This window comes from Talpa occidentalis, unplaced genomic scaffold, assembly GCF_014898055.3.
Source record: "Talpa occidentalis isolate TD23 unplaced genomic scaffold, MPIMG_talOcc4v2.1 talOcc4.5, whole genome shotgun sequence".
NCBI classification, from domain to species: domain Eukaryota; kingdom Metazoa; phylum Chordata; class Mammalia; order Eulipotyphla; family Talpidae; genus Talpa; species Talpa occidentalis.
The window spans coordinates 102,768,507-102,911,352 of NW_023604861.1; the positions used below are offsets into that span (position 1 = coordinate 102,768,507).

At 39.5% G+C, this 142,846-nt stretch overlaps 2 protein-coding genes and 1 pseudogene across 4 annotated transcripts; 1 reads left to right on the forward strand and 2 right to left on the reverse strand.

Annotated features, from left to right (window-relative positions):
- Positions 1-29,629: 29,629 nt before the first annotated feature.
- SLC9A2 (solute carrier family 9 member A2) lies at positions 29,630-108,337 on the forward strand. 3 transcript variants are annotated; one of them, XM_037528937.1, is made up of 13 exons: positions 29,630-30,065; positions 57,339-57,802; positions 64,574-64,824; positions 79,092-79,309; positions 79,787-79,989; positions 93,216-93,305; positions 93,822-93,892; positions 99,556-99,717; positions 101,710-101,806; positions 103,938-104,069; positions 106,378-106,468; positions 107,800-107,933; positions 108,043-108,097. In XM_037528937.1, exons 1-13 carry the CDS (start codon positions 29,774-29,776, stop codon positions 108,055-108,057), a joined length of 2,220 nt encoding a protein of 739 aa, XP_037384834.1. In that variant the 5' UTR covers positions 29,630-29,773; the 3' UTR covers positions 108,058-108,097. The 3 variants fall into 3 exon arrangements, with proteins under 3 accessions (XP_037384834.1, XP_037384833.1, XP_054557942.1); XM_037528936.1 differs by having other exon boundaries at positions 107,800-108,337; XM_054701967.1 differs by lacking the exons at positions 107,800-107,933; positions 108,043-108,097 and adding an exon at positions 107,053-107,082.
- Positions 108,338-112,569: 4,232 nt separating this feature from the next.
- On the reverse strand, positions 112,570-115,577 carry LOC119259934 (chymotrypsinogen 2-like; annotated as a pseudogene).
- A 3,796-nt stretch (positions 115,578-119,373) lies between these two features.
- MFSD9 (major facilitator superfamily domain containing 9) lies at positions 119,374-132,463 on the reverse strand. The gene is made up of 6 exons (XM_037528026.2): positions 132,288-132,463; positions 128,765-128,852; positions 127,207-127,250; positions 125,673-125,802; positions 123,375-123,584; positions 119,374-122,288 (listed from the first exon to the last, which is right to left on the reverse strand). Exons 1-6 carry the CDS (start codon positions 132,450-132,452, stop codon positions 121,498-121,500), a joined length of 1,428 nt encoding a protein of 475 aa, XP_037383923.1. The 5' UTR covers positions 132,453-132,463; the 3' UTR covers positions 119,374-121,497.
- Positions 132,464-142,846: the final 10,383 nt, after the last annotated feature.

Here is a 142,846-nt window from a genome sequence, read left to right on the forward strand (position 1 = left end):
TTGGAAAGTTCTGGCATATCATGCACTGAGTCCCTGCTGATGACTTAGATCTCTTTTTTTGGTGGATATTGCTCATATGAGAAAGAAATTCACACTTGCTGTAGTTTCATTTCTCCCAGAATAAGCTTTATTTCTCCCAGAATAAGCTTTATTTCTCCCAGAATAAGCTTTTTATCCTTGAAATTACCCACCCAGAAAGAAGTTTGTCATGTGGATCTAGTTAACATGCTTTAAGAAAAACATAGCACATCTGTAAAAGAAACAGTATGGTTAAAATGGCACAGGAGCTTTCATATGAGACAGAATAAATAAGGTAGAGTCTGTACATCTAGACAGTTAAAAAGCCCCAGTGGTAAGACCATGCACTCAGATGATAGAACCAGTTGGTGCCATGAAGTGCTAGCCCCTCACTTTGGAATCACTAAAAAATATGTGAGTAAAGGAAACTTACTTGGCCTTAGCTCATAAATGAAAAACAAAATAAAACAAAACAAAACTATCACAGCTTGACCAAGACAGCCTTAGGAAAAGAAAAGAAATATATTACCAAACATATTATGTATTAAATAGAGGCAACATATTACTAGCAAATAAATTATATAAAAGATTTAGATGTTTAAATACATTTATGTGTTGGACTTATGAAGAAATAAATAAGGAAAATTAAGTATGTTCAAATTAAGCTGTAATATTTAAGAGACCAATGTCAAGTTTCCTAAAGGGATTTTTTTTCTTTGCTTGTTTTAAATCACTAATTTACTAAAACCAGACATTCCCTCAGTAGCCATCAGGCGAAAAGAAGCCTCAGTATATCTCTAAATAATGTGTATGCTTAATTAGAAGTATATATGCAGCTTTCTGGCATTTTCTATTTTGTTGGGAGAATTAGTTATCAATGAGCAGATAATAACTGAGCATAGCACAGTCAATAGAATGTGCTGTAGCTGGGGAGAAAAGATATCACATATATTGATATTGTAGAGAAAATGATCCTGACTAGTTAGGATGGGGACATATGAGATAGAGCAACTGTGAATTATCAGTTAAAAAGTAATCATTTACTTACAAGACATGGATGGATATGTAGTCATACAAAAGGCAAGAATAGATAGAACTTGACTGTGCTAGAATTAACAGGTGATCCTCATACTATTCTTCTGAAAAGTGGTATAAATAGGCACCAAATTTAAGCCAATTTATAATTTGTATGATCTTCATGCACATGGTCCTGAAGACTTCTTCAGGTTTTAGTGAGAGCCAGCGGGAACTTCTGCTCTGAGATGTGGCCCTCCCATCCCTGCGGACCAACAGCTACAGGAACTCTCTGGGCATGGCCCTGTCTATCTTACATTGCCACTTTCCCCAGCTTGCCATGAAGTTCATAACTTCACCCTTTTTACTACTAATTAAACACTGTGCTTATATTATTGTAATGTGGATTCTCTCCCTCCCCAATAAATTGACACTGTGGTTATATACATTTGACTTGGATTATAACCCAGTAAATAAGGAAATGTCTCAGGAAATGTCTGGTTTTAGCAAATTAGTGATTTAAAACAAGCAAAGAAAAAGTCCCTTTAGGAGACTTGATGTTGGTGTCTCAAATATTAGAGCTCTGGTAGAAGTTAAGCACTTTTGAGATCTAGACCTGATCCAACAAGGGCCCAATATCATGAGAGGGAGAATAATCAAGGGTCACTAGTGATAAAAATCAGGGTCTAGAACCACACCTCTTAATAGCTTTGTGCCCTGGTGTCTTCATCTATAACGCATAGGTGATGGTCACAGTGGTGATATCTGTTTTCTAAGGTTATGTTAATTAAGATTTGATTAATGCATTAAGATGTGTGTCATGTGGTTCAAGAGCCTAATAGACAATAAGATCTTAATGATATTTTTTGAATGATTTTTACCATTCTGTACTTCTATTTTCACCCCTCAAAACCCTGTCCAAATGACAGTTCCCTCAGGATACCAAAAAGGCTTTGGAGTATTACTGTCAGCCTGGGTCACTCAGTACTTGGTCCTCTCCTCTGGACTGGTTCTTTGAGGACAGAGACCAAGAATTATTTGACTGTGTCCTCAAGACCTAACAATGTGCTCAACATATATTAGGTGTCAAGCAAGTATTTCTCAATGAAATGAAATGTGTTTCTTAAATAGGGAAAGTGGGATTTTTATACTGAATCTCAAAGTCTAGGTAAGATCCTAAAAGTAATTCAGCTTTATACTCTGAGCTTTGAATCAGTTCATTCTAGAGCATATGTGTAGCATGAGCTTTTCTGTGTCATTTCACAGGTAATGTTTAAATTATAAAACTAACAGTTCTAATATAGTCCACATAGATTTATAATACCTTATTTGTGATATAATTACTTATATAATGTATGTTGGACATTTAGATTCAATTCTTTTCCAAATATTTTTATTTGTGGATATTTATTAATACACACATTAATTCCCTTATTTTATTTTTCCAATCTCAATTTTAAGAAAAGTTATCATGCTTTGGAATTTCTTCTGTACTTACAAATGGTCCTGAAATTTTTAATACAATGTAGGTTACATATGTTGGTTTTTAAAGATGCATGCTTGAAACTAACATAATGTTACAAAGCAGTATTACTTTAATAAAAGATAAAGGGAAAAGTTTATTTTTTTCATAGTTTTTAACCATAATATTATAAACATTCTATATTATATCAATATCACTTAGTAGCTGTTACCTAAGATATAATTTTTTTGTAAATTCTTATAACTATTGTCAAATTACAAAGTTGAACAATTTTTAATTTACTGACAAATTTTTATTTCCTCTTACTTTTCACATACTTTGTCCACAACATAGTGGGAAATATTTTAGCAATTTGTATGCATAAAAATAATCACAGGTTTCAATAAACTAAAATTTTAAAACAATAGATTTACTGATACCCATTCTTATTGGCAGTTAGTGTTCACATAGCTTATAGCTCACATCAATGGAAAGAGTAGTCATAAAAAATCAACTAATATACCTGTGCCTGTGATGAGAATGAATGGATGTGTCTGAGTATTAAGGTCTTTTTAATAATCAGTATCTGCAATAAATTACAAACTAGGAGCAGGAGACTGTTTCTGTTCTAGACGCAGCCTAAGAGAAAGGGAGGCCACTTATCTGGTGAACACAAAGCTAATCAAAGATTTGCTCTTTTCCTTTTCCACCTTTGTTTGCATATTTAACCAAGCAAAAGTACTTAACCACACAGAAAAAACAGCTTCTACTATGTTGACATAAAACTCATTTCACATGACCCACAGATAATGTTGGCAGCTTTCAAAAGGAACCAACTCACAACTGAAACCTAACTGCAGCAGCTCTCTCCATTCAGTTCCTGCCTCTTATGTAGAACCAAATGACTCTCTATTGCTTCAGCAGTTTCCATAAAATATATTTTAAGAAAAAACACAACATTTCATTTTCAACATTGGACAACAGCCCAATTTCATGACCTCAGCTGAAGAGCAGTGACTTTCCATCTTGGCTGCACATTGTACCTCTCTGGGAGCTTTAAAAGATGGTTTTATCTCCCCAACCCAGGATTCCTACCCCAGGATTCCCTACCCCAAGATAAATGGCTTGGGATGAGGTATAGGCATAAGAATTTTTATTTATTTATTTATTTATTTATTTTTGGATGTTAGTAAAGTAGTTTTTTTTTTTTTCTAGGAAAAAGTGTAAAGTAATACACTTAAAACCAAACTTCTCAACTGAAGGATGCCCTGGGGGTAAATGTCAGGGATGTTAAATTTATGATAGGGCCGGAAGCCCCGCGGAAGGGTTTACTTCTGCTGCTCAATCCTGTCACAAAGCCCACCTGCTGGTGCCTTGATTTCTCAGTCAGTCATGGGACCACAAGGGGCTGGATGGCTGTTGTGTTGGGTACTCGTGATGCCATCAGCTTTTCCAGACCACATTCAGAGTCCTAAATTGAGACTGAGCGGGTTAAAAGCTTTTCATAAACTGTCAATTCCACAGCAGATTTCATCGATACCATATTTACATGGGGGTTTCACGACGTGCTCTTGAAAACAAAACCATAGGCAGCAGTCTGCAAGAAAGGGTTAGCTGAGCACCTGGCCAGCACTTCTTGTGACCTCGCCATGAGCTTAAAATTTTTTTTGATCAATTTGCATGAGGTGTTATTATAGGAAATAATGTTTGGCCTTAGGGCAAATACAACAGTCATGTTCAGCCCTTTGGCACATGGCTGTAACTCAAAAGGGCCTTTAGCTGTGCTGGAATCTAGGGAGGAATTGTTTCAAGACTGCAATGGCCTCTGCTTGGTCTCGGCGAGGCCTGCCATGGCAGCTTCTGAAAGCACTGGGTCCACTGGAGAGCAGTTACCTCAGGGCTGGGATTTTGTTGTTGGTCTGAGGGCTCTGAAACCCAATCCTACGACCTGGAAACCCAAAGTCACTCTCAGAGCTGGCCGGGCTGGCGGAGAGCCAAAATGGGGGACCAGGCATAAGAATTTTTAAAAGAACCTCAACTACGGCTGGCTGAGAATCCCTCAAGGCTCAAGGGGAGTATAATGGATAAGGTTTACACACTGTAGGGTCTTCCATTCATAAAAGATAGGTAATAACACATATTAGTTTATTTCTTAAAAACGAGGTGTGTGAAGTAATTGTGGAGGGTTTATTTACTCATTTTAAGAAATCCCTCAAGGTATTTTGAAATACACAAGGGCTGAAACAAGGCAAGTTAACAGAAAAATTGTAAATAGTTTTTCACATTTGAGACTTTGCATAAGTGCTGTCCAACAGTGCCTACCAACATAGGACATTGGTCTTTTTGCCAATGATCAGGCCCATATTAATTGTTTTAGAGTGATTAACCATATTCTCTTTTTCTTACTCCCCTACTTTCCAGTGCTATCTAGACACCTTTCCAGACCTCTTTTTCTTTTGCCCAGCAGTAGAGTCTAATACTATCCAATAAATGGTTGTTGACTGACGGCATTTTTTTATTGTTTTGCTGTTTAGACTGTTATTAGTAGCAGTGCCACAGTGACCTCTCTTGATGAAACCAGAAAGTGCAGTGAGAAAAACTCCCCAAAAACAGTTCCTTTAATAACAGCCAGGTTGAGGCTGAAATATGGGCTCATGCTTGTTACAGGTGGAAGTGAAGAGGAAGTGACATCAGTGGTGAATGAATTCAGCACACAATGAAAGAATAGAATAGTTGATCTCTCCTTGTATGTAGCCCAACCCAGCATGTTTTAAAAGCTTGTCGGCATCTTTCTTTCCATGGTCATATTCCAGAGGCACAAATTAAATTCATTATATTATTTTACTAATTATTCATCAGTCAAGAATTAAAAATATACATACCATACACTGATTTTTCACAAGCCACCCCATATATTTTAATTAAGGCAGTTTAAGAAAAAGATACAATGCTTTAGAGAAGCTTTTAAAAACTTGTTCGTCTGGACCCTCCCTGGTGGCACAAGGGGTTAAGACCCAACCTATGAATCTTGCCGCAGCCACTGGAGCATGAGTTTGATCCCTGGCCAGGGAGCAACCCACATGGTGCAGCAGACCTCTCCTGACTTGCCCGCTGCTCACCTCAGCAGTGTATTTCAGTTAGTTTGCCTGTTCTGTCCCCACTCTGTCTCTGGTGAATCCTCTCACCCCTTGCTCCTCTGGCCTGTACCCCTGTTCTTGCATGCATAAATAAATAAAATAAAAAAAAACTTGTTCTTCTATTTTTTATTTGTTCTTATTGTTTGTGCACTGATGCATGGAATCATTGATCAAGCACCCACTTCTCCAATCAACCATACCACCCACAAACTCCTATAGATTGGTGTGAACTTAGAGGGAATAGGGAAGTGAAAGTGATCAACTTTGATGACATGGTCAAGGTAAAAATTATTGAAGAAATTAAATGCAAGAAAATGTAATCCTATGAAAGAAGTAAAAATAGCAGTATTGTCAACAAGTCATAAATGCATATTATTGGAGATCAGCCAGTTAAGAGTTAACTTGGAGACTCCATCTCTAAACTAAGTGTTCCAGTTTCAACCTTTGCACTGGCTAAATCAGTTAACTTTCTGCCTAATTAACTCGACTTTCACATGGGACTACACAGAAAGCATCCCATATGGACAGTGTCCTATTTCCCCATCAAACAAGGAGATATAGAATTGCTTATCTGTACACTGATAACTTAGAGGTTAAAGTAAAAAAAAAAAAAAAAACAAACAGGAGGTAGGATGTTTATTTGAATAGAAAAATGATGTTAATACAAATATTATTTGAACAAGTGATGCTTTTAGAGGAGGCAACAAAGCAAAGAATATACAAAAAGTCAAGTGAAGAATTAAAACATTAGCTTCCTTGAATGAAGAATGAAAACGCACTGGACTCCCACTCTGTTGCCATTTGAGGGACTTCAGGCCTGGAGGCTCTGTTTTAAGTGGGTTTATGTTGTAGAGGTCCTAATAGTGATCAATCAACCTTTAGTGAAAAAACCACTTTGGAATTCAAAGCAAAGAACACCCTATCGAATTATCAAACTATTTTTGTAAGACTGCAAGTTCAGCCTGTTTATTTTCCTTTACACACCCTGTCCCTGAGTCTTGAAGAGTGCTAAAAATGATAAAAATCCCAAGAAGATAACAATAATAAAATAAAATAAAAGCTACAGCAGAACAGAAACTGAAGATAGATCCAAAATACAGAGCTAGAAGAGGCTAAAAATATACATAATCAGGCTCCTGTGTGTTTACGTGTGTATGGGCCTCATATGGCTCTAAGCCTTCTAGCAGTCAAGGAGAAAAGAGTAAGCTATAGAAGAAACAGGATCACATACAGACTATCTAAAAAAGAAAACAACCAAATCTTCAAGCTAATACTATTGGAAAAACCCCTTAAGGTTTGTCTCTTTGTGAAAAAGAAACTATGTGATAGAATAGACAACATCCTTGACAATATCTTATTGCAAAGTTTTATGACTTTTCTTTATATTAGTCCCCTGGGCAGACTGCCCAGTTGAATTTAAATTTCAAATAACAAGCAAGACATACTGCCATTAAACAATTACTCATTGTTTACTGTAATTCAAATTTAACTGGGCCCTGTGTGTGTGTGTGTGTGTGTGTGTGTGTGTGTGTGTGTTTGTGAGACTTACAACTATGGGTTAAGATCTCATATAGAAATGCATATCCTTATATCTGTGCATGTTTATAGGACTGATCAAAATCTAAGAGAGCGTGAAGGAGCCAGGCAAAAGCAGATCAGTACTATAGTTTACTGATCTTGAGTGTAGAAGGGAAAAATATTTACTCAGACCTGAAAACTGAAACACTTGATGGGAAAGCACTTTTGGGGTACTCAAGGACTAGAAAAGGTTCTATTTTAAAATGCATTTAAATGTACTGCTCATCTACCATTTGTGGAATACCAGTGTTTTTCCTTGTTTATTTTTCTGTTTTGGATGTCTTATAAAATTTAGGACACTGACACTGACATAGTTTAATATCTTAACATAGAACTTACAACTTCTAATCAATATGTGAAAACCTAGTAAGATATTCCAAATGCATTTAAAGCATTAATTATTAATAAAAAGGCACTTGACAAAAATGTCACTGTACAATATTTTAAGAGTTTTTACTTTGAATACTTTAGATCTGGCTACATAATAGTCAATATTTTAAAATAAAGTTCATAAATATTTCTAAGCACTATTAAACTATTTATTATCAGATTTTGAACTAAATTTAGATGCTTGAGAAGAAAATGTTGTTAGAGAAGTCGTTTGATTTCCCCCCCCCCCCCTTTTTATCCTGTATGAATTGATCCTATCATGGTTATTGGTATCAGGAAGAATAAATATAACTAATCATTCAATAACTTATTCTATTTGTTTGGTATGAAATAATTAAACATTGGATTTTTTTAAGATTTATTTATTTATTTATACAAGAACCGGGGTACAGGCCAGATGCACAGGAAGAGGAGAGAATTCACCAGAGACAGAGTGGGGAATAGAACAGGCATACTGACGAAATACACTGCTGAGGGGAGCAGCGGGTGAGACAGGAGAGGTCTGCAGCGCCATGTGGGACCCTTGCAGGCCTGCATTGAACCGTTGCTGCAGAGGCTGCGGACAGCCTCACAGCGCTGCGCTCAACCACCTACACCGCAGGGGGAGGCCCTAAACGTTGAATTTTATCGATGTAACTACTTAAGCTCCTAAGATGGGAGACTAATTTTCTCAATCAATTCAACTTAATATTCTCTAAGAGAGTTTTAAAATTTGGGGCTTCTAAAATTTTACATCTGTAATAATAAAATTGGCTCCCAATATCTTCAAATTAAAAATTAAGCTCTGATTTGACATCTTGACAAAAAAATGAAAACAAAGTTTCCTTGGTATTTATTGCTCTGCTAACCAAGTGGGCAATGGAAGGAATAGATCCTTTCAGGTAAAACATTGCCAAATTTCATTACAGAGCTAATTGAAAATCGATTCATCATAATTGAGGGAGAAAACAGAATTTATTCTAATTAAGCTTCTGTTGGCTCTTAGGTAGAAAAAGAGTTGATGACCCAGATCATTAGTACTGATGACAAAAAGGGTGTGAGTCTGAGTAGCCATATGCAAAGCCCAAGACAAATTTTGACCTGCCCTGAATGGTTCCCATGTCTCAATCACTTAATTTTTCTGACTCCTTTCTAAAATGTAGTTTCCTCTTAGTAAATACCATGTGTGTATAAAATTGAGTTCAAATAGCTCTTATTGAGTTATATGATTAAATTGACTTTGCAATACTCTAAATTTGCTTAACATTTTTGATTATTTACCTACAGGTTACTGCAAGTATTTCCTTCAGTAAATAATAATGTATTGGGTATTCAGGTCAAAGAAAATGCAATGTAAAATTCCTTTATTTTATTTAATTGCAAAAGTAATATGCCTTCATGTGTTTAAAACAGCAAATAGAATTTACAGTGAAAGATCTCTTTCCTACTTCAAACCCTCAGTTCCAGCTCTAGGAAAAAAAACTGATTGTCTTCTGAGTCATTTAAGAAAATGTCTATCTCTGCATATAAGTGTAAGTGTTATATATGTCTCCCTTTTATGCAATCTTTTTTTTAAAGATTTATTTATTTGTGCATACAAGAGCTGGGGTACAGGCCAGAGGTGTGGGGGTGGGGTGGGGTGGGGTTGTGAGAGGATTCATCAGAGACAGAGTGGGGAACAGAACTGGTGATTGACCAAGGTACACTGCTGAGGGGAGCAGCGGGCATATCAGGAGAGGTCTGCTGTGCCATATGGGTTGCTCCCTGGCTAGCTGGGAATCAAACTCATGTGGCAGTGGCTGCAGATAGCTTCATCGGTTGTGTCTTAACCCTTGCGTCACCAGGGAGGCCCCTTTTATCCAATCTTTTATAACATTTTTACTTCAACAAATGTGTACAAGCTGTTTTACAACTTGTTTTTTAACACAAGAAATTCTTCTGGTATATTTTTACCTACAATTAAAAGCTATATTATTTCCTTGTCTGAAGGCACCATAATTTACTTGATGTTTCCATTGGTGAATACAGTTCAAATTGTTAACTCATGCCTTCAGCTTAGTAAACAGTATGGCAGAGATCACACTTCCAAGTCCATTTTAGGATTATCTGTGTAGGATAGCTATAGGCAGAATCCTAGAAAATCAATTGTGGGTTCAAAGACTACAGTTTTAATTTTAATTGAAATTGCCAGATTATCCCTTAAATAAAACAAATTAAATTGTTTTATATGCCAATCCACAGGAGGCCACTGCTCTCCAGGACTGTGAGTGACAATACTCACTATGGAAGTTTTCATCTTTGCCAGTCTTACAGTTTTATCTTTCTACATTTGCAGTCCCTGGAAACCTCTGGAATCTTTCTCCTCTGTCTTTTCACGTCCCAACAAATTTATTGTTGTTTTTTAAGATTCTATGCAAACCCAGTACTAACCAACCCCTTTGAGTTATTCATCGCTGAGTCTCTCCCACAGGTATCCCCATTACATGTGTTAATCAACTTTGTTTTCCTCTGGTTAATCTCCCCTTTGTCAGTCTAATATTCAAATTCCAGCTGGAGAACCTAAGAGGCAGGATAGAACAGTTATTTATTTCCTCATTTGCTCTAACTAGCAAATGAGCAAAGACTATACCAAATAAAATATCTGCAGCTGAGTGAAGAGATCAGCTGCCCTTGGTCTGATGTTCTACCAAGGCGGGAAGCCACACAATTTGAAGGAAGCTGAGTCCTCAGAGCTCTGTGCCTAGACTGTCTGGAGGAATCATCCCATGAGTCCCAAGGGTCGACCTACTGAACGCAACCTTGAGCAGTAAGGTCCTGGGCCCAAATTGTGATCTGTGGTCTTTGTGTGTGTCAGTGTTCTAAGTACATCATTTACTACACAGATCTCCTGTGGTAACTGAGGACTTTACTTCATTCACTTCACATATACCATGTTTTCTCTCTAAAGTATTCTTGTTGTTATTAAATTTTGTGCAGGGAAGCACCTTCCCTTATAAGCATATGGTTGCAAAACAGAACAATTACCCCCTTGACATACAATTTTGAATCTCTCTCCCATCTTTTTATTTTTAAAGATTAATTTATTTATACATACAAGAGCTGGGGTACAGGCCAGAGGTGTGGGGGGGGTGAGAAGATTCATCAGAGACAGAGTGGGGAACAGAATAGGCAGATTGACTGAAGTACACTGCTGAGGGGAGCAGTGGGCGAGTCAGGAGAGATCTGCTGCACCATGTGGGTTGCTCCCAGACTGGCTGAAGGGTTAAACTTGTGTTGCAGAGGCTGCGGAAAGCTTCACAGGTTGCATCTTAACCCCTTGCGCCACCAGGGAGGCCCTCTCTTCCATCTTTTATAGCTTCTTCATTCCTGTTCAACAGAACAATCTTTTATTGATGTAGACATATGATTTACATAAAATGAAATCATGCTTTTTGAAGTTTTGTTCATTGAACTTCATATAAATTAAATCATAAAATGTGTGCTTTGTTTTGCTTGATGTAATTAAGTTAATCAAAATGCTTATATATGTCAGTAGTTCCTTTCTTTTTACTAAAAATTCCACTCTATGAGTATATCACAATTTATCCATTCTCCTATTGATGGACATTTAGGTTGTTTCCAGTTTGAGGCAATTATGAATAATGCCACTTTAAATATTCTTCTTTAAGTCTTTTTGTGGACACAGTTTTTACTTTTGTTGAGTGGTACTTAAGGGTGAAGTTTCTGGGTCATGTGGAAAGTTCGATTTTATGAAAGATTGCAATGGAATTCTCCAGGACGGTTGAACATTGTTATACTCCTACCAGCAATTGCTTCAGATACTAACATTTGTTTTTTCAGGTTTTTGGCTAATACTAATGAGTAAGATATGATATATCATTGTGGTTTTAATTTGAATTTCCTTGATGTTAATGAAATATTTTCCCAAAACTTTATTACTTTTTAAATAACCAATAGCAAATAAATATTATAACCATTTCTAGAACAGGTATGCCCAAACATTCAAATGATGGACATATACACCAGTCATTCATTGCCACAAAAATTTGGTCTAAAAAATTACCCCAGAACTCAATGGTTTAAAACATTAAGCATTTACTTAGCTAGTAGGAAATGAGTCATTTGGGATCAGCTGACCTCGACTGGGTTCAGCCAAAGTATCTTGGCAGGAGTAGCTTGGCACCCTGGGTCTTTCATTCCCCTCCTAGAATCTGTGAGTTAGCACAGCCATATCTGTCTCATGGTAATGGCTGAAGCACAAGAGGACCAAAAGAGGGAATTAAAACTATTTGATTCTTGGAATCAAGAATCAGAATAAGAGTGTTACTTCAACCAATATATTGGTCAAAGTATATCTCAAGGTGAAACCAGAATTAAGAAGAGTTAGAAAAACAAGTCCTGCCCACAGTTAGAGAACTTTACAAAATCAATTGACAAATGGAATAGATATAGAGAGGAATGAGAAATGGAGGAATTAATGAAATCTATCACAGACATGGAAATTTTGTAAGTACAAGTATACCTTTATAAATCTGTTTTAAAAATAATTATGATGGAAAACAGACATTATGAATAATTTATAGACTGTTTTACCCATATTTACTATCTTACTGTGTGCTTAATTTCCCTCCTTCAACCCAATTTCTGCTTTCTATTTAGTCTTTAACCAGTCCTAAAACAATTCTCTATTTAAAAATTTGTCAGCTCATTTAACAGCTTTTTAGAATATTTCTTACCTGCCAGTTACTATGCTAGATTCTAGAACCACACCAATTTCTGAAATTCAAAAATGGATGCTGATAAGTAGGAGAGAGATTTCAAGTCAATTGCAGGCTATAGGTGCCCACTGGAAAGGGAGTTTGCCAGGTTCATATTGTGAAGGAAGGTTTTACAAAGAAAATGGTCTCACTAAAAGTCTAACCAATAAGTATGAGTTAAGCAGGCAAAAGCAGAGAAATGGTGCATTAGCATGAGCAAAGAGATGAATGAAGGAGGGCATGATGTCTTAGAAATTAATATAGGGCCTCCCTGGTGGTGCAGCGGGTTGAGTGCAGCGCTGTGAAGCTATCCACAGCCTCTGCAGTGCAGGTTTGATTCCCAGCTGGCCAGGGAGATACCCACATGGTGTGGCATACCTCTCCTGTCTCACCTGCTGCTCCCCTCAGCAGTATTTTCAGTCCATCTGCCTATTCTGTTTCTGGTTAATTCTCTCACCCTCCCGTGCTTCTGGCCTGTACCCCAGTTCTTGTATAAATAAAATGAATCCTTTTTTAAAAAAGAAGTTAATATAGTTACATATAGCATAGAACTTTATGGAAAGACTACCAGGGCCGCAGAATAAACAATGGATTACAGAAGTGGATCTATAAGAGGCAGCAAAAGTTATGCAGATCTAGGATAGAAGTGATGGCAGAAAAAACATAGATAGATGCAGTAGAGATAGACAGATGTGAATTGATTCTACTGGTATTCTGTTGGGAGTAAGATGTTGTGGAGTTTGATTTTATGTAGGATTAAGGGAGCATGAGAAATCAAACAGAATGGCAGTGTCTTGAGCAATGAAATATATGCTCTTTCATTTAGTGAAATAAAGATTATAAAAATCACATTAAATTGATAAGAGGAATAGATATTAATTTTATTCTAAAAATATTGAGACACTGTCTTGCAGTTGATAGTAAATAGGAATCTGAATTTTGGTAGAGATTTCAGTAGGGCTGGTGGTAGGTTAACATGTCACAAATATTGTCAGATTTGAACACCAGGAGAGAAGGTAAAAATGCTCATGGAGAACACAAGAAGTGATGAGAAATATCAATTAATATCTCAATAATTAAAGAATGGACAGATTCCTGGGGGGAATCTTGCCAGGGAGTTGAAGAAAGTACAGTCAAAGCCAAAGGAGAAAGGCTTGTATGATATGGGAGATTGAGAAACAAAGAGTAAAGGGAGTAATCAGTCCAGTGATGTTCTTAAGATCCAAGAGAATTAGGGCCTCCCCGGTGGCTCAGCGGTTGAGCGCTGGGTTGCGAGGCTGCCCGCGACCTCTGCGGCGCCGGTTCGATCCCCAGCTGCTCCCCGGCCACCTGAGGAGGGTCCCACATGGCGCGCAGACCTCTCCTGCCACCCGCTGCTCCCCTCAGCAGTGTACTTCGGTCCTTCTGCCTGCTCTGCTCCCCGCTCTGGCTCTGGTGAATTCTCTCGCCCTCCCGCACTTCTGGCTGTACCCAGTGCATGTATAAACAAAACAAACAAACAAATAAATAAATAAATAAAACATGCCTCTATTAAAAAAAAAAAGATTAAAAAAAAAAAAAGATCCAAGAGAATTAGATCAGATGGGCAAACAAAAATTAGCTAGGAATTGGAGCCCCTTTCAGTAGGGAGAGTGACAGAGATTAGTATGTAAGTAAATACATGGTTAATCTGGTGCATATGAGAGTTCCTATTGTTAGTTTCTCTTTTCTTTTTGTAAAAAAGGAGGATAGAGTAGTTTTAAGGGGAGAATATAAAGTATTACGCTTAAGGAAAGTAGAGAAGTCTTTAAAAAAATTAAGAAAATTTGGAGAGAAAATTAAAGAAACAAGGTGTTGTCCTGGCAGCACTAAGGAACTAGAGTTGTGGAATATTGTAACTTTATCATGCTCCAAATCTTCATAGTTGTGCTGTTTTCTAGTTCTTTGGTATAAGTGCAGAGAAGGCAGGCAGTTGGTTTCATCCTGGTTTGTGTTTTGCAAAGTAAAATGCTGGCAGAAAGACAATGGAGCAAGATATTTGAGGCTACTGGATTTAATTTGCTCAAAACCAACTCTTTATTTTGTTAATTCCAAAATTTTCCCAGAACTGATTGAAAAATTCAGAATTTTACTTATGATTTATGATTCTCAAAAATAATCAACTCCTAGTCAATGCTAAAGAAACAAAAATGGGTTTTTTCCCTAACAATGCATACTCAATCTCTTACTGATGTTCTAGCTTACTTTGAGGTATCTTCAGTGGATACAATGAATTTATTTTTTTTTCTGTTCTCTATATCCAAATAATTGGGGACAGATCCTATATAGTGATATGCTATTTGCCATGACACTTTTAAATTTTTTGAAAAAAAATTCCTGCAAATAATATTTTATATGTCAATACTAGTTTTACTAGAAAATACATCTTTAAACATCATACACATAGCCTTTTGTTTCAAGGTACAACCATGTGTGATTAGCAGTTTCCCAGAGGATAAACATATCTCTGGATGAATCATACCACAGTGTTGGTGGAAAACATGATGCCATTAAGTTCATAAATATAATGAAGCGTCTGTGACCAATCAGTCATGAGTTGTTTAAATGGGAGCAACTGAATTATAAATGGTAGAATCCAAGAATTAGTAGAAGAATGTAGATCTACTTACAGACAATTACATAAGTTAATAAAAAAGGTTTATAGAAGTAGTCTCTTGTCTTCTTCCAGCCTAATAGAGGAACTGGTTTTACAGCTTTGTTTGATGTCTGTGAATTAAACAACAGGTCTGAAGAACAGGTTTATATGAAAAGGTTTTTAAATAGTAAGACTGGATTGCACTGTAGCATGTTTTTCAGGTAAACAGAGTCTTTCTTACCTAGAGTTGAATATACACAATTTGAGCGAGTCAAAACATTTCTGTATTTTTGTTGTCTTCAGACTCAATCTAATTATGACTTAGTCAGTGAGCCATATATCAGTTGTTAAAAATGATCCAAATTTAAGTTAAATCATTTGTTGTCATGAATACAGCTTAACTAACATTTTTAGATAAATAAATATATCCTTTTTCTCCTGTGGTCTCATTTTTTTTTTTAAAGATTTATTAATTTATGAATACAAGAGCTGGGGCACAGGCCAGAGATGCCGGGGGTGAGCTGATCCACCAGAGACAGAGTGGGGAACAGAACAGGCAGATTGACGGAAGTACACTGCTGAGGGGAGCAGCGGGCGAGACAGGAGAGGTCTGCTGCGCCATGTGGGTTGCTCCCTGGTCAGCCAGGGATCGAACTCGTGCTGCAGAGGCTGAGGATTGCTTCACAGTGTGGTGCTTAACCCCTTACGCCACCAGGGAGACCCTCCTGTGGTCTCATTTTCAGGTCTTCCTTGTATTTTTAAAGCCTAAATGGTTTAATATCTCTTCTCTGGGTCCAGATCTGATAATGTCAATGATATTAGGAAGCTAAGAGTAATCTGAGAGTGCTCTTTGGCCAGCTGAAAACTCTGGAGCAGATTAGATTTGGATTAGATTATAAAGAAAAGGAAGTATATCTCCTTTTATATTAGATTATAAAGAAAAGGAAGTATATGTATAGAAAAATGGGGTTGAAGATAAAATGGATAGATGATAGATAGAATGATGATAGACAGACAGATGATTGGTAGAGCAAGCTAGTTATAGATCAGATGGAAGTATTTTATTCTCTATGTGTGGCTTCTAACTGGGGCATGTGTGTATGTGTGTGGCCACGCACATGTGTATGTATGCCTGTGTGTGTGTGAAAGGGGGAAGAAAGACAGGGAAAGAGAAAGGAGGAAGGAGGAAAAGGAGTAGGAAATAGGAGCCATGGGATGCACACAGACCAGGACAAAAACTCAAGAGCACATGGTAAACTCCGCTTCTGTACCACCCTAAGAATAATTTTCATTTTCACATCCTCTTTTACTAAAATGGAAGGGGAAGACAAAATATAAACACGTAGAACTGATGAGGAGAGAAGTAAATTTAAGGTTGCATATTATGTAAGTAAATATAATTCATAAAATGGACCTTACATAGAACTAGAGAGTCATATAGGAATGGGAGAGTAGGCTTTAGGTTACACTGGAGGTCAGTCCTCCGTTGGGAAAGTGAGTTAGTTATACAGGTAATTTAGACAAAAGCATGCTAATTGACATGATTCTTTTCCTTTCATTTCATTCAAGTAATCTTAAATTGTACCACTTGTCAGTGAATAGGTGCATGTAGTCTGAAGAAGAGTAAGGGCATTATTAACGAGTGATTATAGAACAGTGGGGAAATGTACTGAGATTTCTTTCCTAATTTTGTTTCCTCCTTATCAACAACCGTAGAGATTCTTATCACAGCTGACCTCTGTTCCTAAGCTGTGCCACATGGGGATTTTTATGCTTAGTCATTGAAGCCTCTTTTCTGCAGCTGTCTTCCTTCAGAGGGGTTGGCAAGATTATGAGAGTTTAGAAAATAGGTGTTGGTGTCAGTATATCCCTGCATGACTTCCCTGCTGAGAATCCAGGCAAGACTGAACTAGGGTGTGTGTGTGTGTGTGTGTGTGTGTGTGTGTGTGTGAGTGTGTGTGTGTGTGTGTAAGCTAGGTTATGTATATTTATATGTGAATCTGTGTGTCTATATACATGTATACTGTTTTTGTGTGGATGTAACAAGTAAAGTTTCTTGGGTTTAGTTAGGTTTGATTTCAGCTTCTGAAAAAGCCTCTGTTGCATACAAAATTAACAAGAACTTCTTTTTACATGTTTTTCAATCAGTAGGGTAGACCAGACTATTCCTGCATTATTTGGAATCAGAAAAAATATATGAATTTCTCTTATGCCCTTAAACTAACTCCTCCTAAATCTCACTTGCTTTGATAAAAATGTACTATTTCATGAGAGTCCTGTCATGTTGCATCTCAGGGCTCAACGACATCAGCAATTGTGTTTATTCAGGTAGTTAGTATCTTTAGTAAAGTCACTTATTTATATGGAAAATTTCCCAGCCAATCCAAAACAGGTATCTGGAAATACCCAGCCCACTCAGTTTCACTGATTCCTTTGGCTCCAGTTTATAAATCTGGATTATCTGGTTCATTCCTGTGATGTAACTACTAAACATCAACATCTGTGAAAACAGTGTCTCAGGTCAGTGTAACTTCTAGGCTGCCCTTTTGATGGCTAGTGCATGTGTCCCTAATAAATTGTGGTTGGAAGTCCTTTCTGCTGACCTCTAACTTCAAGGACTGCCCAGGGGTCTTGACTAATTGAATCATTAGCTCCTTAGCTTAGTAACTGTGTCAAAGTTCTTCAGTAGTTAGAAGTAAATCTGAGTAGACATGAATTTAATTTAGAATTCAAATCTAAATTCAAACCTAAAAGACCTGAAATTGAGTCTAGTAGAACTGAAATTAGTTTCTTTTGTGCGTACCTAGTATCATGTAGCCATTCTTGATATCACATATACCTACGCTTTCTAAGGGAATTGGCGGCTTAGGTATTAGGTATAGACTGGTGCTTTGGCCAATCATCCATTCTCAATCCCATCCCCATTATTTTGGTATACTGCAAATTTTTGCAATGCAATAGGAGGACATCATTGTTTTTATTACAATTATTTCTAATGTAAAAAGCTATAGCTGTTAGTTGACCTAAGTTATTTAGAGCTATTTTAGTACTTCTCATAAATTTAAATCTGTATTCTAAGTAGGAAGAACATTAAAAATATTAAATGCATATTACAAAATACACAACTAAAATTAGTTTTAAGGAGTAAAACTTTCCTGAAGTCAGAAACATAATTTGTTGGGAGTCATGTCAGGAATTTTTGCAAACAATGTGTTTGAATTATCTCAATTCTCTAAATCTGGAATGAGCAAAATGTTCTCTCCCTGAGATAGTGACATAAACAGGAACTATATACTGTTATTTAAAAATGTGAAATATTGAAAATGTAAATAGCAAATAGAAGTAATAGTGTGGTTCTGCATTAATTTCAATTTCTATTCTCAACGGTAACAAGTGAAGCACTTAGGTGAGGTGGGAGGAAATGTCGAGGTGGTGGTTTCCTGTGGTTCTGCTTTTATGCCTATCCATTTGTATTTCCCATTGGAGAGAAGTGTAAAACAATTGAATTTTCCAGGTGCTAAATGAAAAAAAAACGAGGTATGAACACTTTTCACAAATTAATCATAGTAGCCTTTCCCAGCAACCAAAGTATACATTAAACCAGCAAATTAGTGAATTGAATCTTCAAACTTTCTGTTCTCTAATTCCCCTTCTTATTTTTCCAGTTCACTCCCCTAAGACACCAGCTACATCAACCTTTGCCTCCATTGGCGTCTTCAATATATTGATCCTGCTGATTTAGATGCCCTAGTCCATCATTACACCACTCCCTGCACAAGCACATGACCCTCTTGCTCCTTCCTTTATGCCTGGTGAGACCACAAGAAACTAAGTTAATCCAATCTCTGCCCACTGTGCCCCAGCACCTGTACCAGAAAGTGGTAGTGCAGAAAACTAACAATTGAGCTGACTGGTACCCTTTTACATACATTGTCATTAACCTCAAGTACACTGTAGTTCTTTATGGAATTCATAATTTATATGCCTACTCATTATCTTTTCCATTCTACTTGACAAGTATTTCATGTTTTCATTTTTTTTCTCCTGAAATATTTGGTGCCCTGTGCCCTATCCTGTCACTGAAAAATTGAAGCAATAACAACACAACTTTATTAAGCTGCTCTCATCACAGACACTCACAGAACCACGTTGGTGCCCCTACTTCCTGTTGCTGTGGATAAACTGTTCTTGTTCTTAGCCAAGCAATTCCTCCACCAGCGCATCTGATACCATCTCTCCTGTCTATCCAGAACAGCGTTTCAGCAAGATCTCTTTTTCTCTTTGAAGTTATTATCTTTTTCCTTTCCATTGGATACTTCCTGTCATTGTGCAATGTACTCATTTCTCCATTTTTTACATATTTTTCTTTTTTTCACCCCATGTTTCCCTGTGACACTGTCCTATTTATGCCTTTCCCAAACAGTAAAATCCCTTGAAATAGATGTTGATGCTCATTGTCCTATTTCTTGAATCCACTCTCATCACGATTTTTATTTCTACTTCTCTAAAAAGATGATTCTTTTCAACATCCCCAAACTTCCATGTTTCTAAATCAAGTCCCTACTCCTTCTTCATCTTATTTAACCCAATAGCAGCCTTCAATACTATTGTTCACTCCCAGGTCCATGAAAAACTTTGTTTGGCTTCCAGATCACAGCACTCATCTGAGTTTCCTTCTTTGTTCTCAGTGTACATTCTCAATGTTTTAAAACTCTATTTTTTTAAAGATTTATTTATTTACATAAGAACCAGGGTACAGCCAAGATGTGCGGGAGGGTGAGAAGATTCACCAGAGACAGAGTGGGAAACAGAACAGGCAGAATGACTGAAGTATACTGCTGAGGGGAGCAGCGGGCGAGACAGGAAAGGTCTGCCACACCATGTGGGTATCTCCGCGGCTGGTCAGGATTGAACCCTCACTGCAGAGGCTGCAGACAGCTTCACAGTGCTGTGCTCAACTGCCTGCACCACCAGGGAGGCCCAGTTTTTAAAAACTCTTCATCAGCTATCCAACCTCCCAGGTGTTAGCATGTCCAATGTCTCAGTCCTTGAACCTCTTCTTTTCTTCTTCTATGCTCCCTCTGTGGGTGATCTCAGTGCTCCCCAAGGAAGAGTTGTCTAGCTAAATGCCAAAGACTAATGTTTCTCCTCCTTAGTGTAGAGGTATTGTTTGGGGAAAACTGCCAGGCCAGAGATTACATTTCCAGTTCCTTCTCACATCTAATTGTGACTTAGTCTATTTCCTGCCAATGGAATCTGAGTAGAAATAATCTATACTCTTCAAAAATTTCCAGGGATATCATTTCTTTTTCTTCATACCAATGGGGTGATGAAACAAATTCCCAAGACTCTACTAGTCTAAGTTCCTGAATGGCTGTGGGAACACCTTCTAGCGTATCCCCATTCCTCACTGTGGATTGGACTTTAAAGAAATGACAAATTTCTATTATTGTAAGAAAGTAGGGGCTTGGGGGCCTCCCTGGTGGTGCAAGGGGTTGAGTGCAGCACTCTGAAGCTGTCCGCAGCCTCCACAGCACGAGTTCAATCCCCAGGATGCCAGGGAGCAACCCACATGGCGCAGCAGACCTCTCCTGACTCTCTCCCACTGCTCCCCTCAGCAGTGTATTTCAGTCAGTTTGCATGTTCTGTTCCCTACTCTGTCTCTAGTGAATCCTCTCACCTCCCATACCTCTAGCCTGTACTCTAGTTCTTGTAATCATAAATAAATAAATCTTTCAAAAAAAAAAAAAAGAAAGTAGGGGTTTGGGTTTGAATTTCAGCTCTGTCACTTAACAGCTGTCTTTGTCTGTAATAGCAGTCAATATTACCTACCATAATTGGTACACCAATCTATTGGTTGATGACTCACAAATACTTATATTCAATTGAGCCTCTCCCCTAAACTTCAAGTGTCTAACATTCCCACTTGGGAATTTACTATGCACCTTAAACTTGCCATCTGCAAAGTTCCTGATAAATATCTCAATAAAACTACTTCCCCTGTATCTTTCCCTATTTTTGTCAAAGAAACAGAACATTCTTAAGACAACTCCATTCTTCTAGTGGCTCAAAGGAAAAAAATCTTAGGTTAACCTAGATTCTTCTTTTCCTCCCACCTTCCAAAGCCAGTGTTTTAGGTAATAATGTTAGCTCTACCTTTAATATCTATCCAGAATTTTAATATCTTCAGAATCCAACTACTTTTTATCACCCTTGCTATACCATATTCAGTTAAACTAATATCGTCTCTTGTCTGCATTGTTATAAATCTCCCTAACTTGCCACTTTGCTTTTGTCCTTGCTCTCCTAAAGTCCATTTTCAAGGCAAGAACTAGAGGAATCCGTCGAAGTGAAAGAAATACTACCTCGTTTGTTACTTCTCAAAACTTTCAAAGATTTTCCATCTTAGTGTAAATGCTAATGTCCTTGTCAGCACCTCCAGAATTCTCTCCCTCATTCCCATTTCTGAATTTCCACAAACTTTGATATTTATGTCTCTATAGCTTCTAGTATATTTCAGGCACCTTCATGCCTCTATATACACAGTCTGGAAGAGTAGAAAGAGTCTTTTGCTCTAGGTTCAGCTATGCAATAAGAGATTGAATAGCTTTAGATCAACTGTGTTCACTTTTCTGAGTCTCACATTTTTCCAAATCTAAACAGGGTAACACTATTCATCACACAATGTTGGTTACTTGTGAGTTAATAAAACATACTGAAAACTCTAAATTCAAGTTGACATAATAAATTTTCCTTATCCCTACCACCACCATTCATTTTCCTCATCACCATCATCATCCATCATGATTATCACCAGCATCAAAATCATTACCAATTATTTTCATTACCAATATCACTGTCATTATCACCATTGTTTTATAGGATAGTGTTTAATGCTGTGACTTTAGGTGTCAAATTACCTGTGTTCAAATCTTGACTAGCTGTTATACCTTGAGCGAGTCACATAACTTCTCCATTTAGCATCTTCATTTGTGATGTGGATCTATAACCTGAAATTATTATGAGTATTGAATGAGATACAGTGATAGGTTGTGGGTATGCAGGGAATATTTGCTATTGTTACTTTTTTTGATATTTTATGTTATGTTGTATAATTCATAAGGACAAGATTCATATGTTCTTTTCTGTATCTTATACTGGAATAAATGTTTACAACAAAAAAGATTCTTAAAAGAGGTAAATAAATACTTGATATTTGGTTGTATGATTAAACAAGTGAATGATTCCATGGATGAAAACATAGACAGACGAGGTATAATGTAGCACACACTACATTTTAAACTGTCTCTAAAATGTTTTTAAGTTTTAAGACCAATAATAAGAACAGCAGTAGTTCAGGGACTAGGAAGCATGAGGATTCAGAGATACATAGATTTTGCTTCTCCCCATTCAGGACATAGTAGGAAACCATAGAAACAGTCCTTTGTGAACAATCTGGGTCACATGTTTCTGGAAACATCTTTGTTATGATCCTAAAGATTAGCAGTATATGACCCCCCCAAAACCTGCTGCTTTGCCATATTGATTGTTTTGAGTTATAGGTATTTGAGAAACATCAAATTCAGGGAGAGGCTTTCACTGAACTTCCTTTATCTTCATAAAGAAAGAGTCCCCAAAAGAAACAATTGTCATAGATCTCCCTGGGGTATGTAATCAACCAGGGAAGATTGACTCTTGTCACAGGAGAAGAGACAAGTGGACACCAGACAAATTTAAACCTACTATCTACTCTTCTAAGGACTCATCCGTCTTTTCATAAGGTGTCCATCCCACCTTCTTATTAAAAAGATGATATTAATTTTTTTATTCTCAAATCAAGTTGTTTTCCTTCTTATTTTCAAAGTTTTTTTTCTTCATTATCTATTTTAAAATTCATTTAAAATTATTTATTTATGAATTACCATTGTTTTACAGCCTTGTTAATATTTTGACAACATAGGGTTTGTCCTCTCAGGTGTGGTCACTGTAGCTCTCCCACCACCAAAGCACCCATAGTCCTCTGCAAAAGTCTGAGGTGCTCTCTCCCACACCATGTCCTCACCTGTCACCCTCTCCCAGGCCACCCCTGCCCCCTCAGATCTGTGGCCAGTTTTCAAGTGTTGGTTTTAAAATTTGTCTTTGTCTGACCCTTTGTTTGGTATCTCTGTATTCCTCATTTAAGTGACACAGTTCGGCATTTTATCTTTCTTCTTCTAATTTTGCTTAACATAATCCCTTCCAGCTCCATCCATGTTGCCTCAGCTAGTGTGAGTTTATGTTTTTTGATCACTGAGTAGTATTCCATTCTGTATATACACCACATTTTCTTATCTACTTGCCTATATTTGGGCATTTAGGTTGTTTCCATATCCTGGTTACTGTAAATGGTACTGCAATAAACATCAAAGTTCAGGTTTCCTTTTGAATTAGTGTTACTGTATTCTTTGTGTAGGTACTTAGGAGTGGAATTATTGGATTGTATGGCAGATCTAATTTTAATCTTTTGAGAAAGTTTCATAGTGCTTTCCACAGAGGTTAGACCAATCTAATTTCCACCAGCAGTGTAAGGGTGTTCCTGTTTCTCCACACCCTCAACAGCACGTCGTTTCTTGTTTTTTAAATATGGGTTATTCTCACTGGTGTACGGTGGTATTCACTGTGGGTTTTGGTTTTCATTTCCCTAATGGTGAGTGACAATAAATATTTTTTCATGTGCCTGTTGAGTTATATGAGCTCTTTGTAGATCTTCAATATCAGCCCCTTGTCAGATGTATGGTGTGAAAATATTTTCTCCCATTCATTCAGGTGTCTCTCTATTTTGTTACTATCACTTTGCTTACAATACAGAATCTTCTCAGTTTTATGTAATCTCAGTTGTTTATGTTCTCCTTTGTTTTCTTTGCTTCTGGAGATGAACCTGCAAAGATATTTCTAAAGCTCATGTCATGGAGTTTTTTGTCTATGTTTTCTTCCATGTATTTTATGGTTTTAGGTCTTATGTCTTTTATCCGTTTTTATTTTATTTTCATGTATGGTATGAGATTGTGATCTAGTTTCATTCTTTGTATGTGGCAGTCCAGTTTTCCCAGTACCATATATTGAACAGATTTTCCTTGTTCCAGTGTATATTCTTTGCTTCTTTGTCATAGATTTGTTGTCCATATATGTGTGGTTTTATTTCTGGACTCTCAATTCTATCCCTTTTTGGTCTAGTTTTAATTATTATGGCCTTATAGTATTGTTTAAAATCCTTGAAGTTTAACACCTCCATTTTTTTTCCTTTTTAGTCAGGAGAGCTTTGACTATTTGGGGTCTTCTGTGTTTCCATATGAATTTCAGTAATATTTGTTTGATTTCTTTGAAGAATGCCATTGGGATTTTTATTGGAGTTGCAATAAAATTCAATTTTATTGAATCTATAAATTGCTTTGGGTAAGATGGCCATTTTGACAATATTGATTCTTCCAATCTATGAGTCAGCAATATTTTTCAACATCTTTGTGTATTTTATTTCTTTTAACAATGCCTTATAGTTTTCCTTGTATAGGTCCTTCACTTCCTTTGTTAGATTTATTCCCAAGTATTTTTTTTTTGTGAGATTGTAAATGGGTTGCTTTCTTTATTTCTTTTTTTAGCTTATTATTTGCATATAGGAAGGCAACTGATTTTTGTGACTTGAATGTATAACCTACTATTTTTGCTGAAGTGTTTATTTTAATTAGTTTTTCAATGGAGTCATTAGGGTTCCCTATATATTTTCACATCATAAAAATGGTATTTAATACTGAAATCTGAACCACCTTGGAGAGTTACTCATTTTCCCTGGGCACCTTCCATGCACACATGAGATATACATGTTAATAAATTCCTATTTTTTTCTCTTGTTAACCTAAGTTTTATTATAGGGATTTCTGCTAAAAACCTATAAGGGTAGAGGAAAAATTAGTTTTACTTCCTTACAATCCTTAGAAACACTGTCATTTATTGGGTTCCCAAAGGTGCAAAGATACTTTGAGAATCTGTAAGTATTGGTTGAATTGATGAATGAGTGTGCCTTATGTGAAATACTAGCATGCTAGTCAACAGTTCCTATGGGTTGTTTTGCTTTCTGATCTCACTGAACATCAGAACTCAGCCATAATGAGACAGTTTACAGGATAGGTAGTCTTCCTCCAACACATGTTATCACAGTGCCTGGAGGAAGGTTAGTAGGGTAGAAGTATATGTCCCTCTTACGTGGATCTATTTGTGACAAATCCCAGATTTGTAAAGTCTTTTATAAATAAATATATACATTTCTTATTGTAATTCCTTTATTTTATGGGGGAAAACTGATGCTTTGAAAAACTATGTGGTTAGATATCTGAAGATAAATCTTATTTTAATGTATTAGAAGCATTCAGTGTTAAAATGCAATTCATTTATAACTCGGATCTTGCTGAATGCAACTTTTCAGAAAGCAAATACATTTCTCTGTTGAAATGTGCAAATGCCTCTGCAAAAAAGAAAGAGACAAAAACATTTCATCTTATGCTTGTCAATAAAACATTCATGCCACTGCCTAATTCTTAATAGGGCTGCCCTTTAAGAAGATCTCTCCAGATTTTTACTGAGATCTGTCTTTTTTTCTTAAATGAATCCAGGTTGAACTTGAAGAACTTTCAAATATGTAAAAATAAAATCATAAAGTCAACAACACTATGAGTACTGACTTTTTGTAGGCAATTATTTTTAATTGAATTATCACAAAACTAAGGATTTGGGGTTGTAAAAGCAGAATTCAAAGGTGAACATAAAATACTAACAGTGTAAAAATATGTAAAAAAAACCCCAAAAGGCATGTAATATCAGTTTTAATTATTATCTTACTAGTACTAGGTTCTCTTGTGGATATTTTACTGATACCCAATGATAGAGCCATTTGCGGGTCCCCACTGGTCATCAAGTGCTTCTAGTGAACTAGATAATAGGGTTTCTGCTGACCTTGAGAGAGTGCTGGCGCCCCATTGTGGTGCAGAGGAGACTCTGCACGAATGCGTAGTCCCTCAGTCAATCTCCATTCTTCGCTTGAGAAATAGAAATACAGGTTCACATAACTTTAGAGATGTATGTTTTCACACCACAGCCACCACCAAAGCAACCATAATCCTCCACCATGGTCACTACACCATAGTCACTAAATCATATACTGTTATAAACCATTGTTACATTAATAAAATGAAACAATTAAAATGAATAGAAATATAGATGGATAACACATGAAAACTTCTCTGTGCTAGCTTGTGGAGATCTCTGCCTGTTCCTTCACACAAAAGTTCCTGGAAATACAACTTTCAACAACTTCACTAAGGTCCAAGCTCTGTGTGACAAGAGACAGAAAGTTAAATCTCAAGTCCTCCAGAGCCTTCCACGGCAGGAAGGGGGATTTCAGACCAACTGTGTGCTAGGAGACAATCCTAATTTCCTCTGTAGAACTCAAATTTTTATTTTTTTAAGGTGTATTTCTCTTTAAACTACATTCTAAATCCTCAGTGATTTTTAGCTCAAGTCCTGCTTGATAACTGTTTGATTCAGGACAGTTCCTAGTAAACATTTATATGCTACATAAGGTCAATCTCAAATCATAGCATTTTTATATATGAAAATGAAATTATGTACAAAAATTTTAAAATCTTGTCATGATTGGATTTTATATATATTCTCGGTATGAGGGTACAAAAGAAATGTGAAATCCCAAAATATGAACCAGAGATTATTGAAAGAAAACATCTCATGCAGAACTGTTGATGCTGAGTCTGCAACAAATGCAAAAAGCCCTACAGCCTGGATCCCTAATGCAGAGAAGCTCTCAATTCCCAGCCAAATCACCCATTCTAGGAAGTAAGGACAAAAGAATGAATCAAACAACTTTCTGTCTAGCAGGAGAAAAGTAAAATGATTAGTGTTCAGAAGGAAAGCTATGGGGAAATATCAAAAGGAATAAAAGGAGGCTCTAGTCCCTTAGGCAAATGTCAGGTAGCTGGTTGCATTTGTGCTGAGACCCTAGGTGTATTACTCAAAATGAAGGGCAGAAAGGAAAAAGAACAGAACATACAAAGGTCCTGCATTGAGAGGGAGCCTGGTCAGGAGTTCAGAGCATTGGGGCAGAGAGGAAAGTAGTAGGAGGGAAAAGCAGGGGTCATATCAGGGAAGTCACTGTAGGATTCTAGTTTTTCCAATGGCACTGAGAGCCTCTAAAGGAGTATAACTTGGTAGAGATATGATGTTACCTTTTGTCATTCCATGGATACAATAGTGGAATGGTGAGCCATAAAGGAAATGACTCAGACCAGTCTACGTCAGCATGCAGGTGTAATTAACTCTCACCTGTTTTAGGAGAAAGGTGAAAAACAATAGTTTTTAAAATTGAATACTATGTTTTCCAATACAAGAATAACTAAGAGCTTCCCCCGACCCCAAATATAGGAAAAAGTTGATAACCTTTAACTACAATAGCATAGAGAAATAAAATTCCAGCAATACTAGAATCAATTTTTTACAGTTTCTATAGGCTGTAAGATCCCAGAAACTTTATTTATATTCTTATTTATGATGCACCATCATTCTTAAAGGCCTTAGAAATTACTGTCTCATTGTGCTCTTGTCCTGATATTGTTTCACTAACCTTGTAGAACTGGGCCTGATTTGCTTACTGTAAATAAAACTTTATTTTGCTGTGGTTTTTTTTTTTTTTGACAACTCCTAAAATATCCTACATTCTTATATTTAAAAGCATTTCAGAAATAACCTACTACTTATGGGCAAGCAGGCAGGTAGAGTGTGGAATAAAACCAGCATGACCAGACCTGGACTTGAATTTCTTCCAGATCCCTATTAATTTGTAAACTTAAGTTTGTTTGTTTGTTTTTAAACATTGATTCATCTATAATTCTTAAATGGGTACAAGAATAACTGTCTATTTTTCTGGAGGGAGGGGGCTATGGTGATTGGAAAAAAAAATCAAGTAAAATGCCTTGCGCAGAACTTCCCATGTACATATATATATATATATATATATATATTTTTAAAGGAGACACTGCTGTTTTCTTAAAAGGGAATGTTATACACATGACTTTAATGAAAATTTCCAGTGACCATAGAAAGAAAGGCAGATTTTTTGGATGGCTCAATGATTTTTTATAAAATAAATTAAAAGGACACTTTATAAAACTCTAAGTGCTCTGTCATTAGAATCCTCCTGTTCTATGCTGGACTTATCCCTGCATTACGTTCAAGAACCCCAAATGATTGTTCCTTACATGCTTCTATTCAGGTGGAGGCTTTTTTCCTTGTACCTTCTGATATTTCATGGATTCCCTATGTTAGAACTTTGAACAACAACAACAACAAAACTGATTTGAATGTTGAATGGTGGGGGTGGGGGGTCGTTTAATAATAGTAGGAGTCACGTTTGGACACACGCACAAAGTAATTGGGAAAAGAGGATTTTAATTCTTACATATCGACGGGAAAAATCGTTCAGTTAATTGAATGATAACTGCTCTGCTTCGTTTAGGTTTCTGGAGATAAAGATACTGGGACAGTAAGCTTGCAACCAGGAAAGTATAAAACGCCTCTGTAAGAAGGCTGCGCACCAGGGAGAAATGAGGAGGACGCTTGGCGCAGGCAGATAAAGCTCTTTTAGATCCTTTCCTGACCACATTTTGTCCTGTAATTAGCTGAGCAAGGCTATCTGAGCTAGGCAAATCACTGGTTTTCCACGAAATAATTATATTTCTGTTGCTCTCGGACATGTACACCTCTAAGCCTGAAAACAGAGAAAGATGTTTTTCTTTTTCGCGAGCGGGGGCAGGGACAAGAGTGGAAACGACAGTGTTACAATGAGTGACAACAGCACTCGGTGCAGCAGAAAAGGTCCGTGGGAGCTTGGGAACACTGAGTTCTGCAGAGGGAGTTGCAGCCCGCAGAGGGAATGCAGTGTGATAACTCTCCGAACCGGAACCAAGATGAGCCTTTTCCAAACTTTCTGTGCCACCCAGAGGGCTCCATAGCCCATGCCAGCTTGACGGCGCCTCCCCTGAGCCAGTGGATCCCCGACCCTACGGGGCTGGCTTTCCCTGCAGATCCCGATCCTATAGCGCCTCCCTGCGCGCCCAGAACCCCCGGGGTGTCCCCTGGTCGGAGCCTGCGGAGAACAGGGCGCGACGCGTGGGTCGCGCCGGCCCGTTCGCTGGATGGACGCCCGACGCGGCCTCCGGGGCGGGGACAGCTCCGGCCACCTTGCGCCCGGCGAGGCAATTCCACCCCGAGCTCGGTGGCGCCGGGGGAGGCGGGTCTCTGTGCGCGGTTGGCTAGAGGAGAGCGCAGCCGCGGCCCCGCGGGACGCCGGGGGACCCCGCGCCGCCCTCCGGCTTCTGCAGGTGCGCGGCGAGCCGCGGGGTGCGGGTGCCCCTCCCCGCTCCCCCTGCCTGCGAGCTGCTCCCGCCCCGCCCCGCCCCCGCCCCCTCGCCGCCCAGGGCAGGGCCTGTAGCTACCGCCGGAAAACCGCGGACCCGGCATGGGCCGGCGGTCGGCGGCGGAGGGTGGCTGAGGGCAGCCAAGGGTCCGCTGGGTGCGCTCGCGCCGTAGGGCGCGCTGGACCAGGCAGTGTGCGCGCTCGCCGAGCCCACAGGCTGCAGAGCCGGTCCTGCGGCGGCGGTGGCCGGTGGCAGCTCCCCCTGCTCTGTCCTGTGCGGGGCCGACCGGGTGGCGCTCTCCCGGCGCGATGCTCTGAGCGCTTCGGGGGCCGATTACGGGACTCGTCCGGGCGCAGCGCACCGACCCCATGGAACCCGCGGGCACCTGGCGGAGCCTGCGGGCCCCGCCACAACCGCTGTTGCTGCTGCTGCTGCTCCTGCAGGTGGCAGGGCCCTCGGGCGCTCTAGCCGAGACTCTGCTGGATGCGCCCAGAGCCTTGGGCAGCAGCTCCAGCCCGCCCAGCCCCGCGAGCGTGGTGGCTCCGGGAACCACGCCGTTCGAGGAGAGTCGGTTGCCAGTGTTCACCCTGGACTACCCCCACGTGCAGATCCCCTTCGAGATCACCCTCTGGATTCTGCTGGCCTCCTTGGCCAAAATTGGTAAGAGCTGGACCTGCGGGGTGGGGGGTGGAGGGGGGGCGGTCTGAAAGGGAAGCCCTGGAGGGGGTTGTCAGGGGTAAGCGAGTTGACCTCTGAGTTGCGTGGCCGCCTCCCAGTGAACCAGAGCAAACACGACAGAGCAGTTTCTTCTGCTAGAAGGGGGCTCGGGAGAAGGTGCGCGTTTTAGTTCTTAAGTGAACGCTGGCCTTGAAATAGCCCCAAAGTATTAGCCAATACGAACGTAGCCTAAGTGTTGCTGCTTGCTTCTGCCGCAGAAAGCCAAGTGTGACAGCTCTCTGCCAAAGTGAATACCTGTTTAATGAGGCAAGAGGCAAGTGGGCTGGACTTTCATGTGCCCCCCCCCCCTACTGAGAGTGAGGCTCAGAGGGGCACCAAGCCTAAAATGGCTAAGACCCTGGATGCTCCAGCAAAGCTCATTGGCAGCCAGCCAGACTGCCATGTGCCTGGCTGATGAGATGCATGGAAGGGACACCTGAGTGCCTGCAGCCTTCACAGGACAGGAATGCCCAGACTCCTCCCTCCTGTAGCTAGAGACTGTCACACTCCAGGAAGCATTTCTTGAGTAACTGGAGCCAGCAAAGTGAAATGTACATTTAAAAATAATTAACCTACTTTTCAAACTGCCCTTAGCGCTTACAGGGAAAGCTGAAGCCTCAGAATGTGTTTTCTCATCTCCATCACCCCCAACTCCACATTAACTTTTCATGATTGTGCTTCAGTTATTTTCACTTTATATTTAATATCCTTTCTACGTCTTAAAATGTCATTACGATTGTGATGGTTCAACAACATGTTCGCTTGAAAGACTATGCATTTGCCTTGTGAAAGGTCCTGTGCTCTAAGGTGAGGCAGGTTTCCATAAAAGCTGAGAAGACACATGGTCTGCCACCCCCAAGCAGCATGTTGGTGACACACACTCCAGTGAGCATAATACAGCAAAAGTGCAAAGTGGAGGGAGAATTTCAGAAAATATTAGATGGTGGTAGGTAGAGGGAGCCAGGGATCACTTCTTCATGCCAGGGAAATGTTTCATTTGTGTTTTTAAAGATTACCAGTTGGAGAGGAGAGGAAACAACATTTCAGGAAAGAATAAACAAAGGCATAAATTGGGAGGAGACTGCAAAGCAGGTAGAACGGATGGTTCACAGGAGGGTGGAAGTTGTGGGAGGTGAGCCTGTAGGGCACCTTCCTTGTCAGATTAAACGACTTTGATTCTATTAGTGGTGACCGAAGGAGGCACATGCAATTTCATGACTTTGCAGTCTGTAATTGCATGACATTGCTCTAGTAGTTAAGCATTTTCATTCCACCTGAGAAATGGGATAAGGGCAATGGATGTCCCCTTCTATCCAGTAGATGTGCACATTTACATACAATCATCGCCTGTAATAGTAAAGTCACATGCCCTCCTCTCTTAGGGTCCTTACACTCACCCTGCCACATAGGGAGGGCAGATGATCACCACTCACACTTGCCAGGGTTGGAAACTGAAACTCAGAGAGTTTACCTGAGCTGCCCACCAATACAACGTGGAGAGCCAGATGCAGGCTGTATTCTCTTTCCCTCTGAGGCCCCAGCTTCCAACTCTGGAAGGCTGCTTCTGTGCCGATTGCTATTCCAGTAGGACTATTTCTTCTGTTCTTCTCTCCTGATTATCCTAATATGATTAATTACACTAATAACAGCCGCTAGTAGGCACTTAAGTTCATTATCTCTAATTTTCACAACCACCATTCCAGGTAGTTTTGATTATCCTGTTTGTTATAGAAGGAAACTGAGAGATGGGGAAGTGAGCTTGCTGGTGGGAGACTGTCCAGATATCACCCAGGTCTGTGTGATGTCTCATCTTTGTGTCTGTCCTGGGGGCTTGTTCTGTTGTAAGGATTATTCTTTCGTAAGGCTTAAGGCTTGACTACTGTAAGGTATAATGTTTTTGGAATGCTGGGCTTGTAGTGAGCACTAAGTAATTGCCATCACTGAGTAGAAGTGGCAGCAGTGACAGTGGTCACCATGTAACTTTCTGGCACTGTAGCTCCTTTTCCACTGTGCTGGGCTGCCTCCCAGGATTCTCCACTGCTGTTTCAGGCTAAGCCTTTTCTTATTCTACGGGCTGCCTTTTTGTCCTTGTTCTTTTTCTGTGTTGACCTGTTAAGATTATTTGACCTTATCATTGTAATTATGAGGTTTTTTAAAAAGGCACTTAAGCTTGTATAAGAGTTCATAGGTGTATTGATTGCCCATTGGCACTTTTCTTATCTGTATGTATTTATAGTCCCTGGCTCTTACTGTTTTCTCTATTTTTCTCCCCCCAAATCTGACCTTCTCTCCTACTCTTTCCTCTTTACTTCCTGCACCTGGAGTGGTGTAGAGATGAAAACACAGATGTTCATGTCTCTGGCCAGAAGGGGGCTTGAAGTGAAGACTGCCATGGGCGGGGTGAGTATAGTTGTCAGAGCAGAAAGTGTAGTTGCAGACTTTGGGTCTTTCTCTAGGTTCTTCGGGGCTTAATTCAGCCCTGTCCTTCTGCAGGTCTTTCCCTATAGGAGCTGAAGTACCCAGAGACCTCTCCCAGGCCCCTAAACTTTCTGCTTGGCTTTGGGAAGACAGTCTTCATATTGTTGGACACTTTTATAGCCCTTTGGGATTATTTATTCAAATTCTATTTTCACTTTTGCACTGAAAGAACTATTGCACAGGAGTGACTTATCTGACCTTATTTGCTCACCTTTGGGTAAGACGATGAATTGAACAGAGTAGGGCAATGTGGAACCATGAGGTCAATGGAGTGTTAATTTCTATAGAATTGCCACAGTTTCTGTTTCGGGTGTTTTTTTGTCATGTACCTAGTGGACCTGAATTTAGCTGCCTCAGAGAACCTGTAGAAGGGTAGCTAGTGATTAATTTAAACAAGGATAACAGGTTGCCTCAAGTGGAGGATCCTAATAACATTTGTAGGAATCTTAAGTAATGCCTGGTGATGAACTCAGAATAGTTTTCTAGATTGCAGCCCAGTATAATCTCAGACATATTACAGTCAGAAGTGAGAAAGTGATTTTTGGCAAATTGTTGAATGATTTAACTTAACTTCATTATTTTACCTGATTACCAGGGAAAATCAACTTCCTAACTAGCTAGTCAAAAAGAAAGGTCTTTAGTTATAGTTTTTTAAAGTGATGATGATGATGATGATAATTAGAATGATGTTGTACATATATAAAGTAAGTTAAATAAATACAATAACAGCAAGTTTATTACACCTTTGAAAGTTCAGCAATTTTGGCAACAAACAATTCCCCATTTGATTTTTCTTAGATTAGAAGCCACACATTCTGTACAAGTACTGTCTTTTTTTTTTTTGAATATTTATATTTTGAGTAAATGTTTTTTTTTTTACAGTTATAAAAACATACCCTGACTATTAAATTCACACAGGGATGGAGTTCTATAGCATGAAATAATAGGTAGCCAAGGAATTAAGAAGAGAAAAATTTTAAGATCGTCTCCTCTGATTTCCATGCCCATAAAGTGGGTCTGTGTCATTTGTCCTAAGCTGGGTAAAGCTGGGTATGTGTTCTACCTTTGTTCAAGGTTCAAGGACAGAGCACTGGTTTTAAGTTACAGAGTCCTTTCCTTTGTCCTGAGTGTCTCCCCAGTTCCCCCTTAACTTACCTTACAGTTTTATGGAACTAACCCATGTGCCTCTCCTTCAGGTGTCCACCCATACCATGCCCTTTGCATTTCCTTTGCCCGTAAACTTGGGGTTAGGATGCAGAATTTTCCATTATTTCCATCGTGTTGTCTTGAAATTAAATCACTTATATTACTATTTTAAGGGAAAGACAGAAATCAATTTGATCCATGAAAATTTCTCCTCTGGCTCCAGCCTGCCCTAAATTTGAAATGTGAGACCAAAGAGTTTTTTGGTTAATATTTGCCTGAAATAACAAGACTTGATTTCTGGAAAAAACGTACTCTTTGACCTTGATCTGTGTCTTTTTGTCATTTCTTGGTTTTCCTGAAGCATATATTCATCTTCTGGTTGGCCATGAAACACACGATCTTCACGTATTATTTAAACCACATCTCAGTTTGAACACACTTGTAAATCCAGGTCTTCCCAATCACCTTTGTCCCTAACAAGGCTACAAGAGTCCTGTTTCTTTTCTGTCTCTTCCCATTGGGCTAACTATACATTTCCAGTTTGCTATCTGAAGGATGACTTCAACAGCTTTTCTAAGTTCTTTCTAAAGACCATCTTACATACATTCTAGAATTTTATGATTATACTCTACTGCTGAAATGTTTTTGTACCTTTTAAAATAATAGGTAATTTTCCACCAAAAATGTTAGTCTCTGTACTGACTTTAACCATCACTATACAATTTATTACTAGTGGTATGTTTAATTTTTTTAATAGAATTCATTCACATGTCTTGAAGCGTAAGAAATATGCGAAGACCTTTGTGTAGACTTGTTTGTTCCTTTGTAGGGCTGTAAAGATAAACCTGGAAAATCACGCAAATTCAATGGTTTGCATATGGATAGATCTTTACCAATGATTCAGCTGTTTACGTTTTATAGTTCTATTTGACTTATCTATGTTTTGGGATCATTTTTGGTAATACTAGTTTTTTCTAGAAAATCATTGTTACTTGAGTTTTTAAATTGATGGGAAGAAAGTTATTTTTATGATTTAAAAAATTCCCCACTTTATCTATATTTATGTTCTATTTTTTAATTCCAAGTACTGTTATTTTCATCTTTCTTTACCTGGATCAAAATTCTCTGAAAGCTATTTTGTACTTGTTAAATTAATTAGATTTTGGTCACTTTCTAATTTATAAGTATGTCAATTATTTACTTATTCTTATTTTATTTGGATGAATTTCGTTATCTTTTTTAAATTCTTGAATTGAAAACTTACCTCATTAATTATTGAAATTACTTGTTTTCTAATATGTTACCTTCCACCCTGCAGGAGTAATTAATCCTGGGGGAGAAGGGAATCTTATAGTTGAGAAATAATGAGTATAACTTTCAATAACTTCAGTGGTAAATATTTGAATTCTTGAGCTCCAAAAATGGCATGCTTTATATTAAGATGATATTAATCTAATTAAAATGGACAAAATTATTTTAATAGTTTAGTTGTTATAGCTGCTAATAAGCCTTTACCCCTTCATCTGTTTCTCCAGAGTGTGGCTATTCTCATTAAATTCAAAGCTGTAATGCCCTGGTAATTAAAGCTGTCACAACCAATTCACATTCCTGATATTCTTAAGTTTATCTTTATTGCAAATTATAGTAATAGCAATTAAAAGAATGGTAAAAACAAAATAATTCAGAAAGATGATGCAAATGAAATTACACTTTCTCAATAAATTGCTTCAGATCATTACTACTTTTTTTTTTTTAAGATTTATGTATTTATGCATACAAGAGCTGGGTATAAGCCAGAGGTGCAGGGTAGGGGGGTGAGAGATTCACCAGAAATAGAGTGCAGAGCAGATCAGGCAGAGCCACTGAAATACACTGCGGAGAGGAGCAGCGGGTGAGGCAGGAGAGGTCTGCTGTGCCATGTGGGTTATTTCCCTGTCCGGGGATTGAATTCGTGCTGCAGTGGCTGGTGATAGCTTGACAGTGCTGTCTTTAAACCCTGTGCCACCAGGGAGGCCCCAATCATTACTACTGTTAACTAGAAAGCCATACATATCCTACGAGGAGAACTTAACATAAATATCTGTGATATTTCTGGGAAGATGAGATGGAAGAAGTAGCTGATCTCAGGAAGCTCAGCCATCAGTCTGCCAAGCTGGTCCTTATGAAGTCAAAATCCTTTGTGAGCTGAAATAGGATTATTAATTGAAATACTTCTCAGAAATGAATTCTCATGATGCAAATGAGTTTCTCAGTGGCATGGCAGTATTAAGGCTAGAAATTAAGGCTAGAAATATATTTTTTCCCCTGCTTCAATTGCATAGCATAGTTTTGACATGTAGAGTTTCATTGTTCTTCAGTTCAATATTAAATTTCCTATTGATTTTTTTAATTCTAGCACAATAATTATTTAGAATTGTGGTTTGTAGTTAATAAGTAAGTGGAGAGTTGTGCTTATTTTTTATTTTATTCCATTTTGGCCAGAAAAACCTAATATTGATATTGATTAAGATAGCCTCTATGAGGATACTTGATAGTTATTAAGATAGCTTGTGATTTAATATGTAGTCACTTAAACTATATACCAAGATGAAAATGCTTACATTGTACAGAAATGAAGAATGATGCAAAAATATATAAAATAAAAAATAAATAAATAAAATAAACTACATTTTCCATGCTTGCTAGTAAAAGATTGTGTATTCTGTATTTACCAGGTGCAAGATTTTATATAGGCATATATACATATACAAGATACACACACACTGACTAATTCGCTTTTCTAATTACACTTTTAGTTTTGTCAATTGTGGCAGTTGTGGGGGGCTACTTTTTCAGTTTCTGGAGTATATTAGAATTAACATCTAAGATTCCCATATTATTGCTATCAAATAAGCTGAATCTGAGAAACAAATGAGATGTAGCTCATAAAGCCACATCAAGCTGGATTTTGTATCTTTAAATTTTCAAATATATGTAGTTTAAAAAGAAGTAAAATTGCACTTATTGTGAGTAATGACATTTAAATTTATTCTATTTTTTGCTTGCTAGGCTACAGCTTGGTGTTTTTAGGTTTATTTCTTGACATATTTGGGTTTAGTTAATTATTTCTTTTTTATATATTATTTTGCATTCTATTTCTCTTCCTTGTGTGGTTATTTTACAATTTTAATATGATTACCCAATTTAACAGGAGCCAGACCAGATTGCCTTGGCTCACATCCTAGACACATTTTTTTTTAACATATTTTATGGTTGTGTACATTTTGGTGTGTAGCTTAGAGTCTCTGGACAGTTGCCCTAGTAGTAAAATAGGGATAATAAGAGTGCCAATAACATAGGTTGTTGTGAAAATCAAATTACTTAATATACATTAAGTGTTAAAATAGTAAACATAGTTTTGCTATTTTTATTACTGTTATTATCTTATTACTGACTAATGCTTAGACCTTAAAAATATTGAACAGCTATCTGCTGTTTCAGAATTCTACTTTTTGTCTAGTAATTTCGACCTAGTTTAAATGTAGTTTCCTCCAAATTAGTTCTTAATTTTTCCACGGAATATTAGTATAGATCCACAAACATGCTTAGGAATTTTTCCTCATTGTTACTTTGTCTCTTCTGCTAATTTTTTTTTCTTTTTACTGAAATGTGTTCTTTAATGGAGGGTCTTTGAATGATCAATTTTCTTGGCTTTGTCTGAAAAAGTCTTTATTTTCTTATTCCCTTGAATAATAATATAATAGATAATAGAGTTTGGGTTATTATCACTTATCAGTTGGAAAGTATTACTTCATTACCTTTTACCCTCTTTTGTTGCTAAGGAAAATAATGTTGTTACTCTCCTTGCTCCTTGGAATTACTCTGACTTTCTCTCTACTTATATTGAAGATATTTCCTTTGCTGTTTCTGATATTCTGCTGTTTCTTCAATGTGGCTAGATATGGATTTGCTTTATTTTTCTTCCTTGAAACTTGTGTTTCCAAGTTTCATGGTTTTCTTCTCTTTTCTACTTCTTAGTGATTTTATCAGATCCTTTCCCAACCTATTAAATTACTCTCAGTGTGTTTTTCCTCTGTGGTTAACCTACTCATTGGATTTTTCATGTTAATTATATTTTCATTTAAGCTTTCTTAGTTCTTTTTCAAGGTCATCCACATATTGTTCCTCTTGTTCTACTATTTCATTCTAACTTTTCTTTCTCCTTTTATTCTTTCACTTACTTAATGTATATTCATTATATATAGTTAGGAGTAGTTGTTGGGTTGCTAATTCTTAAGCTTATATCATAAACTACCTTTCCCTTTTGGATACTTCTTTTCTTACCTAATTTATAGTTTGTATTGTGAGCTTAGCTTCAGCAGAGGATACTTTGTCCAAGTCTGTTTTCCTACATTGTGAAAGGTTCTTATAAAATTATTTTCAATGTCCTTCTTGCTGATACCGAGGCTTTAGTGATTGGTTTCTTAACTCTTAGTTTTTTAGCTTGATTTTCCTACATGATGCAGGTACTGTAAGTATGGACATTATGCCTAACCTATATATAGTGTGATCCTCGAGTTTTCTACATCACAAGTGAATTTTCTTCTGCCCATAGCTATAGAGTTGATATTTTTCCTTTGTTTTTTCCCCAGCCATAAGCATCTTTTCCTACTTAGGACAAAATAGCTCTTTGAAATTCAGAAACTTGCACATAAATCCTTTCCTTTCTGCTCTGAAGTTAGATTTCTTATTCATGTTGGTGTTCAAATGCCAAATGCTAGCACATAGGTAAGCATCTGTGTCTAGGATTCCCGTGGCTCACTGTGACTTGAAATCCTACTGACATCACTCACTTTGAGTCTCTTCTTACTTCTGGCCTCCTGTACATTCTTGTGTATTTTGACATTGGCTAGATATTGATATTATTATTTTTTAAAGATTTATTTATTTAGTAGAAGAACAGGGGTATAGGTCAGAGGTGCAGGGGTGAGGGGATTGTCAGAGACAGAGTGGGGAACAGAACAGGCAGAATTACTGAAATACACTGCTAAGGGGAGCAGCAACTGAGACAGGAGAGGCCTGTTGAGCCATATGTGGGTCAGCTCCCTGGATGGAGATCGAACTAGGCCATAGCAGTGATAGCACTGAGACTTAACCTCTAGGTATTGATATTATATGTTCGTAATGAGAGAAGACCTTATCTATGTCCACACTGATGAGTTGCCATAGTGACAGTTGGGAATTTTAGAAGAAATGCTTTCAGCTTAATGTTTAAAAATTTGTGGATATGTTCTGCTCATAAGATATAATAATGGTTTCTCTTTAATGTAAAGTGAAAATTATATATATATTTTCTAGTTTTTTTATCTTCAGAATGTGGGGGTGTGACTATCCATCCTGCCTTTGTTTTGTATTCTGTATTTATACACTTGGCTGCAAGAGCAATAGCTCAGCTGTTGAAGAGGTGTTGGGCCCCAATTTGGGAAAAGATATCCCCAGAGTAAAAGTAGGAAGATGGTGTTGCAAAACCAGTTCTACTATTAACTTGGTTTCATGAACCTGGCAAATCTTCACCTGCTTGGTTCTTCCATTGAATTAGTAGATGTAGGTATATATATCTGCTCCATCTGTTTATTATTGCCATCAGGATATTATCAGCAGCTCTGTAGGGGAAGGAAAGCTCTTACTTTTCTAGCAAAAGAAACAAGCCAAGAGAAGCATGTATTTATTATATTAAAGTGATGTGTAGACATGGGCGTATTGTCATTATAAATGATACATGCACAATTATAGGTTACTCTCTTGCAATTACATCTTTAAAATGTAATGAATCATAATTGAGTTACTTCCTGTAACAATCCTGCACATTGTTCATCACTGCACAAGGCCATTCTAATCTTGATTTTGAAAGTTCATCTCTTGTTTGAAGATATGTGTGTACCCCTCCCTCTTCAGTAATTCCAGGGAAGGGCATGGACATTCCTTTGTGAGATCTCCATGTGACTGTGACACAATCATATTTTAAAGGTGAATTTCATATTAGTACTGAATCTTGGCATCCAGAGGCTTACTTGTGAAAGACAGAAAAGAAAAATCAAATTCAAAAACATATTTATAAAGTCCAAATGAAAATGATTCAGATTACCCTAATCATCCTGAAGGTGAAATCCTTCTAAAGAGGTGAAAGGTTTTATTAGCCATAGAAATGTTCTCATGGGGTGATGGGACAGAGAAATAGTTTTGTTGCTATATTTCTGTGACTCCAAAACAGGCAGTTTTGTGACTCCTTTTTCATGAGTTTATTTCCTAGGGATCCACATGCTGGGAAATCTGAGCTGTGTAATGTAGCCAAGCTTCGTATTTTTTTGTGGTATTGGAGGGCGAAGGGAGTGATACTGGGTAATCCCTGCATCAAGGTTTCTCCAGCAAAATATTAGCTAACAAGGATGAAGCATCATGCATGCCAGACACTTGGGCCAAGTGCTTTATACCTATTATCTCATTTAATCCTCACAGTAACTCTGGGAGGTAGGAACCATTATTATACCCAGTTCTAAAAAATATATGAGGAAACAGATTTAGACAGCTTAGGTAACTCAGAACCTGTTGTCCAAGGTATCATAGCTCTTAAGCGATGGGGCCCATGACTGGTATGTTTCACCACTCCATTGTGTCTCGCCCTGCCACCTGCCTCTTATGGAGAAGAATGTTAAGTTCTAGATATCACTCTGTGATCCCGAGCACTTTGTTGTGTTTTATCTCACCCACTCTTTTTTTTTTAAGATTTATTTATTTTTGCATGAAAGAGCTGGGGTGTAGGCCAGAGGTGTGGAGGTGACAGGATTCACCAGAGACAGAGTGGGGAGCAGAACAGGCTGATTGACTGAAATACGCTGCTGAGGGGAGCAGCGGGTGAGACAGGAGATGTCTGCTGTGCCATGTGGGTCACTACCTGGCCTGGGATTGAAGTCATGCTGCAGTGGCTGGAGATAACTTTATAGTGCTGAGACTTAACCCCTTGTGCTGCCAGGAGGCCCTTATCTCACCCATTCTTAACCTGAAGCAGAGGTCTGTACCTGAGTCTCATGTTTGACCATTACTACCTCTTTTAGACTGTCTCAGATTTTCATTGCAAACTCAGATGATAATGCAAATGCCAACATGCCAGCTCCATCTGAATTTTGTGTGGCACAACTGAAATAATATATGGAAGTAAACTGCAACTCTAACTTTTAGGATGTATGGCATCACAGTATTCTGTGATCTGGGTTGGACAGAGGAGCTCATGATGATGCAAAGTGGCATATCTTGCTAGTCATATCAGAGCTAGGAGTTAGGTCTAGAGTTTCTGAATTTTTTTTTAAGATTTTTTTTATTTATTTATACAAGAACTGGGGTACAGGCCAGAGATGTGGGGGGTGAGAGGATTCACCAGAGACAGAGTGGGGAGCAGAACAGGCAGACTGACTGAAATACACTGCTGAGGGGAGCAGCGGGCGAGGCAGGAGAGGTCTGCCGCACCATGTGGGTTTCTCCGCAGCCGGCCAGGATTGAACACGTGCCCGATGCAGAGGCTACAGACAGCTTCACAGTGCGGCACTCAACCACCTGCGCCACCAGGGAGTCCCGAGTTTCTGAATCTTGATCTCCCTTCTTCATCACCCATAATATAGAATTTTAATGCTTTTGAAATAACTAATATGTCAAAGATTCAACCATACAAATTTGCTACCATGCAAATTTTACTCATTCATAGTTCAATCGCAATGTATTTATGGGAGAGAACATACAAAAACTGTTCCATTGTTGCACACACATACACACAGAATTGTGCACACACATGCACATATAGACACATAAGTGACATCCATGAGGATACAAGCTCCACCAGGGTAGGGGTTCTGTCTGTTCGGGTCACTGTCTAGACTGCTTCGCACTTGTCTGGTGATCAAAAACCACTGAGTAGATTAATTAATACTACTTAGAGATCCTTTTTGTTTCACCTCAGTTTAATAGCGTGATAATTCAGACAACCTAATTTGTCCACTATTTCCACATTTTTCCTCAGTTGTCCTAGATTGTTCCCTCTCCTATATGCTAGTTTGGATGATAATTTATTGCTCACTCTACTTGTAATATACCTGCTGATACTTTGAGTTGTAAATTTAGGTTCTGTTGTCCAAAGTCTCAACTCTGCTGTTTACTAGCTATGGGTCTGTGACCTCGCTTATTTCATCTATAAACTGGGGTGATAATAGACCCTTTCCCATTAGGTTGTTGTGAGAATAAAGTTAATCCAATTAGAAAACTTGGAAATTTGGTTTCCTTGAATGAGAACAGATATCTTCCCTTCTTTCTCCAAAGTATAATAGCATCATATCCTGAAAGTCTATTTTGTTCAGTTATTCTCTCTAAATCGTACATGTTTCAAGTACATATCTCAAGCAAGTTTACAATGTTATTTAACTTCTAAAAAATCATCTTTTTGCTTTTGTAAGTTAGTTTGCTATGGAAAAGAAAGGCTGTGCACACCCTTTATTTTATACCAGGTTCTTGTTTTAGAAACTGAAGGGGAAGCAGCCACGCCTCATAGTTGGAGGCCAAAGAGAGGGTCAGTTCACAGGGGCCCCCAGTCAGGGCCAGGCTCTCTTCTAGGTGTTCCTGCTCACACCCTCTGAGCTGCTGGGTCAGCTCAGTGTCATCAGGGTTCCCAGACTTGTCACCTCACACAGGCAAGGGAAATGAATTTTTTAACAGATCATTTCCAAGGCACCTTGTACAAATAGAAAACTTTAAGGAACTTAAGTAGGAAACAGTTTTTTTTTTAAAGATTTATTTTTATTTATTTATACAAGCACTGGGTACAGTCAGAAGCACGGGAGGGTGAGAGAATGAGCTAGAGCCACAGCAGGGAGCAGAGCAGACAGACTGAAGTACACTGTTGAGGGGAGCAGCGGGCGGCAGGAGAGGTCTGCGTGCCATGTGGGACCCTCCTCTGGTGGTCGGGGAGCAGCCGGGGATTGAACCAACGCTGCAGAGGCTGCGGGCAGCTTCGCAACCCAGCGCTCAACCACTGAGCCATGGGGGAGGTCCAGTAGGAAACAGTTTTAAAGCAAAATGCTGCCAAAGCAATTATTGCTGTTTTAAAGCTGTCTATCAGAATTCATCACCAGAGTTGTAAGGCAGAATTACGCATTGGATGAATGCACCTTTTCCTCTAGCAAAACAATAGAACGATGAAGAGAAATGATGATGAGAAATTGCAGACTCCTGTGTTCCCATCTGATTGGACTTTCTGGTCTTGTGGGTTGATGAGGATATGGTGTTCCTGTCCATTTGTCTTCTGAGAGCATCTGGAAGGATGTGAAGATGCTGTCTCTAGTCAGAGGTGCTCACATTTCTGTATATAGAAAATACATATACCTTGTGGGCTACCTCCTGCCCCAGTCTCTCTGCTCCTGTTCCCCAGGCTTACTTTCTTCGGTGATTTTTATCACTGTATGTACGGCATGTAATCACTTAATAGTCTGCTGTGTACGCACTGTCCCTCTCTCCTCAAGTGGAGGCTCTGGGGGTGGAGGCCTTGTGTTATTTCTTTGGTCTAACTCTGTGGAGATTAGAATGCACATAGTTAAAACTAATAATATCTACATTCTCAATGAATTTTTTTTATTTTCAGTTGTTTCACATCTGCAATCTGTTTTGATTCTCACAAGGGCCTGTGTTTTGTTTTACTGCTGGCATTCATTTATGTGTTCACTTTCTAAACTCAGCTTATGAGTGCTAATGAATGGTTTTCCTAAAGGGATTTGGCCAATAAAATAGCTAATTTATGTATTTAATGATTTTACTCCCTCTGCAGTGATTTTATTTTCTTTTCATTTGGTCATGATGTTTTAATTCTGTGTTTTGAAATCACTGATACCAGGGGGGTTGCTACAGTTCCAAAATCTCTGAACAACATGTATAATTGGCAGGACTCCAGTCTTCTATTTTTCCATAAAATATGTTACAAGTTGATAATTATTTTGATGAAACATCATGATTATGATGAAGGTGGAACCTTGTGAATTCTTAACATATACACATCCTGATACCCATTGAGGCCTCTTTGGTCTTCAGAACACTAGGCAAAGGGGAGGGCATATGGGTGGGGGGAAGAAGAAATTGGTTATCAGAAGCCAGAGAGGAGGCCATGTGAATGAAAATATTGTGATTCTAGGGCCTCCCCTGGTGGCGCAGGCGGTTGAGCGCAGCGCTATGAAGCTGTCCGCAGCCTCTGCTGCGCCGTTCCATCCCGGCAGGCCAGCGAGAGTCCCACATGGCGTGGCAGACCTCTCCTATCATGCCCGCTGCTCCTCTCAGCAGTGTACTTCAGTCAATTTGCCTGTTCTGTTCCCCGCTCTGTCTCTGGTGAATCCTCTCACCCTCCCACTCATCTGGCCTGTACCCTGGTTCTTGTATAAATAAATAAACAAATCTTAAAAAAAAAAAAAGAGAGCAAGAGCCTCACCTTTCAAAAAAAAAGAGAAAATATTGTGATTCTAGAAAAATGTTGCACTCTTCTAGAAAATAGTGTAACTTACCGAAGAGGATAGTTCTTTATTTAACCCAGAACACAATAGTTCCCCTCCATGTAAACAGCCAGGGACTATAGTTGAGTGTTAGCAACCACTTAATTGAAAAATGAAATTAGGGGGCCTCCCTGGTGGCTCAAGCGATTGAGCACCGCACTGTGAAGCTGTCCGCAATCTCTGCAGCGCGGGTTTGATCCGTGCTGCCTGGGGAGAAACCCACATGGCGCAGAAGTCCTCTCCTGTCTCACCCGCTGCTCCCCTCAGCAGTGTATTTCAGTCAGTCTGCCTGTTCTGTTCCCCACTCTGTCTCTGGTGAATCCTCTCACCCTCCTGCACATCTGGTCTGGACCCCGGTTCTTGTATAAATAAATAAATCTTTAAAAAAAAGTCTCTAAAAAAATGAAATTAGGTAGCAATTACTGGCAATTGTGGGTTCCCTAACTATACTCTTACTTATTTTTGGCAAGTGGCAAATTGTTTAAAAGGCAGACTCTTAAGGGAATAAAGCCAACCAAAAAACAAGATCAACCTAAGGTGGTTGGGTAGGTGGTGTAGGCTTGCTGGATAACCTTGTGCAAATTAATGATAGGAGCAGGCAAACAACAAAATCAAAATTGGCATAAATAATTTACTAACATGTAGGCTGAAAGAATGACAAATCTTAGGATTTAACATCTAGCCTAGACAATAGAAAAAAAAATTACTTTCAACTGTCCACCTGAATGGAAAATTTGAATCCAAGTTCCAATATACCAGAGTCTTTATCACCACTCCCCAGTATATGCTCCTGCAAAGGGTCTATTCAGAAGTAGTCATCAGGATTAACTACTCTCTGGATTCTGGAATTCTCCCCCCAAGTGTCTACCCACTGGGAAGTTTTATTGATTATCAGACATTGAAAGAAATTGGTTATCCGAAGTCAGAGAGGAGGCCATGTGAATGAAAATAATCTCTTGAAATATAATCCTTTCTTGGACAAACTCCTTCATCAAATGGTGTGAAAATGAAGAAAGAAGAAAAAGAAAAGAGAAAGAAGAAGGGGGAGCCTAGAGTCACAGGAGATGGAAACCAGTCAAACGAAAGACACTTAGAATCACAGGAAGGCCGTGGGATCTGCTTCAAACCAGGAAACCCAAACCTGCCATCCCCACAGATTCAGAATGAGTTACACAACAACTTCATGCTGTATTTAGCAGAAAACAGGGTCAAAGGCTTTTCTAAATAAGAGCGTTCCATGAGTCCAAGTCCATGCTCAGCACTTTAACAGCTTGAACCTTGCTTCCCACCTGATTATATTAGGAATTTCCCTGACATCTATGTATTACCTTTAATCCGTCTGGAGAAGCACATATTTCAATCCAGGACATACTGTAAGCAGAAATACTGCCTAAACCATCCTGCTGCCATTGTTATTTTCTTTGACAGAGTTGCCCTGATGGTGGGCAGCAAAGGTGCAATGAAGCAGTTGAATTCCAGGGGAGTCTAGAAGGTGCAGTATATGGAGTCCATCTTGGTTTCATGATGCTCATGGAGAATTTTGCAAACTTGACATGACACAATCCTCACCTCTTGTATTGGCTGCTGTAGAATCTGAATGTACTGATGGCAAGAACCACACATCTTTGGAATCCATCCCCAGGCCTATGCCACCTATAGCTTCAAAAAAAGGAGAATGTGCCCATTAACAAGGTAATTTAAGATGATCTGCTTTGTCAGGAAGTAGGCAAGATGGTAGAGTAGATAAATTGGTTTTGGTTTTATGAAAGTTGGAGTGGCCAATAATCTAATGTGAAATTCAAAAACATAAATAACTCAAATGAAAAGTGAGGAATGTTATTTACAGAAAGGTACAGTGTTTCTTACTGTTTCTGACTTTTGTACAAATCATAAGAATAATTTTTTTGCTTATCTTATAAAGAAAGAAATTAATCTGCTGTTTATAAGACCACTATGCAAAATAATTATGATGCTTATACTTTATAGGTACTAATTAGCCAGTCACTTGCATATCGAACTAGAAAAATTCCTGGAAAAAGTAGTGAGCTTTTGTAGCACAGAAATAGCCATCTAGCAGCAGGGCTGGTGAGTGTCACTTCACTGCAATAGATTTTGTAGAACCCCAGAGGGCTATAGCAGTGCTAGAAGGCACAAGATAGCTGTATTGAAGTAGTTGTTCATTTTATAATGTGCTTCATGTGCTTTCTGTCTTAACAGCCAAGATAACTTCATTCCTGGTGGGTCTGCTCAAAACTGATTGGATAGCAGGAGGTTGGGGACACTCTGGGGCTTGTGTGCATCCCCTCCTAGACCCTTGGGCCAGGAGATTCAGTGCTTGGAGGATGCTTCAGGCCTCCCTGTTCCTGCTCAGAGTGCAGTTCCTCCAGAACATCTCTGTGAATGGGGCCGAAGAATTTTCTGTCATTTGAAGAGATGCCTTGCTCTTTTTTTGAAATGTGATTTTCCTGGAAAATCTTTTATTTTACATATCAAATTTTTGAGTATTATCTTCAGTCTTTGACCTCTACCCCCTGTCCTTTTGTGTAATGGGAAAGCTCTGTCAGCATTGATGTACTCTTTCTAAGGAAGAAACATGAATCCAAAAGGCTTAATAATGACTCTGTATGTGTGTGTGTGTGTGTGTGTGTGTGTGCTATGAATAATACCAAACACTCACAACTTTTAAATCTTCATGAGTAATTATGGGATTGCCAATTAAAAACTAAACATGAAATTTCTGGTTATGGATGTTTACAGTTTACCCAGCAAACAAACTTCTTCAACTCATTAGATACAGGAAAATTCTGTGTGTGTGTGTGTGTGTGTGTGTATAGAAAGACTGGGGGTGTATGCCAGAGGTGTAAGGTGGGGTGAGAGGATTCACCAAAGTAGGGAGCAGAGCAGGTGGATTTACTGAAATACACTGCTGAGGGGAGCAGTGGGCGAGACAGGAGAGGTCTGCTGCACCATATGTAGGCTGGGGATTGAATTCAGGCCATAGCAATGATAGTTCAAAAACTGAGACTTAACCCCTAGTCTATCAGGAAGGCTCCAATACAGGCTAATTCTTCAAGCCCAGGTTCTTGTGGAGAGGAAAATCCATTGGACTTACACTGCTGATAGCCTGGGCTTGGAAATAATGAGTCTGAGATTGAAGGCAAGGGCACAAGTCAAATTCTTTGTCTAGTCCTGGTCCATGGGTCAGATTAGAATTCAGCTGCCTCCAATGGAAAGAAAACTCCCAGACTGGCTGTGGACCCCAGAAGTTCTCTCAACCTGTGGAAGTGAACTTCACCAATTCATTGTGCTGCTCAGACAGAAGCTGTCAGAGAACTTACCCCATTGACAGAAATATACAAACATTCAGCCCTGTCCCCTGAGGAGCTGAGCCATACCCTTGCTTAGGAGATGGACAGCTTGTCCTATAATTCAAGGAGTATTGGGGCCCAAGTTGTGTTCTCATTGCTGTGGTTGAGATTTCAAGTTAGAAGGCTAAAAAGAATGGTGAAGAGAATCGAATGGAAGGTTCCACCAGCCCAGTTTCCATTGAAGTCTAAAGAATGGCTTTTGGGTTTTTGGTCTAGACAGGTAGCCTCCCTCGTGGGTTCAAAGGTATGTCACATGCTCCATGAGATGGGTGGAGGGGAAGAAGCTGGCAGGCAAGCTGGAGAACCAACACATGTCTTGACTCTAGAAGGCTCCTGCCAGGGTCAGCTGATTCCCACAAACCAGGTGGATGGGTGACAAAGGGCCTAGTTCTGCTGATTTTTCTTTTGAACTTTTGACACTATTCTCTTTTGTCAATTAAAATATGAATTTCCAGTCTTAGTAGTCTTTTTAAAAGGCACTAACCTTTAAAAATATACCCATGGATAAAATCAATGAATTTAGAAGTTGGAAATATAATAAAACAATCATGCATCTATTCTTGTGCTCATGCTCACTGAACATTGTTTTGAATAGATCTATGGAAATATTGATATAATAAACATACATACTGTGGTAGATTGTTAATTTGTTTTTTAAAGATTTATTTATGCATACAAGAATGGGGTACAGGCCAGAGGTGTGGGGGGAGAGAGAACTCACCAGAGACAGAGTGGGGAACAGAAAAGGCAGAATGACCAAAATACACTGCTGAGGGGAGCAGCAGGTGAGACAGGAGGGGTCTGCTATGCCATGTGGGTAGCTCCCTGGCCAGAGATCGAATTTGTGCTGCAGAGGCTCCGGATAGCTTCATAGGTTGTATCTTAACCTCTTGTGCCACCAGGGAGGCCCTATATTGTTAATTATTGACTCAAATATTCTTCTTTGACATTTTTCTTGGAACATTTTGTAAAATTTACTTATATTGTTCTTTGAACTGTTTAAAAATTCTGAGTTTTTGCTCTTTATTTTAAACAGCCCATGCTTTGCACATTTTCTGTCACTACTCCCTGAATTGCTTTTCAAAGACTCAGTCCAGAGGTTTTGGGGCAGATGATTAATGAATGTTTTAGGTTATATACATGGGCCTGCCTGTCAGTGGAGACCAATTTAACAACATTATCTTTTCAAGCTTGTTTAGCAGTATGTCATTTTGCTTTGTCAGAATTATAAGGATGAATAGGAAAGTGGAAAATGAGAGTGAAGATTTTTCCAATTGTGGTAAAATACATATAATATAAAATTTACCATTTTAATCGTTGGGGTTGTACAACTCAGTGACATTAAGCACATTCACCATCTTATATAACCATCACCCCTATTAAATTTCTAGAACTTTAAAATCTTCCCAAACAGAAACTCTGCCCATTTAACATAACTCTCCTTCCCATTTCCCCCCAATCCCTGCTAAGCTTTATTCTACTTTCTGTCTCTCTGACTCTGCTTGAGGTACCTCATTAAATGGGGTCATACACTATTTGCACTTCCTAGTCCACTTCTCAGGTGCCCCTCCTCTACAGGAAGACAAGATTGGGGACCCTTTACTATGGTTCCATCCTGACTTATATTTCCCTTTTATAGCAAGCTTAGTGTTTGTAGGGACTTCTTTGATTTTCTTTGTTTGCTTAACTGCTAACTCCAAGAGAAAGCAGAGTGATGTCTGTCTTCACTACTGTGGTGGCTTCAGTGCTTTGCACACTTCATGGTAATGAGTGCTTGGAAGTGCTTGTACGTCAGTGAGTGGGAGAATAAATAATCACAGTCATTTATCAGTTTCTATGAAGCATATTTTTCTTTGTCATGATTTTCCTATAATATACATGATTTCTACCTAACAATTTGAGGGCTGCTGAATCATTTCTCTTGCATGTATGTCTTCAGCACCAATTTAGGGATATAAAAGTGAACAGGTCACCTGTTTTCCATCTGGACACTATTTTATATGGTAGTTAAAACTTGGCATTTGAAATCAGTTGTATCTTTGTAGATTATCAAGTTCAGGAAGTCTTCTCCTCCTAGTTCACAGAAAGTTTTCATCATAGATGTTGAACTTTTGCCAAATGCTTTTTCTGATTGACTGGTATAATCATGTAATTGTTCTTATTTGGACTATTGATATGATGGATTATGTCGATTAGTTTTTGAATATTGAATTAGTCTGTATCCCTGGAATAAGCTTCATTTGGTCTTGGTGTTTAAATTCTTTTTATAAGTTTCTGAATTCTTTGCTTATATTTTGATAAGAAATTTTGCATCTGTGCTATAATGCTGCACCCAATTTCTATATGTGCTTTGCTCTCTACACACACTTCCACACAATTCTTGGATACCACATGGGTGTCCTACAATGCAATTAAATTCTGACACTATCTATCAGAGCATCAGATTATTGCAGGTTAAGGGCTCAATCCCACAAGAATGCCTGTAGGCCACCTTGAGATGCCAGTCACAAGTCTGTGTTGTCACATTGTTGTGCCCCTTACTGGTGTAGATTGAATGTCCCCCCTTCTCCTTGGGTTTGATTAATTTGATAGGGATATTCACCGAATTAAGAGAAATGTTCTACTTACTAGATCATCTGTTTATTATAAGAGGATATAACTCAGAAACAGGCAGATGGAAGAGATGCATAGGGAAAAGCCTGGGGAAAGAACTGAGCACACACTTTCCCTAAATGTCCAAGTGTTCACCGCCCTGGAAGTTCTCCATGCCCATGGGTTTCATTTGTTGCATGTTTGACCATTGACTACTGATTCAACCTTAAGCTCTTCTTACATATTGGGATGGTAAGACTCAAAATTTCAACCCACCCATCACATGGCTGGTTTTATGGCAACAACGCCCTTTTTTAAGTGATGAACAAAGAGCTTTCCACAAGTACCTCATTAACATAACTAGACACCTGTGTGTCTCTCATTGTTTAGAAAATATTTTAGGAACTCCGTGCCAGGACTGAGGTCTGAGATGAAAAATATTTTCTTTTTTTTTATAAATCAAATACCACAATACTCGTAAAGAATATTGATCTGATGCTTTCTTTGTTATACTGTCTTGGCTTTAGATGTCAGGGTCATACTAACTTCATAAAATGAACTGGGAAGTATTGCCTCCTCATCTATATTTTAGAAGTGATATTGTAGAATTGTTGCTGCTTTGTAGAATTTTATGAGAGACCTTTGGGTCTAAGGCTTTCTCCTTTTAGTTTTTTTGGGAAGTTTTAAATTATAAATTCATCTTTTAAAACACTTATTATGCTATTCAAGTTATTAGTACATTATTAGTGCATGGAGGTAGGGATTCTGGATTCTTCCCTGTTTCCACTCACACCTCCTTGGCTGAGGAGGGATATCAGAGCTTCTCACTGCTCCCTCTGTGACCTACCGACGCCACAGAGACTGGTCACTTCATCAGTGTTAAGTGGAAATTAAATTTCCGATTCTCCACTATGCTTCCTCTGACCCACCTCGGTGACAAAGATGTGGGGGCCTCATTGCTAGGTGGTGGAAGTCTGTGTTCCTCCACTTAGCCTTCAGGGGTGCTGATTACCACTCAGCAGTGGAAAAAGCATCACCTCCCTATGTTTTCTTTTCTCACAGCAGCTCAGCATAAAGTTTGGGTGTTCCTTACAATCTAATGAGTGTGGAATCTAGACTTAGACGTAGCTGAGGGTAGATCATCAGTTTCTTCTGTGGTATTGGCTAGAGAAAAGCAGTTATTATCTAAGTTTCCTATCTTGCTAAGCTGCCATTTTCCTGGTCCATTGTCTGGAGACAGTTTGGGCCTTTTGTTGCGAGTTGCTATCAACATCTCCAGATTACTGGCTTCTTAAGCCTCAGTCTGAAGCATTGTGGCAAAAAGCATACTCATGTGCACACTGCTGTGTTGTTCCCAGGACTGCAGATCCCTAGCTGATCTCTCCAGCTTCAGAGTTTCTTTATTTCTCTGATACATAGTGTCTTAACTTTTCAGGTGTATTTATTGGTCTAATGTAGAAAAACACTCCAACTTCCAAGAAACAGAAGTTGGGTTATTTTATTTTAAACTTTGACAGGTGACTTCAGGCATTACAATCTTCTATCTTAATATCATTTACTTTTTTTTAATCATTCTATCATTTCTTTGTATGTGTGAAAGTTATAGTATCAAATTTCCTTTGTTTTTATAGGTTCTTTTTAATTTTGGGCTCTTTGAACTATGTGGACTTTTCCATTGTTACAGAAGTAAAAGGAAACTTATGTGTGTCTGTATATGTGCGTTATTTCTCTTTATCTACCTCTTCCAGTATCACTGATTAAATTACATTTTCCCCTGGTGCTATAAATTTTCTTACCTGGTAGACATTGTTATGCCATTACATGCCATTATCTGAATTTCCTATTTCATCCATATGAACCTGATGAAAACATATGGCATTATTTTGGGCAGTGGTGTAGTGCAAGTCTGATATAACACTTAAGAAGTGAAAGCTCTTCTAGAGGATCTATAGAAATTATCATTTTATCTGGCTAAATCTTGTCATTAGTTTTGTTAAATTCCCTGATATTTTTTAAGGAGATTCTGGTTGGCATTTCTGATCTTAATTTTCTCACCTGAAATCTCTCTTCTTTTCTCCATCTCAGTATATCACCCCACTCAACACTCACTTGTTTGAGAAAAAAAGCTTTGGATTAATCTGATTCATCTATTTCATTGAAAGAATAAAATTCACTCTTTTTTGTCTTTAAAGTCTTGCAATAATTCTGACCAGGAAATTTGTATTTTTTAATACCTTGTAAGTGGACAATTTAAAAAAACTCTATATTTATAGTTGTGCTATTTTTAGTAGGGAGAAATTAAATGTATCTTTCAATTCCAGCATATGATTAAATGCTTTAACAGGTGCATTTGCATGTTGGTACATTATTGATATAGATCATTTAATTCTGATTTATTTATTGGAATCCATTTATTTTATATAATTAAATTATATAATTATTTGTTTTCTAATTTTTATTTTTTACTATTTATATTTATTATATAGGCACATATTTATCTACTAAGTTCAGTTTTATATTATTCAGAATTAAATTCTATTTTTGCACACCAGGTTAATAATGCAGTGATAGCAGTTTGTTGATATATCTAATCAAAATGGTGTTCCTTATATTTCTCTATATTGCTAATTGCAATTCCATTTGTTATAATGTGTAGCTGGTTGCTATGTTAATTGGGATGAGTAAATAAGCATTATTAGGCTTGAACAAACTTATTTATTTCTTTTAGTACATAAAGGCAAGTTTAATACGTTCCATAAATATTTACATCTGTTCAGTTTCTTTGCTTATGTTCACAAAACAGCACTGAAATAAAAACTCTTGTGGCCGCCATTTATTTAATCCCTTCTTGCTTGTTGAACAACTGGGCAGATCTCATAGCTGCTGTCCAAATGCAGACAATGGCCACTCTGACCGATTCTGAATGACCTAAGCATGTAAAGATAGGAGGGCAACTTTTCCAAAACATAAACATAGGATTTCTTAAACAAATGATCTTGATTTCTTGCTGTTCTTTTCTGATACTTGCTGCTATCAGATTTTCCCCGCTTCGCTTTCTGCACACCTCCTTTAGGCTTCTGTGCTGGAAATTCTTCTTCCTGACCGTTCCCTGCATTGATGCTGCTGCATTTCACTGGCTTCTGCTTCTCCTTGGTCACTTGCTGAACACCTGGGTTTCTGGCTGGCCTCTCATGAGCATATGAAATGATACACTGAAATGTGTGTATTCCTTCTTTTCTTCCATCTACCTGGTTTCCCACCCTCCTTTATTGGAATAAGGACCTTCTTTGCTAAAAAAATCATCCAAAAAAAAAAAAAAAAGTGAGCCAGAGCTTTTACTCCACGTGAAAAAAAAAAGCTTTACTTGGGGTGTTTAGGAGAATTGGAATCCAAGAGTCATAAGCTAAGCCAAGCTGTGTGAGTGCTCCCGAGTGTGGGAAAAATACAGAGCTTATACAGCAGAACTGCTTATAACATTTCTCAAAGCAGAGAAGAAAAGCATGCAGACAGAAAGGCACTTACATGTCAGTGCAGTGACAGAGTCTTCTCTTGGGAGCTAGGGCCTGGTGGCATTTTCCAAATCCTGTGAGAAGTCTGGTACAGTTGCTTCAAACTCTACAAATTCCTTGGTTCGGGATTATGGCTTAATGGAGGTGATGTCTACAGTTGAAAATACAGCTTGCTAAGCATTCAGGCATGGAGGACCTGTCAGTTCCAGTGCCCACATGGCCTCCTACTCCACTTGGGATATTTCCTTATCAATTTTGATTTTCTGGTTTCTCGGTCATCTTTACACCTTTCAACACTGAGTGGAGTTGGCACTCCCACACAAGACCATTGGGCCCTTGAGGCCAGGTGGCAGAGCAAGGAAAGAAAATGTCAAGGAAAGGAAGTGGGATTCCCAAACTAGACCTTACCCATTTTCCAGTTTCCTGCAATAGGTCCTATTTTTTGCTTCTGTGCCTTTCTTTGTAATTATTTTCTCTTGCTTTTTCATATAGAAAAGGGGAAGGAACCCAAAATTTGGGGGCATGTGTGATGTGAGCACAGTGGTTATTTTTATGAAATGGACAACTCAGTTATTGTTACAGAACTTCATGTGGTATGTGTATTTATCCCCATTTTACAGATGAGCAAACTGAGCTGACTACTAAGCTATCCAAAGCCACAGGCAGAGAGTGGGGAGCTGGAGTCAAAGCTAGGGGGCTGTCTTCAGAGGTCTAGGGCACTCATAGGGCCTTCAGGTTAGTCCTTATTCTGCATTTCAGAAAGGAGCTGATTGTACTTGGACCTAGGGACCCAGTGAGGCGATTAGTGGCATGTCCAGTAACATCCCACAGGGACAGCTGTGTACAGAAGCAGGACTCAGTGTGAGGAGAGGATGCAAAGATATGGTTTTCAGTAGACATTTTTATAACTTCTCTGTTTACAGGTCAGCATGGGTAATGAGCAGCTGAACCAGTTAAATACATTATTTCCTGAAAATGATTGCAACCTCCTTTGACATTAATAATAGAATAGTCAATGCTGAGAAATGATGTGACTGTCCAACATAAAAATACTCACTGTAGTATTTAGAAATCAGCATTTTAAATCTCTTCAAATTATTATGATCACCCCCCCTTTTTTTGGGTCACAAACTATTTCATGGTATGACCTTAGTATGGTTTGCAGAAATTATTAAAACTTCTATCATGCAAGTTTCTAAGAACGTGTTCTGTCTTTTTAATAGTCCTATAATTCAGATAATTTCCCTATATTACTTTAATCCTAAAATGAATGAAATGCCTTTTGGGATGATTTACTATTGCTTTGCAAATAAAGTTTCCCTTCACACAAGCTCCATCAGGAGACCTTTCTGACTCTTCCCACATTGCCCTACATGTGGGTAGAACCCACATCTCCCTCCTCTTTTCCTGCTACAGGTACCTCCCTCTGATTTTTCTGGGCTCTACCATGAGTTAGAGATAGGATTTTCATCTATTTCTTCATTCCTGTAAGACTCTGCAGTCTTATTACTTGTCTGCCCTGTGTGCTTATTACTTGTCTGCCCTGCCAGATGCTGCCTTCTCCATGGTGCCCTCAGCAGAGCCCCTCCTCTGTTCCCATAGCACTTGGCCATCAGCCTGGTTCATGTGGTGGGTGCAGGGCCCCTGCAACTGAGTGGGTCATGCCCCACCATACCCAGCTACTGAGGGGACTCAGCAGGGCTGGGCATGGCCTGCTGTACTCAGTTACTAAGGGCACCCCCCAAGCAGAAGTCAGTCATGCTCTGCTGTACCCCAATCCAGGAGCCTCCTAAGTGTGGGGGTTGGGGGTTGGAGGGGTTAAAACAGACACTCCTCTTACATTTTGTCCCTTTAACATTCTACTTCTGTGGAGGTATCACACTCCCAGACTTCAAACTATACTACAAAACCATAATAATCAAATCTGCATGGTATTGGCACAAGAACAGACACATAGACCAATGGAACTGAATACAAAATCCAGAAATAAACCCACAGATTTACAGTCAACTAATCTTTGACACAGGAGCAAAGAATATGCAGTGGAGCAAAGAAAGTTTGTTCAATAAATGGTGCTGGGAAAACTGGGTCGCTACATGCAAAAGAATGAAGCTTGACTACTCACACCATGCACAAAACCAATTCAAAATGGATTGAAGAATTAGACATAAGACCTGAAACCATAAAATGTAAGAAGGAAATATAGGCAAAACACTACATGACATACACCTCAGTAACATCTTTAAAGACACATCACCCAAACAGTGATAGTGAAGACAAACAGCTAGGACTGCATCACATTAAAGAGCTTCTGTATAGCAAAAGAGACAGTAACCAAAACAAAGAGACACCCTATCAATTGGGAGAAAATTTTTGCACACAATATGAATGATGGGGGACTGATCACAAAAGTCTACAAAGGGTTGATGAGACTCAACAAAGACAAAGTAAATAACATAGTCAAAAAATGGGCAGAAGAGCTAAAAAGAAACTTCTCCAAAGAGGAATTGCAAATGGCCAACAGACGTATGAAAAAATGTTCAACATCACTTGTAATGAGGGAGATGCAAATTAAAACTACAGTGTGATACCATCTTACACCAGTGAGAATGCACATATTAAAAAAAACTAGCAACAACAAATGTTGGAGAGCACGTGGAGAAAAAGGAACTCTCCTGCACTGCTGGTGGGAGTGCAAACTGGTGTAACCACTATGGAGAGCTGTGTGGAGAGTCCTCGATCTGCTAAACATGAAGCATCCATATGATCCAGCAATTCCACTCCTAGGTATTTACCAAAAGGACACAGAAACATCAATTCAAAAGGGCACCTGCATCCCTATGTTTATAGTAACACTATTTACAATAGCTAAGCTATGGAAACAACCCAAATGCCCCAAAATAGATGATTGGATCAAGATGTGGGACATATACACAATGGAATATTACTCAGCAATCAAGAAAGATAAACTCATGCAACTTGCAGCAACATGGATGGAGCTGGAAGGGATCATGCTCAGTGAAATGAGCCAGAAACAAAAAGAAAAATACCAGGTGGTCTCACTCAAAGCAGGAATTTTTCAAAGGGACCAGGAAAATGACTAATTATAATAACGTAAAAATCAAAATCAACAAGCAACTATAAACAAGATGCACACTATGGGGGTCGTGGGGGGAGAGGGGAGTAGGATCAAAACAAGGGGGTGGGAATTGTATGGGGACTGTAAACAAGATGAAAATGCGTGCATTGCACAAAAATGAAACATGATGTAAAAATGTATAAAATAAAATAAAATAAAATAATAAAAATAAAAAACATTCTACTTTGATTGAATGTTAAGTATGTGTCTGAATAGACTGTGCATAGTTATAAGGGAATCATCTGATTTCTATATCATAATATGTAAAGTCAGTCTATAATTAATTATACTGAACTGGGAAGTTTTGAATTGTACCTATGGGTTCTGTCAAAGAGAATCAATTCCCCCCTCCATAAGAAGATCAATGTACCTTCTCTTACTCCTTTCCTTGCATAACACCAATTTTGTGTCTTTATTTTTTTCCTTAACAGGCTTCCATCTCTATCACAAGTTGCCCACAATAGTGCCCGAGAGCTGCCTTCTTATAATGGTTGGACTTCTACTAGGAGGGATTATTTTTGGAGTCGATGAAAAATCTCCCCCTGCAATGAAGACTGATGTGTTTTTCTTGTACCTCCTACCTCCCATTGTGCTTGACGCGGGCTATTTCATGCCCACACGTCCATTTTTTGAGAACATTGGCACCATCTTCTGGTATGCGGTGGTAGGGACACTTTGGAACTCCATTGGCATTGGGGTATCTTTGTTTGGCATTTGCCAGATTGAAGCCTTTGGTCTGAGTGACATCACTTTGCTCCAGAATCTGCTCTTTGGCAGCTTAATCTCAGCGGTGGATCCCGTGGCTGTTCTTGCAGTCTTTGAGAACATTCATGTCAATGAGCAACTCTACATCCTGGTCTTTGGAGAGTCCCTGCTCAATGATGCAGTGACGGTGGTGAGTAGCAAGTCTCTGCCTTGCATTTCTCCAACATGTACGGCCGCCCATCAGCATCTGTCTACATTCTGACAGTGACAGCTGAGGTGTAACCCTGAAAGTGGGGTGAGCCTCACCTGTGTGGTCCTACAGAACAGCACTGGGAAGGGCCCCACACTTGGTGTAATGCTCTGTTGTTTCCACTTTGACATTCTCAGTACATTCTTAGATTTATTATTATTAGAAAGTTAGTATTATACCCTAGGTCCCTCATTTTCCTTTTGTACTGGGCCCTGAAACTATTAGCTGGTCCCTGCTTTCAAGGCCCTACTAAATGCCAAAGGATCATGAAAGTTATGGATCTTTGTATCTCTGAGGAGTTTTTATTTGGGCGTGATTTCTTATACAATAACAATGATGTAAAATATATATAAATAAATTTAAAAAGAGTAATAGCCTTTGGTCAGAATTTAAGGACATCAGGTCCCAGAATTCCTTGTGGTGAGTTATGGTGTTAGTATGAAATGTGTACAACACAAATGAAATGAATACTACTAAGTGCCATTCTCTGTCTGGGGGTACTTTATTATTTCATGATTTTGAACAAATTTTTAATCTCATTCTCTGTTACTGCTCAGCTAGCAAATTTCTGTTCCTCATCATTTCTCCTTAGGCGAGTATTTATTCATAAAATGCAGATTGTTTGTGAATCTCACTCATTGACCCATGATTAGAGTCAGAGTCTGTTATGAATGTGCTAATAGCAGAATTTACTTCCACCCTGCCTTTCAGCTCAGACAAGGTGTGGACAGAGGGCTGACAAATCCTATCCTTTCCCCCACAGTCCTACAAAAAGCTTCTTGACCAGTGAAAGTCTTGCAAGTGACCCTGGCTCTGTAAACCCTTTATATTGCATTGCTAATGGTTTGTGCTCTCTCTCAGAAATGGTGGAGGTTGTGACAGCCACTCACTTTTTGTGAATTCTCACCATGTTGTAGTCTTACATTGATTGTCTTATTGACAACCTGTGAAGTAGGTATTCTCATTTTTCAGGTAAGAACATTGAGGCAGAGAAAGATTAAGGAAAGTGTGTTTAAGTAACTTTTATTCCTTTATTAACTTCTATCATTAAAAATGTTACTCCTGATTCTTCTAAAGTTAACATAGAAACCAAAATTATTCCTTGTTGGCCAATATTCAGACCCCTAAACTGAATAAAATATCAGCTTTGAGTGTGTCCATTAACTCCATGTGTACATTTTTAATGTAGTGAATGGCCTATTGTTAAGTGTACTCTGATTTTTTTTTTTTAGAATAGCAATGGAGACAGCTATTTTAAAGCAGCTAAGCCACCTTGCTCAAGTAACAAAATCCACTCTTTTATTCCATCATTCATTAACAATGATTAGTCATTAACTTGACAATATTAAATTTTACCTGGGAAACTTGCATAAAATTGAAGACATTTTATAACATTTTAATTACGGGAAGCATCAAATTTCCCATGGTGACTTATGTTTGATACTTTACCATTGTTGGAGAGTGTGGAAATTTCACCATGGAATTCTGCATTCATTTAGTATAAAGGAAAGTTTACAAAAAATGGTGAGACCTTATACTCTATCTAAAATTGGGTAGCAAAATCAGACCAGTGGTAGAGAGATATGCCTTTACACTGTTACCTCGTCTTGTAAAATTTCTCAATAAAACACCTCAGTGGTCCTTTCTTGTAGTTTGTCAAGAATCGAATCTCAGGCAGGGATGTAGCTGAACTACTATTTAAAGTGTGCAAAGGCCCCAGGCTTTCCAGACGCATCCTGTGCTTCCTGCCAAGAGGCACAAAGCCATCAAATGTGGTTTTATGTTCAGAGAGAGCGGGCTGACCCAGAAGGGCAGTGGGCCAAAGAGAGGGCTGCCATTCCAATACAGGAAGGAGGCAAGGGCAGAGAAAGGGCATAGCTGGTCTTTGGATGTGGAAGTCCTTGTCTCATGGCCAAAGTCTGTAGGTCAGAACTGCAGTGGTTTCACATGAATGAGCCTTCGTCAGAAGGTTCATGCACTGGACTGAAAGCCTGTGACCCTTAAAGCCAGATCCGCAAGATACCACGCTATGCCCAGGGTTTTGCCTACTCAGAGCTGTAGAACAAATTACTCAATGTGTCTTTCATTGAATGGCTGTAAATTTAGTGAACTAAATTTACCAGGCTTAGGACTCATGAGAACAATGGTATAAAAAGTTAAAATTTTGCCTCATGGTTGGGTACCCTTAAAGAATATAGCTAGAGATGAACCATGGAAGATTCTAGGTTTCATTGCTCTCTAGTCTTATCTTTAGGAAAAGTTTTTAGGGACCTATGGAATAGCAAAGGTATGAAAAATATGGACTATACAGTACACAGTAAAAATGATGTTCCATTAGGAGTTATAACTAGAAAGGTAGAGGTTCAGCAGAGAGAATTAATGTGGAAAATATAGCCTGAAGCTGGGTGAAATTTTAGGTCACTGCAATGAATTCCTTCCCCAAATCATGGTAAATTCAATATTGATCAGGAAGTGTTACAATCAAGAAAATGTCTTAAAGAAAAAAGAAGTTGATAATACATAAATTGAAATCAACCTCTTTGACTTCAATTGTTGTCTTGGTCTATAGAAATTTAGAAGTACTAAAGAAATGACAAACATACCAAAAAATGAAGGTTTGATTTTTAAATAGGATTTTTATGCTTTTCCTTATAATAAACATTTTAAGAAAACTTTTCAAGATTTCTCTAATTAAAAAGATTATTTATGTTCTCTGAGAAGTCCTGTTATTTCCACAGTAATCTGTAATCAGATGACTAATGCTCACAGGGGAACTTCTAACACTTCTGGAATATGCTAATGCAACCATTAAATATTCAAATAAATTTTCCAAGAATGCTTAAATTGTTTTGTCAAGCTCTCCTAATGAGGCTGGGTTAAGGAGAGCTGGTTCTATGGAAAAGGGCTATGGACGTACCCCCATGGCTCAGTCCTGGTGTGTTATGCCGTGGAATTTAACTTCAGGAAGATGGGGGTGAATAGTGACTATTGATACTTCAGTTTGCATTTGCAAATCGCAGAATAGGTTTGCAATTCTTTTTTTTTTTTTTTAAAGACTTATTTATACAAGAACTAGGGTACAGGCCAGATGTGTGGGAGGGTGAGAGGATTCACTAGAGACAGAGCAGGAACAGAATAGGCAGACTGACTGAAATACACTGCTGAGGGGAGCAGCAGGTGAGGCAGGAGAGGTCTGCCATGCCTTGTGGGATTCTTGCCAGCTGGCCTGGATCAAACCCGCGCTGCAGACCCTGCGGACAGCTTCACAGTGTGGTGCTCAACCACTTGCGCCACCAGAGAGGCCTGGTTTGCAATTCTTTATGCAAAAGTAATTATACTTTGCATCTCATATGAAAAAGTGATCTGAAAACTATTTACTAGGAAAAGAGCTATTCTGATAAAGAACTCTTATTGTGAACACTTTGCTTTATATAATTTCTTTGAATTATTGCAACTTTTAAATCAAAGTTCAAAATAGAGCATTGCTATTTTAATATATTTAATATATGTATATGAATTTAAAAATAATAATGAGTATAAATATTTGAAAGTACTCAGCCATCGAATTAGCAAACTAAAGTATTTAGCAAGTGGGCATCGCCGGCACTTCAGTCTTCTAAAAATACATTTTGTCAAGTTGAGGTCAGCTTTGCATAGACCAACTGGAGACGTAATTATACCCTGCATACGTAATGCATATACATAAATATATATATGCATATACATGTATATATGTGTTATATATAATATGTATAAATAAGAATTCCAGGTTCCCTTCAGGTTAAATTAAAGAATTTAACTGGTATGAACTTCCTATGAGTTTTGGCCACTGGCAACTAAAATAATTTTATCTCATGCTGGTCACTAGGTATCAGGTTCAATGTTAAGCAGGTTGGAGGTTATGGAAAGCTTTGTAGTCGTTAGGGTAATGTCTCTACCTAAGACATTTCCTCTTCACATTGCCCTGGCATCTGAGGCAATGCACGATCATACCCGAGCTTCCAACCGTTACACTAAAAGTGAAATATCAATGACTCAGCTTCACTCTTAGCAAAACCAAAAGAGATATTTAAGACAGAATGTACCTTTGATAGATTTGATGGATCGAGTTGCCAGGAAAAGGCTTTTGAAAGATGATAACTGTACAGTGCATCTGCTCATGCCAATTGTTCCTTAGGAGTGAGCCCATGGGCTTGCTTTGGAGACCTCATCCATGTGCTAGTTGGCATTGAAGGAGGTAGGGGAGAAAGAGGGGCATCCAAAGGAGATGGCAGTTTCTGCACAAGGATTCTAATTTTCCTGGGAAATGAGGAAGGCTCTCAAGGGTTAGCAACAACACCACAAGATGGCCTATCACCAAACACTGATGGTTTTGATCTTCTTTTGTGTGTGGCAAGGAGATTTTACTACTGGAATTAAGCAAGGAGGCATGAGGATTGCTCTTGAAGCACTGTCTCCCTGTCCTAAAGGGAGTGAGGAATTTTGTAGGACTACTGGTGTTTGGACCAGGCAGGAGCAGGGCGTTTGGAAGCTCAGTTGCACAGATCATACCTCTACATGGATCATATGTTCAGGAAATGGTAGCTAAGCAGTGCCCCAGATGGGGATTTTAGTATGCAAATGGATGTCGAAGACCCTAAGGTAACTTCAGGGTCCTTCAGGGTCCTGGGCATATTGCTTTAGGGCTTAACCAGATAGGGCTGGAGTGTATATTTGATCCCTAAGTAACTGGCTTTAAATAGCTTGAAGGGTTTTCCTGATAATGCCATCTGCCTGATCAGTCTTCTGCCTCCTGGGTAACAAAATCTGAGGGAGATTGTCTTGTGCAGGAAGGCAAAGGGAAAGGTGAATCACAAAGGTTGTGAGAGTCCAGGAGTATTCTTGGGAGACGCAGCAGCCTCAGCTGAACACTGGAAGACAAAATTTCTAGTTTCGGGGCCTGGTTTCTGTCCAGAAAACCCCAGGGAGGAAACCAGGGTGGGGAGGAAATAATATGGAGCGTATTATGGAGCACTGATGAGACCCTCTCTCAGTCTGAAAGGTACTTGAAAGCAGCTAAAAGAAAAAAAAAAAAAAGTGGTATGCTAGGTATACTGAGCCTCCCAGGCAGGCAGTAAAAGATCATAAACTGGAGAATGAAAGCTGGACTAGCAGTTTTTAAAGGAAGTCATAAGCCTTTCAGTGGCTGTGGGGGCTTTTGAGCAAGGGAAAGGCAAGGTTTGCTGGTGTAGTCAGGAGCAGAGAGAGTCTAAGCTGTGGGACCTGGGGACAGAACTGCTCCTTGGTCCCAGAGAGCTGTCCTGGCACATTGGCAGCCAGGGCATCTGTCTCCGATGGGTGCCCATCACCTTTTGGCACTGGCTATTTGAAGGTATTAAAAATCTCTGATCCTCTCTCAGGAAGCAATTGTGTCATTCTGAGGCTGATGAAATCTGATGTGTGCTCTGTTGAAAGTAGGAATTGGCTGCTACTTGAAGCCAGTGTCTTTTCTGCAAATGATGATGCTGTCAAGATATTTCAAGATAATCTGCAAGGGAGTGAGTTGGTCTTTCTTTCTTATTCAAGTCATTTTTTGGTGGTACACTATCAAATGCTCCTGAGTGTCACACCAATAAGGAGAGAGGAAAAGCTCGTTGCTTTCTAAGTAACAATCCACGGTTTTCTTTTCAAAACCTCCTGACATTTGCTGTCACCCACTAAGCAACATGGAAGAAGGAAATCATAAGGTGTGATTTTGGACAATAAGGAATTATGGATTCCATAGAAAGCAGGAAAAAAATCACACACAACCTGTAATGGGGAAGGCTGCAAGGACTGTATGTGAGGTAGAAAAGAGTGAAATGTGTTTTGCCAGGATACGTGGCTTTGCGGGGAGAATCTGACTCATTCCCTCATAGTTGGTCCTTGAAAAACTTAACCAGGAGGCCAGGAGACCTGGATTCTGGTATCGATTTTGACATTTGATGTGACCCTGGACAAATAGATTCAATTTTGAGTAGCTCAGAATGAAATAAGTGCATAGCACAGTCTGTATTATGAAAGGCGTTTGACCTCTGTGTTCTGTCAGCCATGTTCCTCAAGAATCAGCTGCTCCCAAAGTTGAAGATATCACAATGAAAAGAGCAGGACATCTGTGTGTCTGCCATTTTAGAAACATACATACAACACAGATTACTGCCTCTTTGTTCACGAAAATTCCTTTGGGTCCTTTGGTGGGGCTAGTGGGAGAGATATCTCAGTCACCCGAGAGAAAGAAATCTTCAGGTGAGATACCTGTACTGATGGTGGGTCCCTTCTCTGGTGTAACCTCACAACAGGGTAAATAAATTCACAGCCACCCTGATAAACTTTCTCTGTAACCTATAGCTTCGCAAGCATCAGCAATACAAACAGGTTGTGTTGGATGTCAACAGAGTCTTTAAAAATAATCTTTTAGATGATATCTGAAAAAAAATCATGTTTTAGGTATAAGTTGGGTAACTATTTTGAAATCTCCTCTCCACTTTTCTTGATAACACACTTTTATCAAAGCTTTTTGTTTAGCAATATTAAGTATAATATTAAAGTATGAAGTAAATAAGTCACAGTTACTGCCACTCATCATCTACGTTGCACACAGAAGGAATGTCCTTGTGAAAGGCCAGGTAGACATCTGACGACAATGACAATGGCAGTTAAGGACCTTGACAGTGTGCTGTCTGTCTCCTGCAGGTCCTGTACAACTTGTTCAAGTCTTTCTGCCAGATGAAAACCATCGAGACCATTGATGTGTTTGCCGGAATTGCCAACTTCTTTGTTGTTGGAATCGGTGGTGTGTTGATTGGCATCTTCCTGGGATTTATAGCGGCATTTACGACTCGGTTCACACACAACATCCGAGTGATTGAGCCACTCTTTGTCTTCCTGTATAGCTACTTATCCTACATAACAGCTGAAATGTTTCACCTGTCAGGTATCATGGCGTAAGTATTGCACTCTTGGTTAAAATCACTTAACAAGAGACGTTTCATTGAATTCATGCATTCTAATTTGAGATGTTAATGTTGAGTAAGTTACATATAAGGAAACAGATTTTACTATTTCTTTTAATAACAATTAAAAATAGATTTTTCCTACTCATCAAAGAAATGAAAATATTTTTCAGCTAATTGTATGCTGAAATCATCTGGTGCGAAAGTGGTAAAGTGCTTAAGTCATCTCTTGGGTCTCATATGAAACATGGCACTAAACTGTTGGGGCTGATTGTCAGGCACTAAGGATTTTCTGAGTTTGATGCCCAGATGGTGTTGTCCATGTGGGAAGCTGTAAACTTACTTCAACCACATCGTGCCACCCAAACTGCATTTGGAGTTCTGGAATTACTTATGTATAGTCATTTGAATGATCTTGGAGTAGCAAACCTTCATTTTGTATGATAGATTTCCCTTAAATAATAGCTTACTTTCATTCATAGCAAAATTCAATGACTAAGGCAATCATGTAACTTCACATACAATCATGTAATATTAGTTTAGCTTGTCAAATAAAGAGATATGATTATAAAGCAAGAAATGTATAAAGATATAATTATTTCTTCATTTAAAATAGTATATATTTCTCTAACTTCTTCAGAAGGATGTTCTCGAAGAGTTCTTCCAGTGAGGTATGAAGTATTTGGATTCAAGTTTAGCCTTTGAGGAGTTACATTGAAGGAGACTACTCATTGGTTATGGAAGATTTTGTAGTTTCTGAAATCAAATCAAGCCTATTATCTTATGGTGCTGCCATGTATTGGGTCAGTGAGAAGAAACATTTTATAATGAAATGCCTTTAAAATTTTTATTTGGGCAAATATTTATTTGCAGCATGATATATGTTAACTTCTATGCTAGGGCCTGCTATATACATAGTCAGTTTTGCTGTTATGATAGGTCTATTTCCTCTTGAAGTTTTCTCTTGTGACCTGATTTAGGTCAAGTTTTGATTGAGGATTTTTTTTTTTTTTGCCTTATGTCACAACTTTTTTTTTTTTTTTTTTTTTTTTTATCAGAAGCAGATTTGGTTTGTGGTGTAGGAAGTCAATCACCTGCCTGCAAGCAGAGTGGAATCCACTGTAATGAAAGCCAGAGTTAAAAGGTTGTGTGGTTTTCCATTTCACAGTGAGCCTATAAAAAGCAACATATTAATCCACTTTGACTGAGTAATGGTATCTTCTGAATCTTCCTGGTTGCTATTCATATCATTTGTATGACTTCCAGTTTCCTCACTGTTCTTTGACCAATGTCATTGAAAGTGTATGAGCAGCTACTCACAAGGTGTGTAGAGGGGATAGGAGTGGGACTTTATCTGGTTTCCAGCAGGGTTCTGTTGGTATAAGAATCATGAATTTATTCTGACCATGTGCATATCTAAAAGTTCTGTTACACATATATTTATGTTTGTCATTTGCCTGGTATTCAAGAATTGGAATTGGGAGGGGGGATGATCCAGAATATAGGGGGATAGTCGAAGTGTTGAACGGGGTCCAGGTACATCTCTGCTCAGTAATCTGCATCACAACTCCTTAGCAGTGTCACTGAGTCTACAGGGCTTGGGAGGTTGTACTGCATCAAGTCACCAACCCTGTGAAGATGGGATCATGGCTTTATTTGTTCTCAGAATTAGAAAATCAGGTACAAATAGGGCTACATAGTCCAGTAACTAGCACTATAATTCTTTGCCGTAGATTTTTGATGCATGAAAAACATCACCTTCATTTACAACTTCAAAGTGAACATTTATTTTGCAGCTCAGTGAACAGAAAAGTCCTTTATCACATTTAAAGTAATACTGTCATAAAATGCAGTACATTAAATTAGTAAATTAGCCATTAAATAAGACATTACAGGAGATTTAATCATTTTTACATATCTAGACTTTACCATGTACAACCATTATCCTATGATAGCAATGAAGGGACAGTTTCTGTTGGATTGTGTTTGTTCTCAGAGGTAACATCCTGTTTGTTAATGCAGGGTAATTAGTATGCTATTCAAAACCTGACCACGTATGATGTTTCTGTATCGTGCATGAATCCCCCTCTGAAAGGGCAATGAGTGAACTTCCATGTTGTAATTACTGTACTTACCTTGGGAGGCTGGTCCAGGCGATACAGTATAATGATGCAATTAAAATCGCACGTTCATGTGCACCTCTTTATAGGACTAGTCATTTTATTTCTGCATATAAATCATACTGAGATTAGAAATTCCTATCACACGTGATGCTAATTACACTTCCTTTTGCCATTTAAAAACAAATTTTAAGGTTAATGGGAGTGAAGGTATGTGATGTGTTGAACATGCTGTCATTTTCCTGTTGGTTTAAGAGAAATAGACAGCCACACAGAAAGGAAAATAGGCAGAGAGGTTCAGCAGCTCTCGAGCTGACAAAAAGGTGAAAGCACCTGTCTCAGAAATTGTAAAAGCATAGAGCAGTGAAACTTGGTATCCCTGAGGTTTGCCTGCTGGTCCTCTTCCTTCCCCTGCCTTCTTCTCTCCATTTTTCCTTCTCCCAACCTCTTGCAGATCCTGTAACCTCCTGTGCTTTAGCTTTGTCTTGAATGGACTCTTGGACATCCTGTCCTAGAATGAGATCAGTTAGTGAGCAGGTAGTTAATTAAAAAAAGTCTCATTAAAAAAACACACACACACACACCTGCCATATAACTGAAGGCCTGGGTTTGGGTATAAAATGCTGTCAGACTTTTAGGGAGGAAAGCACTGGGCAAGATTTCAGCATCTTGACTTCTTTGGAAGACAGCAGAAATGGAGGATGTCAGACACAACCTACCTTGCACATTCATAAAGCCTAAAGTTTAGTCTTAAAGCCGCATTCATAAAGCACTTTCATAAAGCCGTAATGGTGATGTTACTTATTTTTTTGTCATGAAATTATGGGTTGATATGATTTTCATTGACATTAAGTAACAAATAATATGAGATGGAGTCATGTCTGTCTTCTCTCTTTTGTAAACTCTTGGAAAGCTGACTTCTAGGCATTCTTAGATTCCATTTCCCCTTTGTGGTCTCTCCTAATACTTCAAAACCTAGTTTATTATTAAAAAAATATTTATATTCAAGTCTTTGTGTATGTTCAGGAAGGCCTTAGCTGCAAATGCAAAGAGGGTAAATAAAATTCTCAGTTTCCTAATATTCTTCTGTCCATCTATGTTGGAATAAGTTGTTATAACAGAAAGTGTGTGTGTGTGTGTGTGTATGTGTGCATGTGCACACACACTACATGTGATTTCAGAGTGAATTTCCACTGCCATGAGAGCTAAGGGAAAATTTATATAATTACCTGAACTAGAAAGTTCACATATCAATAGCGATACTCACCTTTTGGTATCAAAACACTATAACAAGGGATATAATAGTGGCTAAATAATTACTGATTTTAGAAATGCATAACTTGGCTCTTTATTTGGGGACTCATGTTCACAGAAATGCTCACTTATTAGCCACTAAGGATTCCCTATTGTTGTTCCTGTTCCTTGCCCAAGGACACTACCAATGTCAGGAGGTCTCTAAAATCACATCCACAAAGAAGTGAAGTGGGATCTTATTCCCTCGTGTGGACATCAGGCACCTTTCTGGTCCTCACCTTGCACCTCACAGATTCCCCTGTGCGCCAAATGGACCTTGAAACAACACTGTTCTGAAGAGGGGGTGCTTGGTTTCCTCTGTAGTTTGCAGCCTGCTGCAAATTTTTTTTTTTGATGTGCTCTGGGAATTTTAAAAATTAGTCAATTTTTCCAACAAATAGTAGAGTAGGCACCTAACATTTCTTAGGTTTGTTTTCACAGATTAATTATCCCTAGTTCTTCTTCCCTAAAGGGTACTTGAAAGATTTTCTGTTTGCTGCTTCAATTAATCTAGCAGTATTACTGCAAACAAAATAGGGAATGGTGATTATTAGTTTCATCTTATGAATGAGAAATTGAGGCCCAGGTATACAAAAATCATGACTGGGGGTGACTCTGTGGAAAGTGGAGCTGGACCCTGGGTCTCCAGTTGTCAGGCCAGTACAGGATCTTCCAGTATCTACTTCAAAAATAAAAACAAGAACATTTCAACATAATTTGTAACATGACTGTCACAGAAATTTCCTGGATGATAGACTCAGAATCAAGTCTAGGAGCTGCTGAGCAGTTGGATGGAAGCAGTTGCTGTTGAAGATGCTAAGATCATAGTCTCTTTCTTCCTTTTTTCTTTGTCTGAGTTGGTGACTGTCATCTATTTGAACTTTGGAGAAAAATAGGAAGATGTGCTTTTGTTCACCATCTTGTAGCTTCTATCTGGTTCTCCTTGGTTTGCTCACATTTGCATAAAGCATATAAGAGACCATCTCTTCAAGATGTAATTTTTCCTAAATGCGTCCCAAGTTGACTGAATATTTTTCTCGGTGTAAGAACGTGACCTGAAGGTTTAACAAAACAATCTGTATAATGCAAGCTGGATAAATAGTTGTCTGCTCACAAGTCACCCATTATCACATATTCTGACCTGGACTTCATGGAAATCCAGTTGGTTCCTAAAACCTCCTGTTTTAATCAAAGAGTAGGCAAACCACATCATCTTATTTCTAGTTTAAACTTTAAACTTCACATTCAACCCATCCCAAAATCTGTACCCTCCCCTGTATATATACAAATATTTTTGTAACTTTTTAAAATTGCGGTAACATTGGTTTATAACTCTGTATGTGATTTAGAGGCATAAATCACAGCTCCTTAGATGTATGTTACCACACACCACACCCACCACCAAGGCACTAATAATCCTCCACCACAGACCGCTGGGCCCCAAAGAATTGGCCAATCCTGAATGGACAAGGGATACTCTATTATAGGGTCAAGTCCTGAGCCACAGGACTGTTTATACACCAACATACCTGTACTTCCTTGTTCTTCCTCTCCAAACAATGTCATAACTCTTAATTTTTTTAGTGTAGAGATAGATGTACAGAAACTTAACTGAAATATGTAAGGCACAGTTTTATTTCTAATCACATAGGTCAAAACATCCATCATCTCATGATAGTGACCTCTGTGTGTGTGTGTGTGTGTGTGTGTGTGTGTATAAGATGAGCACTTTTAGCATCTACTCTCCTAGCAACTTTCAAGTATTCTATATGTTTTGTTAATTGTAGTCACCATGCTGTGCATTAGATCCCAGAACTTATTTATCTTATAATTGGAAGTTTGTATCTTTGGCCACCTTTATCCATTTTCCTCACCTCCACTCCCTGCTCCTAGTAACCAGTCTATTCCATTTAATGAGTTCGGGTTTTTTTTTAGATCCCATATATAAGTAGAACCATATGGGACTTGTCCAGAGTAGTGTAAAGAATTTGTGAAATTATTTGCATTTATATTTTTTGTTTTAAAATGTTTAATTAAATAGAACTGACAAACTCCAGCATTTGCTTGGGTTTATGAAAGAGAAGCAAAGTCATGGGATTTTACTCTTTTCCTGGGTGTTGTCCAATATGGTGGTCATCAGCTGCAAGTAGCTTGTGAACACTTAAAATGCAGTTAGTCTAAACTAAGATGTGATCTCCATTAAGATTTCTAAGCCTTAGTAGGGAAAGATTGTAGAGTATTTCATTAATGATTTTTATATTGATTGCATGTTATAATGACAATATACTAGATATGTTAGGCTAAATAAATGTTATGAAAATTAACTTTGCCAGTTTCTTTTTACATTTTAACCATGACTACCAGGAAATTTAAAATTACATTTATAACTTTTATTCTATTTCTAGTAACATGCTGTCGTGGTCATCAGTTTTTTCTACTTGAATATCTGAACAATTATTGAAATATGTTTCATTCTGTTTGATAAAGCAGAAGAAAAATATTATGCCATGAAGAGATAGGAAGCATAGAACTGAAATGCACTCCCTAATTAGTGGTGATCATAAACTTTATAAAAAGCATTTTTTTTTAGAGTAGGATGTTCAGAAAGGTAGAAAGGAGTAACTGAAGGGAAGATGATTCTTTTGTGATGACTTGTGATTATTAAGAGCTCAAAACTACCAGGAGAAAAAGAAAAATGTTACCCAAAATTCACATTTGGGGTTTTGATATAAACATTTTCAAAACCTGACTGAGGAGTGGAATGCCCAAGGAAGAAAAGTTGTCTCTTCTCCAGGAATGAGCAAAGTCCTTTCAAACAGATTTCCTGGGTTTGGAATTTTATATCTTTCAAAAACTGAAATTGCACACTTATATAATAATCTGTATTCAAAATTATATTTGCTTTGCTATTTTAGAGGTAAAGTAACTTAGGAGATGGATAGAATCTATATATTGTGTTAGTTATGGGAAATATAATTTCTACAGCCCGTGAATTCTGAATTCTATGAGTCAATATGATTGAGTCATAGAGTTTATAATTAGGTATTTTAAGCTATGTTAAGAATGCAGAAACCAGCATATGGGATATTTTGTAGTGTTTCTTAAAATCATAGTATAAAATTAAATATAGCTGTCATAACATGCTACCATGCTTTATTTTATGAAATGCACTTTGTGAATTTATTTATGAGTAAATGAATAAAATGATGTGATTTATGTCCATCCTTATGAAAAGTTTGTGGTGGCTTTTTAGATCTGTGATTTCCAAGCAGCTCTATTCTAAATATTCTCAAAAGATACTCGATTTTTAAATGAAGCAAAACAAAATAAAACAAAACACCCTAGGTAAAGACACAGTTAAAATCCTAAGTAAATAAAGTAAATAATGAAATAGTACATTATTGAAGATTGTCAAGATTAGATTTTTAAAGCTACTCAATCTTTCCCCATTTCTTAATATATTTCTGAGTAACTTCTTGTGTTTTTTAGTTTGTACTGAAGTAATAATAATTTTATTTTCAGTGAAACACAAACAGAAAAATTAATTTTCTAGGAAGAATTTTTACAATGTATACTAAATCCAGTAATGGTATATTTGACAAACTTATGAAAACCAATTCATTACATTTTCAGAATTCCATTAGCTGAAAGATAAATTAGCAATACATTTTTTCTTATTCTTGAGGACTAATTACACAGTGTCTCTTTTTTGTTACTATAAAAAAAATGGAGTAGAATTTAGAGAATTCTCTGAGGACCTCAGAGCAGGGAATTCAGCTATGGGGGGGGGTCTTAGAAGGTTTGTTCTTCAAAGAACAAAGAAAACCCTACTTACTACTCCTCCTCAATTTAACAAACCTTAAAGTGCATACTCCTTACCAGGTCTCTGTGTAGGGGAGGAAGCTAACCTGGTATGAACCCAGAGACTTCCTTTATTGATTACCTTGTAAGGAGACACTGTAAGTAGTTCTTTTGATGCTGTAACATTTCTCTTAGTCTACTCTCTCTCTGCTGCCACTTTTCCCTTCCTTCAGTCAAATATGAGGTCTGACTTTTTCCATGTGTTCAGGGGAGCTGGACAAGTGGCCAAGATTCATTCTTCTCACATGTGTCCTCACAGTTAATCTCCAGCTATTTGAGGTAACCTGAGTCACCTGGGGGTCCTTGTAACTGGGAGCCTAGAACAAACTGTAGAATGGACTCTGTTAGCAGGGGAAACTGAAATCAAACCAGATTGTCGGTGAGTAACTCAAATAAAACCAAATTTATTGCCTCATAAAAATAAATGCTGGACTGGGGGAGGTGTAGATTTGGCCTTGGGGTGATGGAATCAGAGACTCCCATGTCATTACAACACACATTTTCTCTCAATTCTGCCTTCCTATGTGTGATGGCTTCTTTCTCTTAGGCTAGCTGCTTCTAGAACATCATACATAGGCTTCTAATTGGGCTTTATATTTCTGCAACGCTGTCACTGTGGAATGAAGAGAAAAAAATATTCTGCTTGCTTCTGTTAGAAGAAATTTCAAAGTAAGGACTGTGACTAGCCCAGACATTTGGAGAACTGGGATTGGAGCAGACTGTTAGGTTACCAGCCCTGTGGCATGAGAGGTGGGGCTTATTACCTAAAATAATTAATTTATTACCTAAATTAAACTCACTTTGCATGAGACTTCCAAGGGAAAAAAGATGGAAATAGAGACCCAAAATCTTATAATGAAAGTTGAAAGAAGGGAAAAGAAAACAGATGGCCAAGTGTAATTAAGTCAGCAGTAGTTTTCAAATCTCATATTAGCCCTTATTTTCACTCATTCATTCGTTCTCTGAAACCTCTGCCTATACTTTCAATCACTTTTCTCAGATCTTGATGTATTTAGGAATCACCTGGAAAGGTGGTTTCACATGTAGAAACCCAATCCCCGGTCAGAGTCTCTGATTCCATAGCTCTTGGGTCGACCCAGACATTTTTGTTTTTCAGAGGAGTTCCCAGGATTTCTAGTAATTATGTGTTCCACACACCAGACTTTTAGTAATACTGCTGTATTACACATGCTGATGTATAGTAAGAACTTCCAGAAAACAGTGACTTTGGCTGGTGTTCTCATGTTCAATCATGTGGATTCCTGGAAATATTCTGCATGTCTGGCTGGTGCAGGGGGTTGCATGGATAGTTGTCATTGCAGCTCCCATCTGTAGTCTCTCCCCAGTGCATGCCACAGTTCTCCAGCTGTGAAACTTGAACTCCACTGTTGACATCTTTTTTTTTTTTAAAGATTTATTTATTTATGCATACAAGAACTGGGGTGTAAGCCAGAGGTGTGTGGGGGGCGGGGGCGGTGAGAGAATTCACCAGAGACAGAGTGGGGAGCAGAACAGGCAGATCAACTGAAATACACTGCTGAGGGGAGCAGTGGGCGAGTCAGGAGAGGTCTGCTGCACCATGTGGGTCAGCTCCCTGGCTGGGGTCGAACTCGTGCTGCAGTGGCTGCTGATAGCTTCTTAGTGCTGCATCTTAACCCCTTGTGCCACCAGGGAGGCCCCATCCATCATCAACATCTTGGTTCAGTCTTCCTGCTCTCAGGTTTGTCAGTATTGCCCAACTAGAGTCAGCGGATTTTGTGGACCCCTTGATGCCTTGCATTTCATTGGACTTTTGATAATGAATTTTTTTGAAAGGTTCATTTATTTATGCATACAAAAACTGGGGTACAGGCCAGAGATGCGGGTTGTGGGGGTTGAGAGGATTCACCAGAGACAGAGTGGGGAACAGAACAGGCAGATGGACTGAAATACACTGCTGAGGGGAGCAGCGGGTGAGACAGGAGAGGTCTGCCTTGCCATGTGGGTTGCTCCCTGGCCCGCCGGGGATCGAACTTGTGCTGAGGCTGCAGATTGCTTCATAGTGTGGTGCTTAACCCCTTGCGCCACCAGAGAGGCCCCTTTTGACAATGAATTATGATTCTTTAGTGTTCTCTCCATAAAACTATTTGTCCTTTAGATATTGGTAAGTCATCTATAAACTTTAGTAGACTTGAATTCAAAGTATATAAAGGGGAAAAGACAAAAGATGGTGAAAATGCATGAAATGGGCAAGACTAGCTGAATAATCAAGCATTATTTATAATAGTTTTAATTCACTTTATTTCATTTGTGATATTTTAAGAAAGGCTGTTCAGTTTTTATGCTTGGATCCACCTTTAAAACACAATTTCTGTTTGTATTTTCTCATATGTCAAACTTGCTCTCTCTTGGTTATTTGGTTACCTGGAAAAGATAATCCATTATACAGAAAATTCATTTCCTGGAATAATTAATTTCTCTCCCATGAGTGAGTACTTTATTTTGAGAGCATACAGTATACCCTAAGTCACTACAAAACCTGACTTTAGTCAATACAGTGAAAGCCTTTTAATTGTTCTTCGTCATCAAATACTTGGCATGGATTAGTAGAATATGTTTTCATATTTGACAGTCTTTATTGAGAATATACAGCTGTTATTTGGGTTGTATTTTCTGCAACTGCATACATATTTTTTAAGATTACACACAAATATGGAATAGGAACAAAAGACTTTTGCAACATTCTTTCTATCTCATTGACTCTAATTCAGTTCTAGGCAGTTCAGATTACAGGAAAAAGTCTAATGTGGGAATAGAAATTGGAGAATTTGACCACTCCTTAAAAAAATTAAAGTACTTTTATTTCTAAACTGAATCCACTGTGGCTTGGCTTTCCCATATGTATACAAACATAGACAGGACATTTTTTTCTTTTTTATCTTTCATCAGAAATCTTCCTTCACTGCCCACCTTTGGTATCAATGTCTGGGTCCATAGGCTTTACAGATCATGACTATTTAGATGAGGGGGTCTGGATCTTCATTAAACTAGACTCAGGCAGCATTAATTGAGCATGTGCTTTGTGCCGCTCTAGGCAGGAAACCATGCTATGATGCTAAGCCCGTGTTTTCTTAAAGCTTACATCCTGGTAGGTAACAAATGAACATCCAGATGGGCTTCATTGGCTGCTGGCATAAAGTCATGGAGTACCATAGGGAAAAAGTATTTGTTGGAAATTTCTATTCAGAAAATCATCAAATGACAGATCAACTAAATATAAAGTCTGTTTTTCTCACTAAAGACTCTGTTGAGATAGTATTATCTTGCCTGAATTTTTTCTATGCTGTATTTAGAATGCTCAATTGCTGGTGAATGTAAAAACCACTAATTATAGTTCTTTAGCTTCTCCATCTCTAAATTGGTGACAATCACCATACATTTATGTTAAAATGTAATGTGAGGCAAGATAATAACAAGGCAGACTGCACCAGTGAATTCTATACATACTTACTTACCTCCATGTGGTCCCACAGAATGAAGCCTAACACCTGTCAAAACATGAACATGTTTTGGGATGTTATATGTGTCAGGTGCTGCAACAGATTTTGAAAACAAAATGACAAACCTTTGTAGGAAACAAATGAACCCCAACCTCTGGGTTTGTGCCCTTCCAAATCTGTCTTCCATGTGTCTTCAGATTTCTCTTTCAGAAATGCTAATCTGATCACGTCACACAACTGTCCTATGAACAGTTTACCCATGTAATTATTGATCCAAAACATATTAATGAAACACCATGCAAAATATTGATGACACCTTTTTTTCTTCATAAAGCTTCCAGTTGGGTTGAGGAGAAAAGCATTCATTATACGATGATAGATATAATCTTTCATTTCCCCTCTAGCCTGCAGTATAAAGTTTAAACTCCTAAGCACAACAGTTCAATTTGTCATGATCTGGCACCTAACTTATTTCACCCCCATCTCTTAACATTTTCCTCCCTTGTCCCTCTTCTCCTCCGCTAAGAACCATTCTGCAGTTTCCTGAATATGCCAGTCTGTGCACTTCTTTCATGCCTTTGCAAATGCCGTCTTCTTTCCTTTGAAATACTTCCCTCTTCCTCCAGCTTGGTGAACTCTCAGCCTTGAACACTTAGCTCAGATGACTCCTCTTTTATGGCACAAGCAGAAGTTTCCTTTCCAGCACTCCAATTCCCTCTTTATAGCCCTGGCAGTGGGGTGTTCCAGTCACCTGACCCTGGCTGCCTCTGCTCTCACAATGACAACTCTTGAAGATAGAAATTGCATCTTCTTTGCTTTTATCTTCCTAGACTTCAGCACAGAACTTGACCCAGAGTAGATGCTAAGGAAATGCTGGGTGATATTATATTGTTATTCATTATCATTAACTAAATATAATGATCAGGAAAGATATCCTTGTGTGGAAAGTAGGAAAAGATGATTCAATGACATGAGCTAATCCAAGCCAAGGTCATATTGGGAATACTAAAGGCCAGTAGTTTTATGATGAAAGGAGCTTGGAGTTCAGAAATTTATCTAGAATTTTCTAAAATGCAATAAAACTATTTCGGTTATTATTAGGTTACTATTTAGGTTATTATTTTGGTGTGGATTTAATCCCATCGATGTCTAGCCCACACCATCCCCAGCTCTAAATGACAAAAGGCATTTTGTCAATGCAGATAGGTTTGGGTCTTGAGATGGTGAGATGACACTGGATTAGTTGGGTGGGACTGATGTAATCACAGGTATTCTAGGAAAGATAAGCAGGAGGGTCAGCCTTAGAAAAGGAGATATGACCAGGGAGGACAGGTCAGATGATGCAACCACAAGCCAACACATGCAGACAGCCTCTAAAACTAGAAAAAAGTAAGAGACAGATTTCTCCTGTAGCCTCCAGCAGGAACCCAACCCTGCCAACACCTTCATTTCAGCTCAGCGAAAGTGATTTTTACGTTTTGTCCTCTGGAAGTGTCAGGTGACACATTTGTGCTGTTATAGGCCTCCACATTCTTGGTAATTTCTTACAGTAACCATAAGGAATTAAAGGATGAGCAAGGGCTTGTCAGTGAGAAAGACCTCTCTCTCTGCCATCAGAGAAAATAGACTCTCTGAGAGCTTGGAAAGAATGAAGGGTAAGTTTAACAGTGCTGGCTGTGAGTCAGACTACCTGGGTAAAAATCCTGGCAACAACATTTATTAGCAATGTATCTTAAGTCAGGGGACTTCTGTTTGCCTTTGTTCTCTCATCTGTAAAATAAGAAAGATAATAGTACTTGCCTCAGAGGCTTATTATGAGATTTAACTGACATAATCTATATAAAGTGTTTGCAAATACCTGATGCGGAGTAGGGGTGTTATAAAACCCAACTATTATTATGTAAGCCCTCAGCTATTCAAAGGCTGTGCTATGTATTTGTAGCTGCTGCATTTTATTAGCTCGTTTAATAAGGCACTCCCATGTGAAACCACATGAATTAAGCAAGTGCAAATTAAAAGAAAATACCCACTCATTCTGTGAACAGTGACACTGACTAAATTGATGTCTTGGTCTTGGTGGGGTCCTTGTTATGTTCTAATAGGAGGCATAAAAGTAAATGTACATGTTTTCGGTATAACAAGCAGGTCTGTTACTTACAATGACATATGTTCATGGTCTCCTGTTGGGGTTTTAACTTGGATGGCCCTTGGCTTGCATTCTCCTAACTACGCCTGTGATCCCCAAGGAGGGTTTCCATAAGAAATAACTTTATGTGTAGAGGTGGAGTGCTTGGAGAGTCCTTTTAGCCAGAGAGTTGTGAGAATGTGGAGAATTTCATATATCAACCAGCAGTTGGTTCATGGCATGACTGTCATTCTTTGAAAGATGGGTGACTCCTTCCAATTTTCTCAATCTGTTTCATTTTCCAGTGTCTTTTGATAATGAAGTCCTTTATAAGAACTGTGTCTCTTTAGATGGAATCTAGTGTGAGCTATCACCAACTCAGACTAGATTTCCCTTGTGGGTGACATTTGAGTTGGTCAGGAGGAGTGTTCCAGTTGGAGATGAATGGGTATGTACAGTGAAAAAAGAAGATCGCAAAAAGCAGACACTTCAGGAAATTATAGACAGTGGATTATGGTGTGTGCCTGATGGAGAGAAGGAGAGAGGTGACACTGGAATTGTCCCCTGAGGGAAGAGTGTGGAGAGTTGGACATGTGGCTTAGGATGTGGACTTGATCCTAGAGCCTTCTTACCAGAGTATGCTGAGGTGCTGTGGTAAATGAATATGTGGGGAGGGAAAATAAAGAGCTCCGTGGTCCCAGAATCTTGGAAATGCTGAGAAAAATAAACAAGAATGTCTTTCCTTTGTCAATAGTCAGAGCCTGTTACTAATTATAACTTTCTCACAAGTGCATACAGCAAAAAGGTAGAAGTGAGAAACAGATCCAAGGTATTGGGGTGAGAAAGGATAAATGGATCCAAAAGATATATTCAGCATGAAGGATCAGAAACAATAGGTGGCCAATTTTAGGGTGAAAGAGGGTACTGAAGTGGTCTGGCAGAGAAATCCAATGTGACCACAGTTTCAACTTGAGTATCTTAGGCAATGACCTTGCATTTTAGGCAATAGAGGAATAGAGAAGGTGGAGCTGGTTTTATAGGAAGATAATAGGTTTTGAATTTATTATGGACTGGTTTTATTTGTGCAGCTGGCAGGACAGCTGATGATGCCAATGTTCACAGACCTTTGAGAATGTAGATGTGGGGTAAGAAGAGCATGGGGTTGAAAAAGCTGGATGGAGCTGCATAGTTCAAACCCTGGGTATCGATGAAGAACTTCAGAGATAGCAGGGTTGTCAAGGATACAAATCACATCCACATAAAAGTCAATCAATAATCTCATGGGCAGAGAAAGAGTCATAATTTAGCTCTTAAGTGCTGACTCATGTTCTGATAAGGATCATTCTCGAATTTAAACAGAAGCTCTGTCTCTTCTTGCAGAATCACTGCTTGTGCGATGACAATGAATAAGTATGTGGAGGAAAATGTGTCCCAGAAATCCTACACAACCATCAAGTACTTCATGAAGATGCTGAGCAGTGTCAGTGAGACCCTGATCTTCATCTTCATGGGTGTGTCCACTGTTGGGAAGAACCACGAGTGGAACTGGGCCTTCGTCTGCTTCACACTGGCCTTCTGTCTGATCTGGAGAGCACTGGGTAATGAGTGCTTGTTTCCTAAATGAACACTCAGGGCACACTCAAAGAATGAGGCTTTTTTTTTTTGCCTCTGCCCTTTGCTTTTGCTGCCACTTCATCTTGGTTTTCTTCATCTTCCTCACCTTCTCCCTCTTCTTCCTCTGCCTGCTTCTCCATCTCTTCCTTTTTCCCTCATCTTCTTCCTCTTTTTCTCTCTTCTCTTCCTGCTTCCTTATATATTTCCCCCAAGTAACTTCATGCTTTTGCTATGATCAAGCTAACTTCCCTTAGCCTCACAAATTCCACATTTTCACCCACTATCCTGGAACAAGGACCCACGGGCCTGCTACCATTGATGAGGCAGAGAATAAAAGGACAAGGTCACAGGGCACCATCTGTAAATGCCACACCCTGTCACGGAAACATAGAACAAGGCTTCGTATTTTCATGTTCTGGCCTCACACAGTGTGTTTCCTTTGGTTTTATTTTTCTTCTCAGGTGTCTTTGTCCTGACTCAAGTTATTAACTGGTTCCGGACCATTCCCCTGACCTTTAAGGATCAATTCATCATTGCTTATGGAGGGCTCCGAGGTGCCATCTGCTTTGCACTAGTGTTTTTACTTCCTGCTGCTGTGTTCCCTCGGAAAAAGCTGTTCATTACAGCTGCAATCGTTGTTATATTCTTTACTGTCTTCATCCTGGTGAGTAGAGTTCTTTCTCCTATCAGAGTCTCTCCCTTTACCAAGAGGAAATAAGATCTTTCAGACGATCGTAGTAAACTCGTTTTATAGGATGCAAAGTGGCAGAGGTGTTGGAACTCAGGTACTCATGATACTAGGGAAAATGGCATTTTCTCATGTCCCTGGATTGTTCAAAGGATGAAGAGAGTCCAATTTAGTCACTTGACCTACGCAGAGGATTTATTATTTAAGGAAACTCAGCTAAGGAATCTAAGCTTACTACTGGAAACTTATGAACTGTGCTTGCTAATCCTTGGTATTTGTCTTACTCTCTGACAATGTGCCCAGTAAATGCTAGTTGTGTGATGACCTTCCAACACCTATTTGACATGAGTCAACTGCTTAGCAGTGTGTACCTTGAAACAGTGGGGTGGATGAATATGTATTTGATATCAGGAGGCAGAGGTAGAGTAGGAAGAACATGGGTCACTGTCAAGATCCTAACTTTGCATGTTAATCAATCTCATCAAGTTAACAAGTCACCCTTTAGGAGACTAGATTTTGTGGATATTCATTTAGTAGTAGGTACCGAGTGCCTGCTGTGTGGCAGACAGTAGTCTAGGGTACTTAGTAGTCTGTGAGTGAACAAAATACACAGAAATATCCCTGTCCCTTGATACTTACATTGCAAGGGGTGATGACAGACACTAGACAGTAAACATAATAAGTAAACTATAGGATGTATTAGAAGGAGAAAGATGCTATAAAATAAGATGTAGGGGTCAGGCATGGTGATAGTGGAGCCATGAGGGGATGACTATAACTCTAATAGAATTGTCATGGAAGACAACTCCAGGTCTTGAGCAAAGGCATGCAGGAGGTGATGGAATTAGCTAAGCCTAAGAATATTCCAGGTAAATGGAAGTAAAAGGCAAAGATCTGAAGGCTGTGGGCATTTGGCCTTTGTGGCTGGAGGCGGGTGGAGTGTGCGACAGAGAAGGAGAATGAGGTGGGAGAGATTTTGGAGTGCTGGGTTATGTAAGGCCAGGCAACAGTGCCAGGATGTTGGCTCCTCTCCCAGCGAAATGGAAACCATCGGAAGGTTTTGTGCAGAAGCGTGGTTTGTTTTGACTTACTTTGTAAAAGAATCCCCCTGGTCACTGTGAGAATAGACTGTTAAGAGGAAAGGTTAGTGATGGGAAATGTAGTGTGAGACAGATACAGCCCTTGGACAGGGCCAGGGTGGTGAGTGTGGACTGTAGCAGAGGTGCGATCCCAGAATACATTCTGAAGGTGGGTCCTGCAGGATTCCCTGTGGGGTGTAGAGGAAAGAGGAGCCATGAAGCTCCAGTGCTTTGGGTCTGAGAGTCTAGAAGGATGGAATTGCCTTCTACTGAGAAGGGGAAAGCTATGGAGACTGGTAGCCTAGCCATTAGCATGCTGAGTTAGGAATGGCTGGTAGATCTGCACATGCAGATGATGGAAAGGCAGTGTATGAGACTGGAGTTCATTCTGTGGCAGGTGCTATTACTTGAAGCTTTGAAACTGGAAGTGGGATGTGATTACCAAGGGATTGAAAATATATACTGAGGAGTCCAAAGAAGAGGACCGGGAACTGGGTTATGGGGTGGCCCAATTTGAACCCAATGTGGAGCCAAGGAAGGCAGCCAAAGGAGACTGAGGACAAGTGATAAATGACAAAGGAAGAAAACCAGACGTTCTGCTTTATTTAGTTAAATTTTTTTAACAGCTAGTCATAGAACACTTTCATAGTATCTGACTCAGGTCTCAGCACCCTTCATATTAACTCATTTAATTCTCACATCAATTCCATGGCATGAAACTCTAGAAGGAGTAATTGCTCTTGTTCCCATTTCATAGATTAGAAAGCAGAGGCACTAAGACAGGTTGATTCTTTTCCCCAAGTTCATTCAGTGAGTAAAGGTGAAGCAGGAATCAACACCAGTTCGGTCTTAATTCTAAATAATTTGCAGGCAGCTTGCCTGCTGTGTAGTAAGTGCTCAGTATTGTAATTCATTGTCATTCTCCCCCTTTATCTGGTCCTTTCTCAAAAAGCAGGTCATGCTTCATTCATTAACATTTCCCAACTTTGGGGGCAGTGGGCTGAGCTGTCCAGGCAGTCCTGAAGAAGGGTGTTTACTTGGAAGGCCCTACCCAAGTTCAGAGATGACCCCTTTATGATATTGCCTTTGTCATCAGCACTTTATAAAGCCAGTGCCTTTCAGTGATGGTGCATGGTGTCATGCACTACATACTGTCTCCTTTCATCCTCAAAACAAATGCGGGAAAGAGACAAATGCTCAAAGAGAAGAAAGTAGACTAAGCAGGGACACACATTGGTAAATGACAAGTGCTGGAGTTGAGCCAGGGTCTCTCTGACTCACAGATGAGTTCAGAACTATTGAGTTTAATTGACTTCTCTACAGGAAGACATTATTTGCCTGTTCATTGGAAGGGTTTGTTATTACATTTTGAGCCAGAATGGAGGCATTGAAAGTAGGCTAGCTTTGAATTTGTACTAGATTGGGAAGGTAATAGAGTTCCACAAATATGTGTGCCTTGTTAAAAATATCAATTGTCTTTAAGTCTACTTATAACAGTTTCAAAAAAATTTGTCTCGAAAAGGCAAGCTAATTTTATTTGCCTGAATGTTATGATTGGTGTGCTTACTAATGCTACTTGATAATCATAAAGAATCTTAGAACATTAACATACAAACACACACACAAAACTAGAGCAGTACTCATAATTACAGTTATACGTCCTTAAAATTTGCGGAAAAACTATATTTTTAATAGTTTTTTAATAGTTTCAGTTATAGTTGTACATACCAGTTTGGTTTAAATATGCCATGTTGGTTTGAGCCCTCTTGTATTTCAGTAGACACCTAGATGAAGAGGAGAAACAATTACCTGTCATCAAATTTTCACTGTGGTGTTTACACCATCCTTATAGCAAATCATCCAATGTGCTATTCTCACATTTTGCCTGAGGTGAAAGTCTGAAGTCAATGCATTTTGCTGGAACATTTGAATCTCTCAGGAGCATCCTTGGGGGGCAAACTGCTTGAGGGGAACAGTCAGGCAAGGGGTGAGGGACTCACTCCCTCTTCCCAGGCCTGCTGCTCTGTCTTCACTACCCATAGCCAGTTCTGCCAAGGCGTAGCCAATGTCTAAACTCACCTCCAAGCTCTCAGAACTTTCATTTGAGTATCAAATACAAAAATAGAACCATGTCAGTCGAGTACAGCTAGGAACTAGGTCATTTGAAGATGAAGATGTCAGCACATTATCTACACAAGTGCTTCTCAAATATCCAGAGAGAAAAGCCAGCCCTGCTCTCATCATGGAAGCACACATTTGTAAAATACAATGCAAATGACTTAGTAAAAAGAAATACAAATGCAAGTTCAAATATTTTAGTTATTAGAGTCAACAAACAAAATTACATTTCTGTAATCAAAACAAGCATAATATAAGAAAAAAGGAAAGAACTCTAAGAATGTATACTATTACTCATTGACTGTGTGTGTGTAGGTAATTAATATAGAGCATCATTGTTATAAACAATATTTTGGCATTTTGGAATCATAACTAAAAGATTTAAGTGAATTTTTGATTCCCCATACTCAAAGCCTATCCATCCCCTTTTGAGTGGATACCATGTACATCAATTGTAAATCTTGATTAACAAAGTTTTTAATGTAAAAAATTTAAAACAACAGAGACAACAAACAAAATACATATAGCAGCTCTGTTTGGTATTATAAACACACCAAATTGATCTTTCAATGATGGAGGTAATTAGGGGGCCAATATTTGGAGTCTTTGAGTATACCCCATGGACAGCCTTCTCTTCTGATTAGCTTTAAGGATAGACTAGGCAAGCTCATTGGGATGCTGTGGGGGAAAGAAATTGCTGAAGTTGGAACCTACAACTGACTGCCTTGTTGCTGCCCCACTGTAGGGTGCAGATGGGTGACCCCAAGAGACAGTTTGGTGCCTTGATTCTGGCCCCTTTCTCTCTCTCCTGCTTGCTGGGCCACCCTGGCTCTTAGAAACTATGAACACACATCACACACACGTACACCTGGAAATACGTATACACTCCCTTCGGAAAGGATCTTTTTCTAGAATACATCAATAATTATGGAACTTGGAGAAAGAAGCCTGGCAGAAGATACTTTAATGGGTTATAATCACAGGAGATGTAATTAATTAAAACCTACAGAAACCATTTTGCCTTCTGAATAAGAGCTATGCATTCCTCTTCAAATGACCACTTTTATGTGGATGGATGTATCATTAAACTTTAAAATGCCTTACCCCTTATGTTAATTTTTTTATGATGAGCTTTTCCATCCTGGATCTGCTGAATAAGCACTATCTTCTAAAATAAAGTTCATGTGACATATGATATTATTTGATACCAAGATTTATAATGAGAATTTTAACATTTGGATTGTGTTGATAATTAGACAAAGTAACCTCCTTATGAGGTTCATTAACATGTAACAATACAGTCCTCCTTGTGGACAATCGAATGAGTAAACAATTCTGATTTAATGGCTGAATAAATTCGTTTTCTTTAAATAAGATTGGTAATGTTATATAAAACCTAAGCTGTCTCTTGTTTTAAAATTTTATTCAAGAGTGGTGGGGAGGTGGAGTCACATCATAGAGAGCACAGCTGTCTGGGTTGCTACGCTGGCCCTGCTCCTGCAGCCATGGTGAACCCAGTTTACTAACAGATACAGATCATGATACTTTCCTGCCAGGCAATCAAGAGGAGATATTTATGTAAGCACAAAACCTCATACAAGGTGCTAGCATGATGATTTGCTATATATATTTTTTTAAGATTTATTTTTATTTATGCATACAAAATTGGGATGAAGGCCAGAGGTGTGGGGGTTTAGAGGATTTACCAGAGACAAAGCTGGGAGCAGAACAGGTGGTTCTGCTGAGGGGAGCAGCAGGAGAAACAGGAGAGGTCTGCTGCGCCATATGAGTCAGTTCCTCACCGAGGATTGAACTCAGTCCCCAGTGGCTGGAGATAGTTTCACAGCGCTGAGACGTTAGCCCCTGTGCCACCAGGGAGGCCTGATTTGCTGTATTTTAATCATAATGTTAATTAAGAATATAATATAAGAAAGAAAAACATTTTTCATATACTTTGAAAGGCAAAATGATTAGAGTACAATAATTACTTAATTGATTCCTGTAATCAAATAGCAGATTCTTAGAATTCTGGAAATTCATTCAACAGTCATCTGGAAGTCCATCAAGTCCATCATCAAGTAAAATGGACTGGAATTCAGGAGATGGCAATCTCTTTTTGCCTCCCTTGCAGATTAGTGTTGGACTCTACTGTGAGTTATGAACTATGAATTCTGGGATTTTACCTTACTCTCAAGTTAGTGAGTGAGCCTGTTAAGTTTTCAGATACTGGCAGAAGATACCTGGTTCCTGGGTCATAGACAAAGGACTTTATTATTCTTGGGAAAAGTGGTGGCCAAAGACTCTTGTTGGGTTTGTGTAGTGTTCCAAATCCCAAGTCCCCTGGGGCTGGCATGTTCACACCTGTAGTGGGCTGCATTACAGGAGAGAGACACTGAGCATGAGGGTCTATCGCTCTTTGTCTGGAAGTGACATTACCTCATCTCTCAAGGTTCCTCATTGAGAACACAGCCCTGAGAAATAACCTGGGTAAAAGTGGTCAAAGTCTTGCATTTTTATTCCCCCTGGAAGACTGTGCAGGGACACTTGAAATCTGTGGGGGGTGATCTTTCCCAACAATCAAATACGCCTCTACTGACTTAGCCCTTCAATCTGAAATGATGCTACTGACTATTTTAGTCATTATTCTCATCATTTTTTTAAAGATTTATTTATCCATGCATACAAGAGCTGGGGTACAGGCCAGAGGTGTGGGGTGGGGGGGCGAAGGGGGGGTGAGAGGATTCACCGAAAGCAGAGCGGGGAACAGAACAGGCAGACAGACTGAAGAATACTGCTGAGGGGAGCAGCGGGCGAGACAGGAGAGGTCTGCTGGGCCATGTGGGTTGCTCTCTGGCCGGCTGGGGATTGAACTTGTGCAGCAGAGGCCGTGGACAGCCTCATAATTTGCGTCCCAACCCCCTGTGCCACCTGGGAGACCCTATTCTCATCATTCTGAGGACACTTGAATGTGTTTTAATTTGTTAAATAAATGGTCATATATAGGGCCTCCTGGGTGGCGCAAGGGGTTAAGGCTCAGCACTATGAAGCTTTCTCCAGGCACTGCAGCACAAGTGCGATCCCTGGCCAGGGAGCTAACCTATATGGCACAGCAGACCTCTTCAGTCTCACCTGCTGCTCCCCTCTGCAGTGTATTTCAGTCCATCTGCCTGTTCTGCTCCCCACTCTGTCTCTGGTGAGACCTCTCACACCTCCCCCACCTCCGGCCTACACCCCAGTTCTTGTATGCATAAATAAATAAAAATGAATCTTAAAAATGTGTTTGTGTGTTATATACATGTATATATGCACACATAGTGGATATATGTATCTATATAAATATACACCCATAGATACAGTGCAATACTGATAAATTCCTGTATTTGATTAGTATATACCATTCATCTGTAGAGTTTTATGGAATTAAGAAAAATTAATTTTGCTCCTACAATGGAAAGAGCTCAATGGTCAGGATTTTTTCAATATGGAAAAATGTAAGTGAATTAAGTTAAGAGATACGCAAAAAGTCAGTAGACAGTAATTCTAAGGATTTTTGACTAAGCACCTCTTCAAAGGGAGATACTATTTAATTCAATAGCTAGGCAAAGGTGAAGTATTTGTAGGGTAGGAAATTAGGTGTTTGGTTTGGGACAGTTACATTTGCCTGTTGGACATTCAAGTGGAGATGTTAGATTAGCAGTTACAAATGTACACACACAAACACACACATATCAGGAATTTATGGCAGAAGCCAGAGCTGGAGATATAATGAAATTTAGGACTCATCAGTATGGAGACGGTTTTTAAAGCAGAGCCTGGAAGACACTCTTCAGGCAGTGGCTGCAGTTAAAGTATATGTAAGCAAGCATCTGGGAAAGGAATTCTGAAGCTTTCCAACATCTGGAAGTTCAGAAAATGTCAAGGAATCAGCCTAGGGGACTGAAATAGGAGCAAGTGAGAGACTCTCAGGAGGCGCTTATCCACAAATCTAGTGAAGAGTGAATTCAGGAAGGAGAGGGTGCTCTCAACTGTGACACAGGTGACTGTCAGATCAGGTGAGGTGGGAGAGAGAAGGGACTGCTGGCTGCAGGCATTTTGTGCAGAGTTGTCCTCCTCACTGGAGCTCTTGAGGTCAGAGGGTAAGGAGGAAACCCAGCTGGTTGAATTCCAGAGAGAAGGATAAGAGAGAAATTGAAGTCAGGAGATACAGGCACCTCTGCTGAGATCTAGAGAGAAAAAGGGGCCATAGCCAGAGGGAAGCTTGTGCCAAAGAAGGGCTTGTGTTTCTGCTTTTCAAAGCTGGGGGCCATAGCTGTGTCTCTGAATCCTGGGGGTGCGGTAGAGAGAGAAACGTCGATGAGGTGATGGAGAGAAAGACAGGGCTAAGGGAAGAAACAGACGCAGGACAACTGATCACTGTGCATCTGACAAGTCCCAAGAGACAGATAAACTGAAGGTTGGAAGACTGGAGTGAAGAGCACGAACTCCCCTGTGGAAGCTCATGGGTCTCGTCCCATTCACCCGATTCTGAAAGAAAAACCAAGGTACCACTGGCACTTAGGACCTAGTTTTTCACATGAGAAAGGTCTGTTATTGAATAACATAACAATGATAGTGATGTTTTTAATAAATGAGAAAAGACTTTCTTCAAGCTCTTCTGGAATTTGATAAATCTGCAAAGAAATGTAAAACTGTTCCCCATCCCCTCCCTCTTTTTTTTTTCCAAATGAATTTAAAAAATCAAATGAAGAAATCATTATCTCCAAAGAACAAAACAAAAAAGTGCTCATTATTTAATCTGAGAGCAGTGACTTTTTCTCCCTCACATTACTGGGAGTGGAAGGGTGTAGGGTGAACAGGAAGCTCAAGACGGAGCAACCTCACCTGGTTGTCATTCCACCTGGACTGGCAGTTCAGTGATTCCCTTCCAGTAAACCGGCTCGGAGGTGTTATTTATTTTGGCAGTGCCAAATGAATGGGTGAGAATTTAACTTCTACTTTGCAAGTATGTTTTTCAGTGGTTTGATGGAAAACTAGGGACTTCTTTATTCTTTTAACCTACATGGAGAACAAGCTGTTTTCCTTTAAATATTTATCAGGTTGCTCCCTAAGTGATCTAAATTAGGAATTTTCCAGTGTAGTCAAATGAGGTACCTTCTCTAAGGCATTTTTTTTCCCTCCTCTCTCTGCCGCTGTTCTTTCTGTCCCTGTCTCTCTCTCTCTCTCTCTCTTTTGTTTTTAAGATTTATTTATTTAGGGCCTCCCCAGTGGCACAGTGGTTGAGTGCTGGGTTGCGAAGCTGCCCGCAGCCTCTGTGGCGCCGGTTCGATCCCCAGCTGCTCCCCGGCCACCGGAGGAGGATCCCACATGGGCGCAGACCTCTCCTGCCGCCCGCTGCTCCCCTCAGCAGTGTACTTGGGTCTTACTGCCTGCTCTGCTCCCTGCTCTGGCTCTGGTGAGTTCTCTCACCCTCCTGTGCTTCTGACTGTACCACTGCTTGTATAAATAAAATAAATAAATAATTTTTTAAAAATTTATTTATTTATTTGTACAAGCAACGGGTATATTCAGAAGCACAGGAGGGTGAGAGAATTCACCAGAGCCAGAGCGGGGAGCAGAACAGGCAGACTGACGAAGTACACTGCTGAGGGGAGCAGCGGGCGGCAGGAGAGGTCTGCGCGCCCTGTGGGACCCTCACCAGTGGCCGGGGAACAGCCGGGGATGGAACCAGCACTGCAGAGGCTGCGGGCAGCTTCTCAGCTCAGCGCTCAACCACTGCGCCACCAGGGAGGCCCTGTCCCTGTCTCTCTTTATGTCTCTCTCTGGCGCTCATTTCTCTTTCCCTCTTCCCTAACCAAGACACAGGCTTCTAGAATATAACATCCAGTTTAGGGAACTTAATATGACATATACAAATCCCATTTATTCTACCTCCAAAACAGATGGATTGAGGAAAGAAAGAAGGGAGGCAGAAGAAATAAGGCAGAATCTATCAAATAATTCGTATTGAACATGATATGAAAAGTGCAAATAATTTATTTTTTTAAAGATTTATTTATGAATACAGGAGCTGGGGTACAGGCCAGAGATGAGGGGGGAGGGAGGAGAGGATTCAGCAGAGACAGAGCGGGGAACGGAACAGGCAGACTGACTGAAATACACTGCTGAAGAGAGCAGCGGGTGAGACAGGAGAGGTCTGCTGCACCATGTGGGTTGCTTCCTGGCCCACCGCAGATCAAACTTGTGCTGCAGAGGCGGAGGATTGATTCATACTGCGGTGCTTAACCCCTTGCACCACCAGGGGGCCCAAAAGTGCAAATAATTTAAAAGAGAGGTTATTATAAGGAATGGTTTAAACAAATACATATTTTAAAACAATGGTATTAGTGACCCACTACACATAATCAATATATTTTACTAATTATAAACTTAAATATGTTGTATTTTTAGAAACTTGGGCTAATCAGTTCTGGTTTTTCTTGTGACATTGCATTTACTTCTAGATTATCCATCTAGTGAAAGGAATCCACATAGGGATTGGGACATGCTGTGTCCTATCTTTATTTTGTGTTCTAAATTTACAAATAATTCAATAAATGAATACTGATAGGAAAAGAGCATGCCAAACAAGTGTCCTTGAATGCTTATATGATGGATTTTTAAAATACTTTGATTTTGTTGATTTGTTTTTTCTGGAGCTGTTATTAAAATAGTGGCTTCATAGAGTCTAGAACTCAGTGAACTTACCCATCGCCATAAAGCACGTTTCTACCTATTTTCATTTACATTATAGTTAAAAATTAGAGAATGTGTTGATTGGAAAACTCTTATTACCACCTATGTTATTTCAAAGTGACAGACTGAACTGCAAATAAAACACAAGGTATGTCTTTTACTAAATTTGGTCAAAAATCAGTTCACACTTAAGAAATCAAAAAATGCCCAAAGCTAGGTTGATGTAGCAAAGCAATTGGCCTTCTTTAAAAAAAAAAAAAAAAAAAAAAGTGTATGTGTGTATCACACTTAGCTTATATTATCAAAAGCATTCTTAAAGATTTACAGACTTGCAGAGAGGTGAGATTAAATTAAATACATGGCAGAAAACATAATAAACATATCTGCCCCCTCCCCTCTGAGCCCCAGTATTCCTTGTATTCATGTATTCTTCATGCTGAGCAGTGACGGTCATCTATCAACCCAGAAAAAAAACTTGGAGTTTTTCCTTGACCCACCTTCATCCCCTCCTCCTCTGGCCTATTCTAGTGCCAGCATCACATAATCTTAATATGTTAGTTGATTGTTTTATTGTCTATAAATTCCCCATCATTATTCTTTTCCTAAAATTTTCTGATTACAGGCCTCCCCTGGTAGCACAGTGGTTGAGCGCTGGGCTGCGAAGCTGCCCGCAGCCTCTGTAGCGCCGGTTCTATCCCCGGCTGCCAGGCAAGGGTCCTACATGGCATGGCAGGCCTCTCCTGCTGTGCCCACTGCTCCCCTCAGCAGTGTATTGCATCAGTCTGCCTGTTCTGTTCCCCGCTCTGGCTCTGGTGAATTCTCTCACCCTCCCATGCTTCTGACTGTACCCAGTGCTTGTATAAATAAATAAATACATCTTTAAAAATAAAATAAAATAAAATAAAGTAAAATAAAATTTTCTGATTACATTTACTCTTCCAGAATAATTTAGAAGTACTCAAGTTCTGTTAAAAATTCTTTGGAAGGTTATTGGAATTACATTGCATATACATTGAGATAAAATTGTCATCATAATATTGTTATGTAATCCCATCTAAAAACTGTATGTGTCCTTTCGAATGCAGATATTTTAAAGATTTTTATAGTTTTCTTTGTGAAAGTTCTGTGCATTTTATGATAGGACTATATAATATAGTGTATAGACATATAGAGTATATAACTGTATATTCTATATGTTATGTTAGTATATATATACATTATATATCTTATACTAGTACACAGTAGTATTATATATATTCTCTATTTATGAATATATGGATAGTTTTCATTGCTATTGTGTAGATGTTTATTGTTTCTTTTAAAAATTAATATATGTGATTTGTGTATGTTGATTTTATATCTAGTTATTTTATTATTATCAAATGAAAAAGGATTATCTTAGATTTTTTTTAAGATTTATTTATTTATGCATACAAGAGCTGGGGTGCAGGCCAGAGATGCAGGGGTTGAGAGGATTCACCAGAGACAGAGTGGGAACTCTGATTCCCCCTCTGCAAAGCTATCCCAAGCCCTATGCATATTACCCTCTTCCCCCTTTGCCTACTTCGTTGCTGTTTTTGTATAGAGAGTATAAGACTTCTCTGTATAAGTCACTCTACAGAACAGGCAGAATGACTGAAATACACTGCTGAGGGGAGCAGCAGGTGAGACAGGAGAGGTTTGCCTCACCATGTGGGTTTCTTCCTGGCCGGCCAGGGATCGAACTCGTGCTGCAGAGGCTGTGGATTGCTTCATAGTGTGGTGCTTTAACCCCTGGCGCCACCAGGGAGGTCCTATATTAGATATTGAGGACAAAAAAGTAGATCATCCATGAGCAACAAAAATCTTGTCGTTTCATTTTCATTATATATACTCTGACTTCTTTGTCTCCTATTACTGAGTAGAACATGCAAAACTGTGTCACTCAGCAAATTCAGGGTATCCTTATGCTATTCCTGGTTCAAATTGAAATACTTTGAATATTTCATGATTAAGTCAGAGGTTCACTATAGATTTCTGGAAAATATTCTTTATCTTGTTAAGGAAAGTTTTTTCTCTTGCTAACTTTCTAAAAAGCTTATGGTTCCCTCCATTTCCCAAGTTTGCAATGAACATGCCCAAACCATCTCTGTGCCTTCTTTCCCTGTTGGTCTTTTGCTGAAATTTGATCTCTACTGAGATTTGCTTCCAAAATCTTTTTGTTTGTGGATTGGTTTGGTATTGTTTGTTAGCATGTTCTATCCACCAGATTTATATCTGCCAATGTTTTCGTTTTTTTTGTTTTTTTACTGAGATGACATTGGTTTACAACACTATCTATGATTAGGGGAATAGGATCATTCTTCCTCACAGGCATGTTATCACGCCATACCCACCACCAGAGCACTCATAGTCCTCCACTAGGAACTCTGATTCCCCCTCTGCAAAGTTATCCCAAGCCCTATGCATATCACCCCCTTCCCCTTTTGCCTACTTTGTTGCTGTTTTTGTATAGAGAGTATAAAACTTCTCTGTGTAAGACTACAAAGTCCTAGAGCACAGGGGCCTCCCTGGTGGCACAAGGGGTTAAGCACCACACTGTGAAGCAATCCACAGCCTCTGCAGCATGAGCTCGATTCCTGGCCGGCGAGAGAGAGCAACCCACATGGCGCAGCAGACCTCTCCTGTCTCGCCTGCTGCTCTCCTCAGCAGTGTATTTCAGTCAATCTGCCTGTTCTGTTCCCCACTCTGTCTCTGGTAAATCCTTTCAACCCCTGTATCTCTGGCCTATACCCCAGTTCTTGTATGCATAAACAAATAAATCTTTAAAAGAAAGTCCTAGAGCTCAGGTTAACTCACCTTTGTGTCACTAATGCCCAAATCTCTGACATGTATGCCATACACGCAATTAAAATTGCTTTACTAAATGAACGAATGAAAGAATCATTGAAAAATTTTCTGTGGATAATACCACAAGTAAGTGGTTCTTCTGAAATTGTTAGTATTTTATCCTGTCATAAAATTGCGATCGTTCTTTTTATATTTCTCAGGGTAACTTTGATTTCTTGTTGCTCGTCCGTTTTGTTTCTGATGATAGGTATTAGGACACTGGCCTTTGAAAATATGCCAGCTATTGAAAAGGAAGGAAAAAAATAACAAAATGTTACATACAGTGTGTTAGGTCTTGGGAGGAGGAGATCTTTTGTTGACTATTAAACGTAGAAGAATAAGAGTTATTCTTGAATTTTTAATTTTATAATATAAGTGGGTTCATTATTTTTTTTTCCTGTTCAGGGAATAACTATTCGACCACTGGTGGAGTTTCTTGATGTTAAGAGGTCCAATAAGAAGCAGCAAGCTGTCAGTGAAGAAATCCATTGTCGGGTAGGTGGTAATGTAGTGTAACAACTGAAGTGATGAAAGAAAAAAATGTTGGATTATAGTAAACAATTTGGCACCAACTTGCACATTTTCTGAAGACAAGGGAAGTGACAGAGGTGAAAGGGAGGGAGGGCTGAGAAAGGCATGAGTTGCGGATTTAAAAGGGACATGGCCCCTCAGTGGCTTCTCCAATTTATCCTGCTAAACTCTCACAGGATAAGAGGGACAGCGAATCCCTGCTAGTTAATTTTCTTCAAACTGAAAATGTTTTAACTTGAAAGTTGTTACTACATTTCATATTTTCCAAAATTATGAACAGATTTATGGAAAAAAAATAATCGGGGTTGCCCAGTGTGTATGTGACAAGTAGCATAAATTTGAAAATAAATTGTTGTATTTTTTTTTCAGTGAGATAAAGGCAAAAATATCAGAGGCTTTGAAATTTTGGCATGATATAAATAGAGTAGAAATTACTAATTTCAGGTACAAATTAATTTGCAGTCTGCTTTTTTCTCTTAGTTTTTTGATCATGTGAAGACTGGGATTGAAGATGTCTGTGGACATTGGGGTCACAACTTTTGGAGAGATAAGTAAGAAGCTCTGATGCCTTTAAATTCTGAAGTGGTTCTGGGATTTCTGGAAGCAGGGCATATTGACTTGTGTAACTTTTTGCAGTTGTAAATTGTTTCTGTGTTGTGCCAAAGTATGTCCTTAAAGATAAAGTTCAGCTATCACTGAAACCTGATATATTAGCATCTTTAATAATATAGAAGCTTACTTTTCTCTACTGTACATAGCCAGAGATGGGCAATGTAAGTTCAATAGAAGTGTTCTGCTCCACTGCTTCCTTGTGATGCAAGGACCCATCTGCCTTGTTAATTCCACTAAGAACATCCACTGTCAAAGTTGCCTCTCAGTGAAAAATGGCTGCTTCAGTATTAGCCATCACACACACATTCCAAGTTCCATGTTAGGAAGAAAGATAATGAAGACATAAATGTGTGTACTAGCTTCCTCATAACCAAAGTTTCAGAAGCTTCTATACAATTCTTCCACATCCATGCCATGGCCTGGCCTGATATTGCCAGCACTCAGTCACATGGGCATTTCTCACCATAAGGGAGGCAGAGGGAATGCAGACTGTTTGGTTCAAAACTGAGAATTCTATTGCTATTTGTTTTATCACACATGCTGAAAGACTGTCAAATTCAGAGCTTCAAAACACCTGAAGAGGTAAATAGACTAAAAGAAATAAATTTGTTTAAAGATACACTGTTTTTAAAGAAAATATGAACTTTTAGAAATGCGTATATCCATATTTACCTATTTTTACCCTTAAAGGCCCTATGGGAGATAATAAGATTTAGTACCTCTTTTCAAGAATCTTAGAGTAGTAGTGGAAGAAGCCAAGAAGCCAGGCAGAACTAGTCCATCATTTAATAGAAACTGAAAAACCGACTTATGAAACCATAAATAATATTAATTCTGACAGCAGGGTTGGGAATTGTGGGACGCAGGAGCCAGCTCACACTGCCTAATGGGAGCTGATCATCTGCTTCTCCTCCCAGACTCCACAGCCAGAGCCATCCACACTGGTGGCTTGAATCAGCCATGGTGGGAATGTGTCATGGAACTGACAATCCTACAAGCCCAGTGCAAACCTTTCCCAGCACATAATTGGTTAGGGAAGACTTTGGAAAGAAGCAGCATTTACTCTGGTCCCTGAAAACAGATGGGCAGGTTCTAGGCCAGTTTGGTAGATCCTGCTTGCCTTCTTGTGGCTTCTTTCCTAACTCACTAACAGATGCCCTCCCCCGACTGCTAATTTACATGAAGTTGACCTCCTGCCAGCCTTATGTAGTTTAACATAAGGAAATTTTTAAGCACTTACTTTTGGCTCACATGTTCTGATGTGATATTGGACTACATAAGGAATATAAGGCATAGACATGGGTTTTTAAAATTTTGCAATATAATAAAGGCAACAAAAGAGTTACATAGCATACCAACATGCGTGTGTGTGTGATATAATTAAGTAATAAAATGAATTAGAGATTTAAAGTGGAGAAAACCTTTACAAGTCTGGCCATACTGTTTATTTCTAGGAGTTCACCTTATTTTATAACTAAGGGCAAAATATTTTATTTGTATGAGAGAATAATTAATAAGCCACATGGGAGGCACAAAGTGATAAAAGAAAGCAAACCAAATCTTCATTGTAAAAATATGAAAAAAATGACCATTTAATGTGTCTACTTTTTTGGAGGCAGATCTAGCTTTGTGCTTTCATTACAGTGCTCCCTGATTTACAACCCTAGGACTTTCTAACAAAGACAGATTCATGTCTATACCAAGGCAGTGATACAGAGTTTTCTCCCTCTCATTCCCTTTTATTTATAACCACTTATAGCTATTTTCTACCTACTTTCTTCCTTTCAGCTCAACCACTTTTCTCCATCTTTCTAGAATCCTGTCAGCATTCCCCGAAATGATGACTAAGAGAATAACACGGAACAGTTTGTTCTCTTTCAAAAGTAAATTTGAGCTAAAGAGTTATACCTTTTTCCTACCTCCCTAAAAGGGGAAAAAAATGGATCTGTGTAGATATGAAAATGAGGTCAGTAGGCCACAGGGCAGTGTCAGATGAAAGGAAAATGGACCCTGTAATCTTGTGGATTTGGTCTGAACTCAGCAGAAGAAATGTCAGAAAAATCTGGCTAGATCCTTTCTTTCAAAGAGACGCTATCTCTGGGGTACATGTGTCTGTTCCAGGGAAATAAGGCTGCCAGGCCAGTTGACTATAAATAATAAAGATGGCAGAACCAATGTTGATCCACCTAAAAGATAATATTGTTACACGCCCAGCATTTCTCTATGCAGTGCATTTAGTGTACACTTAATAATTTCACAGACATTTGTATATTTCTGCACATGATGTTTACCAGGTAAATTTTAAATAATTTTCTAGATTGTCAAGTATACTATATGGTCCAAGTAGAACAGGAGAGTAGGTTTGGAGAGATTTGATGCTAATACCAGCCAATTTTAAAATCACTTCTGCTGAAATCCCATCTCTGGTATGTACGAAATTGTTGATGTTACTAAAAATGACCTGAGAGTGAAGTGATTGTTTTAGTATGTTGGGTGTCTTTCTCTTGCCTCTGAAATCCTTATGCTGTAAACTTCTAGTCACCCTTCAGAGGCTTCTCGAGGTATTTGATCCTTTGACAATGAAATGAGAGGGTAATGTAGTAGGGAAGTCTTTCAAACTTGGCAAAAGGAGTATGTTGATGGTGAAAGAAACTACCTAAGTGCAGCTTGGCAGAGAAATAAGAGGTGTGGAAAGAAAGCAAAGAAAGAAAGTACACAATCCCTATGCTCAGTGGGCCCGATGTCATTGTCCTTAATGTTTATTTTTCCTTTTGCTGATTTCTAATGAAAAGCTAAAACAATAATAATAAAAGAAGTTTAAAAAATTTAAATAGGTGTTGTGTTAATGTTAGGAGTACTGCTTCAGTGATCCTAACATGAACAAAATAAACTTAGAAAAAAGTAGGTGCAGTCCTTAGTGTAGTGCACATCCAATAAAAAAGTACTTAAAGGATGACTCTTTAGCTGTCCATAGCCCCTTTGGCATTTAACACAAAGGACTAGCACCAAGGATGTGGGTTAACATTGTTTACTTTCATAGCACAGGTGCGCTTATAAACTACCTTAGGTTTATAGTGATCCCTGTAACACATTTCTCTCTCAACAAATATTTATTGCATGCACCTCAACAAATATTGTTGACATAATAATGTTGCATAATAAACTACCCCAATGCTTAGCTGCTCAAAATAGGACTTATTATTCAGATACATGAATCAAGAGGCTGAGGGTCAACTGTTCCAGACTGGTCTTGCTCATGCTTCAGTGGGTTGGCTGGTGGTCAGCTGATCCCAACTGATGGTGTTTGGTGTAACTGGGGGACTTCCCTCTGCTCATGTGACAATCACCTTTGACCTGGGACTCATCAGTGAATTCTAATGGATCTTGTGGAAATACAAGAGGCAAGCTTCTGCTCCCATTATCATGTCTGCTAATAGTCCATTGATCAAAGCAAGTAACATTGAGCCCAGTTTCAGGAAGGAAGTGACAACAGGTCACAAAGGCCTTGGTAGAAGGACATTGCCACGTAATATGGCAGAGAGTGTGGATGCACAGAGAAATCAGGACCAAATAATCCATTCTGCCATACATACTAAATAATGTACCAGGAAATGTTCTAGGTGCTGATGATACAGAAAAATAAATTGTCTTCCAATATAGATCTTTCTAGTGCTAGGAGACAGAAAAGAAGATAAACCAGTAAGTTATTGAACACATTAGAAAATAAGGGCTATGAAGAAAAATATATATAGAAAGTAAAATAAGAAGTGCTGGGAATGGCACACAACTAATGGGATGGATAGGAAAGTCTCTTTTGAGAAATGCTTCTCAAGGAAATACTTAAAGGAGGTCTGCAGACAAGCCATATTGGTATTTGGGGGAGCATTAAGTTTATAGCCTAGTGGTGGGAGCACAGCTAGAGCATTTCCAGGACAGGAAACATACAGGTTAGATGTGACCTGTGTAAAAGGAGCAAGTTGCTAAGAAGTGTAACACCAAGTTGGGTAGGGCCTGCAGGTCATTGTACTTTTCCCCAATTGAGATGCAGAGGGCTGTATAGTTTGAGAGATATTGAACAGGATCCTTTGCCTTCTGCATTGTGGATAAGTTGTAAGAATGCAGTGGTGGAAGCGGGGGAACAAATAGATGCCTGTGGCAAGATTCCATTAAGATGGTCATGTTTGAGATGTGGGTGATAGCATTAGAAATGGTGAAAATGGTTGAATTTTCTATGTATTCTCATGGTGGAACATAACCAAAATTGCTAATAGAGAGAGTGGGGAGTATTAATTTGCTTCAGTTGCTATAACAGATTAAGGGTTTCAATAACAGAAATTTATTTTCTCACAATTCTGGGAGCTAGAAGTCCAAGATCATTGTGTTGGTAGATCTGGTCACTTCTGAAAGTCATGAGGGAAAACTCTGTTCCAGGCCTCTCTGTTTGATTTGTAGAGGGCCTTCTTCCTGCCTTTTTGTATCCTATTTCTTCCATACATGTATTTGTTCAAATTTCCTCTTGTTATATAGATACCAATCAGGTTGGATTTGTACTCACCCTGATAACCTCATTTTTACCTAATCACCTCTTATAAAGACCCCATCTCCAAATGTGGTCTGTTACATTCTGAGGTACTGGGGGCTAGGACTTCAACATATGAATTTTTAGGGGGCTGCAGTTCAGTCTATAACTCCAAATATGAGAGGAGAAGAAACAAAGATAATACCATGATTTTTGGCCTGGTGGTGTTGTCTTTAACTACAGTGGAGAGAAGATCAGTTGAACTTGAGGTTCCTTTTAAACACCCAAGTGGAGATGTTGAGTAGGCAGCTAAAAATTCATTTCTGGGATTTGGCAGAGTATTTGGAGTATTTGTATCCTGGAGATACAAATTTTGGAGTTATTGGCATAGAAACATTATTTTAATTCATGAGATTCAGCAAGATAACCAAGGAGTGAGTGAAGGTGAAGAAGGAAAGACAAAAGACTGAGCCCTCAGGCATTCCTACACCAAGACATCAGAAAGAAGGAAAAGAACTGACAAAGAGGCTGAGAAGGAGAGAAACGGCATCTAGGGGGGTTGTGGTGTCTTAGAAGAAAATGTTTTCAGCAGGAAGGTTCAGGAAGGGGAAGAAAAATAATTGGTGAGTAGATTTATATGTGGGGGGCATCATTGATGACCTTAATGAGAGTAATTTTTTGTTGGAAGCAGTAACCTGATTTGTCACTGTTCAAGAAAGAATCAGAGGAGAGGAATTGAAGACAGAGGATTATTAACAACACTTTCAAGTCATTTTGCTGGAAGGGGAATGAGAGAAATAGAAACTATAGAAATATATACATATATATTTTATAATTAGTGAGTATGAGCTGTATGTATGCCATGGTCTTATACAAATATATACCAATAAATGCCATGTATGTGTACCTTATATACACAAATATTCAGGGATGCAGATATAAAAGTATATGTAATGATCAGACTAGCTAAACACTTAGTCCATATTCCCTGAGAGTAGTCAAAATGAATTTATTGGTAAAAACCAGATTTTCTCTTAGTCAGTGTTGCTTTAATTAATTGAAGCTTTGCTTTTTCACTTCCAGGTTTAAGAAGTTTGATGACAAATACCTGCGGAAGCTTCTGATTCGGGAAAACCAACCCAAGTCAAGCATTGTGTCCTTATATAAAAAACTTGAAATAAAACATGCCATTGAGATGGCAGAGACTGGGCTGATAAGCACTGTCCCTTCTTTTGCATCTCTAAAGTAAGTACTGTTTTGCAAATAAAAGTTAACAATATTAAATCTGTCTTTATAATACTTTGAAATCAGCAATCATAACAAATTTGACCTCTGCCCTAGAGATATTCCTTGACATCTCACAACCAAAAAAGATCTTAGTTAATATGAAAATCTAGAGAGCTGCACGTTTTGTTACATTGTCATGTCATATGTCCCGTCATATCATGTCATACTATGTTAGAATTGATGAGTCAGAAAATATTTTGTTCTGTGTAAGAGGATTATGCCTATATTATGTTTGCTTTGGGCAATTCAGTGCTTATTGAAAGTAAATTAAAGTCTCTAGCAAGCATTTTGAAATCGAATAGTTTGAGGCATTTTAAATTTGCTCTTGCAAAAATGCATGCAATTACATAGCTGTTTTCCTTGTAGATTATTCAGAGTCATACCTTAAGGACTGGAAAGAAAATCAGTGATCATATAGTGCAGTGGTTTACACCATGGGAACATTTAAATATAATCAATTCCTGGGATCCATCCAGACCGGTAAAATGAAAATCTCTGTTCTTAGGCCCAGGGATAGGTGTCTTTATAAGTTTTTCAGATGTTTTTAATATACGGCTAGGATTGAGATCCACCAATCTAGTCTCTCTCCCTAGTTTTAAAAGTGACAACATGAAGAACTATAATGATGAAGCGAACTAAACAAAATCTTACAACAAAATCAGTAGCAGAACAGTTAAATATTCAATTAGCAAGTGAGGTCATTCATTATGCAGTCATCATTGCACCTCTAGCACAAAAATGACTGAAATTACAGCTTTCTTCTTTCACTGATGAGCTTGAAACTCATTTAAACTAAATGTCACCTAATTAAAATGTTGCCAAGGGGTGTATTAAAATGAGAGGGGAAGCTCCAAGTCACACCCAACTATGAAAACTAATATTTTACTAGGAATTGAAGTCCCCTATAAAAATTATGGGAGTTCACACCATCCAGAGTAAAAAGAAGTGATCAGGAAGGCTTGGAAGGAAAGACATTCGAATGCATTAGAAACAATATTTTAAGAGAGAATGACTGAGAATCTCCCAAATTAGATAAAAGATGTAAAGTATGAGAAACCGCAAATAAATGGAATAAAAAGAAAACCAAATATAGATATAGGCTAAATAAAACTGCTAAAAATCAGAAAAGAGAAAAATTTTAAATGTGCACATGGGGAGAAGGGGAGCAAGCTTTTTAAAGGAGAAAAAACTGAAAAGTGACTCCTTATGCTTAAAACTAGACAGCATTTCAGACAATGCTTGGAGGACAGTTTAAGCAGTAAAATCATCATCCAAAATGTGAAACTGTATTACTAAGTGCCCTGTGAAAATGACACTTGTGTAGAATACCAGATTCAAAGTAGAAGGCAGGTACCACCAAGCTCCCCCTCTTTAGGAACCTGTGTGTCAGGCAGCTCTCCTTTCCCCCCACTTTCCACATATCTATGAATAATGAGGAAAATGCCATTCATGTTGATATTGTGTTTAGAAATAAATTTTATCAAATGGACAAATTTGCAAATACAGAATTCCTGAATAATGAGGATCAACTGTATCGTGCTTATGTATGGTAGGTGTTGTCTTTGCAAATATTTCTAATGAGGTATTTAAAAGACCAGGCCATAAAAGCAAAACGTAGCTAATCAAGTTTCTGTTGGAAAAACTCCTCTATTGCTTTATTTATGGAGTACTAGAAATAATCAAATGATAGCATTACAAGCTACTGTAGTTTTTCTCCATAAAAAATAACTGTATGGACAGATTCTAGAATCTTGTACATGATTAAACTTATGAAGAATGGTTAGACACCAAAATCAAAAGTTCAGAATTGTGAATTATTTGAAAATATCAGGTAATTTCCAAGTGTTCAAAGTAACATTCTTAAATAATAATGTTATATTTTCTGGAAAGAAAATTGATGATTTTAATATTGATTGAATAGTAAAATAGTCTTATTTTAAACTTTCACAGTGACTGTCGTGAAGAAAAAATAAGGAAGCTCACACCTGGTGAAATGGATGAAATTCGAGAAATATTATCGAGAAATCTCTATCAAATCCGCCAACGAGTGAGGATAATTTATTTAGCAAAATATTTGTTTGCCCTTGGCTAAAAATTTGTGTTTTGATTTTATGCTATCCAGCTATAAAGGACAGCACCTCACCTTTGTGTCAGCCTCTGTAGGTCCCACACCCAGCACTGCTTCACCCTGTCTTGTGTTGGGGTGTCACTCTCCTTCTGGATACCATGGGTAAAACCTTGTAGTTCCCTTGGGAGTTCTGCTCTTATGAGTTTGGAAGTTAAGTTAAATTTTTTAAAGAAGATAGCTTTATAGCTTAGAAGTCTTTAAAAAATATAATCTTCATTATTTAGAAAGTGCTTTAAAGCATGTTCTGAGTCACTTCTTTCACTATTTTTCTCATGGTTAGCAACTCTTTTTAATTATTTACTTACAGTATCACTAACACTTAGAGAATACATACAGTTTTCCATGCCCACATTTCAGGGCACTGCATATGTGAACTTACTTGTTTCTCCAACAAGAGGTAAATACTACTGTTGTCTCCATTTTGCAGATGGAGAAATTGAAGAGCAGTCAGATGAAGTGGCATGTTAGGAGTTCTTTTTTTATTTTATATATATTTTTTACATCATTTTTCATTTTTGTACAATGTATGCATTTTCATCTTGGTTATAGTCCCCATAAAATTCCCACCACCCTTGTTTTGATCCTATTTCCCTTCTCCACCCTGTAGTATGTCTCTGGTTTATAGTTGCCAGTTGATTTTGATTTTTGATTATTATAATTAGTTTTTTTTGTGATTCCTTATTTGGGTCTTCTACATTCCTGCTATGAGTGAGACAATCCGGTATTTTTCTTTTTCTTTCTGGCTTATTTCACTGAGCATGATCCCTTCCAGCTCCATCCATGTTGCTGCAAATGGCATGAGTTTATCTTTTCAGATTGCTGAGTGATATTCCATTGTGTATATGTACCACATCTTCTTGATCCAGTCATTTATTTTTAGGTATTTGGGTTGTTTCCATAGCTTACCTATTGTAACAATGTCAGGAGTTCTTATTCATTTAGCATCTAAGCCTCTCCCTAAAGGCTGTTCCCATTCGAGCCTGCATTGCTGGTGTTCCACCCTTTCCCCTTAAGCACCTTGTAATGGCAGCATTCTACTATCTAAAATGAAACAAAATCATAATTGTGTCTTTCAGATTAAACTATTCTTTCAGAATTTGGGATTTCTATTTCCAAGCTCTACTTTATCCATTCTTATTCCACATTTCCCAAGAGCCCTCATAGTGACAAGTTCTGTTGTTGTTCCTTGACTGATGTTGACCTTTTAGACTCTGCCCAGAATGTTCCACTGCTTCCTGTCAGCTGATCAATATCCACCAATTTGTGTGTTTCCCCAACAGTCTCCACTCCCAGCCCTACCTTTAAAATGGAACCATACCACATAATGTCAGCACATAATGTCATAGTTTTGTATTATTTTGTTGGTCTTAGATGCCCAACTAGATAGTAAATTCAAGTCAGGGATTGAGCCTCACTTTATAGACTTTTGCCTATCTTTATTCGAACTAGTGTAGTTCTAGATACAGGGCTATTCCCAAGTAAGCTCCATTAGTTTTGCCAGAAAATGAACATAGTTACCAATTCCAGTCTTCAGAAATAGATTTCTATGGAACTTATAAAACTAAAAAAGTGTGCCAGATATAGCCCTAGTTTAGAAAATTACTGTTTCAAATACTAGGACGTGATCATTAACAGTAATGGCAACTGCTTTTTCAATTTGACAACTCAATTGAAAAGAAATTTTCCTTAAACAAAAGGACAGGGCACCACCAAGTGGCTCAAAGTGGTTTGTTTTAACACTAGTAATTCCTGTTCAATAGGTGAATGAAAATAATTTGTATTCCCCACCCTCTCGTCAGCTGCTAATACAAGGTGCTTCAGAATGGATAATAGCATGTGATGAATGTAAAGATTTTTCTTACTTACAAAGATCACACTTAAAAAACATATTCACTGACTTATATTAGAAGACAAATGCTTTTAAAATTTGAAAGAATGTTAACTTTTTTCTTACTTATAGTTCTTAAGTATCTAGCTTAATGGTCAACTTTTGGAATTTCTGGGCAATGAGCAGATATTTTATAAAATGTTGCTTGTGTTTTCCTTTCAGACTTTGTCATACAACAGACACAACCTAACTACTGACACAAGTGAGAGACAAGCAAAGGAAATTCTGATCCGCCGAAGGCACAGTTTGCGAGAAAGCATTAGGAAAGACAACAGCTTGAACCGGGAGCGCAGGGTAACTGAGTTCATGCTTCTGGGAGGTAGAGGGTCCAGGGGCAGGACCAGCAGTTGTTCTAGAGGCTCGGCTGATGGAGGACTCTGGGATGGAGCTACTTACAAAGACTTTTCAGATCTTTCTTCGACACCTGTTATATTCCAAACAATGTCTTAGGCACTTGGAATACGTTGGTGAACAGAAACACAAGCATGCCTACTACGCTTGTAGAATTCATCTTCTAGTGAGAGAAAGGCAATTGGCAATAGATAGAATAAGAAAATTATCTGTGATGTTAGTAGACAATAGTGCTATGAAAAATAACAAAAAAAGCTGAGGAAAGCTGTTGGGAATGCAGGGAAGGGTCAGTTTACAATTTAATTTTTTTTATTTATGCACACAAGAGCTGGGGTACAGGCCAGAGGTGTGGGGGGTGAGAGGATTCCCCAGAGACAGAGTGGGGAACAGAACAGGAAGACTGACCGAAATACACTGCTGAGGGGGTCAGCGGGTGAGTCAGGAGAGGTCTGCCTTGCCATGTGGGTTTTTCCCTGGGCGGGGATCAAACTCATGCTGCAAAGGCTGCGGGTAGCTTTATAGTGCAGTGCTTAATCCCTTGCGCCACCAGGGAGGCCCTCAGTTTACAATTTTAAACAGAATGACCAGGTCAGGCTTCATTGGGAAAGTAATATTTAACTTTTCCAGGGGAAGGTTGCAGCTCCAAGATGTGCAAGCAGCTGTACTGAAATGTCAGGGCATTACATTAGTGCCTGGGAATGAGAATTCACAGTGCAGTTTGGTCCCACTTCACTTGGTCCAAGGCATTGGCAGTAGATAAGGAAAACCATTTTATTTTATTTTTTTAAAGATTTATTTATTTATGCATAGAAGAACTGGATACAGGCCAGAGGTGTGGGTGGTGAGAGGATTCACTAGAGACAGAGTGGGGAACAGAACAGGCAAATTGACCGAAATACACTGCTGAGGGGAGCAGCGGGCGAGTCAGGGGAGGTCCTTTGCACCATGTGGGTATCTCCACGGCCAGGGATCAAACTCATGCTGTAGTGGCTGTAGATAGCTTCATAGGTCGCGTCTTAACCCCTTGTGCCACCAGGGAGGCCCAGGAAAACCATTTTAAAACAATTGATTTAGCTTAACAGGAATTGCCTCTTATTTTTTATAATATTCTGTATTGGGTCATCCTAGATTGGAATATTTAGGTGTGTACATTATCTTTTCTTAATGTGTGAAATGTGACACTACTAATTAAAAGTTAAAGAAACTAGAAACTGTAGCTTTGGAAATGGCAGCAAGTTAGCTACAATAATACATTTTTCCCCTATTATTTCTAAAGCTTACCAAAGTAATTTAAACCTGAATAAGATATATTTTTTCATGTATTTTCCCCCACATATATAGCTTTTATGTCTTTTTTAATAATACTCTTAAAAATAGGTATTACTGTAGCTTTTTTGAGACAAAATCCAGTGGTTTTTTCACATCGTGTATTTTGATTCCACTTTGTTTCCATTTTCCTTAGCACTTATTTCTATTATATTTTGGAAGAGATTGAATTATTTTATTTTATTTTTTTAAAGATTTATTTATTTATGCATACAAGAGCTGGGATACAGGCCAGAGATGTAGGGGAGGGGTGGTGAGAGGGTTCACAAGAGACAGAGTGGGGAGCAGAACAGGCAGACTGACTGAAATACACTGCTGAGGGGAGCAGCAGGCAAGACAGGAGAGGTCCGCTGCACCATGTGGGTTTCTTTCCAACCGGCCAGGGATCAAACTCGTGCTGCAGAGACTACAGACCACTTCATAGTGCAGTGCTTAACCCCCTGCGCCACCAGGGAGACCCGAGATTGAATTATTTTAAATAAAAGAATTATTGCTTGGAACTTTATTCCTCATCCTTACAACCTTTTGCAAAGTAGTTTGGAATGAAGTGCTAAAATTTTAATTTTAGCTTGCCATAGAATTTTTAATACCTAATCTAAAATAATAACATCTACATAACCTAAATAGTTTTCTTTTTTTTTTTAAAGACTTATTTATTTATACAAGCACTGGGTACAGTCAGAAGCGTGTGAGGGTGAGAGAATTCACCAGAGCCAGAGCGGGGAGCAGAACAGGCAGAAGGACCGAAGTACACTGCTGAGGGGAGCTGCGGGCAGCAGGAGAGGTCTGCGCGCCATGTGGGACCCTCCCCCGGTGGCCGGGGAATGAACCGGTGCAGCAGAGGCTGCAGGCAGTTTTGCAACCCAGCACTCAACCTCTGCGCCACCAGGAAGGCCCTAAATAAAGTTATCTATTTATTTTACAGGCTTCTACTTCCACCTCCCGATATTTATCCTTACCAAAAAATACAAAGCTTCCAGAAAAGCTGCAAAAGAAAAAGAACATCATTAATGCAGGTAATGGATACACTTGGGCCAGAAAAACTTGAAATTTATTTATAATGTCTATAAAATAGAAAAACGTCCCCACTCATCTTCATGAAGGACAGTGAGTTCAATCTAAAATAATAACACATTTTTGAGTGGAGTTCTAGGCACATAATAAATAATTTAATTGGTTATTTTCCATAATCATCCTATTTAATATAGTACAGCAAATGTTGTCATCATTTGATTAGTGAACAGTAAAGAGAAGCCTGTAAATCTGCAAAGGATTTAAATTTTTACAGTAGTCTAATACATTTGGTGGTCAGAAAAGTAATGACGTATTTTTTCTTTGAAAAACATAGAAAAAAATACATCATGACTTTCCATCCTCCCAATATGTTCATAAAGGCAACCACATACTTTACTTCTGGTTATAACTATTAAAACCTTGATATAAAGTCTAATATGGCTTTATTTGGTGGTAATCTTTATGTAAGTCCAAACTATTTTCTGTGAACTTCAGGAGAAATCTATTCGAATATCATTTTATTAAATGTAAGGCATAATAATGATAACCTTCTCTGCCCCTCTTTCTTGCTTATTTATTTGATTAGCCAAGAGGAGGAAAAACTGATGATGGCTGGTGGCAATGGACAGTGAGATGAGATATGAGATGAGAGAAAAATGGAGGAAAAGGCAGGGCTACCTATTTAAGAGTGGACTGTGTTACCAGCTTGGGTCCATCAGCAATGCTCTCAAGTCCAGCAGCCTCACCCTGGGAGAGCACCCCACCAGCTGACCTACCGGAAGTGTCCTGGGACCTGAATGTTGACAATCAACTAGTTCTAGCCTTGCTTCCTCCCTTTGGAAAGTGTACATTGATACACTTTTATGAAAATGTAGAAGAATAAGGAAGATTGTATATGAGATTCCGGATCAAGGCAAGAATCTTCCTAATAACTGCTGGTTACTGGTCAGTTTACTCTGCTTCTGACACTGAGCTGAGTCCTCCAGAGTCCTTCCTGTGGGGCAGAGGTCAGCACAGCTGCTTCTGCCAGGTGGACTCTGTTTGAATTCTGGGTATGCCATTACCAGCCTCAGTTACTTCATCTGTAAAATGGATGATTGAGAGGATTAAATGGATGAATGCATTCAAAAATATTCAGGATGGTGTATGGCTCTCAAAAGATTATGCGACAGGCTCAGGTCCTTAGAATTAGTGACCCTCTGACCCCCTACCCAACCCAGAGAACACAAGGACACAGCAGTTACATGACCCACTAATGTATTACCAAGTCATTTGTGACACCCTTTTTCTAAAATGCTTGCTCATACTCACGTTGTCCTTTGCTCTGTGGTAGGTGGCAATAGCAGTGACTCAGACATAGATGCCGGGACCACAGTCCTCAATTTGCAGCCACGATCAAGGCGCTTCTTGCCAGAACAGTTCTCAAAGAAAGCCCCGCAGACATATACAATGGAATGGAAGAATGAGGTAGATGTTGATTCTGGCCAAGGGAAGCCCTGTGCCCCCCAAGTTCCCCACAACAAAGAGGGGGGCACCCAGACTCCAGGTGTGTTAAGACAGCCCCTTCTCTCCAAAGGCCAGTTTAGCCTGAGGCGGGAAGACAGCATGACTGAAGGTGTCCCACCCAAGCCGCCTCCCAGGCTGGTACGAAGAGCATCGGAGCCTGGCAACCGGAAAACCCGATTCGGCAGCGAGAAGCCTTAATGGGAATGGGCAAAGCAGACCTGGGGTGACTGGGCCAGCCCAGATTGGTCCTTTACTTTGAAACCTGACACACAGTGGAATCCATTTAAAGCTCTATGCATCTAAATACTGTCTTTGGGTGGTATTGTCTTGCCATTGATAAATGGGAGGAAGACTTATCCCAAGAAGAAAATCAAAGAAAAAAAAAGTCCCATCAAATGTCCTTAATGACTTGTTGCTAGCAGTTGTATTCTTTGCAGTTCTAAAGAAAAAAAAAAGCGTGCCTTCATTGAACTTGAATGATAGAACTTTGAAATTTTTAACACATCCTATTGGTGAAATTTTTAATATATACTATGCCTCAAATTTTATTTATGAAGAAATATGTATATCTATTGTCAGTTTTTAAGTGTATGACTCTAAAAATATTCCAACCATCTGTCCAAAAGGTAATGGATGGGAGGCCTTCAGCTGCCTCAAGGCAGTCCTTATCCTAGCCTGATGCCCAGTTGGTAAAGAAGATCACAGCATGGAGTAGAGATACCAAAGACTCAATAAGGAAAACCTTCAGATCATCAGCTCTTTTTTAATTTGCTTCTCATTCTATTTTCATTTGGGGGTGACACCTGTAGTCCATGTCTCCTTATCTATATAGTGAAAAGAGAAAGGCTGTGTGGGTGAGACCAGTTTACAGTATGTGACAGACTTGGTACAGCTTTTGACGAAAGTTCCTTCTAAGTGAGTCTCATAGGCCGTTGGGGAGATAGGACAGTACCTGCTTACAGCTAGTTGGCAGGTTTTATATTGTGCAATACTAGGAGAAGGATGCAGGGGATTTCCTATCACGCCTACCTGCTTTAGAATTTTTCTGTAGAATATTCTAGAACTTTGAATCAAGGTTCAGACACTCCCAGGTCACAAGGGTGAAACAGTACTCCAATGTTTAAAATGTTGACAGAAATTTCAGGTTTTGAATTTTATTCAGGAAGCACTTTGGAGAATGTGGAATGTGGGAGTTCTATATTTTTGCACTAGCCTATAATTTGTTACCTCTTCCCCCTCAATAAAGTAATAACTCAATACTTCATAGTACAATGAATTCCACTTATCTGAGTACTTTTTTAAAAGTACAACAGAAAGAAAAGAACATAATCATTAAAGATTAACATTTGAATCTTGGTCTCTTAAATTGTACATTTTATTGCCCTGTCATTTTTGCTGAAAAACCTTGCTTTAAAACTTGTTTGGAGCAAGACTAAATGTCTTGATTTGGATATGAAATCAAGTCACTGACGTCGTCCCCTGGAGATACAGTCCCCTTGGAGATACAGTAAAGGAGACAAGTGAACATATTATTATTGGTGGAAAAACCTGAGTAAATTAAATGGAATGATTCAATACTGAGAAATAGTTAGCAGTGATTCTCTCAACTTTCTTCTAGCCCCAGCAATGTGCAGCAGTAAATCTACCCTCTTTTCGCATGTTGTAAAATTTTAGAATACTGCTAGATTGTTTGGTGTGAGAGAGAGGAAATGATAAACGCAAAAGGTACAAGTACACGAACAGCACAATTTCTTTCCCAGGCTCTCCCAAGCAGATCAGTGGAAAGCCATGTAGATCCACGACGAAAACTATATACTTAGGACCCTGTGCCAAATGCCTCTTTTAAAAGCAAATATTTATATAAAACTTATATTTTACCTGCTGAAGAGAAATTAAAGCTGATTTTCAATTTCGAAACTTATTATAGGAATATGATTCATAGAGATATGTGATGTGCATTTTTGAGAACACCAAGAGTAAATTTTCAAAAGTTAGAAATTATGAAATCTGACAAGAAAGGCAGAAATGGAAAATGACCTTAAAAGTAAATTTCCTGGTTTTCTATATTAATAAATATTATATGAATATCTCATTATCAGGAGTGTAACTTTCTGGAACTGAAGGAGAAAATGAAAGTTTTACATCACTTCTTTTTAAACAGGGAAACCATATTTGGGTTTCATTCATCAAAAATCACATGAAGAATTTGATGAGTAAATTTCTAAAAAGGAAACTTATGTTATCAGTGTAAATTTGTTCTTATTTGTTAAATGACTAAAATAATGAAAAATAAATTTGAATTCATTTAGCTTTTTCTCTACTTCTTTTTAATAAAATTATTAAATTCTATACCCTGTAGGAGAGAGTATGGAGTTGAAAACCTTTAACTCACTAGCATAACTATTTAAATTTCTATAACATAAAAAGATCCCCAGCCCTTTTAAGTGACTCCTTTATTTCACACAGCACTTGAACCAACCAGAGTTCCAATGGAACATGCCCAGGTCTTCAGTGTTTTTTTGTAACAAATTTCATTTGACTTGCCTTTAAGTGAAAAGTCTGAGCTTATTTCTTTATAATGCTCTGGTCCAGTAGCGGCAACAGTTATGCCAGTTAGCAAACTATTAGACACTGATACTTTTAAAAGTGTATTTGGTGTATGTGTCCCCAAAATATCTGGGATGAAATTTCCTTCATCTTTGAGTAAACTCTGTAAAGAGAGTACAGTTTACTTATATGTATATGTGGCGAGGGTGCATGTTTATGTAAAAAACAAACAAAAAAAGCACAGTTATTCATTATAGGTGGTCTTTGGTAACACTGTTTATTTAATTTTTTTTTTAATGTTGATGAGAAAAACAAAATAATTACCACCAGGAACATCTGCGTAGAATTTTCATGTTGGCACCACATTTGTGTGGGTTTTCCCTGGGTAATCTGGTATCTTCCCACATTCCAAAGGTGCACTCTTGAAATTCATTGATGTGTCTAAATTGTCCCAGTGGGAATCAGTGTGATGTGTGCATGAGTGTGACTGCGAAGGAGGGTGTCCTGTCCAGGCTGGGTTCCTACCTTGAACTCTGAGCTACCAGGTAAGGTTCCCACCACCCAAGACCCTGACTTGGAATAAGCAGATGGGAAAATGAGTGAATGAACCAATGATTGTTGCATGTTAGAATTGGTTGGGTGGGTCTTCATTTAGAAGGTTGGTGATGATGTTGTGGCCAAAATTATTCTGTAGGACCGTAATTCCTGTTTATATCATTCAGTGATAAAATTGGTCTCCTTATCTTTTCACTCTAAAATCAGTTTCCATGAACCTATCCAGGACTTTAAATGGATTTACGTTACATGACTCAGCATTTTTTGTATTTCTTTCACTGCCCAAATCCTGCTTATGTTAAACGGGGATTTTTGTCTGTAATATCTTTTCTTTGTTCAAAGTGTACACATAAACTTATTCACAAAGAGTTATGAAAGAGATCTTTTTGGAGCTGTTAGCAGTAGCTGCTGAGGCTTGAACACTATCTGTGGAATCCCTCAACCCAAACAAGAAAGGGTCAGGTGTCAAAACAGTGTGGTAATCTAGACTTTTAGTTGTTAGTTTTTTTCACTTTCAGAGCAAAATATATAGCTTGCTGATATTTTATGTACACATTTTAAGCAGGTTCTTTTTTTACTACACATTTGTGAGGCAAAAGAGAGCATTGTTTAGGTAACAGATGCCGAGCAGTAACCTTAATATTTTGTCTGGGAGAAAAGACATTTCCATTCAGAATTCCTTCCAATAGCATCCACTTCACATGTGGCTGCAACAGTGTTGTGCTAATGGCAGATGTGCAGATGAGATACACACATAATGCATTTCTGAAGAGTTTATTTAATGTTGCACTGTTATCTAGCTTTTCAATCCCTTTTGCTTTGTTTTCTAATTTTTCAAAAAAAAATTCTAACGAGTTTGAGTGCAAGGGGTGGCAGGGTGAGACTCCACTCAGGCAGCTTGAGTCTCATACAATTCAAGCTGCTGCCAAAAATGAGGAAGTGGGGGCCTCCAAGGTGAGGATCAGAGTGTCAGATGGAGTCTGCCCCAAGGACTCCCATTAAATTCGCTCAACCCACCAATCACAGCCTGCCTTTCCATCATCTCCTAATCATAAATCTTCTGCTGTAAATCTTGGGATTCCAGTGTGACCCAGGGAGAAAGGCAGCTCAGGAGACTGGGGGACACTGGGAAGCTTCCCTGGAGGATAGGTTTGTAGGGCGCACAGTGGGCTCAAGTTCCAGGACACTGAATGGGGGTGAAAGGTAAGGACCCACAGAGCTGGTGGTGGGAACTTGGTGGGAGGCTTGGAGGCCAAGTGGACTCTACTACTGTGGGTGGTAGCATCCATCCTTGCATCCCCATTTCAATAGCCTGCTCCCTTCCTGGCCATTCCTTGGGGAAGGAGACACAAGAGGGGATCCCACAGACTGCTCCTGCCCACTACCCCTGCACAGTAAACACCAAGTTTATGAGCAGAATGAGGCCTTGGAGACACTACACAGGACACAGACACCGTTGACATATACTCAACCTGTTTATTGAGGTTTTAGAGAAACGGGCTCAGCAGGGGTCAGAGGGACTGTGCTTAGTTGGCAGCCAGGATCTCCCGCACCCAGGGCATGAGCTCAGTGACGCGGGCATACACGCCAGGGCTGGAGGTGGAGCAGGTGCCGCTGCCCCAGGACACGATGCCCACCAGGGTTCAGGCTCCATTCTTCTGGCACACCAGGGGGCCATCAGAGTCACCCTGTGGGAGAGGGAAATGAGGATTCAGACCTGGTGGCCACATGGCCTGGCCCAGGGGCCCCCGGGCATTGTCATCACTGCCCAGTCTAGAAGCTGACAGCCTTGCATGCCCAGCACGAGTACACTGGGGAGAGTATGAAAGGAATATCAGCAACTGCTGTGGCCTCTGCCCCTGAAGTCTGGGTTACCCCGAGTGTGGGGTCCTAGAGTGAAGCTTTCATAATGTTGGTTTCCTAGATGAGAAGAAAGCAGGGTGGGAGGTGATGGGGCCAAGGTGAGGGAGTCCTCCTGGAGCCGCATGTGCTCCTGCCCAGGCTGCACACTGTACAATTCCAGGAGGTGCCATGTGCTGACATTGCGCTCTCACGGACATTTTGTCATCTGGGGGCTCTGACAGCAGAGGCCCCCACTCTGACACCCGTCTGCTGAGGTCATGGCAGATCCGTCAGGACCCTGTCCACCATGCTGCCCAGGAGGTCTAAGGGTAGAGGGCCAGAGCCTAAAGGAGGCCTTCTGAGACTCCATTTCCTCTCCCTCTACCCAGGACTCCGGCCTGAACTTTTGCCTGAGCCCACACCTTGCTGGGAGGGCAGGAGCAGCTGGCTGAGCCAAGGGGCCTTACCATGCAGGAGGAGACGCCGCTGGCTCCAGCGCAGACCATGAGGTCGGTGATCTTGCTGCCCCAGTACTTCTGGCACTCAGTGTTGGACAGGAGGGGCAGGGCAGCCTGCTGCAGCTTGTTGGGGGTGTTGGCATCTGGAAGGGCAGGCAAGTGGTCAGCAACCCTGGCCCTGCCTGCCTGGCCCTGCCCACTAGCCACCTGCCCTGCCTGCTGGTCACTCACTGGTGTGCTTGGTCAGGCCCCAGCCAGTGGTGGCTCACAGGGAGCCAGCGGGGAAGTCATCAGCCTCATTGGGCAGGCACACGGCGGACACAGTCTGGGAGAAGCGGCCAGGAGTGGCCAGCTTCAGCAGGATGATGTCGTTGTTGATGGTGAACATGTTGAACTTGGGGTTCTTGAAAACCTGGAGGCAGGAGTGACAGCTTCAGTTGAGACTGGGAGGCAGGGGGCAGGGCCAGGACTCGGGCCTGCTCACCTGCCTCTTTGGACGATGGCTGTTCCCCTCCAAGCTCCTTCCCAGGCTGCAGGAGCTGAGACCCAGCGGCTGAGGTCAGATCTTCCCCTGTGTGGGACCTCATACACCCCCACTTTCTGCTTTGCTCCATCATGGGCGTCCAGCCTGTGCTGTGGGTTCTTGGACCTCATGGCCCAGCCCAGTGAGCTGGACACTCCGAAGGACACCCCTGCAGGAGGCCGCACCTGGATTCTGGGGCCGCCTTACCTGGGCAATCTGCAGCACCTGGATGTTCTCAGTGTTGGAGCCCGGTCAAACTCTCCGGCCACCACGTGGTGGGAGGTTCTGGAGGCCAGAGGAAGGACGGGTTCCTGCTGTTAGGTGGGGACCATGTGGGGCGCAGGGTGCTTGTATGTACATGTGAGTGTGCAGGCATGCATGTGTGCCTATGCCTGTGCATGCCCGTGAGGTGCTGACTGGGGATGAGCACTGAGGAACCAACACCAGGACAATAGCACCTGTGGGGTGTTTCCTTCCCAAACCACCCTGGGGGAAGGGCAGGAATGGTTGTCTATGCATTTCCCTAACAAGGAAACTGAGGAACAAAAGAGTTAAAGGACTAGTTGTTAGTGCTATGTGTCTCCCCACCCCAAGGGTTTTCCTGGGGTCTCCCTGGCTCACCTGACATTGCAGTGAGCGGCAGTGACCATCCAGTTCTCGCTGATCAGGGAGCCCCCACAGAAGTGGAAGCCGGTGCTGTCCTGCAGGAAGAGGGCAGGGTCAGCACTGGCCAGACACCAGCCACACCCAGCTGGGCAGCAGCCCCCACCTGGGAAGCCTGTAGCCCAGAGTGACCCCACTCAGGTTCTGACTGGCCCTCACCTGCAGAGACACCTGCCAGGGCCAGGAGCCGGGGACAGCGTCTTCCCCATTGACGATCCTGGACAGGCCGCTCAGCACTGGGTGGATGGCGGGGGTCCCGCAGCCTGGGGGTGGGAGTATGGGGTAGAAGTATAAATCAAGGCTGACTCTGCTTCCTCCCCAGATCTACTGCCTCAGAAACTGCCCAGGGACACTCATTCTGCCAAATGCTTCAGCCCAAACAAGGCAATATGTCAAAGGCAAGGCAGTGTCAGCACCAAAGTGTGGGCTGGAGGCTGGACTCTGTGGATTTGAACCCACCAGTCACTGCCTTACTTAAGCACCCTGAGTCTCAGTCTCCCCAGAGCAAATAGGTATCATAAACTCTCTGACTTCACAGAGTTGCTATAAGGATACAATACCAGGAGCAGCAAAGATGGACCTGCTGGATTCCTCCCACAGTGATTGTTGATGAACCTGATTTAAAACACCTGCCAATCGCTCACCATCTGAGCCTACTGGAGAGCCACTGCTTGTGAGAGCATCCGATCCCTTTGGACACTTCTTTCTGTGCCTGGGAGACCTTTGGACAACCCCATAAAAGTCCAGCTCTTCTTTGGCGGCCTGACTCTGCTGTTCTGGTCCAATCCCCCCAGCCTCTCCATAGAAGAGACAGGCCGTGAGGCTCAGCAGGGACCGAGATTCACTTGGGCTCACTCCACCAAGCATGGCCGAACTCTGAGCTAGGACCTCCTGCCGCCCCTGCTGGCCTCGGGACTTGGAAGAGGGGAGCGGGCTTCCCAGCCTAAGTCCACCCCGGTACTCACCGAAGGCTGAGCCCAGGAGGGTGAAGCAGGAGACAAGCCAGAGGAAGGCCATGGTGCTGCAGTCAGGGAGGTGTGGGGAGCCTGCCTGGGGCTCCCCCTTTATATCCCTGGATAATCTGGAGACCTTGAGGTGACAGTCCCTTTCCTGGGAGTGTGCCCAAGTGGCCAGGTTGTCCAGAAAAGGGCAGGGACAGCAGCATGTGGTCATGACTAAAATGAGGTCAGGTCCAAAGGCAATGTTGGGGGCAAACAATGTGAACCTTGACCCTTAGCCAAGAGGAAGGGACTAGGACACCAGGCTTCCTCCTCTAGGCCCTGTGGGCAGCAGCTGGGCCTGAGCAAGGTTTCAGGCACAACCTGGTCTCATAGTTGGATGACCTGGAAGAGGTCAATTAATGGCTCAAAATCCTGGCAGTGTCATCAAGGAGGGGACAGATGTGGACCCTGGCCTTTATCTACAGGGACCACGGACCCTGGGTTTGAACATGAAGTGTCCGTGACAAGACAAGTGTCTTGGCCTGACCTGGAGCCTCCTCCTGCCATCCAGTATCCCTCTTAAGCTCATGGCGGACTAGCTCCTTCCCTTGGGCAGGTAGCACAGCCCCGGGGACCAATTTCTGACACTGGAATACAGCGGAGCCTCTTCCCAGGATGGGGAAACTGAGGAGTGAGACTTTTGAGGTTGAGATTGCTCGATGAGGTGCAAGAGCCCCACAATGCAGGAAGGAAATGATAGCCTTTCTCTTTTCATTTCCTCTTAGCCTGATCAGAGTAGTTTAGTTATTCCTAGTACAGGTTTTAGTACCAGGCAGCTGTTGGGCCCTCAGAAAATTATTTCTGCTTTCTGTTCCCATTTTGAAGTACATAAAATGGGGCTTCAAATAGTAGGTGACGAACATGTAGGACCAAGCCTAACACCAGCCTGGTTTTTCCTCAGTCTTATTAGATTGCCTGCTCCTGCCATTAACATATTCTAGAAAACTGTCTAATGACAGGGAGGGATGGCCACAGGCTTTGGTGGGGAAACAGGGCACAATACATGGTGCCAAGTGTGGCCCCAGCTTTTAGAGACCCTACTGTGTACAAGTCCATTTACCCTAACAACCAATGCTTACCAGCCCCCTCATGGGATATAACAGACACTCCAGCCTTGAGCAGCTTTTCATTTGGAGAGGTGGTGGGAGGGTTTAAGACACGAGTTAAAATATAAGTAAACGGCATTACCACCAGCTTAGGTTATGTTACTGTCATCAAGAGTAGGAGGACCATGACCACCAAGGCAAAGGGCCTCTCCAAAAGGAACACTTAAGCCCAACCTAATATTTGGAGTAAGTGGGGCCAGCACATCTGGGAGAAAACCATGTCCAGGTGGGGGGAACAGCAAGAGCAAAGGCCTGAGAGTGTGCCTGGGTGGCATCAACTAAGTGAGGGTCTGGATGGTAGTGTGGAGCCAAGAGGACAGGAATGCCGAGTGGAGAAGTCACCTGGCCACGTATTAGAGCTGCAGTGAAGAGGAAGGGCTGTGGGAGCGGTTATGGTGACCCTTTGACTCTCAGTGGAGCCATGGTCACAGCCCTGGACTCAGGTGCTGGCTGACCATGCATCGGTGAGGAGAGTGCCTGTTCAGGAGGGGACACAGTGTCCTGTATTCATCCAAGGCCAAGGTCTTGGGAGGCAACCACCGGCCCTGGTCAACTTCTTGGGCACCTGAGGCTGGGAATCCGCATAGCTTCATGTGGGAGCAGAAATGGCGAGTCCTGCTGGGGAGGCACCTGGAGCTGCTGGGACAGGCTGCTGCTCAAGGGACCCCCATCTAACCTAAGTTATATCTGTTTTTGCCTATGTGGTGTCTTCCCTCCATGAAAGCCCCGGTAGACATACGCAGAGTGATTTTTATGCTTTTCATTACTATGAAAAAATCCTTGAAGAAACTATGCAATTTTTTCTCATTTTTCTATTTTTGGACCCTCTTGAGTCATAAGTACAGTGATAGCTAAATTTCTCATTAAGTGAAATCCTCTGCCTCCAGTATTGGTAATTCTTACCAAACAGAAGTATTATGTAAGTACACGAACAGTGGAGAAATTTTCCTGGTTTCTGTGAATTGCCATAAAAAAGTTTAGACAATTGAATCACATTGGAGTATTTGATCGTTTGTGTAGAAATTAAGACATTACATGAAACCAGGTTGATCCCAAATTTGTTTTTTTTAATTTATATATCAAAACCATTCTATTTTATGCTAAATGGGATCATCATAGCTAGAATCATGAAAGAACTGAAAATGTCAATTCTATTAATAAGTTCCAAATTCATATAATATCTCAAACTAGCCTAACACTACCTGTGTTAGAGCACCTGATAAGAGGAATAAAGATTATACTTGGCCCAGTAACATTTATGTGTAAATAGATACTGGTAAAGGTCTCAAAGATAACATGTGCTCAGAAATATTAAGTGCTGCCTTCTCAAGTAAAACCAAACAAAAAATTAGGCAAATACCAATCATTGTCTTAGACAAGTGAGTTTTCAATATATGCAGAGCTGTGCAACAACCCAGAAAGCTTTAGGTTTCCACTAAGAACCCACATTTTGGCACCTGATCAGAATCCTTAACATATTTGCTACCACAATTATCTTGTTAGGTTGCGTATCTTGCTTAAGTCTTTATACCTTTACATAAAAATTTATTTGATTGGCAGATCCATCTTGGAATACTTAGTGTGCTCATTAATCCAAAGAGAAGGCACAGTGACAGTGACTTTAAGATGAGAGAAAACATTCATTTTTTTGCAGTGACATAACCGTGCGACACTGCCGGAAGTCAGGCCTCATGCTACCAAAACCTGTGCCTCAATAGAACAAGGCAAGTGAAGAAGGCACCCCAATCGGTATGCATAAGAACCCCAAGGGCAAGGACCCCCATCAGCAGCTGAACACATTACATTAGGTTCATTTTAGATGTTCATGTGACTTCTATTTCTTTCAAAAACTCAGGATAGGTCAGGTAGGTAAGCTAGCACACAAAAAATAGTAGTTTTCATAAGAACGCAAATTCCAAGTATTCAAAATGGAATAATCTTTGAAAAGCCTGAAGGAAGATTATCTACCCCATGTTGTACACTGCGACTCTTATTAGGTATTAGAACTTTTTCTCCTTCACAGCACATGCTTTGGAAAGGGTCTCATTTACCAACCTGTGGTGTAGTTTTATTTTTTATTTTTTTTACTTTTGTCTAGAACAACTGGGGTGTAGGCCAGAGGTGCGAGGGGTAAGAGGATTCACCAGAGAGATGTTACACTTAACTTCTGTGGGAAGGTTAAGACTTCTAGAATCCCCAAGTCCTCAGGTTTTTCACTGCCAGCTTTGACGGGCATAATGTTGAAAAGGTGCCATTTCTTTTATAAATTTCTCAGGCAAGTTCAGTGCCTTTCAACAATTCAATGTAATATTAAGTTGAACCATATGAAACTGTAACTAATTTTAATTTATTAAAATAGCAATTTCAGGGCCTCCCTGGTGGCGCAGCGGTTGAGCACTGGGTTTGATCCCCAGCCGCCGGGCGAGGGTCCACATGGCGCACAGACCTCTCCTGCCGCCCGCTGCTCCCCTCAGCAGTGTACCTCAGTCCTTCTGCCTGCTCTGCTCCCCGCTCTGGCTCTGGTGAATTCTCTCACTCTCCCGCGCTTCTGACTGTACCCAGTGCTTGTATGGATAAATAAATAAATCTTTAAAAAAAAAAATGGCAATTTCACGTGGTTCAACGTAGTGCCATGGAAAGGATTATTACAGAAGTTACTCAAGAGCATTAAGGAAAAAAAAAAAAACAACAATACTACAACTTTAATTAAGCAGATTTAATTTCCCTGAGATCATATTATGTAAACTGCACAAATAGACCAGTGATTTTTAAACTTTACTGGATATACAAAGTAGCTAGGTAGCTGTGAAAATGGTCCCCATAAGTCTGAGGGGGGGCAAGCGCTTGCATGTCTACAGGGGATGCTGATACTATGGGTCCTCAGCCAGGCTGAGCAGCATCAGACTGTTTAAGAGGAACTATAAGAAAGAGTCAGCTAAAAAGGAATCATGTGCATAAAATGCTGAAATCACTAATGGATAATATTAAAATATTTCTCTACTCTCTCTAAGATCAATCTTTGGTTTTCAGATTTCCATGTGTCTGATTAATTATAAACTCATTAAATTTATAGGCTTATTTTAACACTGAAAATAGTGCTATGATTTTAAAAATTAAAACATGGCTATATTTAAAAGCTCCTAGGAAACAAGCCTATTTTCTGAGAGTAAAAAAAGCTTGTCTTTGGAGAAATTTTTCTGAAATTCTACTTCATTACATAAACCCCTATTTCTTGTCTATTGAGTTGGATATCCACAATTTAGCATGCTTCTGAATTTTATATTGTATTTCATTCTCATTAGTAGCACTTGGCACTTGAATAAAAGTTCACAATTACAACACAATAGAAAGTTAATATTTTTCTTATAGCTGGACAGGAAAAAGGATAAACTTTAAACTTCCAATTTGTTCTTTATCATAAACATTTGAGCTTACCTCACACAACTTCTAAAACTACAAGAATATGTTTTCTGCTTTACACATAATAAATATTAAAGTTAAAGCAAATCAATGTATTAATATATTATTTGGAATTATCAATGGATTGGGTTGAAAACAGGAATAATATCCTAGTGGACTAATTTAGAGGACTTTGCTGGCTGTGTGAGGGAGAAAGGAAGTTCCTAAACAATTTTTATTGAAATTAACATCATCCATACAGTCAGCAAGTGCCTTGCAAGCAGCTCCCTGTGAGTTTGTACTCAGCTCACTCTGGGTCTCTCAGCTGGTCCCTTGGGCAATGTGTTTGGAAGGGTGATTCACTCTAGGCCTCACAAAAGGCATATTAATATTTCCCTGTAGATCACTACAGTGCTCTGTCTGCAGGTGTGGTAGTAAAATGAAATGAAGGAAATTATTTTCAATACAAGATGCTGAAGAATTAAGTTCCTCCAACGTGGCATGATGCCTGACTCTCTTACTCTACATAAATCATTCCTCTTCAAAGCATTTCTGTGCTTTGGCTTCTATCACCAGACTGGTAGAGTGCTGGCCTCTAGAAGCAGATCTGCATGCCTGACATCAGGTAGATTTGTCAGAAACACAAGCTCAGCTGTCTGTGGAGTGTGGGGTTTCAGAGGTAATGGACATGGAACAGACCCCACAAAATGCTTTCTCCTATGATTGCACACACTGGAATTATACAATTAACACTGATTATACAATTCTAACAGCTAGCTATTAACAAAAACAACCAAGTTTCTGGCTTTTATTTTAATCAAGAGCAGTATATCTCAAAATAATTATTTTTCTAATAAGAAATTGCAAGTTGTGCTTACTAAACATAGGAAGTTTCTGGGCCTCACCTAGGCCCATGAATTAGTCTCTGAGTTTTAACTAGTTCCCCAGCTAGAACAAGTATTCCTAATCTTGTTAGGACTTTCCTGTTGTAATAAAGCAGCTTCTCCAACTCTAAGATTTTGATAGCAGAAAATCTCCTTCTTAGCTTATGGAGTCTAACATGAAATCTGGGCCTCTCTTCATTTAGTAGGGAAATCCTTGTGGTCTCTTCCCTGCTTGCACATATTATGTTCTGTTGTCCCACCATTATTTCCTTATTCTGTAGTGGGGAGCATTAACACTCTTGAAAATTTTAACTACACTGGCCCAGAACAGACTTAGGTAAATATTTAATATCTTTCAATTTGGAAAAGCTTTGCCCTGATTTTAACCTTCCTCCATCCGGGTCTGACTTGGATGCCACCAAAACAGTCCCTCAGATGTAGTTGTTTCACTTACACCATGACCCCTTCCAAAGCCCTTTTCTCCTCATGCCTCTGTCCCTCATTCATACACTTTGAATTTTGTTTTCTCATGTAGTCCAAATCAGTTCTATTCACTTTTTAATTTATCACTTGTATCACCACTGTATAGAGGTTTGTTTAGTAACATTATAAAAATAGCCACTAGGGCTAATGCTGCTCCCAGACTGGGGGGGCCACAAGGGCTAACCTCCTGGGCAACTCCTGAGAGGAGGGGGGCAATGATCCGGCCCATCGCTGTCACTGACTGCCCCACACCGATGAGGGTGCCGCTGGCCTGGATGCCCCCGACAGTCAGCTGGAGGTCTGTAATGCACGTCCTGCCAACGGCAGTGGAGAAGGAAAGGAGGGTCGAGGAGAAGATGACCATGCTGGTGGTGTGTGCCGTGGAGTAGAGCAGCAGCAGCAGGAAGGTGAGCACGTTGGAGTGCAGCAGGATGGTGTGCGAGTTATGCTTGTACAGCCGCATAAGGGGCCCCAGGGCAAAGCCCGCAAGGGCCCCTATTGCGCTGCTGTAGCTGATGAGGTAGCCTGTGGTCTTGGGCCTCACCCCAAAGCGTTCCTCAAGGGCCAAGACAAAATTACTATGGTAAAGCATGATCGCCACAGCCATCAGCAGGCGCACTAGAAATATGTCCCACATCTCAGAAAATATCAGGCTCTTCATATTCTGTAGTGTGGACACCACTTCCATCCAGGGCAGCCGAGCTTTCTTCTCACTCGCCGTGGTCTCATGAGTGGTATGTGCTCCCAGCATTTGATGGTCTCTATTTCCTAACCCCCCACCATGCTTCCTTAACCACAGGCCATTCTTTGTGCTGTCTAGTTTTACTTCATTCCATGGAAATAGCCAAACCAGACCTGTTAAAACGGCACAGGATCCTGTTTCAGTAGGCTGAATGCACGCCATTCACACAGTGTTCCACAGGGGAGAAACAATTATTTGTATTAGATTACTATTCTGTATTTCTGTATTAGTAAATTTACTAATTTATATTTTTTAATCCAATTTCTAACTGTTCCCACAGCTACTTCTACTCCACTTTGATAGCAGGGTTCTGCTATTCACATTTTAGAAAAAAAGCATCTATACCTACAAAACATTTACTATTTTCCCCTTAGCTCAAGAGCCAGTGATGTTTTCCTAAATCCCTTTACATCTAAATTCTTATGTTTTATGTTTAAATTCTTCCCTTCATTAACTTTCTGATTCTCTGCCTATCTACCATCCATCCATTCATCCATTCACCCATCTATCCTCATGCACCCACACACTGATTATTTACAGAGCACTTTCAGAATGCTAAATCCTGTACTAAACACTAAGATTATATTAATAAGACATGGCATAAAAATCCTGCCCTCAATACAGTTAACAGGATGCTCCCCAGGCTACTATCACTCTCCTACTCCTCTTCTAAAGTTTTCTTGGCTGAGTGGGGAGTAGGAAAAACCTGACACCAAGGACTTGTCAGAAAGTACGTTTGGTTGGGAAGAGACAGATTTGGAAGAGCTATGAAGAAAACTGGATTATTTTAGACATAATGATCAAGGAAGACCTCTTTAAAGAAGCAAATGTTTGAGACTTGAATCAGAAGAAAGAGTAAGTAGAGATAAGGGGAGAAGTAACAGGAAGTTACAGTGCTCTCCTGTGGAATAAGCCTAGAATGCTAAAGGTCAACTGGGAAGCTAGTGCAACTGAAGTCACATGGAGGGAGGCAGAGAGGCCAGGGCCAGTCGCCCATGTGGGGCTGTGTGAGAAACATGTTCGTTAGCCTGGTGGGAAGCCACATGAGGTCTGCAGCAGGGGAAGACATGGTCCAACATTCATTTATAAATAATGAGTCTGCCTATTCTAAGAAAAACAAGTTGTAAGGAGATAAGAGTAGGTAAACTGGTCAGAATGAATGCATAAATCAATCTTCTCACAATTAAATGTCAACTTACCAGCATTGAGAATGAAGACAGAAAAGCAGATGAAGGCTGTTAGATAGAATCCACCATCTAGTTCAGTAAGATACCCTCCAACCATGGGGCCTAAGATGAAGCCCACACTGGATGCTGTATTAAAATGTCCAATTACCAGTGGTCGTTCCTTCTCTGCAACCAGATCAGAAAGCAGAGCCCTTGAAATGGAGAGTGTGTGTTTAAAAATACCTGCAAGAGAACAAGAAACATGTTCTGTCATGTTTTCCGAGTCAAAAGTGTCTTGCTTGTAATCCTACCCTTTAAATGTTTCTGATCTCTACTTTCTCTGAATGTCTAGAGCCTGTAGGTTCCATCCCTAGCCTGTCTGCACATTTAGTTGGTTATCTTCCCTTTGGCAACCAAGAGGTTGAGCCCTGTTTGTCCACCACCTCTCCTGATGTCCCAGTGTATCCAGGCCTCTGTTAGCCAACTGTAATTCATAGTGGCTCCTATATAAGAGCTGGCATTCTGTAGTCATTCACTCAGTGAACAAACATTGACTGTATCCCTACTCTAAGTCTGGCACTGTCCTTCACCTGATCCTGAGAATAATGCAAGAAACAAGGGGGGTGGGGGTGGATCCCTGTTCTCAAAAAGCCTGTGTGTGTGTGAGTGTGTATGTATGTATATGATGACATATCCATCTAACCAATTCCTACAATTCCAGCAGATTTTCTACTAGTAAGAGGCTTGTGAATATATTGATTAAACAAACTGAGAGCTGTTATCTTACTTAATGAGATTAAAGTGCATTTAACAGCTTTATATCCCTCATACTTTGCTTACATATTTGACTTATATGCACTCATATACCCATATGAGTAAACACACTCATAAATACGCTAATGGACTCTGGTGAAATATGTGTCCTATGATTTTGATCAATACATACATAGTGGGAACTCAAATGCTGCTGTGGGCCTGCCCAAGTTGCTCCTACGTGTGACGTGACACACGGCTGCTGGTGGTCTCCTGTGAGAAAGCACTGCTCCGTGCATTACCATACTTAAACACACTAATTAGTCCTGGGTTCTGATCCTGTTTTGTCTCAAAACTTGAGTGGGCCTTTTTCTGATAACCAGCAACCAGATCTTTGAGAAAGAAGCACACAGATCCTTATTGGTATTAGATAGAATGATTCTCTCCATCTATTTCCTTAAATGTGAGAAAGGATTAGGCTAGAAGCTAATCTAGGCCTTGTAGGAATTCCATGATAAGTTCTGAATAATATGGATGCCAGTTCACCTTCCACACCTGAGGGAAGAGGACTATGGTAAGAATATCTGTGAGCAACCCAGACAAGCCTTCTCCTGCCTTTCAGAGGTGAGCAGTGGACAGAAGAAAGAAGAGAACACAAGGTGTCCAGCTCTGGCATTTTAACCTCAGGCTCACTTTTTCGACACAAAGAACTAAACTTACAACTGAGCTTGGGCAGCAGAATCCCAGCAAAACCCTCCAGGGCTCCCTCATGCTCATGGACCATCAAACACTGCAGAGGTTCTATGGACATGAGAGCATTTTTCTGTATAGCTTTCCCTGATGGCAAAGAGTATGGTGTCCACATCACAGAACTATGCTGTTCAAACCAGGCTCACTGCATATTAAACAAAAGCATTTAATCCTCCCCATAAATCTCTACCCATTTTGTAAAAGAATGTAAGTTCTATTCATCTTATCTGTTTCTCCAGAGTCATGAGTAGCCTTCTCACCAAATGGAGGAGCATTTTATGTTGTAAGAAGAGACACTGCTATCCAAACCAAGAATATACAATAGCTTCGATGCACATGCAACAGCTATCAGTTGATTTTTGTAAGTAGTAGTTGGGCTTGTGAGGGTGGCTGATCACATTTAAAGCAAAGACTTTCATAAAGCATTTTCTAAAGTCAACAAAATGTCATGGCATGAATTTTGGAGTGTGAAATCCAAAGACTTTCAAAGTAAGTATACATATCACAGAAATGGTGCAGAAATCCTAAGTAAGCTGATAAACTATATGTTAAAATGACGTATTTTATGCTCTATTCCTTTGGGTATTGGTTTAAAACAAGCCCCATTTCAAAACTATGGGCTTTGACAGGGAGAGAAAAGTAACCATAGAGCTGTCAAAGGCACTGAACAAATTCTCACTGACTGAAGCTGACAGGTGGACAGTAGGCGAAGGTCCTACTGCAGATTAGCATGCTTTATCACAGAGGCCATCAGGGCAGCACTATGTACATGTATGTACATGTAATTGATTTGTTTTGAATGAAAACACGCACACACAGGCAACTTACCCACAGGGACTCTAGCCAGGGTGAACAGAAACACATTGGTTGATGCTCCAAGAATAAGGTAACCTAGGGCGCTGAAGAGAATGCACACTAGCAAGGAAGATCGTCTTCCCACCACATCACTCCAGCAGCCCTGAGAAAGCAAGAAATACAGAAATACAGAAATACAGAATACAGAAATACAGAAATCCTTTGATTCACTGTAGAGCCACCACCACTACCAGCACCTCAGAAATGTCCCCAATTGGGACATTTCCTAGTGGAAAACTTCAGGGAATTTGGTTTATGATCCTTAGGTGCTCAATTCTGTAATACCATTTATCAAAATAAATTATTTTCTTTGATCTTTCCACAAGTAGAAGGGTAATATACACTTAGCTGTCTTTACAGACAGAAAATTTAAGATAGTCCCTATGATGACCTTCATTCTAATTACTCCTATACCATCTGATATTCAGCATTTATTTACTTCTTTGGTCACTAAAGCAATGACAGATAATTTTTGTATAAGAAATAATACGGGCTCAGAGTAGATACTGAGATTAAGTGACTTCATCAAAATATTTAGACTCTATGTCTTAATTTCCTCATTTTACATGAAAGGGAGATTCCAAACTATTTTGCTGAGTTATTGTAAAGGCTAAAAAGAGAATAAAACTATTATTGTTATCACAATTTGATATATAAAAGATTTTAAGATCAATCAAGAAATAGTTTTAGTTACCTAATAATTCATTATGGAATCTGAACAAATTTCATGTTTTACAATTTATTTTACAAGCAAGTGACTATCTGAAATGTATAGTACAATTTGAGAAATGTGAGACCAGCAGCTATTGAGATCAAGGTCATGGCTGATAATCTTTGGGATTACACTGTTCTGTTTGAACTGCCTAAACAGCCACAGGGCGCAGGTCTCAAGGCCACAGTGGCCACTGTTGTGTGCACAGAGGAGCAAGAAGGGCAGGTCAGTTAAGTATTCTGAATTTCAAATTGAGGAGTCAGAAATGGAGTGACAAGCTCAGCTCTGGGTCTTCCTATCCCAATCTCGATATACAGCCTGTCATTCCACACAGTTCCTTCTGTCTATACCTTAAGTTATATGATTAATAAGGTTGAAACACACAATTTCAAATAGAATCTTAGGGGGCTGAATGGATATTTGATTATTGTCAATTAATTGAATCAAACAAAACTGGTAATAACTTCTGTTACCAATCATTTCTCCTAGTCAAAAGTTATCAGGGCGTCATGGGAAGAACATGATATAAGTCATCAAGTAGATTCTCATTCTGACTCCATGTGGTTCTTCCAGAATAAGTCATCTGAGTCCATTAGGCCCTTGTCTTCTCGGGTGTCAAATAAAGAGCCATGATTGAAGGATCCTTCTTGACCTAACTATACTGTATTTCCTAATCATCTGCACATCTTCTTTCCTTGTAACCATCAAGCCTCCAATTTTACTGCAGCAATGAATGGCTGCCAGAGGTGATTAACTATGCTTTTAAGACATGCTGCCGGATAAAAGATAACTTACCACCATCGTGCTAGAAAAGAGTTGTAAAATGCCATAGGAGGAGCCTGCAAAAAAAAATCAATAACATCAATAAAATAAGCAAGACCCATTGCCTGAATGGATTAAGGTGTTAACAATCACATAGAAATTAATGAAAAACATTAGAGAAAAAAAGACAATTTTTAAGATTACACCACATTTTTTAAAATTTTTTTTAATAAATCTTTTTCTTTTTTTTTATATTTACTTATTTATTTATACAAGCACTGGGTACAGTCAGAGGAGTGGGAGGGTGAGAGAATTCACCAGAGCCAGAGGGGGGAGCAGAACAGGCAGAAGGACCAAAGTACACTGCTGAGGGGAGCAGCAGCAGGCGGCAGGAGAGGTCTGCGCGCCACGTGGGACCCTCACCCCATGGCCAGGCTCTAACCTGCGCTGCAGAGGCTGCAGGCAGCACTCAACCGCAGCACCACCAGGGGAGGCCCTACCCCACATTTTTTTTTTTCAGTTAGGAGAACATAAGTACTTCAGTCTGTGAAGAGTGTGTAGTTCCCACTGAGGAGACTGCACAGAGAGAACTCAGGGGAGTAAACATTTGAATCTTGGAAAAATTCTATAGAGTCTTAAAATTTTAATATTATCTCATATCTCAACACTTCAGTTTTACAAAATTTAATTTTATAAAGAACTAAGAAAGGTTTATGGAGAGCTTTCAGCTTTATAACATCCTATAACATGTCCCCTCTGCTCTTCATAAGAACCTTCAAGCTCCTGAGGGTCCAGGATAGTTTCAAGCACACTTTTCAAAGAAAATACAAATCATGGCATGGGCCAGGACTTACCAAATATTATGCACAAAATGGTCCAAGAATATTTGCTTTTGTGAATGATCAAGGCTTAGTCTTAACAATTTCTCATTAGTTAGGACTGTTCTAAATCCTGCTATTTCTACCTCTTTAGTAAGTCAATGACTTTCAATGGAGATTTTATGCTGCATAGATACAGTAACCCTACGGCACCTCTAAGATGAATTGGGGGTGGGGTGAAAAACTTGCAACTAATTTGCCTGCTTGACCACAAATCCATTTCCTGTATGGTATGATTTCTGTAGATTCTGTTTTTCTGGTCTCTCGCATTAGGTTGCAGAGTTCTGTAAGGAGGTGTCTACATCTACTGTTTAACATACACAGCTCCTTGGAGAGCCTCACTCAGTACCTGTGACGGGACTGGTGGTATGGGGTGCTGGAATAATGCTCAAAAAAACAAAAAACAAAAAACAAAAAAAACAACTACATTAGCTTCAGGGTAATATTTTTTAATATTCTGAAAATTCATTTTATCCCACTTTCAACTTACTTTTGGATAATATTTAGCTATAATACTGATTTTTTTTTTTTTTTTGTGGGACCCTCACTGGTGGCCTGGGGTCAAACCGGCGCTGCAGAGGCCCCGCAGCCTCGCAGCCCAGCGCTCAACCGCTGCGCCACCAGGGGAGGCCCAATACTGATTTGTTCTTAGGTACTTAATTCAGGGGATTTAAAATTCAGTGCATGGAAAATGCACAGTATTAACCACTCACCTACTATTCCAGCAAGTGTTGGACTTGCTCCAAGAGATTTGACATGAAGGCTCAATAAAGGGACAACCATGCTTACACCAAACAAATCCTAAAAAGCAAAACACTGATTAAATCAATTTAGAAACTGAAGCCTAGTTGCTTTTCAAGTGGTGATATTAACATAGACTTTTAAAAAATAACATCAACATCAAAAATTTTGAGCAAACAAGAAACCATAATTGTATTCTATAGTATGTTGTACACATCAGGTTAAAGTTACCAACAAGTCCAAATACACTGTATACAGCTGCTGCCTGTAAGTATCTGGGTCACCCTCACCTGAGTTTAGTTTTTTTGTAGTGATTCTTAATATTCAAGGAAGGATGTGCTGCAGAAGTTCTTTAAATAAAAAAAAACAAAAACATCTGTATGGGTAATGAAATAGGAGAGGTGAGTAATGCATACTTCTTGGCAAAGAAGTACTTGTTTAATAATATGAATTTCCTTCCCAAGAAAGTGAATGATCTGTGATTTATAGTCTATGAGATAATACTTGAAATGAAAGTCTCAGCAAAGCAAGAAGAAAAAAAAAGGGCAATGCTGAGTGATGGCCTTATATTTAATATCAAATAATCTTAAATAGCTCAAATTTATGCTACCAGAACCATAATTTAAATTTTAAGATAACTTAAAATTTCTTTTGGGTAGGAGCAGTTTCTTTTGGGCATTCCTACCTGCTTTGTTCACTCAGCCTAACTGATATTTGATACCATTTAAAAGACTCAAAATATATCAGCTACCTATTGTATTTTCTGGATCTTTCAGAAAAGGAAATTTTCCAACAAAATTTTTTTCAAAAATTTTCCAGTGCCACTTGTCACTTTTTATTCAAATGTTTATTCTAAACAAAGGCAAGAAACCAAATATTTAAGTAGATAGGCTGAGATATAAGGGAGTCTCACTGCTAGCTCTTTCCCCTCAGGAAGTTCTGCTCTAAAAAGGTCTTCTCCTTTACTATAAAAGGCAACTGCTCTCTTGTGGAGTCACAGTTCCCTCAAAACCACCCTTTTTGAATGCATTTAAAATTTGGCAACTTGTCATGTGCTAGTAACCATGTATAAGGAAATCAGACCAGAGGGATGTCAACCTTCCAAAGAACAGCTACATTCCAAAGTTTAGGACCCTTTTCAGGAAATGAATGCAAATATTTCTTGATTTGTGAATTATTTAAAAAAAATTAACAATTGACTAAAGCTGAAGAAATGGAATTCAAATCTCACCAGGAGGAAAGAAAGGACTAAAATCCTAGATCCTAGCAAATCTTAGCATGTAAGCCAAAAAGGGCCTAAGGGTCATCTTAATCATTTTAGTCTTCATTTCTAAACAAATTAAAACTTGGAAGCACAAATAAGAATTAAAAACAGAATATTTTGTTAAAATATTTGTTTAATCTTGTTCCCTTCCTCTCAATTACAAACCATTTTCCCAAAAGTCTTAGGGTCTTTACATATCTAAATATATTAAAAATCATAATTGAATTATGTGTAATATTTCCTAGATTGTTATCTAACAGTCAACAGATCCTTCAAGGATACCCAAAGCTATATATAATTGTTTACATTTTCCATTAAAAAAATTCCTACTCTTAACTTATGAAAAATCTTTTATTTCCCTCTGAAGATATTAGCGACCTAATGCTTTTCCTGAATATCTTATTAAAATTTTATGACAGCCACACAAGATTCACTATGTGTACAGCACAAAGAAAATATGTGAAATGCTCTGAATATTCAGATCTGTATTGCAAGTCTGACTATAATGAATGATCTGTGAATTTGTTTTATTTTAAGCTAAGACTATTTTGAATTCTAGGTTATCGTGGTTTCCAAACTCTATGAACCATATTCTGGATTTTCCAGATGAGGATGCAAATGCTTTTCATTTGGCAGAACCACACAGTAGTACTACCTGGGATAAGACAGCAACAGCTTAGGGTCTCCATGTCCAACCAGAAAGGGGATGACAGCTACCTCCCCTTTCAAATTTGAAAACCCGTCCCACTCAACTGGTTTTGAATACTTGTGACTAGACTGGAAAGCAGAAGAAGCATCTACATCCTGAGACTGAACTAAGAAAAAGATGAAAGCAAAGGAAGTAAGAGTGCCACACTGAATTAAAAGACACTGAGCCTAGAGGTGAGGTCTGCAATGTCAACTAGAAGAAAAGGCCCTCTCTATATCACGGCCCTCCCTGAGTGTCCACAGTGGTATGCTTACTGTGATTTGGTGAACATGCATTCATGACTGCCTTGACTGTTGAACACTTTGCTAAAGGAGAGGAAAGGTCAACTGCTTACCTGCTTCCTTCTTCATTAATATGGCCATTGTCCTAACTCTAGCGAGGTACAGGACTGGGGAGAAGTTGTGGTCTTAACCTGCATCTAGGCAGAAAACATAATTCCTTTTTTGCCAGGGCCTAGTCCCTTAAGGACCTGAGGTAGTATTCTTCCAATGACACATAATATGACCGGTTCCATTTGATCTCAAAGAGGAAATCCTACTAGATACTGATCCAAGTGCCCTAACCTAAACTGGCTCAGGACTAGGACAACTGAACCAGGTTTAAACTTGGAAAGAGGGGGGGAAAAAAAAAAAAAAGGCAGTCTAGGATTCCTGCAGATAGTGATTCCATGAACTACCAGCATAAACTTTCTAAAAAGATTATAAATTCTTCTGGCAAGAACTTTGTATTACAGTGATGTAGCTCCACAGTACCTATATATAGGAGGTTTTCAGAAATTCTACGAATAATAGGTAAATGCATGGATGGAAGAATGACTTGCCCTAACATACGCTCAGCTCTCTAAGCTTTCCATTCTAAATGGAAAGAAATAATTATCCTTATTAAACCAGGCCACACACACACACACACACACACATACTCCAAACAAAATCAAATCTGCCTTGTGCAATATATAGTTTGTCAAAGGCAGATGTGTATGAGTCACTGTGACTTGACTTTTAAATGTTCCAGTCTACTGGTAACTTTAATGAAAATGTGCTTAATTCTGTCCAAGTGGGGTCAGCAAGGGTGATCTCCCTGATCTGGCCACATAAAAAGGCCTGTGTGTTGTTACTACAGCCACTGGAGCAGCTGGGCTTTCCCAAGCTTGCCCTGGAGCCCAGGATCTTGGTCCAGCAGGCACCCACCACAGCATCTAACACCTGGCGGTCACCCTGGAGCGTACCTGTCCACTAGTCATACCCGAAGCAATTGCTGGCGTGTGTCAAACTGCAGGGAGGGGCGTGGCGCCATGAAGTGTGGCCAGTGAAAGCACGAAGGGCAAAAGGTAACATGGGCAGGTGTACAGTGACGAGGATTATGGGGCAGGAGCAGGTGTGCGAGGGTGGGAGGCACCACGGGCACGTCGCTGGAGGCTGCCTGGGTGAGTGTTACATCCGCCTTGGGCACTTCAAGAAAAAACACAAAACTGGGTTCCAAGTCTGGGACTCATTCGGTTCTTCGCCCCCAGCCCAGCACTCACCAAGAAGCCCACCAGGTAAAGGCAGAACAAGAAGCGGCGGGTTTGCAGCGGACTAGGAGCCCCCGCCTCGGTTCCTGTCCTCGACTTCCGCCGCGATTTCTGTGTCTCCGGGGCCAGCCCCGGGGCAGACCGCAGGGCCCGCTCGTGGCCCGGCCAGGGCTCCATGCAGACGTGGGCAGGGGGTGCATCGACGCCCGCAGCAGCCGCCGGGACCCGCCTCGGCGCTCCGGCCCCGCCCCAAGCGGAAGCGGGAGGTGTGCGCCTGCGCACAAGGGAGCACAGCGAGGCTGCCCCCAGGCGGCGGGAGGCTGCAGGTGCAGCTCGCGGATTGCACGCACCTCGAGGCAGGGGCGGGCACCTTGTCGCCCGCGGCCAGGGAAGGACGCTCCGGTTTCGTATGGTAATAATAATGCCCTACGTTTCCTTGGTTAAAGACCCTAATGTCCCTGCCATTGGAGGGCGGGAGGGAATTGTGTGATGAGCCGTACCTCGGAATGTGGAGGGGGTGACCTGCGCTGGGAACAGTTCCAGCTGGTAGATGCTGGATTTAGGGCACGAGTTGATTGACCCAGAATAAGTTTGATTTGGCCCCACCAAGCTTCAGTTTGCCTACTTGAGAAACAGGAGGAGATAATGTACACCATCCTCACAGCTGTGAGGAGTCTGAGGATGCTTTACTGGACACTTCTCTGGTGCTGTGCAGCGTGAACAAGATATATCTCAGCCCGAGTCTCAAGTTTCCTGATGTACAATAAATAAACATGGTAAATAGCAAACAATAAACATAAAATATTTAAAGAATAATACCTCAGTGAATACAAGAGTGTACTGACAAGTGATATAAGAAAACATAGTCTTGTGGAGGCAGAAGATGGGGGAGCTGCATTAGGACGTTAGCTTGGATGAGATGACATGTAAGCTGAGAAACTTTAAAGGAGGTAAGTATATGTGCCTGAAATTGAACATTCTGAGACACCAGAGATGTAGGCAGGGGTGCCAATCATCCAGGACCTAAAATGCCATGACTTGGGCCTCCCTGGTGGCACAGGGGTTAATATGCAACCTGTGAAGTTATCTGCAGCCACTGCAGCACAATTTCAATCCCGGGCTAGGGAGCTACCCACATAGCTCAGCAGACCTCTGCTGTCTCACCCACTGCTCCCCTCAGCAGTGTGTTTCAGTCGGTCTGCCTGTTCTGCTCCCCATTCTGTCTCTGGTGAGACCTCTCACCCCCCACACCTCTGGCCTGTACCCCAGTTCTTGTATGCATAAATAAATAAATCTTTAAAAAAAAAAAAAGCCATGACCTATTGTGACTGCAATAAATGGGAAAAGCAGCACCTGGCATCTAATAATGTGTATACATCACTTAGCACGTTTGACTGACACAGGGTATATACATAATACCTAGCAACTAGGTTTATTAGACCTTGTATGCAGGGACTTACTTCATCACTTATTTAACTTTCATTCTGGTATCAAGAAGAGCCTGAGATTTTGATGAAAATGTCAAATTATTTGTGCATATTACTAAATTAGAGCCTCTCTTGAATTCAATTCTGCAGCTTTTCATGTGAAGTTAGGACACTATTTAGGAAAGATCGAAATACTGGAATTTTAAATGAAGACATGTGCTGGATCCAGGTAAAACTGACAATATTTTCTCTTTTTAATTCCTCATTTTTTTGTTGAGGTGGCATTGACTTAAAGCACTATATGTTCTTTAAGAGTATAGGTTTAACTCCTCTTTAAATATGTGTTAGCACAACCGGCGCACTACCAGACACCATTAATCATCCACCTCCAAGATGAAAATGAAAGTTATATTAGTTTTTTACATTATAATTCTTTGACAACTGATATTGAAATGGAATCTATATAAAGCATCTAACTCCTGGTCTTAGGGTGATACTTTAGTACCCTACTCTTATGTTTTCACTTAATCTTAGGTACTCCTATAGAGTTTGTAGACCCTATCTCCAAACATACCCAGGGCATTCTTGTTGGGGTTAGGAATTCAACATAGGACTTTGGTGGGACACATAATAAGAAATCCTGCCATAGAAAGATTCAGAGTTGCCTCAGTCTTCTCATTGATAAAATAGGTGGGTGGATTGTCTTGCCTCTTACAAGTCTCCCCCACCCCCATTGGGAAAATCATCTGGAGTAGAAATTAATAGTCCACCTTCTTCTTATGGATAAAAAAGGACAAAGTGACAAAAGTATGTAAGGAGAAGGCAACATATCCCAGTGCCAAGAATAAATAAATATTTCTCTAAATTAAGACTCAGGTCATTATTCCCAAGTTTCATGTAAAGTACTTTCACAACCAATAGATGAGGGGAGCCTTTTCAGTCACAGAATTTTCAGCATATGGAGTATAACATGTGCTCTCAGAAAGAATTTCGAGCAACAGGATGAGTAAATGATATCAAAACTGCAATGTTTTATTTTTTTTAAGATTTATTTATTTATGCATACAAGAACCGGGGTATAGGCCAGATGCACAGGAGGGTGAGTGGATTCACCAGAGACAGAGCGGGGAACAGAACAGGCAGACTGACTGAAATACTGCTGAGGGGAGCAGCGGGCGAGACAGGAGAGGTCTGCCACGCCATATGGGATTCTCGGGTGGCGGGGATCAAACCGGCACGGCAGAGGCTGTGGGTAGCTTCACAGCTCTGTGCTCAACTGCCTGCGCCAGGGGAGGCCCAAAACTACAATCTTTTAAAATGCATATTGGCCGTGCAATTGGATGCCTGTAAGTTATACATCATTTTGATTTCTAGTTCTATATAGCAAAAATTTCTCTTTTGGTCTCCAGTTTTGTTTCTGAAATGATTTTTTTGTATTGATTGAAATTGAAATAAACAAATAAATTCTAAGGTTTTTAGTCCCTTGGAAGAGTTAGTGCCCCTTAAGTGCACTAATAGAATTCTTTATGGAGTTGAGCACAGAGCTAGGAAGTGAGCCTTTTTAAAGCAAAGGATATTTTTGTAAAATAGCTTCATTTGTGTGAGTTACTTGTATAAGGATTCTCAATTTAATGTAGTGTAAATGGCCTGAATTAATGAGGTGAATAATCTTATGGGTCTTGCTAGTGTGCTGTTCAATGTGAGCTGTTTCATCAATGCCTTGGTAATTTGATGGAATCATCTTCGTTAAGGCTGTTCAGCGTCAAACACTATGAAAATAGTAAGTCCTGGTAGCACAGTCTTTGTGTTATATAAAATCCTAACACCTGACCAGTGTACCATGAAATGCAAGTTTTATGTTTGGCCACCAGATGGCAGTGTTCAACCCAGTTCATTTTAAGTCACTAGGATTGCTATTTGATCAGCTAAATTTTTACTGAGCACTTATCTACAGCATTATGTTAGGTGTTAGGGATGACACAGTAAGCAAAAATAGAATCACTTATAACCTCCATAAATTAAATTTGTTGTTCCTGTACTATATATGAGATATGAAAGCCTGTGAAATAATCTTTAAAGATTATGGGATGTGGCCCTGTTTCCTGATGTCACATTGGTGGATGGGGGATGCAGTGGGGAGAATGACACATAAAAAACAAGAACATACAGATATGATCAAAAAGATCCTTAGAGACACAGAGAAATAGTAATAGCTCATTGGTAGTAAACATCTGTCAAAGATCACAGGGAAGCAATGGATTTTAGGGTTATCACTCATATGGTTTTATGTATAGAAAGGACTGTGGAAATATGGTCATTTGTTTGCTTTCCCCCAGGATAAAATGTTTTTCGAAACCCAGAATTTTGGAGATGTTGAAAAAGTAATAATATGCACTTTCCATACATTACCTAACACCCTCACTGGAACTATAAGATCAAACACTTTCATACTTATGTAATAAAATATATGAGAATTCACACTAGCTTATATACACCATCATGTCAGTTAGGTCTAATTTGCTAATAGCTTTTGGTTGTTGGAATGGCAGGTAAGTATTCTGGACCTTAATATAGAATCTACCCCCAAATTCCCCCCAAATCCATTCCAGTGTTCTGGAACATAAATCACCAATTTGTAGAAGCCAGAGTTTGATTTCAATATTTATTTACAAATATGTTCAGCATTGTTGGGTGCTAAGCATTGTCATTCTTAATTTTTTTAAAAAACAAACTGAACCATAATTAATTTTGTTTTGAGAATATCTAAATAATTTCATTATATTTTGAGATAATTAAGAATAAATTGCAACATCAGTATTAGAAATTATGGCCTTGGAAAAAAAGAATGTTTTGCTCATTAGCACTCACAAATTAAATATGACTTAAGTTTGCTGCTAAGTTTCAGTGAATTTATGATTATAAAAAGCACAGTTAACTAAATAAGACACTGGATCACAAAACAGACAAAACTTTCCACTGCTTACAGACATCCAGCCTTTGGTTTTTATTTAATTTGTAAAAAGCAAGGCGGAAATTAAAAACACTGTTTTGGAAAGCCAATGATCTTATTGTACCCTAGATTTTAAAAGCTTGACTTTCAAACATTTTTTAATAAAAAAATTAAAAACACTTTTCTACAATTTATCTAAGTGCCACAATTCCTCTAAAATGGAAGTTGTTTCCAGAAAGTCAGAAGTCTCTCCAAATAAAATTATAACAGTAGAAATAATCAGAATGAGTGGGAAAATAGGCAGGAATGAGCAAAGAGTTCAAGGAACTTTTAGAATGAAAAAGCAAAATGGAATAAATTAGCCAGTGTTTTAGCTGGATATAGTGTACCTTTTAATGCTTGGTTTCACAACATGTCTCTGCTTGTCTGCTTCCGTTTACTCTTTATCTGTTCTCAAAAGTATTTGGAGTTCCTGGACTCTACTGCTGCTGTTATTAGAAATGGACCTGCCCATCCAGGTTGTCACCCTCACCTGTCCTTGTAGTGGTCTGGGCTGCTCTGCCTTTTAGGACTTGGCTTCTTCAAGTTGAATGATGATGGTGACCTGGAGATACGAGATGTCCCACCCCCACCCCAAAGGGAAATCCTACTAAAAAAGAAAAGTATTTGAATTAGCTTAAATGAACACATACAAAAATAACCACAGGTACCAGGTTATAGAGTTATGTGTTCAAGAGAAAAACTAAAGGCACAGAGAAGGAAACTAGAGAAGATGGGACAGGAAAATGGGAGTGGGGGATCACGGATGTCATTTGATCATATATACATTTTCCTCTGAACTTCCAGGTACCAAGGTGAAGTGAGGAGGAGCATCTCAATGTCATGAAAATATAAGCTTTCTGAGGTCAGAGAGCACATTTTATTCACTATCACTATTCCAGGACATAGTAACCATAGAGCAGGAAAGTAATAAGTGTTTGATAAATATTTGCCAGTGAATCAAGATTTATAGAATCCATAAGTCTAAAAGCAATAGTTGTGCTGGAAACACAAATGTTTCTTAGCAGTTAGAAATTTTCCCTGATCTTCTTAAGAGGATACTGTAGATGTCCCTGGGGACCAACATCTCCACTAACATCTTGAAGAATAATGGGCAGATTTTATATGGGGCTTTCATTCATTTGTTCATTAATTATTCAATTAATTCATTCACTGTACAAACAATTCTTGACCTTTCCCCCAAGACACAGGAATTCAAAAGTTGTTTAAAAGACAAAGATATAATTAAACAAATATTGGTAAGTGCTACCCCTGTGTTTATCGCAGCACTATTCACAATAGCTAAGATATGGAAACAACTTAAATGCTGGAAAATGGATGATTGGGTCAAAAAGATATGGCATATATATACATGGAATACTACTCAACAATCAAAAAAGATAAACTCATGCCATTTGCAGCAATATGATGGAGCTGGAAGGGATTATAGCCAGTGAAAAAAGTCATGAGGAAAAAGAAAAATATTGTATGGTTTCACATATAGGGGAAATATAGGGAAACCAGGAAAAGGGTCAGAGAAAAAAAAAAGTCAAAGCTAGCAGGAAAATTATAGATCTGAGACTGAGCAGGGGTGGGAGAGGGAGCATTCGAAACAGGGGAGGGAAGAGCACAAGGGACTCTTGCGATGGTTCTCGGGTGAGGTGTGATGGGAGACTTATGGGAATTACAACTGAAAGGAAGAGAAATCAAATATTGTACAAAAAATGTATTGTACAAAAATGAACAATAATGTAAGAATTTTTTTTTAATTGTTAAGTACTTTGAGAGTACTTTGCCAAAAAGCATGCAATAGAGACTTGGGCTAATGTATTAATGGAGAGTCCATCAGATAGATGGATGAGAAGAACCTTCTAATCATATGTAAACCAAATAGGCAAAGATTTAGGGACCTGATGGTGTCCCAGGAAGGAGAATGATATATAGGGGTATAGGGAGGATTAGGGGTATTTGGTAAGAAGTTAGCCTGTTGAAGTAAACCTGAATCAGATCTGAAATGCTAACTAGCTTACGGAGTTTCATTTTATTTTATTTTATCAATAAAGATCTCCAGCTAAAGGCAGGATAGAAGAGAACCCTAATGTATGTAATGCTGAACTCATTTAATACTACAGTGCCATAAAACTAAGAATCAACTATAAGAAAAAAAAAAAGCAGGAACACCAATGAATACATGAAGACTAAAAACATGCTGCTTAATAGCAATTAGATAAAGAGAAAAATCAAAGCAGAGGTTAAAATGTACTTTGAGATGAATAAAAATAATGATACAAGGTACCAGAATCTACAGGACACAGCAAAAAAGTAATACAGGCCGGCATTAAAAGGCAAGAAAAATTCCAAATAAACAACTTAATATCACACTAAAATAACTTGAAATAGAGGAACAAACAAGACCCAAAGTTAGTAGAATGAAGGAAATTATAAAAATAAGGGCATGAATGAAAGAAATAGAAGTCAAAATGTCTATTCAGAAAAAAATTAGTGAAACTAAGAGCTGGTTCTTTGAGAAGATACAAAGTAGAAGATACAAAGTAGAAATACAAACCTCTAGCTAGGCCAACAACAACAGCTACATAAAAAGAGAAAACATTAATAAACAATAACATATGAAAGTGGAGAAAATATTTACAGAGTATATATATATAACTAATAAAGGATTAATATACAAGACATATTTTAAAAACTCACACACTTCAACAATATAAAATAAATAACCCAATTAATAAAGGGGCTGCAGATATAGACAATTCTCCAGAAGGCCAAATGACCTGTGAAAAAATATTTATTGCCACTTCTGATAAGATAGATACAAATTGAAACTATGAGATACCATCTCACACCTGTGATTAGACACACATTGAAAAGACCCCCCAACAGCAAGTATTGGAGAGGATGTTGAGAAAAATGAAACCTCTTCCCTTGTTGGTAGGAATGTGAACTGTTGCAACCGTTACAAAAAGCAATCTGAATTTACCTTAAAAAACAAAAAATGGAAATACTGTGTCAACCAACCAGCAATTCCACTCAAGCATACAGCTATAAAATATGAAACCATAAACAACAAACCCCGTATGTTCCACAAAGTTCATAGCTACATTATTTATAATAATGAGGACATGGAAACATCCTACATGTCTATCAAGAAAATGTGGTCTATACACATATCAAGAAAATGTGGTCTATACACATGATTGAGCATTGTATAGACATAAGAAAGGATGAAAAGATCCAGTCATCTATTTTTGGGCATTTGGGTTGTTTCCAAAGCTTAGCTATTGTAAATAGTGCTGCTATAAACATGGGGTGCAAGTGCCCTTTGGAATTAATGTTTCTGTGTCCTTTGGGTAAATACCTAGGAGTGGAATTGCTGGATCATATGGAAGCTCTATGTTTAGTAGGTTGAGGAATAGATGAGTGGCTCAAGAAGATGTGGTACATATACACAATGGAATATTACTCAGCAATCAAAAAAGATAAACTCATGCAATTTGCAGCAACAAGGATGGAGCTGGAAGGGATCATGCTCAGCGAAATAAGCCAGAAAGAAAAAGAAAAATACTGGATGGTCTCACTCATAGCAGGAATTTAGAAAACTTAAATAAGGGACCAGAAAAAAGACTAATTATAATAAAGTAAAATTCAAAATCAACAAGCAACTATAAACCAGAGACACACTACCAGGGGTGGGGTGGGGAGGAGTGATTAGGGATTAGGGTCAAAATAAGGGGGGTGAAGCTGTATGGGGAATATAACCAAAATGAAAATGCATGCATTGTGCAAAAATGAAAAATGATGTAAGAATTACATAAAATAAAATATATTAATAAAAAAAAGAAAGGATGAAATGAAGCCTTTTTTTTAAGATTTATTTATTTATGCATACAAGAGCTGGGGTACAGGCCAGAGATGCAGGGGGTGAGAGGATCTACCAGAGACAGAGTGGGCAACGGAACAGGCAGAATGACTGAAACACACTGCTGAGGGGAGCAGCGGGCGAGACAGGAGAGGTCTGCTGCGCCTTGTGGGTTGCTCCCTGGCTGGATTGCTTCATGGTGTGGTGCTTAACCCCTTGCTCCACAAGGGAGGCCCGAAATGCAGCCATTTTCAACAAAATTGAGAGAATTGTATGCAGAAAAGTCAAAATTATTAAAACAAGTACTGAATATATACATAGTAGATAATTCAATAATGTAAGACACTAAAAAACCAGAGGACATCAGTGAACATTCTGAAGGCTCTGAGGTTAAGAGGGAGAAGGAAGGGGAAAGGAAAAGGGATGGTGGTGAGGGAAAAATAAATAAATAGGGCCTCCCCAGTGGCGCAGTGGTTGAGCACTGGGTTGCGAAGCTGCCCGCAGCCTCTGCAGCGCCGGTTCGATCCCCGGCTGCTACCCGGCCACCGGAGGAGGGTCCCACAGGGCGCGCAGACCTCTCCTGCCGCCCGCTGCTCCCCTCAGCAGTGTACTTCGGTCCTTCTGCCTGTTCTGCTCCCCGCTCTGGCTCTGGTGAATTCTCTCACCCTCCCGCGCTTCTGACTGTACTCAGTGCTTGTATAAATAAATAAATAAATCTTAAAAAAAAAAATTAAAAAAAAGAAAAATAAATAAAAATAAAATACTTCTTTCTTTTCCAAAATACCAATCCTTGAGAGGCTCATTTTTTCATATAATTTGACTAAAACAATACCTGGCTCTACATAGATGCAAAAGCATAGATGAGAACTCAGCTACCTTTTGTTAAACCAGGAATTGCAAGAGAATTGGGAAAAAAATGTAAGTAAAGCCATACTTTTCAGAATATATATTCTTTGGGGAAAAAGTACTGCTTTTCACAAAATATTTATATTAACATAATGGATTTGTTATTCATTTTATTAAGTAGCTTTAAATAATTTGTCAAATTTAATTTCTAACATGAGATGATATGTGTCAGTAAAAATACTGTTTTCAGAATCTACAAGCAGCTATAAACCAGAGACACAGTAGAGGGGGGGAGGAGGGATTAGGGTCAAAATAAAGGAGGTGGGAATTTTATGGGGACTATAAGCAAGATGAAAATGCATACATTGTGCAAAAATGAAAAATGATGTAAAAAATACATAAAATAAAATACTTCTTCCCATTAAAATCCCTTTGAGGGCCTCCTGGTGGCCTAGGGGTTAAGTCTTAGGACTATCACTGCCACGGCCTGAGTTTGATCCCCATCTCGGGAGCTAACCTATGTATAGCGCAAGAGACCTCTCCTGTCTGCAGGCTGCTCCCCTCAGCAGTGTATTTCAATAGATCTGTCTGTTCTGCTCCCCACTCTGTCTCTGGTGAATCCTCTCACCTCCCTTACCACTGGCCTATACCCTAGCTCTTCTATGCAAACAAACAAATAAATAAATCTTTAAATAATAATAATAGTAATAAAAAAAAGTCCCTTTGGTCATGAACATACCGTAAACATGCAAAGGGTTTCTGAGACCAAGAAGTTTTCACACCACTAGCATTGCATATTACTAAGAATATTTTTAGATGCAAGATACAAACTCAGTTTGAAGGCCATATGCCAAAGATGTGTCTCTTCATTTCTTGGTCTTTCTCCCCTGAGTGCTGGCTTACTACTCGGTGGATTGTCCCCAGATAAGGGGACGATGACCATCAATAGCTCCAGGTTTACTTCCTTATTAGCTTAAAAGCAACACTTTTCCCAAGTTCCTGCAAAAGCTGTGATATAGACTTTCTTCAGGCTGGCTTACATCATACTGTATCCCTTAGACATCACCACAGCTCTGCTTGACTAGGTTGCCTATGGTCCATCCCTGGAATGGAGACTTGTGTTCAGTCAGTCAAAGAGTAGGAAGGGCAGCTCATCTGAGGACCCTAAGAATGTTTTCCCATGGGAGGGAAAAGAGGCATCAAACTGATTTGAAAAGTGCTATTTTTACATCAATAGTGTATACAAGTACATTTTTATACTTTAAATCATTTATTCATAATCTTTTAAGCACACATCTGAACATCTAGGTTATAAACTTGAACATAGCATTGTTTGACTGTTTGACCCACAAATTATTTTCTGTCCCCAAAATGTCCAAAAGAAATTAAGAAATTACTTATAACTTCAACTGTCTTCAAGAGAAGTCTCTGTGGT

Bases quoted from the DNA above. Each gene is read 5' to 3' on its own strand.
- MFSD9 (XM_037528026.2), bottom strand. From the start codon at position 132,452: ATGGAGCCCTGGCCGGGCCACGAGCGGGCCCTGCGGTCTGCCCCGGGG. The intron at 128,853-132,287 runs GTGAGTGCTGGG...TTTGCTTTTTAG, and splicing joins TTTACCTGGTGGGCTTCTTG to GATTTGTTTGGTGTAAGCAT. The intron at 125,803-127,206 runs GTAAGTTATCTT...TTGCTTTCTCAG, and splicing joins TCTTTTCTAGCACGATGGTG to GGCTGCTGGAGTGATGTGGT.
- SLC9A2 (XM_037528936.1), top strand. From the start codon at position 29,774: ATGGAACCCGCGGGCACCTGGCGGAGCCTGCGGGCCCCGCCACAACCG. The intron at 64,825-79,091 runs GTAAGTATTGCA...CTCTTCTTGCAG, and splicing joins CACCTGTCAGGTATCATGGC to AATCACTGCTTGTGCGATGA. The intron at 79,990-93,215 runs GTGAGTAGAGTT...TTTCCTGTTCAG, and splicing joins TCTTTACTGTCTTCATCCTG to GGAATAACTATTCGACCACT.